This window comes from Chanodichthys erythropterus, chromosome 13 (genome assembly GCF_024489055.1).
Source record: "Chanodichthys erythropterus isolate Z2021 chromosome 13, ASM2448905v1, whole genome shotgun sequence".
NCBI classification, from domain to species: Eukaryota; Metazoa; Chordata; class Actinopteri; order Cypriniformes; family Xenocyprididae; genus Chanodichthys; species Chanodichthys erythropterus.
In genome coordinates this window covers 35,494,933-35,639,111 of record NC_090233.1, presented here as the reverse complement: position 1 = coordinate 35,639,111, position 144,179 = coordinate 35,494,933, and the positions used below count along the sequence as shown (strand labels likewise).

General features: G+C 39.6%; 2 protein-coding genes across 2 annotated transcripts; both read left to right on the top strand.

The window, feature by feature from the left end:
- Positions 1 to 25,834: 25,834 nt before the first annotated feature.
- On the top strand, positions 25,835 to 37,302 carry fdx1b (ferredoxin 1b). Its single transcript, XM_067408303.1, has 4 exons — positions 25,835 to 25,968; positions 33,152 to 33,279; positions 33,898 to 34,027; positions 36,984 to 37,302. Exons 1-4 carry the CDS (start codon positions 25,835 to 25,837, stop codon positions 37,096 to 37,098), a joined length of 507 nt encoding a protein of 168 aa, XP_067264404.1. The 3' UTR covers positions 37,099 to 37,302.
- An 11,019-nt stretch (positions 37,303 to 48,321) lies between these two features.
- On the top strand, positions 48,322 to 104,426 carry arhgap20b (Rho GTPase activating protein 20b). Its single transcript, XM_067407064.1, has 15 exons — positions 48,322 to 48,630; positions 49,762 to 49,829; positions 56,400 to 56,537; positions 56,638 to 56,784; positions 60,882 to 60,923; positions 61,121 to 61,211; positions 61,380 to 61,457; positions 61,799 to 61,865; positions 63,878 to 64,045; positions 72,518 to 72,687; positions 73,738 to 73,899; positions 74,064 to 74,173; positions 83,198 to 83,387; positions 98,189 to 98,303; positions 101,458 to 104,426. The coding sequence occupies exons 1-15, from the start codon at positions 48,541 to 48,543 to the stop codon at positions 103,308 to 103,310; spliced, it is 3,489 nt and encodes a 1,162-aa protein (XP_067263165.1). The 5' UTR covers positions 48,322 to 48,540; the 3' UTR covers positions 103,311 to 104,426.
- Positions 104,427 to 144,179: the final 39,753 nt, after the last annotated feature.

Below are 144,179 nucleotides of genomic sequence, written 5' to 3'. Positions count from 1 at the left end.
CGATATGGCAACTAGTAAATACGTTAAGTTTCTTCATGCTAGCATGTGTGGAAGTATTTAAATGATGTGTGTTACAAGTTACAACTAACCCCGTGTTAGTTTGTGATCCACGCTCCCCTACAAATAAATCGGTAACACTTTATAATAACTGCACACTATGAAGCATTAGTTAAGCATTAGTTAATAGTTATTTCATCACTTATAAAGCATTAATAGACATTTGTAAGTAGTTTATAAATACAGCTATAATTGCTTTATTCTTGATTTATAAGCATATCTATAATGTGTTTAATTGTATTTTCATACTTTATTAATAATCAATGTATCATTTCTAAATTAAGTATTACATTATTTACAAACCAGTTATTTGGGAGTTGTCAGTGGTTCATTTAGGAAGTGTAAGTAAATGATTAATAAACTATTTAAACATTCATTTATACATCTTATTATTTAGACACATAGTTACTTAGTGTGTTTTATTAACACACATTCCTACTGCAATTCATGATTAATTCAGGTAATTATAAAACATTTAGAAGTTGTCAGTTAACTATTTTTGTGAGCTCATCTAAAGTGAGGACTATTTATGCTCTGTAAAGCTTTTATAAATGAGATTTAAAGGTTCAGTGATCTTCTGCACTGCTGTTCTCTAATGTTTTAAAGTTAGTACCGTGGAAGTTTTGACACTAGGAATATGTTAATAAAGCATTTATTAACATACTAAGTAACTATTACTATATGTCTAAATAATAAGATGCATAAATGTACATTTAAATATTGTATTAATCATTTAGTCACACTTCCTAAATGATCTTATGAACCACTGACAACTCCTAAATAACTGGTTTGTGAATAATGAAATACATAATTTAGAAATGATAAATTAATCATTAATAAAGTATGAAAATACAATTATTAAACTCATTATAGATATGCTTATAAATCTAGAACAAAGCATTTATAGCTGTATTTATAAATGGCTTACTAATGTCTATTAATGTTTTATAAATGATGAATTGACTATTTACTAATGCTTAACTAATGCTTCATAGCGTGAGTTATTCTAAAGTGTTACCAATAAATCGAAAGGATAATCTACGAGCATTCAACGTCGTAGTTCTGTTAAGTCATTTCAATAACCAGAAAGGTTATTTCAATAACCAAAATTAAATATATATAGTGTGGTCCTCAGTTAGGAACCTGGGTGTGCTCTTTGATACCAATCTTTCATTTGAAAGTCATGTTTCTAGTATCTGTAAAACCGCCTTCTTCCATCTAAAAAATATATCTAAATTACGACATATGCTCTCAATGACAAATGCGGAACAGTTGGTTCATGCATTCATGACCTCAAGACTAGATTATTGTAACGCTCTACTGGGTGGTTGTTCTGCTCGGCTTTTAAACAAACTACAGTTGGTTCAAAATGCGGCAGCTAGAGTTCTTACTAGAACCAGAAAGTATGACCATATTAGCCCAGTTCTGTCAACATTACATTGGCTCCCTATTAAACATCGTATAGATTTTAAAATCTTGCTACTTACTTATAAAGCTCTAAATGGTTTAGCTCCCCAGTACCTAAGTGAGCTCTTAATGCATTATAGTCCTTCACGTTTATTGCGATCTCAGAATTTAGGCCAGTTGATAATACCCAGAATATCAAAATCAACTGAAGGCGGCAGATCATTTTCCTATTTAGCACCTAAACTCTGGAACAATCTTCCTAGCATTGTTCGGGAAGCAGACACACTCTGTCAGTTTAAATCTAGACTAAAAACACATCTCTTTGCTCTTGCATACACATAACACATTATCAATACATTAACATTTTTCAAATCCGTTAAAGGATTGTTACGCTGCAATAATTAGGTCGGCCGGAACCGAGAACATTTCCTATAACACTAGATATACCTGTACATCAGAACAAGAATGGCATCTACGCTAATATCTGTCTCTCTGCTTATCCTGAGGTTTGCCGGGTGCTGGATCCAGGCCGTATCCAGGTCAGATGGAGAACCTGCGTCTGGACCTGACTACAACGTAGCCCAGGATCCCCGTATCCGCTTACATATATTTATATATAATCGATTTTTAATCTCTATAATAAAAATGTACAATTCAGATTTTGATCTCCATATACATTTACATATATATATCTTCCAAGGGGTTTTTTCCCTCCTAGGACTTTTTTCCCAGTGCTAGCACGCTGGGTTTTTCTCCTAGGGGGTTTTTTCCACCCCTGGAAGTCAGCCGACATTGGCTTAATGTAGCACCATCTTGTATATGTTACATATTACCACGCTTGTTTGTACAGTTTTAACCACTTCCCTTTTTTTCTGTGCTTCTAATATGTAAAGCTGCTTTGAAACAATTACCAATTGTAAAAGCGCTATATAAATAAATTTGACTTGACTTGACTTGACTTGGTCAGTCCTATTCTGAACAATATTATGATTAATGATATGTTTAGCGATGATCAGGGATTTAATCAGCCCTTTATTCTGATGATGGTGTAATTTGGAAAAGAGGTAAAAATGTTAAGTATGTTAATAACAAAATTCAGGCAGAAATTAAAAATGTTGAAAAATGGTCTTATAAATGGGTTTTTAAAATTTCACAAAATCACATTATGATATTCACAAAAAAGAAATTAAATTATGAAACAAGACTGGCATTATATAATGAAAATATGGAAAAATATAAAGATTTTAAATATTTGGGATTATGGATGAAAAATATTCATGGAAGAAGCATATTGAAACAAAGTGTAAAGTTATAAATCGTATGAGATGTCTATCTGGCATGGAATGGGGAGCAGAAAGGGAAGCTCTTTTAAGTATATATAGGGCATTGTTGAGATCATCGTTAAATTATGGATTCATGATATGTGGAGCTGCGAACAAAACTTATTTAGAGAAATTAATGACCCGTATTCATTTCCTGTGTTATTTCAATCATGACTGAGTGGTTCTTCGCTGAATCTTTGAAAGAAATGCAATTGTCATTTATTTATTCCAGGTATTCCTTAAATATCTTGTTTTTGATTTTCACAAATCATAGCTTTTGTATTTCTACATCAATTTTACACACATGGGTCAAAAATGACCCATATTAGAAACCTTTCAAATTTTCGCAAGTAGGAACATATTTACTGCAGACAACTGTTCATCTGCCACACATTTCACGTCTCAACATGGCTGCTTTTGTATATTTGATGGATGAAAGTCATATTATATTTCATATAATAGGCTATATATTATTTCATAATCTTTATTTTTTTGTCATAAACCAATGCTACTGGTCACCTTTTACATCTATCAGTGTTCCTAAAAAGTAACAGTTTTGAACAAGGTTTCTGTCCAGCAGTTAAAATATATATATGTATATGAATGTAATATATATGTATTTGAATTTGAATATTTGAATATTCTTGTGCTTTTGATTTTCTTTATCTAGAGTCTTAGCGGCTGGTCCTCAACAGAACTGAGGTGGATGATGACATCACTGTAAAAAAAAAAGTTGAAAGTATACTTTGCGCACAGTCAAACACATTTTAAATGTGTATGTGCAGGTTGCACATACACAGTTACAGAAATCTGGTGGAAATTATAAAAAGTTACAAAAATCTGTATGCTGAAAGTATACTTTGGCCTTTAGAAAGATAATGACACACAAAAAAATTCATTCAAAAAGAAAGGAAAAATTTAAATAAGGATTTGTTTATTGAGTAATACCTGGAATAATGAATGATGAAATTAATTTATTGTAATATATGCAATATAGAAAATAACTCACTCAGGTCGCTTTAGACCCATGTTGTATATGTCCAAAACTGTTACTTTTCAGGAACAGTGACAGATTTAAAGGGTGACCAATTGCATTGATTTATGGAGAAAAAAAAAAGAAATATATAGCCTAATATATTAAGACTTGCATCCATCAAATATACAAAAGTAGCCTTATTAAGATGTGAAATGTGTGGCAGATGAACAGTTGTCTGCAGTAAATATGTTCCTACTGGCAAAAATTTGCAAATATGAAAGATTTCTATATGGGTCATTTTTGACCCATGTGTGTAAAATTGATGTAGAAACTGTGTTTGATTATTTTTTCTTTCTTACTTTATAAACAATTATTTGTAGAAAATCAAAAAAAAAAAGATATCTAATGAATACCTGGAATAAATGACAGAATACATTTATTTCAAAGATTCAGCGAAGAAACACTCAGCCATGATTGAAATAACACAGGAAATGAATACGGGTCATTTTTGACCCATGTGTGTAAAATTGATGTAGACATACAAAAACTGTGTTTGTTTATAAAGTAAGAAAGAAAAAATGAACATAATTTTTGACAATCAAAAACAAGATATTTAAGGAATACCTGGAATAAATGAATGATAAAATACATTTCTTTTATAGATTTAGCAAAGAAACACTCAACCATAATAATGATTGAAATTACATAGGAAATGAATATGGGTCATATTTGACCCATGTTGCGCATTAGAACGGTAGTGATACAAAAATAATTTTTATTCAAAAAGTAAAAAGAAAAAAAAAAAAAAAAAAAAAAAAAAATTTAAAATGAGGATTTGTGATGATCAAAAAGAAGTTAATTGAGGAATACCTGGAATACTGAATGATGAAATTAATTTCTTGCAAAGATAGAAAATAAAAACTCAGCCAGGTCGTTTTTGACCCATGTTGTGCATCAAAGGGTTAAGATGAAATAAACTAGCTCTTGCTTATTGGTTACGACTACAGGATGAGAGACATTTTTCATCTTCAGTGATTAAAAATGCTGGGAGTATGAGATGAATGTAGGTAAAGGATTTGGTTGGAACATAGGTAAGAAAGCTGAAGAGTATAATATTAATAAATTAGAGTTTATTACGGAAAATAAATAGAATTCCACATGGATATTTCCAGAACCTATGGTTAACTTAGACTTAATTAAAAAGAAAAAAGAATGGTTGGAGAATGGAAAGGAACATATTTGCAATTATATCTACAAAAAATTATACAACAAAAAATATTATATGTATATTTAGAAATTTATACAGATGGCTCTAAAGATCCAGGTAATGGGCATGTAGGAGTGGGCATTGATATTCCGGAACTCAAAGTAAAGGTCAGTAAAAGAATATTCAATCATGTTTCTACAGCTGAACTAGTGGCAGTTTCTCTGTGTTTGCAATGGGTGGAGGCCGTCAAATCGGACAGAGTGATAATTACAGACTCTTATTAGTAAAACAACTAGAGAAGATATTTTAATAGAAATTTACTCAACACTGTTAAATTTAGAAAGATTGCGAATAGATGTTCAGTTTTGTTGGATACCTGCAGGAATCTTAGGTAATATTTTAATTAGCAAAAAAAAAAAAAAAAAATTCTCTTGGAAAAAATGAAGGTAAAACTATAATAAAAAGTAATATTGACAAACAGTGGCAAAAAATATTGGATTTAAATAATAAAGGAAGAGAATAATTGATTTTTGAACTCTGTAATAAAGTTAGAACATTTAATAGAAGAAATAGAAGAGAGGAAATAACCCATACAAGACTACGGTTTGGACACACAAGACTTAATAATACGTTCTTTCTTATCAGTAAAATAAACACAGATAAATGTGAGGTATGTAATTGTAAAGAAAATGTAGAACATGTTTTAATGAAATTTAGAAAATTTCAGGAAGAGAGAGGAAAATAATTGTATTATTAAAATAGGGAGGGAATGGGATATAAAAAGTATTTTAGGTATAGGAAATTCTCAAAGTGAAGTTGTTGATGCATTAATATAGTTTCCCTTTCAGTCGGTCACGTTCGACGTACGTCAGTAGTGACCGACGAATTGGGATATCGCTTAGAGAGCCCTATCATCTTCGTGTAAACTAAAACAAGCCAATGGAATTGGCGTGCGATATTTGCATAATGCGCACCGCCCCCGTCAGGTGTATATAAATAGGAAGCAGATGCAATCGCACTCTGTCTTTCGCTTCGGAGCCATTCACTGGTGTCCTGTTTTAGAAGACTCCTTTCTTCGTTGTTTTATGCTAAAACATTGCCTCAGAAGAGGATTTACAGCGAGCTTTCAGTGCTGGTGAAAGGGCACGTTCAGCGAGGTCGCGAGTCTCCGAGGAGCTGAGCTATAAGCTCGAAAACTGCTGTTTTCACAGCAACACAAAGAGTGTGTGCGTGTGTAGCGATTTGGGCCGGTTCCTCGGTGTGTCAGGGAGTGGTGTACCTGACACATCGCGTTGCTCCCTGGGTGCTTCAGCACGAGTGAGTTGACTTCCCCTTCTAAAAGAGCTTTACAGACGAACCCTGACAGTATGTCATTTCGTCTGTGCGTTAATGGGTGCGGTCGTTCCCTGGTCCCTGCTGATGGGCACAATCGTTGCATCTCGTGTTTGGGCATTCTGCACGCTGAAGCAGCTTTTGTGGATGGTTCATGTTCCCATTGCGGGAACATGACTATCGCGATGCTGAGGTCGAGACTCTCCTTCCTGAAGTCTCAGGAAGCGGGGGTCCCCTCTCCTATGCCGCGTACGACCGTTTTTTCCGGCCCCGGGAACCGGAATGACGGTACGGCGCTGTATAGGAAGGGTGACCTGAGGATTACGGTCAGGGCTTCCCCGCCGAGCGGAAACGCTCCTCGGGCCCCTGCCGCCTCATCAGCACCGCAACCCATCGTGCCACCGTTGGTTTCCGCTGGGCCCTCTACGGACTGTCCAGCCGTTACCTTTGGTGTGCCGGCGGCGGATCGGATGTCGATCGCTGCATCGGAAGGTGAGCCTGAGTCCTCGGGGGAGGATTCGGACGTGCTGCCGCCCGGGACGGTAGCATTGCCCGAGTCGGATCCCGAGCTCACGGCTGTGCTCTCCCGGGCCGCCTTGTGCGTCGGGCTTGAGTGGAACCCTCCACCCTGTCCCGGCCCATCTCGGTTGGACGATTGGTACTTGGGGGGGATTCGCGCTGGTCAAATCCAGCGTCCCGCCCCAATGCCTTTCTTCCCGGAGGTACACGATGAGGTGACCAGGTCTTGGCAAGCTCCGCATGGGGCTCGTACAGGGCCTGGTCCCTCGTCCGCCTTCACCTCCCTGGACGGCGGGCTAGCCAGGGGGTACGCGAGGATCCCGCCAGTCGAGCGGTCTGTTGCGACGCACTTATGTCCAACGGCCGCTGGCTGGCGCGGTGAGCCGCGTCTCCCGTCCCAGGCCTGTGAATTCTCAGCCGGTCTGACTGAGAAAGCTTACAGTGCCTGTGGGCAGGCTGCCTCTGCCCTGCACGCGATGGCCCTTTTGCTGGTCTATCAGGCAAAAGCACTGTCGCAGATGCCCCAGGAAGGTCCTGACCAACAGCTGCTTGGGGAGCTGCGCGCTGCCACTGACCTTGCCCTCCGGGCAACGAAGGTGACAGCGCGTTCTGTTGGCCAGGCGATGTCTACTCAGGTAGCCCAGCAACGCCACCTCTGGCTGACCTTGGCAGACATGAGGGAGACCGACAAACATCGGTTCCTGGATTCCCCCGTGTCTCCGGTCGGCCTTTTCGGCGACGCGGTGGAGAGCTGTGCCCAACAGTTCTCCGCTGCACAGAAGCAGGCTGAGGATATCAGACATGTCATGCCACGGCGGTCCGCTGCTGCCTCCACCCAGCCGCCTGTGGCTCAGCCTCAGCCCGCTCGTCGCCGAGGGCGCCCGCCTGCGTCTTCCTCCGCCCCTGCTAAGTTGGCAAAGCAGCAGCCTACACCAGCCAAACAGCAGGGTGCCGGTCGCAGACGTGGTGCCCAGCCCGTCTCTGCCAGCCAGGTGGCAAACGGTCGGGGAAAACTCGGCCCTGAGACGGGCGACCTGGAGCGGAAGGTTCCTGCCCTTTGGGAAAGTATTCCATCTGCTCTCCCACCCCCGGAGGAGGGCCGGGGGGGATTTTGTGGCGGCTGTCCATCTACCGCCGCTGGCTCTCCGGAGTCCAGCGGTACCCACTTTGCCACAAAAAGAGCAGTTTCCTCAAACTCCAGGTCACAACAGGGGGTGTCTGCCAGTGTGCCAGACTCCGCCTCGCCGCTGACAGCTCCCTCCCCATTCGCCAGCAGGTGGCAGTGTGATGGTGCAGACCGCGTCCCGTGCGCCGTCTCCCATGCACACTGCTGCCTCGCAGAGTCCGACCCCACTCCGGGCCGCCCTCAAGCCGTCCGAGTCGGGTACCTCTCTGCCTTGCTGCCCCACCCCCGGTGCGTCTGTGGTGCCCTTGGTCCCGCTGGCTCAGTGTCTGGAAGCGTGGATAGTGCTCCCCAGCCTGTCCAGTGGGCTCATTCGTACTATCAGACTCGGCTATGCGATTCAGTTCGCCCAGCGTCCCCCGGTCTTCAGGGCTGTCCACTTCACTCAGGTGTCGGACAGTGCACCTGTTCTCCGGGTGGAGGTTGCTGTCCTCCTGGCGAAGGATACAATCAAGCCGGTCCCTCCAGCCAATATGAAGTCAGGGTTCTACAGCCCCTACTTCATTGTACCGAAAAAGGGCGGTGGGCTACGGCCAATCCTGGACCGTCCCCAGGATTGGTTTGCAGCAATAGACCTGAAGGACGCGTGCTGTCATGTCTCGATTCTGCCTCGACGCAGACCCTTCCTAGGTCGGTCTGCGTTCGAGGGTCGGGCATGTCAGTACAAAGCAGGGTTTATGCAGGTTTCAGTAAGTCAAATTTAAGACCTTTTTAAGACATTTTAAGACCATAAAGATTGAAATTTAAGACCTACACGACGCATTACCAAAAAATATTCAAATCAAAGAAATTCTGAAAAAAATCATTTTATTTCAATGAATTCAGTCATTGAAAAAGCATTAATTTAATTTACAGATAAAGCAATCACATTAGTAACCTTCCACATACATCAATGTGCCAAATGCCCAAAACCTTAGGCCCAAAATGAAAATAGGCTAAAACAAACTTGCCCTCAAATAGAATAGATTTCATCTCATATTTATTTACATTAAAAAAGCATATTACAACAGCATATTAATAGCCTAATAAAGATTAAACAGGCTACTCCAACCCATGTAACAACCAATGTAGTTGGTTCCATGTTAGATAGATACTCTAATTATCCCGAGGTAAGTATCTATCTATCTAAAATGGATTATCTGATATATGCGTGTGTGTGTTTGTGTGTGTGTGTGTGTGTGTCCCGCACTGTCCCATGAACTGTGAGCCCAGGTACCTCGACTTAACAATTCCATTGTTCCAGAACAATGGTCCTGGTGGTCTGATTTTGGCTTTCATTGAACGTTACGACATACGGCCCGGTAAGAGTACGAATCAGTTCCCTCTTTATAAACTCCCCCAATCCAAATCTCGCCATAAGCGATCTTGTTGGGCCCGCAAGAGAACGGCTTTGCGATTACTGAATCAGGGAACATCACTTGGAAGAGATCGCTAATCTCACTGTTGCTATTAAATGAGTGGTGTTTGTTTAGTCACCGTGTGTAGTATACAAATCACCTCGGCTTTCGATGTGTCAGTCGCTCCAAAAGTACCCCAAAGGTTGTTCGACGGAGCTGTGATGATATTGCGCTGGAGACCGGAGGGTAAAAAAATTTAAGACCTGACTAAATGAAATTTAGGACCTCGGATGAAAATCTGGCCGTTTTTAAGACTTTTTAAGGCCTTAAATTTAAAGTTCAGAATTTTAGACTTTTTAAGACTTTTTAAGACCCCGCGGAAACCCTGCAAAGTCCTACCCGACATGGTTGTAGCTCCCAGCCGGTTGGGTCTTCAGGTCAACTGGGACAAGAGCAAACTCGCCCCCGGGTAGAGGATCTCTTGTTTCGGTCTCGAGCTAGGCTCGGTCGCACGGACTGCGCGTCTCACCGAGGTGCGCGTCCAGTCGGTGTTGAACTGCCTGAGCTCGCTCAAGTGCAGGACAGCGGCTCCACTGAAAGATTTTCAGAGGCTCCTGGGGCATATGGCATCTGCAGCCGCGGTAACGCCGCTCGGATTGCTTCATATGAGACCGCTTCAACACTGGCTCCGCGGCCGGGTCCCGAGATGGGCGTGGCAGTGCAGCACGCTCCGTGTCCCCGTGACACCGAGCTGCCGTCGCACCCTTGTCCGGTGGTTGGACCCTTCGTTCCTGTGGGCCGGAGTACCCCTCGAACGAGTGTCCAGGCACGCTGTGGTCTCCACAGATGTCTCTGCCACGGGATGGGGGGCCACGTACAACGGGCATGCAGTGACAGGTCTTTGGACGGGGCCTCAGCTGCATTGGCATACCAATTGCCTCGAGTTGCTAGCGGTTCGTCTTGCGCTGGCCCGCTTCAAGGAGCTGTTGTCAGGCAAGCACGTTCTAGTCCGCTCACTAAGCACTGCGGCCGTGGCGTACACCTACCGTCAAGGTGGTCTACGCTTCCGTCGCATGTTGCAACTCGCCCGCCATCTCTTGTTGTGGAGTCAGAAGGATCTGAGGTCCCTTCGGGCCACTCGTGTCTCAGGTGTGCTCAACCGTGCAGCCGACGAGCTGTCACGGCAGCATCTACTTGCGGGCGAGTGGCGGCTCCACCCCCAGGCGGTCCAGCTGATTTGGCAGCGTTTCGGCGAGGCCCAGGTAGTCCTGTTTGCCTCCCCGGAAACTGCCCTCCGCCAGTGGTTTTATTCCCTGACCGGCGGCACGCTCGGCACGGATGCCCTGGCGCACAGCTGGCCCCCGGGTCTGCGCAAACATGCGTTTCCCCCAGTGAGCCTTCTCGCACAACTCATGTGCAAGGTCAGGGAGGACGGGGAGCAGGTTCTGTTAGTGGCTCCGTACTGGCCCACTCGGACCTGATTCTCAGACCTCATTCTCCTCGCGACAGCACCTCCCTGGCCGATTCCTCTGAGGAAGGACCCCCTGACTCAGAGACGGGGCACCCTGTGGCACCCGCGTCCCGATCTGTGGAACCTCCACGTGTGGTCCCTGGACGGGATGCGGAGGTTCTGAGTGATCTCCTGCAAGCGGTCGTAGACACCATCACTTCCGCTAGAGCTCCTTCCACTAGGAATCTCTACGCGTTGAAGTGGAACCTGTTCGTCGAATGGTGCGCCTCTCGCCGAGAGGACCCCCGATCATGTTCGGTCGGATCCGTGCTTTCCTTTCTGCAAGATGGGTTGGAGCGAAGGCTGTCTCCCTCCACCCTCAAGGTGTATGTTGCTGCTATTGCCGCACATCACCATGCAGTTGAGGGTAAGTCCCTGGGGAAGCACGATCTGATCGTCAGATTCCTGAGGGGGGCCAGGAGACTGATTCCTCCTCGCCCTTCCTCCGTACCCTCTTGGGATTTGACCCTGGTTCTCACAGCTCTCCGGGGTCATCCCTTCGAACCTTTGCAATCAGTCGACCTGAAACTAATGTCTCTTAAGACGGTTCTTCTGGTTGCATTGGCTTCCCTGAAGAGGGTAGGGGATCTGCATGCATTTTCGGTCGACGAATTCGGGCCCGGTGATTCTCACGTCATCCTGAGACCCCGGCCTGGATACGTGCCCAAGGTTCCTACCACTCCCTTCAGAGATCAGGTAGTGAACCTGCAAGCGCTGCCCTCGGAGGAGGCAGACCCAGCCCTAGCTTTGCTCTGTCCCGTCCGCGCTCTGCGCGTTTACGTGGACAGAACGCGAAGCTTCAGGACCTCAGATCAGCTCTTCATCTGTTACGGAGGCCAGCAGAAGGGAAAGGCTGTCTCCAAGCAGAGGATGGCCCACTGGATAGTGGATGCCATCGCCTTGGCGAATCCCAGGGCGTGCCTTGCCCGCTCGGGTTGAGAGCCCACTCCACCAGAGGGGTGGCCTCTTCCTGGGCGCTGGCTCATGGCGCCTCGCTGACAGATATCTGTAGAGCTGCGGGCTGGGCGACACCAAACACGTTCGCTAGGTTTTATAGCCTACGTGTAGAGCCGGTATCCTCACGTGTACTCGCATCCACTAGTCGGTAGACGTGTTGTACCCACTCTAAGTGTCGGCTTGCAATGCCATTCCCGCCACTGGCCGGATACGTGCATACTTCCACTCCAGTCGTGTTCCCCGCTTGGCGAACCCTGTCGAGTTCCTCCGCCTCCCCCTTCGGCTCGGACATTGCGGAGTGTCTGATGCCAGGCCTACATCCGTCGCTGACGCTATCTGTTGGCTGGGGCCCATATGTCGTGACCCCTCTACGTGAGCGGTCCCATATGTGTATTTTCCACGGTTTAAAACTCCCTACGGGCCGAGTCCGTGTCTTTCCCTTAGCAGAGCCAGCTTTGCTGTCACCTGTCAGATGAGTCTCCCCCTAACCAGGTGGAGCCATCCCAGGGACTCCATATGCGTACTGCCCCCCCGGGCCAGTCCATGTGTGTATTTCCCACGTAAACTCCTCCCCCATTGGGTAGGTAGTGGTCTCCGCAGCGTCCCTTACGGGTTCGCTTTCCCAGTGTGTCTAGTTTACTTAGTGGGTAGTGGTTAGACAGCAGTAGACTCTCTCTGTGTAAGCTCGCCCCCTTCACCGCCAGCCGGTGCTATGGGCGGCTGAGCTTGCGCTGGGCACTGGAAGGGGTTTCGTAACTGTGGCGCTTTAGTTGGGATCCCAATTCGTCGGTCACTACTGACGTACGTCGAACGTGACCGACTGAAAGGGAACGTCTCGGTTACGTATGTAACCCTCGTTCCCTGAAGGAGGGAACGGAGACGTACGTCCCGTCGCCACAGTTTCTGTACCCTCGCTGTAGCGCGGACACCAGTTGTCTCCTCAGCGAAAAACAGAGTGCGATTGCATCTGCTTCCTATTTATATACACCTGACGGGGGCGGTGCGCATTAGTCAAGTCAAGTCAAATTTATTTATATAGCGCTTTTACAATTGGTAATTGTTTCAAAGCAGCTTTACATATTAGAAGCACAGAAAAAAAGGGAAGTGGTTAAAACTGTACAAACAAGCGTGGTAATATGTAACATATACAAGATGGTGCTACATTAAGCCAATGTCGGCTGACTTCCAGGGGTGGAAAAAACCCCCTAGGAGAAAAACCCAGCGTGCTAGCACTGGGAAAAAAGTCCTAGGAGGGAAAAAACCCCTTGGAAGATATATATATGTAAATGTATATGGAGATCAAAATCTGAATTGTACATTTTTATTATAGAGATTAAAAATCGATTATATATAAATATATGTAAGCGGATACGGGGATCCTGGGCTACGTTGTAGTCAGGTCCAGACGCAGGTTCTCCATCTGACCTGGATACGGCCTGGATCCAGCACCCGGCAAACCTCAGGATAAGCAGAGAGACAGATATTAGCGTAGATGCCATTCTTGTTCTGATGTACAGGTATATCTAGTGTTATAGGAAATGTTCTCGGTTCCGGCCGACCTAATTATTGCAGCGTAACAATCCTTTAACGGATTTGAAAAATGTTAATGTATTGATAATGTGTTATGTGTATGCAAGAGCAAAGAGATGTGTTTTTAGTCTAGATTTAAACTGACAGAGTGTGTCTGCTTCCCGAACAATGCTAGGAAGATTGTTCCAGAGTTTAGGTGCTAAATAGGAAAATGATCTGCCGCCTTCAGTTGATTTTGATATTCTGGGTATTATCAACTGGCCTAAATTCTGAGATCGCAATAAACGTGAAGGACTATAATGCATTAAGAGCTCACTTAGGTACTGGGGAGCTAAACCATTTAGAGCTTTATAAGTAAGTAGCAAGATTTTAAAATCTATACGATGTTTAATAGGGAGCCAATGTAATGTTGACAGAACTGGGCTAATATGGTCATACTTTCTGGTTCTAGTAAGAACTCTAGCTGCCGCATTTTGAACCAACTGTAGTTTGTTTAAAAGCCGAGCAGAACAACCACCCAGTAGAGCGTTACAATAATCTAGTCTTGAGGTCATGAATGCATGAACCAACTGTTCCGCATTTGTCATTGAGAGCATATGTCGTAATTTAGATATATTTTTTAGATGGAAGAAGGCGGTTTTACAGATACTAGAAACATGACTTTCAAATGAAAGATTGGTATCAAAGAGCACACCCAGGTTCCTAACTGAGGACGAAGGTTTAATGGAGCACCCGTCAAGTGTTAGAGAGTATTCAAGGTTTTTTCGTGAGGAAGTTTTTGGTCCAAAGATTAGGAAATCAGTTTTTTCTGAATTTAATAATAAGAAATTTCTTGTCATCCAGTTTTTAATGTCAGCTATGCATTCTGTTAGTTTTGTGAATTTGTAGGTTTCGTCAGGGCGCGAGGAAATATAGAGCTGAGTATCGTCAGCGTAGCAGTGAAAACTAACACCATGCTTCCTAATTATCTCTCCTAAGGGCAGCATGTACAGAGTGAAAAGCAACGGTCCTAATACTGAGCCTTGTGGTACCCCATATTTAACCTGTGATCGATACGACATCTCTTCATTAACTACCACAGACTGATAACGGTCAGATAAGTATGATTTGAACCATGCCAAAGCAATTCCACTAATGCCAATATAGTTTTCAAGTCTTTTTAAAAGAATGTTATGATCGATAGTGTCAAAAGCAGCACTGAGATCTAATAACACTAATAGAGAAATACAGCCACGATCGGATGATAGGAGTAGATCGTTTGTAACTCTAACGAGAGCAGTCTCAGAACTATGGTATGGTCTAAATCCTGACTGGAAATCCTCACAGATTCCATTTCTTTCTAAAAAGGAACACAGTTGTGTTGAAACTGCCTTTTCTAGTATCTTTGACAGAAAAGGTAGATTCGAGATTGGCCTGTAATTTACTAAATCTCTCGGATCTAGTTGAGGTTTTTTAATAAGAGGTTTGATAATAGCCTGCTTAAAGGTTTTTGGCACGTGTCCTAGTGTTAAAAATGAATTAATTATATCAAGAAGTGGACCTACGACCTCTGGAAGCATTTCTTTCAGTAGTTTAGTCGGCATTGGGTCTAACATACATGTCGTTGATTTTGATGATTTGATAAGTTTAGATAATTCTTCCTCTCCTATAGCGGCGAATGATTCTAGTTTTACCTCAGGGACACTACAGTGCACTGTCTGAAGAGAAACTGTAGACGGTTGCATGTTTATAATTTTCTCTCTAATATTATCAATCTTGCAAGTAAAGAAGTTCATAAAGTCATTACTGCTGTGCTCTATGGAAACGTCAGCAGTTGAATCTCTGTTTCTAGTTAATTTAGCCACTGTGTCAAATAAATACCTAGGATTATGTTTGTTTTCTATTAAGAGATTTGAAAAATAAGTAGATCTAGCATTTCTTATGGCTGTTCTGTACTCAATCATTTTTTCTTTCCACGAAAGGCGAAAAACTTCTAGTTTTGTTTTCTTCCAACTACGTTCAGCTTTTCTAACAGCTCGTTTTAGAGCCCGAGTGTGCTCATCACACCACGGCGTTGGATTAGTTTCCTTAATCTTCTTTAGACGTAAAGGAGCGACCGCATCTAATGTGCTGGAAAAGAGAGAGCCAATAGTTTCTGTTGCAGCATCGAGTTCTTCTAAGTTGTCAGGTATACTAAGGCGATGAAACTGCTCGGGGAGATTATTTATAAAGCAATCTTTAGTGGCAGACGTGATTGTTCTACAATATTTATGGCTGGGTGGTGGTTTTGTAGCCTTGGCTAATTGTATTATACACGAGACTAAATAATGATCTGATATATCATCGCTCTGCTGTAGAATTTCAACAGCATCAATATCTATTCCATGCGACAGTATTAGATCTAGGGTATGATTACGACAATGAGTGGGTCCTGACACGTGTTGTTTAACTCCAATAGAGTTTAAAATATCTGCAAATGCCAATCCAAATGCGTCTTTATTATTATCTACATGGATATTAAAATCACCAACAACAAGGACTTTATCCGCAGCCAGTACTAACTCTGATAGAAACTCAGCAAATTCTTTGATAAAGTCAGTATGGTGCCCTGGTGGCCTGTATACAGTAGCCAGCACAAATGTCAACTTACATAATGTTACATAAAGCACCATCACTTCAAAGGAATTATATTTGAAATTCTTTTGAATGATTCTGAATATATTACTATAAATTACAGCAACACCTCCCCCTTTGCCTTTCTGTCGAGGATTGTGTCGATAATCATAACCTTGAGGACTAGATTCATTTAAAGTAATGTAATCGTCTGGTTTTAGCCAGGTTTCTGTCAAACACAGCAAGTCTAGTTTATTGTCTGTGATAATTTCATTTACAATAAGTGCTTTTGAAGAAATAGATCTAATATTCAGTAACCCAAGCTTTATCATTTGTTTATCTGATTTATCTGTGATTTTCATTTTTTGAACATCAATTAAATTTTTACCCTTAAAAGGTTTTGGAAGTTTTTTGTATTTACTAGTTTGAGGTACAGACACAGTCTCTATGTGATAATATCTAGGTGAAAGTGTTTCTATGTGCTGTGAATTATCTGAGTTCTGTGACGTGAGGCGGCTAGCAGACGGTCGGTTTAGCCAGTTTGTCTGTGTCCTGATCTGGGCCCTGGTTTGTCATGTTTCAGCTCTAAGACTATTTGCCAAATTTCTAGAGAGAAGAGCAGCACCATCCCGGGAGGGATGAATACCATCTCTTTTCAACAGATCAGGTCTGCCCCAAAAGCTTTTCCAATTGTCTATGAAACCTATATTATTCTGCGCACACCACTTAGACAGCCAGCCATTGAGTGATGATAACCTGCTAACTATCTCATCACTCCGACGAACAGGAAGAGGGCCAGAACAAATTACTTTTGCTGACATTGAATTTGCGAGTTCACACACCTCTTTAATGTTAATTTTAGTGATCTCCGACTGGCGAAGTCGAACATCATTTGTGCCGACGTGGATAATGATTTTAGAATATTTACGTTTAGCATTAGCCAGCACTTTTAAATTTGCTTTGATGTCAGGTGCTCTGGCCCCCAGCAAACATGTGACTATGGTGGCTGGTGTCTCTATTTTCACGTTCCGTGTAATAGAATCGCCAATTACTAGGGCACTTTCAACAGGATTCTCAGTGGGTGCGTCACTGAGTGGGGAGAACCTGTTTGATGTTCTAATCGGAACGGAAGAGTGGTGTTTGTTCTTGCCATTATGCCGCCTCACAGTCACCCAGTTAGCCTGCTGCGTGGCTTCTACAACCGGAACCGAATGTGTAGTGTTTACTAGGCTAGTCGCATCCAAAGCAGTATCTAAGGCCCTTTCATTCTCACTATCCTCAATTAAAGTTTGGATGCGTGTCTCTAATTCTGAGATTCTCTCTGTCAGCCTGACAATATCCCTGCATTTATCACATGTGTAAGTCTCACTGCTGACAGAAAGAGCTAAGCTGTACATGTTGCATTTACTACACATGATAATCGTCGGACATGACTGACCGTGTGTTTGATGAGCGCCGTCCGAAAAACTGCAACGCACACGGGACTCGCTGGCTGGATGTCTCGGTCGCTTGCCGGTGCCTGGGGCGAGGGTGATGTGCGGGACGCTGTACCTCGCGGTGGATCGATGAATGCCGGGCAGCAACGTCTCCACAGCTTCCCGATCTGGCGAGGACAGATCAGAATAACATACATCGGATAAATCCGCCACTCAATCGACAAGGAAGGTTGGTTTAGAGGAAAAAAAAGAAAGTAGACGGTAGCTAGCAGGCTATGGCTAACACTAGGTGATTACGCTGGTGGATTGCTAGTAATAAATCGTTCCGTTTAGTAATACTATGCAATAGGTTAAGTAATCTAGTGAAAAATAAGAAAGTTATATTATGCGAATAGGAATAAAGAGAAGGATTTAGGATAATCTCCACGAAGCTCCGAGCGTAGATCAGACAGCTGGCAGGCAGCAGCGTTGAGCAGCGTTGAACCGGAAACCGGAGATATTTGCATTATGCAAATATCGCACGCCAATTCCATTGGCTTGTTTTAGTTTACACGAAGATGATAGGGCTCTCTAAGCGATATCCCAATTCGTCGGTCACTACTGACGTACGTCTCCGTTCCCTCCTTCAGGGAACGAGGGTTACATACGTAACCGAGACGTTATGCAAGAAACTGGTATAGGTAGAAGAATTTAAAAGATCAATGAAGCCATGATTTTACACACTCCAATATAGTAGGTGGCGGTATGCACCTTTAACAATGGTCTGTAACCCGCCATAAAACTAGAAGAAGAAGAAGAAGAAGACGACATTTGTGGAACCCAAAGCAGCAAATAGTTTTTCCTGTTTTGTTTGGGCTTTGATGTGATGTAAGTAGGCCTAACAATGTTCTAACATGCTGAACATGAAAAATGAATAGGGTGAATTCAGGTAAGATGGGGAGTGGGGACACTTTTTCCCAGTCATCTCAATATCAGAAAGTGGCCCAGCTCCCAATCAACTTGCAATCACCCTAAATGTGTATGTATCTGTATCTGTATCTGTGTCTGTGTCGCTTCCTTGGGCTATGTGAAATGAATCTGACAGACGGCATTATACACACTATCAACCACTCAGCCTTTGAGAGCTTGTCACTGTGATGGCAACAGTAATAAAATGATAAGATTATGACTTTTCTGTACCCAAAGAAAAGCATATGAATGGTACTTCACTGTGTGATGGAACTGATTTACACTGAAGCAAATTCAATTATGTAAAGAACACAAATCATTATCCTGAAACAGAATGGCATTATTGGAAGTACGTGTATTTCTTAGACATTGTGGAACAGTCCTTACAAATGAATACAGCTTCAAAAATTTTAATTAAAAGTCATATTTTCGACCTTGCTTCATACAAATGCATTACATACATTAAATAAGGTGACCTCAGAAGCTCAAGGACAAAATTAATGAAAGGAAATGTCAATGACACAGTTAGTTCCTCATTACTATTTTTCTATATGCATTTTGTATCTCTGCAGTGTCCTTATCTTAAATGATTCATACAAATATAATTTTTCTGTGGCCTTTGGTCTGAAATTTTAGTAGACTCAAGCCTACTTAAACAATGCAATCTTTTGAAGAACTCTCTTACCTGATCATGACCAACACCAGGGAACCTGCTATTTCCAAGAGGGAGAGGTAAACACATTTGTCACAACACAGTATCTGAAAACTGACAAAATGACAAATGTTAGCGGCACATTTCAACAAAAATATGGAAATGATCTGGGAAAGTATTCAGTGGTGGTGTTCAGTGTCAGTGTTGTTTTAGCTAATTCAACCGTTATATGCAAAAAACACTTTTTCATTACATATTAGAATGACTTTTCTAATATAAAATGGTCTAAATTGAAGCTGAATATCCTTATATGAATTTAATCCTGTTCTATTGATTTAAACTGGCTCTGATTATTACATTTTGCAATGGTATTTATTGCTATTTATCATTTGTTTTCAACTTCAGCTTGCAGCTAGTAAATTAAAGTTAGAAAAATGGGTAGAGGCATCAGGAATAAAAAGATTGTTATAGCAATATATGATTCAGAAATTGTGAAATAAAACATGAAATATAACAACACCTTGTGGAAAAGATTAATGTTCTGGGGCAAGGGTCTATATATAATATAACAAGGTGAATACAGGTGAAGTTGCCCTGGAACTGGAAATCATAAGTCTTGTATTTAATATTTCTTTCTTTTTCTTCTGCATGAAGTACAGGTCTTTATCTCAAGTTATTTTACTGAACACAGCCTTAATATATTTCTATTAGGGATGGGCATTTTTCCAAAATATTGTATTCGAATATTTGGGCTCGTAAAAAATGAATATTTGTTTATTTAAATGAGGTTAAACGAGAAGGACGTTATTGTTTTATATTCATCAAGATTTTGTAACCATTTCTGAACGAGCTTACAATTAGGCAATATACACAAAAAGCTTACATTATATCTTAAGGTTTTCTTTTAGTTCAAAGCATTAACCAATATGTGTAAACAGAAAATATTAAAGGTGCCCTCGAATGAAAAATTGAATTTATCTTGCCATAGTTAAATAACAAGAGTTCAGTACATGGAAACGACATACATTGAGTCTCAAACTCCATTGTTTCCTCCTTCTTATATAAATCTCATTTGTTTAAAAGACTTCCGAAGAACAGGCGAATCTCAACATAACACCGACTGTTACATAACAGTCGGGGTGTACGCCCCCAATATTTGCATATGCCAGCCCACGGTCCCAACATTATCATTATGAAAGGCATTAGACAAGGGCAAAACGTCTGGATGTGCATAGCTGAATCAACAGACTAGGTAAGCAAGCAAGAACAACAGCGAAAAATGGCAGATGGAGCAATAATAACTGACATAATCCATGATAACATGATATTTTTAGTGATATTTGTAAATTGTCTTTCTAAATGTTTCGTTAGCATGTTGCTAATGTACTGTTAAATGTGGTTAAAGTTACCATCGTTTATTACTGTGTTCACGGAGACAAGAGCCGCCGCTATTTTCACTTTTAAACACTTGCAGTCTGTATAATGTATAAACACAACTTCATCTTTATAAATCTCTCCAACAGTGTGTAATGTTAGCTTAAGCCACGCAGCACAGCCTCAAACTCATTCAGAATCAGTGTAAACAATATAACAGTATACAATACTCACATAATTCGACGCATGCATGCCGCATGCATGACGAACACTTTGTAAAGATCCATTTTGAGGGTTATATTAGCTGTGTAAACTTTGTTAAGGCACTGTTTAAGGCAAGCGCGATCTCTGTGGGCGTGGACCACGGGATTTAAAGGGGCCACAGCATAAATCGGCGCGTTTATAATGATGCCCCAAAATAGGCAGTTAAAAAAATTAATTAAAAAAAAAAATCTATGGGGTATTTTGAGCTGAAACTTCACAGACACATTCAGGGGACATCTTAGACTTATATTACATCTTTTAAAAACATCTTTAAGAACAAAAGCATTTAGCATTTAGTTTTTTGTCATGATTTAAGCGTTTAGAAAAAAAATGTATGAGACAGTTATTGTCAGATTTCATTGGTGATTTCAAATATGAAATTTAATCGAAAGCTTGGCAAAAAGCTTTGGAGAATTTGATGTTTCCCCATTCAAAGAGATAGGAGCTGCATGATGCCCAGGATGCCCAAGAGGCGTTTCAAAGATGGCCGCCGAGTGAAATGACTTGTCTTAAAGGGACTTTGGTTTCTAACAGTAGCACTTTGTTTTGTGTTCGTAAATATATCTCCCTCGACGAAACTTAAAGGAAGCATATGTCTCAAAATCATTTTGCTATCAGATAATCATCTTTGCTCACTCGGGGATAATTTACAGCTGCGCTTAGCCTACCTGTCGTGAATGCAGTGATGGACAGCTGTCTTTTCTCATTCGATGGGTGTTTAGATTTCATGTGCTTTCCCATTATGGTGTTGATATTATGATAACTCGGTTTCATTAATTTATTTGATCAAAAGTAATTCCATTTTGTAAGATCATTTTCATCCAAGTAATTCAAAACTTTGTGAGGCAGACGACAACATTATGTTATGATCAAATAAAATAAACTTGTTAAACTTTATTTTTATAAACTTGTATTTTTATTTTTCGAATATTAATTACAGAACGAATATTCGACTATTTGTGCACATCCCTAATTTCTATTCAGATTTCATAACTTTCTCACATTATTGCATAAACCCACTCATTTTTTATAGATAAAGTGAACCTCAAGCTCATATTACAAGTGAACCAAATTGGACCAAAGACTAGAAAGCAAATGGCATCAGAGGCATCGTAAAAATTTGTAAACTCATGTGTCTTGTTTTTCGACTTAAGAATCAGTGATTGCTGTGTAAATGTGTTTACGCTACCTATTTTCTTTGTTTTTATTGTACATTTTTGTTGTCCAGTCGAAAAAAACCTTTTCAGAGTTTTACTTTCACAAGTGTTGATGCTGAGGCCTGTGGTTACGAGTGTTTAAATGACTTTTGTGTTACTTGCATCCATTGAGTTTCAGATGTTTGGGTAAACATCTGCAGCTCTCAGGGTTCTCAAGACCATCAAGGACACAGTAATGGACACTGTTGTCAGCTGAAGGTTAAAATCCTTCCTGTTGGCCTTCAGAAAGCCTCTGGAGCTGACAAATACAAAACTTGACATGTTTTTGTTAGTATTTCTCACAAAAAGTCCTCCACATTCTCATTAATAAGTGTTAAGTGCACTGCCTGTGCAATACAATCAAAGATAAGGTTTTTTTGGAAATTCTTTCTTGCCCCTCCTATCTCTTTCTCTCAGTGTCAAGGTTTTTCAAATTCTAGATATAACTGTGACTGGGGAAAATATTTTGACAGTTCAATTAAAAGGACACCCACGAGTTCCAGTTCAATTTTTAAAATTAATTAATTAATTAACACATTTTGCCAGGAATACAAAAAAGAATGTGCAGATAATTGTAAATATGCAGATATGAAAGAACAATTTGGGGATCTCACTTCTTGTGGGTGAGATGGAGGCTGATGAGTTGAGGCTCAAGTGACCTGAAACGGTCTTGGACAGCCAAAAAGGCCTTGTTTTTTAAGTATTAAATTTTGAGCTCTTAAGAGTGTTCCTTTGTTCAGCCCAACTGAATTGATTTTCGGTTGAACCTCCTCTTGTATTAGTAGAACAACTTTATTCATATTGATTAAATGATGCTAAACCATATTTTCCAGGAAACCTTGGTGCAAGCATGCACTATCCACATTAATGTAATTCACATCAGTAATGTGCCATTTGGTTCTTTGTAAATAAAAAGGCTACCTCCATTACTGTGTGCTTAACAGCAAGCATGGTAGTCCTGTAGGAGAACAATCACCACATATCGCCAGAAACTGCATATCTATGCTACTGAATCAGAGTTTTGTCGATTGGAAAGTGTATTAAAGTAGTACTGATTGACTGAATAAACTGAAGATGTACAAATATGTTTACACTGTTCACACACTTTAATAAGCCATGTGGCATTTAATTGTATGTTCCATCTGGAATTTCTAGAATAGATTTTTAGAAAGCCAGTTTTCAATTTATGTGTATTGAACATGGAAATAACCTGAAAGTCACTTTAACCTTTTCGAGTTTAAAATATTCTAACTGACCCCCCAGAGTGAGTTTTTTTAAGGTGATAGTTTTATTTTCGAACGTTTGCCTTTAATGTTTCCATAGCGACGCGTCATGCATGTCACGAGCGCTGAACGCAGCCACAATAACACTGTATGACAGATGGATCGCTATTATTTTGTTTTTCCTTGTTTATTTAAAATATTCACAAACTTGCTTACCATATGTCATCAACTATCTGATATTCCGATCCTCAAATATGTGTAAGTGAGTGTGTTTTGTCGTTTAAAAGCCTTCAGTCACTGTCCGGTCTCGTTAACGCATACCTACCTGTTATGCTCACCTCAAGGACTCTGCTAACTTCTACTTACCTGTATCCAGCGTTCCATGTGATTCCTAGTGTCTCCTCGTCTTCTGTGAGTGTCATTGTGTCTCGTCTGCTCCACGCCTGCCTGCTTCCATGATCCCTGGGAAAGATAAATACAAGTATCAGATCCAGTATCATCTTCAGTCACAAACTTATCCTGCTTCCACTCACCTGCACTCTGCCAACGTTCTCTGGTTGTTCAATAAACTGTATATAAACTGTGTCTCCGTCCCCTTCTGTATGTAACAGAAGACCGGACCAACACCGTCAGAACAACCATGAGTCATCCAAATCCATTGTTGATGCGCTTTGCCGCACTCTCACCAGCACTTCCACGGCAGCACCTCCAGTGCCGATCGCCAGTCCCATGGCCAAACCGGTGCCCTTCACTGGCCTGGTGGAGGACTGCAACGGATTCATCCTGCAGTGTTCGCTGGTCCTGGAGATGCAACCGCACTTGTATTCTGACGACAGCGCTAAGGTGGTTTTTATCATCTCTCAACTGGAAGGAAGAGCTCTCCGCTGGGCTGAACCACTGTGGACACAGAAAAATCCAGTCGTTAAGTCACTATCAAGTTTAATTTCCCACTTCAAGGAAGTCTTTGGAAAACCAGCCTGGGATTCATCTATCGGTGAGATTATGTAAACTGAAACAAGGTCTCATGTCTGTGTCTGATTATGACATTCAGTTCCGTACCCTGGCTGCAGCAAGTGGTTGAAATGAACAAGCCCTTATCACCACCTATCGTCAAGGCCTCGATCCACGTGTGCAGTTGCATCTCGCTGCATACGAAGACTCCATCGGGCTTGAGAAATTCATCCAGCTATCCATCAGATTTGCCACTCGTATGCAGCTGTGTCTCAAAGAGCAGCCGTTATTTCCATGCATCCTCCACCAGCCAGAATCCGTCAGCCATCCAGAACCAGCCACCGAACCCATGCAAATAGAACACTCACGTCTTTCATCTGCTGAGCGACAGAGGAGAATCTCTGTCTTTACTGTGGCCGTGCTGGGCATTACATCTCTGAATGCCCCACTTGTCCAGTACGACCCATGGTGAGTGTTATCATGCCTACATTGAATAAGATGAAACCACTCACTATTGTTGTAACCCTTACTGCTGCTGATTTCTGTCTTCCAGTCAATGCCCTCCTCGATTCTGGGTCAGCTGGAAACTTAATCTCCGGTGCCCTCTGTTGCCAGCTCCAGCACAAAACTACAGTTACGCCGAAAGTTTACCAGATCCACTCGATAACTGGAAAACCTCTCCGCCAAGTTCGTCACTGTGTAGGTCCTCTTCACCTCCAAATCAGTATCCTCCACACGGCAGAATTCCATCTGCTGGTTCTGGAGGAATCAACGACTGACGTGATCCTAGGGCGCCCCTGGCTTGTACTGTTCAGAGCATCATTAAAGGGTTAGTACACCCAAAAAAGACATTTCTGTCATTAAATACTCACCTCATGTTGTCCCAAACCCGTAAGACCTTTGTTCATCTTTGGAACACAAGTTAAGATATTTTTTATGAAATCGGAGGGTTTCTGAAGCACACATAGGCAGCAGTGTCATTGCACCTTTTGAGGTCCAGAAAGGTATTAAAGACATTATTAAAATAGTCCATGTGACTACAGTGTTTCAACCCTAATGTTATGAAACAACGAGAATACTTTTTGTGCACACAAACAAAACAAAAATAATGACTTTAACAATTTGAACTGTTGGCATACGCAGTTGACGTAGTGAACACAGTGCATGCATCGGTGTTTACATCTGAATGCTGGCTCAGTATTGTACTTGACAAAATCTGGCAAAAATAAGGTGTTTTGAAGTTTGTTCTGGTGGTGGACAAAGTTTTCAGAAAAAAAATCGGTTGTTAAACACATTCAAACTGGCACTGATCCATGACGATTACGTATTTTCTTTTCTGATTTTTTTCTCTTCACTTAATTCATCAAGGTCAGATATGAAATCCCTGCGTGGGTTGCGTTGAAATGTTTGGTATACATAAAGGATGAAGAAAAAATGTGCAAAGAGTATATCAGGGCCTGAGCTCTGAGTCTGAACTCTGATCCATATTTTGATCTGATCTGAATATTATGATGTCATCTGATCTGTAGATTAACTTCTGAGTATGCACCCTGATCCAGTCACACAGGAAGAGAAACACATTCAATGGCAAGTCAAAATGTTAAAGTAAACTACAAAGATCTACAAAGTTTGTGCGTGTATTGTACTTGTTCCTGCCAAGTGGGTTTATTTTCAATAGCTTTTTATGATCTTTAAGACCAAGGCTTCTCTCTCTTCTTTTGTCTGTGTGTTTAACCTTGCCCACTTCAGGGTTGGCCTTCTCCATTGCAGCTTTGTCCTTGAAACAAAGAACATCCCAAAACTAGATGTAGAGCCTCCTCATTCATAGACCCAATAGACCCCGCTTGCACAGCAGAACAGCATGGCCTCTCGTACATGTGTGCAGGTCTTGGCCCGCTCCAGTTTAGCTCTTGTGAGCCACCCAGGATCCACAAAACCCCATCCAAGATTTCTTCACTCTGTTCCCAAACTGTGCAGTCAATCCCAACAAAACGGGTAAGGATCAACTGTAATTTGCTTGTTATTTCACATGCTTTGTGTTCTGTACAAGGAATGTGTATTTGAATTATTCTGATTATAAGACCTAATAATTTCTTGCTCACAAACATGCGCCTTTTCTATAGGTTAAATCTGTGATCTATGGGGCGGGGATATATATTATGGTTATTTGTCAGATTGAAAATAAAAATTAATACTTTAGATTTCTGATAGAATCTTCTCTCGCCCTTTGTAATCTTCAGCCTACTAACTATTTAAATAAACCTGAAAATAACAATTGTGTAATGAATTTAAAGGGAATTATAATCAGCTCATTATTTAATTGGCTTTGGAAACATTTAACCCATAGCATTTCTTTGGATGATTATTCATCACACTCATTATTTGTTTGGTTTTTATACATGACCTTAGATCATTGTATTCTTAGCTTTTATACCTTCAGTATACAGTAGAACCATTTTATGCTTGGCTTCTTCAGCATTGTGTGTTGAATGTCATATCCATTTTAGTTTATTTTCTTTTCATTAAAATCTTAAGTAAGTGAAAATGCCTACTCTTATCAACCCACCAGGGTAACACAAGGATCAGAAGTGCTTTTCTTGTCCACCTACACCAGATTGCTTGGAATGGCCTCCAGTCAAATGGCGTTTCTTATCACTTCTGCGCTCATGACACAAACTCATTCCCCCATCTGCCTCTGCATCTGTAATCCAAGAATAGATCTCTGCATGCCTTGATATATCAGACTGGATGACTGCTAATCACTTTCAGCTCAAGTTCAATGTGTTGTGAACATTGTGCATAGCAGTCCCCTGTCACCTTGTGGTGTGCATGCAGCATCATACAAAAATACAAGTACCATAATTAATTTAATTCTTGAACGAACCTGTTCTCTAACAAAGTAATCAGTATGTGATCTCAACATGCCGACCCCCTTGGGCTTTCGTCAGAGTACATACAATATTAATTGTATACATATAAAAATGATATATGAGGGACAGAAGTACTCTCCGTTCAATAGGCTCAGTCACTATTCATAGTTTTCAGTCACTTGACTGGCACGGAGACCTGGAGGGCAAAACATCCATAGAACTGCATTACAGACCTGTCAATTTTCCATCTCAAAAAGAAAAACCATATAAATAAAAAAAAATAATAATAATAATCTGGACAAAAGATTTTTTTTTATCAACGGGACATTCTAAAATGCCTAATTTGAAAAACACTGCCTTAATGTTCTAAAACGGCAATAAGATAAGAAAAAAGAAAAAATAGATTAAATTCAGTACACACCTTATTCATGATGCATACTGTACAGACGAGCAGATTAGCCCAGAATATGAAATTCTTCATAGTGGTTTTCTATGGAAAAACTCTTAACAAGAAACTGTGTATTGTGTTTATATTCCGGATTCATCAGCTTGCTTGTACTTAGTATGCCTCATCATCCATAAAATGTATATTGGATTTGATCTTTTAATATCACTGTCTTAATACATTAGTAGTAAAAACCTGATAAAAATGACTGGCGGGCAGTAAAGGAAAGCCTTGTTTTGCATTTCAGGTGGGATTTCCTATTAGGGTGTGACATAACTATGTTGTATACCTGAAGAAAATCTTCCAAAAAGAAAACATCAATTATGAAAATTAAATGTGACATTATTCAGATCAGTTCACATTTATTTGTATAGTGCTTTACAGAAATTGCTTCAAATATTACAATCAAGAAACCAATAGTAACTGTCAAGGGAAAAAAATCTGTGAAATCAGTAGTGAATCTCATCAGGGCGAGTCTGCCCAGCTTCTCATTTATAAAACTTGGCATAGATTTCATCCTAAAAGTGTACGTACGTGCAAAAGCTAGATTCTGCGTACGCATGAAAACCATACGTACACCAGAACCTGCGCACAAATCCCTTTATAAATCCCAGTCAGCGGAAGATTGTGCGTACGTGCATCTCCACCCTGTTCTCCCCCTGAAATCACCATGGAGCTTACGACGCCTAGTTTTACCATGCATAAACTCATCTGCATATCATTTCCATGCATGTTCCCATCCATGTGACACCATGGTTAACACCGTCAAAGGTACAAAGACATTGGAAAATATTATTATGGACTATAAATGCTGTTTGTGTAATACACTACACTGATTAAAATCATCCAATATCCTCTTTATGTTTTAGAATAAATATATCAAAATATCCATAAAATTGTATAAAATACTTCAGATAAAGTTTTTAGAATAGAGTTGATTCATTCATTTCCACTAGCCAAATACAATATACCAAATACAAACAATTCAAATCAAATTTATGCAGTTTTACTGATAAGGTGAACATATCATTTAGGATAGGCTATTTTTAGTGGAAGCAGATAGGCCTACTTATTTATTGCAGTGTAAATACAATTGTCTGTCTTGGCGCAACACTGCACTCTAAAAAATACTGGGTTAAAAACAACCCAAGCTGGGTTAAATATGGACAAACCCAGCAGGTTGGGTTAAAGGGTACCTATTATGCCCTCTTTCACAAGATGTAATATAAGTTTCTGGTCTGGTTAAGTTTCAGCTTAAAATACCCCACAAATTTGCCCCTATTTGGGGGTGAGCAAAAACATGCCTTTTACTATATTACTATATTGCTGGCTAAAAACATAAATCCAAAATTAGTTGAAAAAAATGGCTGGGTGAAAACAGCCCAATCCTTGGGTTTGTCCATATTTAACCCAGCATTTTTTAGAGTGTGTAGAATTTTAAAAAGGAAACGTGCAAATCTTACAGTTTTCCTCAAATTATATCCTTCAAATACACTGGTAATTGTTTGAAGATGCCTTCACAATCAACACCTCCGTGCAGCAGTAGTTGTACAGTAAGCTATTATCATTGGACCTATTTAAACTGGAAAACGGACCGTTCGAGTGTGCATCATTGATCGTCATTCTCACTAAAATATTTTATCATAACATCTGGAGTTTAGTATAAAGAGGAATTATTGTGCTCCTATCGCTCCTCGCTGTCATTAAAACAGCATGTTACAGAAAAAGTGATTGAAAGTAGCACATCTAGGCCTACTATCTAAATTCATATAATTTTTGTTTAACTTCTCCGTAATGACTGCGTAATGTAATTTCAGTGCTTATCGCCATTAGTGAAAGTGTAATATAAATGTAAATGTGTATATCAAAATGAATTATGTGAGTTTAAATCATTCTTTTATTTATTTAAACTGTTATTGTGAACATGCACTGATTATGACTCATAATAAGGATTTAAAGTAGTTTTCCTTCATCTACCGTCAGTCCCTCAGCTCACCAATGGTGTCGCCAAACTGCTCTGTCTCCAAAATGTTTGTATGCAAATGTTAGAGTTTGCGTGGAGGTGTGCAAATTTTCCCGTCAATTTTGTGTTTATAAATCACATCTTATGTGTCAGAAGTGGCAAAGTTTTATAAATGAGGCCCCTGGTCCCTCTTAAAGCTAGCCTCCAGAACCCTGGAAATTCTTTCCTACTTATTTCTTCGGCTCAGTTCCTTGCAGGCCACCAGTAACTATTAGAGTTCAGTGTAAAAGACATGGTCTTCATGTCAGGCTGGTCATTATCAGCACTATTTCTGGTTGCCTATATATTCTGTATTTCCACTTAAAGTATCATGCTTATCCAAGTGTATAAATTCTGTCATACCTGCAATTTATTGACAAAGAAATGTTACAATTACTGGTATGTCAGTGGACTTTCCAGCTATATTTTCACAAAGCCTCTTTTAGACTCACCTTCACTAGATCTCACTGGCTTTTACTCATAGAATACAGTTGTAATTCCACTGAATACTGCTGTTCTTATGCACTGTTCAGGTATGGAAGAGAGCAACAACTACGTTAAGTAATTGCGATATACTTGATGTGTGCTCTTTATTTTGAGCCCCTTTAAAATAATGTAAAATGTCAAAACAATGTGAACTGGCATGATATATCATATTTTTGTAGTTATTATGTTGTGGGCAATCCTCTGTTTTACCCTCTTCTAAGGTTTGTTTGGATATATGTGTCCTTCAATTTGAGTCGGAAATATCGTAACTTGATGATGAAAGGGTTGTGTCGATTTTAAACATTATATTGTATGCAGTTTTTAAAGGTGTGATGTACATAGAAGCTGATAGATAATTAAGTTATATAAATTAATCATTTTCATCATTTTTAATTCATATGTAGTTAATTGGGTTTGTTGTTCACAATTAATTTTGCTTTGTTTAGGCCAGGGGTGTCCAAACTCGGTCCTGGAGGGCCACTGTCTTGCAGAGTTTAGCTCTAATTTGCCATGACACAACTGCCTAGAAATTTCTGGCGTACAGTAGGACCATGATAGCTGGTTCAGGTGTGTTTAATTAGGGTTGGAGCTAAACTCTGCAGGACAGTGGCCCTCCACGAGCAGGATTGGACACCCATGGTTTAGGCTGAATGTGTCATAATAACGAATGCCTTACTTCAAAGGTTTTCAACCCTGCTCCTGGGGACCCTCTGTCCTGCTAAATGTATTTCCATCCTGCTTCAGCACTCCTGCCTTTGTATTTCAAGTGATCCTAAAGAGCTTAATTAATGCTTCAGGTGGAGGAGGGTTGAAGAACTCTGCCTTTACTTGAGCTGCATCCTACGAAGGATTGTTCTTGTTGCCTAGCAACTGTGACAACTGCCATTGAGCGACAGCAACGTTTGTACTACACTTTTTTAAAAGTTATATTAAACAGTCTGAAAACAAAAATGGTGCACAAACTGTCTAAATATGTTCACCATGGTCTATTTCTGTATATAATAAAGACAATTGCGCAGTGTGTATGATCAAAGACGCGATTTGAGAGCATCGTTGATACATCGCTGATGCCCTTGAAATATTTAGAATGCTAATGGTGCAGTAAGCAATTTCTGAGAAACACTGTTGATATTTAAAATTACCAAAACAAATACGCCCCAAAGGATCACCCTATCTTGATAGCTCCACCCCAAAATTCACAAGCACGATATGCAACACAAGTACCTCCCCCCCTAATGAGTGGATATGGCGTGTGTCCACCAAAGCATTTTTTTCCAGTGGCTAGCGTACTTTTAAAATTGTTTTCAATGGGAGCACCGTTATTTTTTTAAACGGCAGGAGTGTAACGAGGTGCTGAGTGTCTTTTTCACGCTCAAGCACTGAGCGCTCTGGGTTTTTTACCGGTTGCCTCAAGTTGAATAATGTTCAACTTTGTGTAAAATGCTGTGCTTATCACTGTCACTTTTTATCCAGCCATCCAATCAGAGTGGATACCGACCAACTATCACAACATTCTTGCTGTACAACGACATCAACAAGCAGAGAGCAGAACAAAATGAATGAGAAATTAATAACACACATGGCAAGAACTCTACATTGTGTGGACATTTTTAGTCTGAAACAAATTATCTGCATAATCAGTTACAAGTAACAGTGCTGTGGATATTCTTTATCATAGCAACAAAGTGTCTCAACTAAAAAAAATTGCTGCGCTAAGGAAGCGCTCTCAAGCACTCATATGTTCATAACTCGTGGTTTCTGCAAGCGACCATTCTCTCCTTCATATTCTTCTTTTTTCTCCTTTTTTTTTTGCTGCAGTCGGCATGCAGAAAACTTGGATCACAAGCTTATCATCATTTTAACAAATAGAAATCCGTTCTCACACGAGAACTCCTCTCTTACAATCTTACATTATTTACTGTATCAATTCTCTGGTGTATTTGGTTGTGAAACGTAGTTTGTAGACCATACAGAGTTGTCAGCGATTCTTCTTATTCAAATGTTGTGAAATGTGAGACCCCCCCCGTCACCAATCCGAGTAATGTGCACACAACAGCAACTAAATGGTAACCCAGACAGTCGTGTAGCGTTAGAACGGTGAGCCGCGGACTTAATGCAGTGTGTACCCGGCATTACTCAGACTACTTTCCCATGTTATACACCCTTTTTCCTCATACATATTTTACAAATAGTAAAGTATTTTTAAAGGCCCCAGTAACTTGCAACAACCTCCACTAATTAGTCCAGGCCATGTCAATTAGCATATCGTGTATAAATCCAAAACAAAACTCGAGTGTGATCAAGAAAGTTTGACCTAAAACAAAAAAGCTGTCAAACTACAGGGATGTAACAATGTGCTGTTCATGGATGGATGACAATGAAATGTGTGTGTACAAGTGTATAGTGCACAAGTCATTGATGAAAAGCCTGGAATAGGAATAGTCACATGGATAAACTCTTTACAGAGACTGAAATTGTGCCAGTCAGATTTTTGCTCTTTTAGTTGGACTAAAAGACTTAGGTAATGTGATTTGTAGCTCTGCGTGGTCCAGCATATAAACACATTAATCGGCCTCGCCATTGTGCGCCTGAGGTGACGTGTATTTAATGATTTAAATATTCAGTTAGGCATATTTGCTTGTATACTTGTACAGACAAATGAAGAATGTAGCTTGATTACGCAAAAACCCACTGTAGCTCAATTATGACTGCTCATGTAAACACAATGACAAAGAAAAATGCTCTAGTCAGTGTCATTTTTCTTGTGTTGTTCAGTTTTCTACTTGTAACAAATCCAAAAACACAAAACTTTCAACCGTAGTCTGTTTTTCTGGGCATTGCTATCCAAATGCAATGTTTAAAGACTGTGAAAGACCAGAAGATCATGCTTATTGTCATGTTTACTTTGATGTTCTCTGACAAATGTCTCTTTAAAGTAGGGTTTTTTTTTTGTGTCTGAGCTGATAGCTTTGTGAGCAGTGCCTCTGGGTTCTTTGCTGATCCCATTCCTCTCACTCCACCCTGTGTTTTTCTCTCTAAGCTCTACACTATCCAATAACACCATTTAAAGGCCAAAAATATAATTATAATTCATTAATGACTAATAGGTTCCCTCCCTTGCACATGAATAACAAAGACATATACAGTGATAATTGAGTTAAATTAGTGCAAAACACTGCACTCATTTACTCTCTTTAAAATTCACACATTCACCCTCTTTAAAATTCACAATCAAAAAAATATGCCTACTACACAACCTGACTCATCAACCCAACCCATTGTTGCAAATTCTATTCTCACTTACTAAGAAGGCTCTTTACCAAGAGGATAAATTCAATTAAATAAATTTGTGTGTATCTGTGTGCTTGTTCTCAGTTCCTCTGGCTCTAAAATGCTGGTGCACTTTGTAAATCAGTCGGGGGTGAAGAGCAGCGTGTTTGTCACGGAGGGAGAGACTCTTCTAGATGTTGTCATAAAGAAGAATCTTGACATCAGTGGCTTTGGTAATGAAACCTTCTTCTTTTTTTGTTATTTTGGCTCCATGTGATCATTCTAATTCCCATCTGTCTCATCCCATTCTCGCCAGCAAAATCCTGCAGGTAGAGATCTATGTGGATTTTTCAGTCCAATTCCAGTAAGATTATCTCTCGCTCTAGTGTCATAGGCTATTTTTTTTCCAATTTTCACACTGATGCTTCAGACCTCACTTTGTTGCATTTTTTTGCAGCATGCAAGAGCAAGGTGCTTTTCCTTGCTGACGCATACAACCGAAAAACATGGAGAATATCAAACCCTGTACCTGTAAACCATTAATTAATGTTGCACAATTTTGTTGCAAAGGGGAGGAAATGTTCCCTTTTTATGTTGATATTAGTTTTTGATTTAAGATTACTAGGGCACATGAATAATAAAAATAAAAAAAGATATGGATAAACAATTTATAATAAATACTACAGTATTCCATAAACATGACCTGATGCAAATGTGAAAATATAAAAGGCACTCTTCAGAAATTGTTCACAGATCTATAATAAAGGCCCCATTTATTTTGATGCTTTGAATGACATTTCTTAGCATTCTTACAAAAAATTACTAAAACTGTGGGTGTGTGTGTGTCTTAGGAGCGTGCGAGGGCACTCTGGCCTGTTCCACCTGTCACCTGATATTTGAGGAAAGCGTGTATGACAAACTGGAACCAATGGTGGACGAAGAGATTGACATGCTGGATTTGGCTTACGGACTCACCAAGACGTAAGACACCTGGATCTAAAGTGTCAAGAGTGTCTGATTGAGTCAGTAACGCTTTAAGCGCTTTAAGTGAGTCTGAATAATGGAAGAGGATTCAGCCAGTGCTAATCACATCAATGAATCTTAGACAATAAAGAAAAGGTTTTAAGTACGACAGGAAAAGAGCACTGCAAGATGTTAACAATGCACCAACAAGGTTTTTGAAAAGAATATGGTTGATTCATATAATCCAATTATATTATAAGGATTGATCTGCTTGAGCTAACTGAGCACCAGTACCCCTTATGAAAAATAAGTATACTTCAAGTTTATTTTATGAAGTAATGTTTAGGTATATTTTTAAGTATACTTTATGTAGTAAGTATACTAGTATCAATTTATTAGTAGTAAACTTGTAAGTGTACTATTTCAGCACTGCTTGGGACTAAATTGGCCCAATGTAGTATATAGAAAGTATTAAACTTTAAGTGCACAACTAGTTCACAAACTACGTTTCTCATTTGTACTGCATCGGTACTACAAGTAAACTTATAACTATACTAGTAGTTTACTATTTTAATACTAGTAGTAAATGTTTTTTAATATATGAAAATAAACTTTAATTGAACTCTTTCCATTTTAAAAACATTTTATTCTAGCTTAATGCATTTTTTATCAACACTTGAATGTGAGTACGTTTAATTTAAAAAGGCATCATTTTAAACAAAAAGCTAAGAAAATTGCATTTTTGTCAAAGTCTACGTCCGGATGGGATTCAGAACGATGATCTGGTAGCCTGAAAATTCTGTCAGTGGCAGGAAAGAATAAATTTGAAGTAAATTCCTATGTACACTACAAGTGGAGTAGCCTACACAAAAATTCAGATCATATCAGAACATATCAGTTTTATTTATGAATCAATATTTTCAAACATCTATGTAAAAAAATTTTAAAGGCCACTCAATCAAAAGATTGAAACAAAACTACAAGCTAGTATACTTAAAAATACTTAACTATACTTTTAAGTAGATCTTGATTAAAAGATTGAGTATAGGCCAAATATACTCAGTAGTAGACAATAACAAAGTACTTTTATTTTGTTACTGTAGGCTACTTAAGTCAATTTTTTTAAAGTATCTGTAATTTACTCGAGTATTTTTATTTTGAGCAACTTTTACTTTTCCTTCACTACATTCCAAAGTGTAATGAAGGCGGGACTCAGGTAGGGATCCAAATGCAAAGCTTTATTTACAGTGAGCGTTGTCATACAGGCAGGGTCAAACGGGAGCAAACGGGAACAACAAGGAACAGGCAGAATCGTAGTCAGGGTGCAGGCAATGGTCAGGACAGGCAGCGACGGGTCAACAAACAGGAGACAGGCAGGAACGGTAACACAGGACAGGCAGACAGGATATAACGCTTGGAAATGCAACACTTGGGAAAACAAGACCTAGCAGTGAGGTGATGTGTGTAAGAGTCTTTTATAGTCCTGGTAATGAGCTGCAGCTGGGTGTGGTGATTAGTGATTAGTGATTAGTGTGAAGTGTGTGCAGGTGAGTGGCAGAGAGGATGATGGGAGATGTAGTCCGGGAACTGACAGGAACAGACGGTGATCATGACACAAAGCATAAGGTCTTACTTTTTACTTCACTAAATTTTATAAAACATGTCATTACTCATTATTTTAAAATGAAAAAATTATCACATGATCAGAGATGCAAAAGTGGTGTGCGATTCATGCACAAACTGATTCTTTTCAATCATCCTGTTAAATCGATTCGAAAATCACATCAAACAATTAATACGCGAACTGGACTGATCGAATTGCATTTCTCGAGTCAACAATTCACTGAGTCAATGATCTCCTCATTGAAATGAAAATTAGCCAAGGGCTGGGGATCCTTTGAGTGCGTGCGTGACTGATGGCGAAAAGTAAGTAACTAATGTTGAATAAATCATATTTAGGCCACAACTGTCAGTTGTTTGTGAACTAAATCTATGATCTCTTTAAGAAATGCTCTAAAGGGTTAGTTCACCCAAAAATGAAATTTCTGTTAAGAAATAAGTACTCACCTTCATGTCGTCCCAAACCTGTAAGACCTTTGTTTGTCTTCACAACACAAATGAAGATATTATTGATGAAATCCGAGGGTATCTGATCCACACATGGGCAGCATTGCACCTTTTGAGGACCTGAAAAAGGTACTAAAGACTTTGTTAAAACCGTCGACGTATCTACAGTGATTATTTTGAATTATACTTAAGTGCAATTTTAAGTATATTTTAAGCATATTATAAGTAAAAAGTAGACAAAGTATACTTTATTATTAGTTTAAAAGAAGAATACTAATAGCACTTGAATAAACTTCTTTTTTTGTAAGGGATATGTGTTCATTGTGTTGCTAGCAGGTTATCTAATTCAGATGCATCCTACATATGTGTTTGATCAACAATATTCACAACATTAACAGAAAATTACAACTTATTTTTGCACAGACAGTGAAGCAAATGCTTTGAACAAATAAGCCTTATTCTGAATGCACTTTTGATGTAACAATGTTATGCAGTATCCTAAACAGTCTCTAAAATAACATAGCTACCTTCCAAAACATAACTGTCTAAATTACTTCAAGGGGTCTCCAGTATTCACAATAAGGACAGTTTTCATATGTTGCTTTTTTTTTTTTTTTTTTTTTTTTTTTTTTTTAATCTTTTGATTAAGCTTTTTAAAATTAAAATGTGTGTGAAAAATAATAACATTTATCTTTTTTTGTTTTTTTTCACACAATCACGGAACATATGAATGTATTATATCTAAAATGTTACTTTTATCATTTAAAATCACTTTTATTCATAATTTAGTTTCAATCAGAGTGATACGGCAAACTTCTACTTACACAAAAACTATACTGTAAAAATGAACTTTCTTTGTCCGTTCACTATGCTAATGATTTTTGCCGCTGTTCTGTCTTTGGCTCAGATCTCGTTTGGGCTGTCAGGTGACTGTGGAGCGTTGGATGGATGGAATGACTGTTCATGTTCCACAAGAGATCAAAGATCAACGAGGAAAACAAGAGGCAGTGAGCACCAAATGATACACAAGCACTCATGTAAATTACCATGTTAACTTAACACTTAATATATAGTCAGATCTAGTTTTTCTTTCTAAAACTGATTTTGTGTTGTTCTGTTTTATTGGCATATGAACATGTTATTTTACAATTCCACAAAATAATAAAATGAAAGTGACCAACCAGTATACGTCTGTATATCACACAAATGAATCTTAACAATGAATAGGAAGAATATTTTTTGCCTAAAGTGATGTTTTGATTTTAAAGCTTGATAGAAAAACATTTTAAAATCTATTACAATATTTTCATATGTTCATCAGTAGACTTACTGTGTTTTTTTGTAATTTTTTTTCACTGAATGGAGAATGCTTGTATGAGATAACTGTCCTTGACAGCACCCTGTGCCTGAACATTATCATGATTTGTTGTCAAGAGAAGGAAGGACTTAATGTAATTCTATATGTATTTTTAAAATGACTAGTATGGGGAAGATTCAGAGTGAAATTATATTAGATATCTTACTGCAGCCAATGTTGTTGTTTTTTTTTTAAAGGGATTGTAAAGATTTTTATGAAAATCAGGGTTTGGGCAATGCCTATGGCACAGGCACACAAGGCATGTCGAGCAGAGCAGACATTTGGTGGTTTAAACTCAACTGCATGTATGGAAGTTTAAAACTATACCTGGATCAGTGTGAATGTGTGAGTCACTGGAAAAAACTGCAAAACTGAAAATTTTTTCTTTATTGCATAAAATCATCAGATCAATACTGCTCAAAGCTTTGGGCTAGTAAGCCAATGGTCCTACATCCAGGTTGTGAACTCAAGAATCACGTGACCCATACTTAACCTTAGACTGCTCTAGGAGCACTACATTTCTCTGATGGTAAGAAAACAACTGACTTTACAGCTGCTTTGCTTGGGGATGTTTTTCATGAATGCGAGGGGCATCAGTGCACTGCAAATTTCTCACACATTCTGTTTTTCCTTGCATACCTTTTCCCCACCACCACACATTTCTGCAGTTAATTCAGCTCAAATTGCTTGGCATACAGACTCCATTTTTACTGTGTTTTGTTAAAGTCCCCATAAAGTCCCCCTGTAGTCAATTATTTTATCCCTTAAAACTCATCTTTGATCATCAAAATTACATATTTAAACATTTTTAAATGTTTTTAAATCTTAAATCTTAATGCCTTAAAATAGCTTGAATGTAACTCTACACCCTTGTCTCATTTAATATACACGGATATATATGAATATGATAATTAGCCCCGCCTCCACTCACTCGAGCTCAGATGAGATCCACTCAGTCAACTTACTGAGGTAAAGGCTTCACAGTGGTATTGTTTTTTACAACGTCGGACACATAACAGTAATTAATATTAGCGTTTTGCTTGACTACGTTATCAAACAGCTGCTAATAATGTGTTGCTAATGTTACACAAACCATGTTCACATTCACGAGTCAGACAGTTGCCTTTTAACAATCAGCATCCTTAGAAACGCTTTGAACATCTCAGAACGTCAGTGGAGAAATTTTATAAAAACATTGTTATATACATCATACACCTGCTATATTGATAAATCTACACGATTTTACATATCAACAGAAAAATTAAAAATATAGAAACAGAAAAATAATCTTCTTTTGAGACTTCCTTGCGTGGTCAATTAATGATATGCTAAACCCCACCGGCACGTTGACATGATTGGTTACAATGTAGTTTGTGATGTCAAACCGTGGGTTTGAGACTATCTTTGTTTCACTGCAGTTTTAAAGAGAAAATACTCAGAAATGGCGTTGACTTATGAATTTGCACATGGTTTGTCTAAAAGCATGTTAAAAACACCAGATAGACATTAAAAACTTGATTTTCAATCTTAAGTTACTATATATTTTGGTTTTGCATAACTTTACTTTTTTTTAGAAATGAATAGCCAGAGTCTCATTGCCCGAGTTTGACATTTAAAAAAAAAAAAAAAAAATCGCCTAGGTTGAGCAAAATTCAGAACAGAAGAATTGGCTCCCTTTCAATTCATGACTTACAATTTGAATTGAATTAGCCTCACCCCACTGGAAGCTGAATTGGAATGACAGGAAGTGGAATTTACTGAATTACAAGTTAAAGAAATTCAACACTGTCAACACTGTATCACAAACATTTTTTATTTATTACATACAAACTTTCCTTTACACTTTGTAAATTGTACTTCAATCAAAAATAATTCAACAATTAAATTCTAATTTTTATTTGCTACCTTAATTCAAAATAAATTCAGTTTCAAGATTTAAATTGAAAGTTGGCCTTCTCAGTACCATTCGTAATGACAGAAAACAAGCAGTAAACAAACCATTCTTATGCAGCCTTGCAAGCACCAGTGTTTCTTTCTGGAAAAGCAAATGTATTTTTCTCACGAACCTGGTAAAATTACATCTCAAAGGAGTATTTATTGTTTCATGCTCCTAAACAACCGCTGTATTGAATTACTAAAGGTAAACAAAACATGGTTAAATTTAATTCACAGAAATACAGATAGCGCACTCATTTTCGCATTACAGCACATACTAATAATGACACACACAAATTTCAACTGTCACCAGCAGCTGTCAGTGTCCTCAGAATGCTGAACACTGGTTATCTGAATCGTGTTGAGAGTGTAAGAGTACTTTATTATAACATAATTATCCCTGATACACACAGCACTACATTAATGGTACTTTTCTGGCGTTTGTTTTTCCATCTATGTATCCAATCTACCCGTTCACCCACCTAGAAAGATTGCAGCAATATAGACCTAATGAACAAAAATGCACATTATAAAAGATTAAACTGTCATGTGGAAAACTCTTCTTGTGGTCCTGCTTGTTTGATTTTTTTTTTCCATAGACATTTTGCATGAGCAATAAGTAGCTAAATTTACACATATACTGCAAACACGGTTGAACATGTGAGGGTTACAGCATCAAACGCAGAACTCTGGAGACTCGTGCCTCCTCTCTTGGGGTATTTGACAAACTGACACCCCCTTAAATCGAGTGTCAACCACAGTCTGTCAAATACTCTAAGAGAAGAGTCTAGATCAGAGAGACAGGTAGATGTGTGGACAGACCTGGAGAGATGAGAAAAAAACTATATTAAAGCATGTTTAAAACAGGAAGATCTGTCTCTCTCACTCCTCCCTCTTCCTCCACCCGTACGTCGGATGTATTCGAACTAACTAAATAATCAATGATTCTTGATTTCTTAGAAAGAATTTTCAGAATCAACACAAAAGAGAGTCCATGAGTGGAGAACGCCATCCAGTTCAAAATATCAGGTATAATTATAAGCGAAATTATTAAAAAAGGATGTAAAAAAAAAAGAACCAAATCCTATGAAAGTTGCAAAAAAGTTAAAACTTTCTTCCCCCATCATGCGTCTTTGTTTCACTTTACTTCTCTACCATTTTTAATTCTACTTTGTTTTATCTTTCTAGTCTGGGTGAGAAGATGTTCAAACCTTTCTTGCTTCTGCAGTGGTTGGATCTGCATGGCTCCTCGCGTTGACCCAGTGCTGCATTCATGCTCTCCGATGTACTCTCCGGAGCATGTATGTATCATGCGCCGATGAGTGTTTGTGTGAAGCGGACAGAATGTGTGTGATCACTAATAAGCCACCAGCATGAGGAGGAAGTAAAAGGGGGAAGATAACACGCAGGCTATAGAGCAGGAAATATCTGGAGGTTAAGAGACAAAACTGTTTGTGTTAAAGTAGTTGTGAAATGTTAAAAAAAAAGTTCTGAGTTTGCAATACCAGCCACAAACTCTCCCGCCAAATTACTCCACAAACTGTAGCCCTGTGTGTGTTGCATTGTGTTGTATTACCAGTAAACTTTACATTTACTTCATTTCCTTCTACCCTTAAACACAACACAAAGCAATGCGTAAGGCAAAAATATGGGTAAAATATCTGTAAAAAAAAATCATTTACCTTCATATTACCTTCATATTTATATTATGTCCTCAGATTTGCTAACAGAATGGATATAGGACTCAATTTGGACTCCAAGCTGCCAAAAATGCCTATGCTTGAGATACATTCATGCATTGTATATGGCACCAGCACATACTCGTTTAGTGTGGAAAGCACAAGCACATACACGCTTTCTGGAGAGGAAAGTGCTTACAAATGCATGTTATTGATCACTCCCGGAATTCTGGTCAGGTGAATAAACATAGATACCATTAAAATCTAAAAGTGCCTGCAGAACACAATGATGCGATATGCTGATGTTTGGAGAGTGCGGTCTGACAGCTTCTAGTGGCATTAGTCCTGCACTCTTCAAAAATGGTTCAAGGTCTTTGGATTCAGTTATACTTTAAAGCCCTTAACAGCACAAAAACCACCTAGCAGTTCTCTCCTTGATGTAAACATGCCTCTCTCCTCACTAATGGAAAAATAACTTAAAAACTCCAATTCATTCCAACAGAATTTTTTTTTATCAATATGTGGACTGCAGTGGGTAAAAAAAGGAAAGAAAAGCTAAATTAGAGCTTAATGTAGTGGAGTCTTCAGGCCCTCGTGTTGGTTGGGAGTGAAGTTTGAAGTTCATTTCTGTAGTGCTGCCAGCAGTTGAGCTCTTTCTAGAGTACACTTGCAATGGCCAAACGCTCCACAGGCTGCTTTTGTGGTTGTCTGGTGTTTTTGTGCTCAGCTGTCATGTGGTAATGTGTGAATTTCTGGTGGGGGATGTTGGATCCTCTGAGGTCTAGTTTTCACACTCTATCTCTTTTTCATGCCTTCACACTGGTGATGATCACTAATGTGTGATGGAGCTCAGTTTCAATCCTAGAACTTCTCATTAGGGAGACGGTCTAGTAGATCCAGTGATACCAAAACATGTTGAAGTTTTATAAGCCATAAAACCCAGGAATGCAAGTTGTGAAAATATTTTAATTTAAGAAAAGTTACTAAATTAATCCACAAACAATTTAAAAGAGCATCATAAGCCAACTGGCACCAGAGGTTTCTGTGATCTTCATAGGCTAGGTTTATGATGCTTTTGGGAAATGCAGGCCTGATCAATTCACACAAATTAATCAGTAGCCTATAAAATATTTTTTAAATTTCACCAGAAATAATATAAATGAACTAAAAATTGTGCGAAGACATTTACATTGTTAAAGGGAAGAATTGCCCCCGTTGACTGAGTGACATTAATCCAAATATCTTTCTTTGTGTTCAGCAGAACAAAGAAATGCATACAGGTTTGGAACTACTTGAGGGTGAGTAAATAATGACATAATTTTTGGGTGAACTATCCCTTTAATACTTATGATTTGATTTCCAGTTTGATTTCCAACTGTTTATGTATGCGAGGAGAGAAAGCAGACAATGTTATGGCCTTATTAAGAATGATTGAATCATTAGAGAGATTCAGGATAATTCAAACAGGTTGATGAGCCTGCTGACTGTGTGCTAGTTCAGTCTAATCAAGCTTGAGTGTTTGGCTGACCCGGGCATTTTATACCAGCCCTGCCTTGTCACTTGTGCTCCAGCTTAATGAACATTACTGTAATGTGCGTTTATGAAAATGTAATTGATAAATTCATATGCATGTCAGAAAACAGACACACCGGTCAAAGTTGGCACATTGTGTTTTTGCTAGTTAGCAAGCTAAACAAACTGGTAATTGCTACAGACATAGCTAAATACCTTATCAGTTTTGTGTCACCGGATTGAAATTAACACCCGCCAACCTGCCAAATGTGGGTGAAAATCAACTATCATCTCACTAAGCCAATTTGGCGGGTTATGATTATGTTCTGTCACTTTGTATGTCATGGCTATTTTGGGGGTGAGAACGGGATGACTTTTTCTAAACTGATGTCAATGCAGGAGATTCTTCTGTAAGCTTATTTTAGTACTCTGACTTATGAAAGGAACCAACTGATCATTTTATGAATTGAGAGCCGGTACACTAATCCTCAGTATGCTTACCATTAAGCATTAATTTTGTAGCAAGTTACTTTTGGAATTTACAATGAAATAAATGCTGTTTTAAAAGAGAAGTCACAGAAATTTGCAACAATAGGAATCACTTTATGGCTAATACATTTCTGTGATATCCATAAACAATAATTGAAAGCAATTCAGTTCAGAAATCATAATCAGAATTTGTTCTTAAGTCTGGTTTATATCTTATGTTTTTGTTTTGGGTAGTAAGTTCTGAATGGCTGATAAATTAAAAATTTGAGTAGCCAAATTGGCTACTGAGTGGAAAAGTTGATTTCAAATCCTGGTTGTGTCCTTGAGAAAGGCACTTAACTGGAGGTTGTTCCAGTGTTATGTATACTGTAAGTTACTTTAACTGTATGCTAAATGTGTAGTTACATAAACACCTGCTGGTTAAAACCCTTCTGAAAAATCCAGCATTGCCAGCATAAGGTATGTTTTGCATGTTGGGACCAGCATGGTATGCTGGAGTGCTTGGCTAGCTACACCAAATCAGTTTTGCTTTGCAAACAGCATGTCTATACACTTGAATATAGTGTTGGACAGCACTATACCAGCTCTAACCAGCATAAACCAGTCTGGACTAACAGGTACACTTTGAGTGTACTACCTCAGTGATGAGCAAAGGGTATTGTTGGAGATTTTTTTTAACTAAGTGTTTAGCATTTCCAAACGTTTCCAATATGTAGATGACTCACCGCACAGCATGCAGCATCTGTGGTCCGACAACAGCTTGAGCGTCTGCCTCAAGTAGCTGAGACAAAAAGCTTGCATCTCCATTGCGAGATTGATGCCGCTTGCAATGACAAGAACAGTGCCAAAAACAGATATGCTTGTCAGTTTTTTTTTTTAGCATATTGCAAGGGTCTCAAATGTTCACTCATGTTGGTGAATATTTTATTATGAATAAAGTGCTTTAGGTTTACATTAACACAATTCCAATTACATTTGTTACATACGACTTACAATATGAAGATAATGACACGCAAAAACACTGAGACTTCCTCATTTTCCTCCTGCTGTTGCTACAGAGGACAAGACTGTGAAGACTGTCAGTTTAAGATGTGCTTGAGTGATAGCGTTAAACAACATGGATTATACAGCACAATAACATTTAAAATGGTTTACCACTGTCTTGTGTTGATAAGGTGGTCCCACTAAGGTTCATCACAGCCATCTCATTTGGCACAAAAGGGGGATCCACCAATTATTTTGTTCCAGGTTACATGAATTTAAGTGATAGCTCTGGCTACTGTGGAAGTGAACATTTTGCAATGTAGTTGCACAGGGTCGTCTGCAATTCATTTGATTTTTTTTTTTTTTTCAAGTGAAATTTTCACTTGATGGAAAAAAAAAGGGTACAGAAAATGAGCATGATGAGACTAGTAATTATGGTAATCCAGTTCTAGGAAGCAGTGTGTTATCGAGGGCATGCGTGTATTGTAATTGTGTGTCAGAAGGAGGACGACAATCATGTTAATGTGCAGTTGCATTCGTATTTTAGAGAACAAAAAAAAAAAGAGATGGAGAAACAACCATGCAAACATGTGCAGCATGACTCATTCATAATCTACATTTTTATGTCTATGGAAACGGATCACAATATGTAAGGATTGGAACAGTTTACATGAAAGTCTTTTTTTCTGTTCCTCATTAAGCCTGTGTTCAGTGATCTCTGACTCATGATCATAGCCGCTCAGCAGCCTCCACCCTCCACACTGCAGCTGACAGCAACATTTCAGGCCTGATTCTCAGAGTGTGTTTGAGAAAGAACAAGAGAGAGAGAAACTTCAGTTACACCTTCACAACTCTATAGAAAGAGATGCTTCCTTCGAAGAGACACCTCTTTTCTGGTTTTTCTGCTTGCCATGCAGTTTGCTGCAGTGGCCAAAATAGCAGAAAAAGGCATTAGAAAAAGAGAGAAAGAAGTTATTTAAAGGCTTATATTTATTCAGATGCTTGGTATCGTTGGATTTGGGTTTAGTCTGTGCTGGTTTTGGTTCTAGTTTGGATCAGATCTTCACTGCAGCTTTTCAGTGTGACTAGGAGATAGAGATCAGCAAAGTGTTCTAACCACACCAGTCATGATGACTCACTTACACTCATATCACACTCTCACACGCACACATAGACTTATAAACGTTCTTATCTGCTCCTATAAAAGCATCAAATATAAAAATAAACCCATATTCAGTTAGCTTACGTTATTTTGAATGTATTCATAATGTCTCTTTTGCTACCTGTTTTAAGTATTATTGTGTGTGTCCAGTCTGGTCGTGTCAGTGCATGAATGTGTACAACTTAGGCCCTTAAGTGTTACAAGTGTGCAGTTGAGCGTGTTTTTAGGGTATATTTAAACAATGTACACTTTGTATGATTGCTTGTCAATCCTTGGTCATAATTTGCTCTGGAGAAAAGCATAGGGTTCTCTTGCTCATTGTGTGTAAATATGTTTGTGTTTGAGTGTGTACATGTGGACGTGTACAGGGTGGGTGAGCTTCGATATCTCTGTAAATAATCAGATGTGTGTGCAATCATCATTTCAACACTTAACTGGCTAAAGTTGTGGCCCTTCTCTTAAAGGGGAAGTTCTGATATTCAGTTTGTCTTAAAGGAGAAGTTGGCTTTATTTCTTCAGCATGTGCCTTAAGCAAGTGTTTTCATCAGCCTCTTCTGCATTAATTTATTAGTACAAAGCTGAGCTTTATAATACTACAAGGAGGGTAGAAAGAAGAACTTGTTGCAAGTTGAGTGCTTTTGAATCTTCATGGGGTTAGGTAAAGGAGTATTAACTTTAGCTCTGGCAATTCTTCCAGCTGTGTACCAGTCCCTTGCACTTACAAAGATGCCGCCCCCCAACCACCCACACACACACACTGAGAACAAAAAGAATATTAAACTGTGTTCTTTTATTAGGTTAAGGTCTTAAATGGAAGGAAAAACTGAATAGCACATGTTACTGCACCACGTTTCCTTATTACTCCAGTTTTGCTCTGCATGTAAACTCCATTATGTGTTCTGATATGCACTTAAAAAATGAGACATTGGATGTACTTTTTTATGTCAAAAGGTTCCACGTAACTGGGTTATGTTGCATTTAATTAACATTATTTATTTCAGTAAACTTAAGTTTATTACATACGATTAATTCAATGCCATTTAGTTGAATCAGGTTAACATTCTTAATTTGTCCAAAACTATTAAGTTCAATTATCCTAAAATTAATATCAAATTAAAATAAGTAATCCAGTTTGATTAATTTAGTGAATGCATTCAAGAACAATTTTTAGACACTTTACAAAAGTTATCTAAGAATAATACTTTGACAAAATCTTTACTCTAAAGACTTTTATTGTCAGACGTTAGAAGACTGTTTTGTTACATCCTTGGCATGCCCAAAGCAGTTGATTTTTATAATTAAAACAACTTTAATTCTTGTTAGCAGGTCCTCAACACTCAAAAAACACTATCATACCAGAAACTCTTTCAAATACAGACATAAAAGAACATTAAACATTAACAAGTCTCCTAATTTTATCATTGTGAAAAAAAAAAAAAATTACATTTCATTTCAACATTTACTCTCCCTGTTGTTATTTTTGGATTACTTAATTGAAACATTCTTTCAAAATGAAAATATTCAGTAGAGCCAAAACACATTTTTTTAGAGTCTGTTTTATGTTTTGATGTCTAAAACCAGAGAAAAACTTTCCAATTCATTTCCAATTATATTTTTCAAATTATTCCTATTATTTTTTTATTTATTTTTGTTTATTTAATTTTTGATGTGTGATAGTTATTTGTGCATTTTTGCAAGTGTACTCTTTGCAAGAGTAATTCTTATATATATATAAAAAAAAAATAAAATAAAATGAAAAGGTCAGCCTTAGCCAATTTGTTTTGGCAGATACCACATGGTTTGATATGTTGTCTAATGCTCCCTTATCACCTAATATTGCATTCAATTTTTTGTCAGGTTGTTTTCTTTAAATTAGGACAGGTTTTGTATTTATTTTTGGAACTGACTGATCATATGCCTTATTTATCTGAGCTTAAAGTACCTCAGGTTTTGAATGGAAAAAAGCATTATTTGTGGATAATTTGATCGATTTTATGTAGAATATGAAAAAAAATTGCACTGTTTATCACACTAGTGTGCTTTAATGTTTAACCAGGAAATTTGTTTTGAAATGGTAGCACATTTGTGGGGTTCCCGGTCAAAAATGTTGGCATGACAGCTTTCACTTTACCAATTTTTCATGCGAACCATATGCCCCATTTCGAACTAAACGGCCAGTGTAAAAGCAGCCTCTTTTTCGCAGAATTGTTCACACCAAGTTGTTAGACTCCAGTACAACAACATTAACAAGCATTTTTGGGTATGTGAAAATTTTCTGTGTGAAAATGACCCGAACACAACATGAGGGTTAAGTGCTGTTTCAAGTACTATGGGCCACTCTAATGCAGTGACAAATTATGTCTTTATAAATTATGTCTTCAAGTAACTAAATAAATACATAAACAACTTGGCTAAATAAATATAAAAATTGAAAAGGGTATATTTTGGCTACGTTCATGTACACATGCAGATAAAGAGCTGTATCTTGCGAGGGAAGCAGTAAGAAGATGGAGGCAACCTGATAAAAGCCTCATGTGTGACTCAGACCTTTTTCAGACAGCTCTATCACATCAGTGGGCGGAGTTTCATCTGCAGAGCTGATGACACATGATTCAAAAAATTATAAATGCGGTTTGAAAAGGGTTTTTATTATTTCCTCTAACTTTTTTTAAAATATAATTGCTGCTTGCAGAATCCAGTTCAAAAGCTGGATAATTTAGCAGCTGTTTGCTCGGATTTGTTCACCAATTAGCCCATGAACCGTGGAACTGCATTTGAGATGTGGCCATTGGTTCTACAATGAATGTTCAGTGAGAAGCTGGGCTGTTAACATGGTCATCATAGGCTGTTTCAAAGAAGCATTTTAAATGCACTTAAATTTAATAGCTTCTGTAATGATGATAACATCCAGTGGGGGGCCTTGGAACTTTAGTGAATGTGAAACACTGAATCTCCATGTCCATATTTAGAGAGTGAGACCAAAAGAATGTGTGTGATGGAATGGGACAGAGAGAGAGAGAGAGAGAGAGAGAGAGAAAAAAAACCAGGGAAATAAATGAGAAAGCCTTGCCAAGGAGGGAGGGTGAAAGGAAGAGAGCAGTAATGAAAATTAAAGAGAAAAGAAAAAGTTGTGGGGGGACATGAGATGGGTTGGGTGGGTAAAGTTCCTCACACCAAGTTCCAGACAACTTCTCATCTGGATGACAATTTCAAATCCCTTTACGATAAAAAAATAAATTCATAATCTCAAAGATAATTCCTTTTGGAATTGATACTTGTTTTATGCCCTTTTTTTGTGAACAAGAAGATTTAGAGCAGCCTTGCCGAGGATGATTGAGGGAGATGGATGAAAATGAGTCCACATCAGTGGCTCTCAAACCGCATTAACCTTCAATCTACCAGAAGTGGACCGGTGACCAGGCCTGTGGAGGAAAAGGTGAATTTAGTGTGTGTGTGTGTATGTGTGTGTGTGTGTGTAAGTTCAGCAGCTGATTTACATGAGGTGTCCTTGAATGGACCTCAAACTGACTGTAAGTGAGCTGTATGTGAGACTTAAACCTGTTATGCGTTTAGTGGTTGTTCATGACTTTAACTCATATTTAATATTGATATTTACTGGTCCCTGGTCAGTCGTATCTAAATATGAAAGCCTCTATCTAAACAAAATCTGGTTCCTGGGTGTAACTGCTGCTATTTCAGTGCAAATATTCAGCATCCATAGCCATTGATTTTCTTCTGATATTAGCTTTAAACAACGGTGCAGAATGCATATTCAGGACTCGCACAGAAAGACTCACACAGTGATTTGTACCTTTCCTCCCTTTTCATCATGCTGCGAAACCAATTCTTTCTTCAAGTTAAAGCTTCTAAAGTTTGTACTATGAATGTGTTTTTTTTTATTCAGTCCTGATTTCAGATGTTCTTGTTGTGAAATATATATATATATATATATATATATATATATATATATATATATATATATATATATATATATATATATATATAATATAAATTATTATGGAATATTATGTGAGCTAATATTATATATTATATTATGTCTGAATATATGTTATGAATATTATGTCGGGTCCTCTGTTATATAATCTTATTTTATTCTTAGTGAAAATCTTTGTGATTCCATTAGGATCCTTCAAATTATAAATTTCCATTAGCAGTTTTGGATAGGGATGTTTTAATATGTCAACCACAATAATTGACTGATATTGTTCATTCTTTTTTAGCAATTTTGCCTGTGATTTATTTAATAAAGAAGCTTGTGACAAACAAACAAACAAATAAATAAACTAATAAGACAAAACATCCAATGACAAGCTCTGCTACCTCTCCTTTATGAAATTATGGAAAGGTCAGAGAAGTATTCACACCAGATGTCATATAAAGAAGGGAGATTATCTACAAGATGTGAATGTCTTATTTCCCTGAATAGATGATTGCTATAGATAAATAACTCCTTTATATTTCCTTTAGTTTTCTGGGGTTTGATGGCCCCTTTTTGTTGTGATGTATATGTAATTGGTGTGCAATTGTGTGTTATTTTATTTTGTAGACGATGAAGTCCACAATTCCAAGAAGAAAAACCGCTGTTGTTAAAGCTTTCAGCAAAACCAGACAAAGGTATAAGTAAACACATACACATACACATACATATTCAAGCATACATATTCAAGCATACATATTCAAGTATTTTAAATTGGGCATTTTAAATTCATATGGAATGTAAATGTAATATTCTTTTTATTTCTCATGTCTCATTTTCACTTTCCCCTCACACACATGCAAACATACTCTCGTTATATTATGGTTGAAAGAGGAAACCAAAATCTCCTTTTGGAGACATCCACATTTATAAAATAGTATATAAAAATAAAGTAAATAATTTTTTTGTTAAATTGTAAAAATGCAGAAAGTTTTCTTTTAGAGTTAGGATTAGGTTATAATATTTATAACTGTTTATAAAAGCAATAGAAGTCTATGGAATTTCCACATTTAGATAGCCAAGTAAACTTCACAGTAAAAATGTGCACAGTTTTCTGTGATGGGTAGATTTAGGGGTAGTGTAGGGGGATAGAAAATATGGTTTGTACAGTATAAAGATCATTACGCCTATGGAATGTCCCCACAATTCACAAAAACAAATGTGTGTGTGTGTGTGTGTGTGTGTGTGTATTTGATCTAGCTGAGTTAAATCTAAATGGCATCTTTTATGAAGAGAAATGTGTGTTGCTCTTTGTTTGTGTATGCGCATGTCAGGTCTGTTGAATCAAATATAATCACTTGGCACTTCAAAGTTGGTTTCAGGGCTCTTTCAAAAAGAGCAGAGTCAGAAAATCAAAGATATTTCAGACATTGGTCTAAAATGGCTACACCCTGATGGTACCTAGCCTGTCTGGTCAATACATTTCAAGGACAAATGCTGTCTAAAGCATCTTTGCTGTTTAAGTCTGTCTCATTTTTCCCCTCTCCCTCTCCACCGCATTTTTTAAAAAAAAATTTTGTCCATACAATGGAATTCAATTATCACCAAAACCAATATTATGCAGAATATTTTCTTTTGTGTTCCACGTAAAAAGGAAAGGCATACACAACACAATATTTGCATATCCTTCATGATACATGAAACAAAAGTGCATAAGATAAGAAAAGAGCTGTTGATATATATTACATTTATTTTGGCAAATATATATATATATTTTTTTACCTGTTTTAAGAATAAATCAAGTGAGGTTAATGCCCAAACAAGTCTTATTATCTTAACACAATTTTGTTTCTGAACCACACTGACTGCTTATATCTGACCAATCCCTTGGTACTGGCTAGAAGACACACTCTGCCTTATATAGGCAGGAATGCAACAGACACACACACATAACTAGAAAGCTGGCAAAGTGCGTCATTCAGATTACGAGCCAGAAGAGAGAGAGAAAAACAAAGGCGAGATGCCAAGGGAAAATTAATAAATACAACAAAGAAAAAATCTTGTAATTATTTGTGTCTAGTGTCAGAAAGCTATTAGTTGTTAATCTGAAAATTCTTGAAAAGCATAGATAAATTAGAAATATGCAAGACAAGTCTACAGGTTTTTTTTTTCTGTAGCTAAAGCATTATGTTGTGGATGAAATGAGTTTTCATATACTGATTTTAAATCACTAATTTTTTAAAAATTGCAAAGGAAGATACACTTGAAACTTGACATTTAGACAGGAATATAAAGGCAGGAACAGGTGTTTTCTTCACTAATGTAATATTCAGCTTGTTGTTGTGGCAATGAAGTACACAGGTTTTTAAAGGTGACTTCCACCTCCAGCAAAATTACTTCTTTATGTGTAACATTGAAAAAAATATCACTGAATAATGTGCTCTGAATGTTTATGCACTTAGTAAACCTTGGCTCATGTAAACCTTTCACTACATACTGTATGTGAGCTCTTTAGAGTAGAGGCATTCCAGCAATGAAGTATTCCATCAATGTTTGTGATTATCATTATTTTTGCATATTTTTGCATATTATATACATGCCTAATATTATAGATTCTGAAGTCTGTTTAAAGCCCAGTTTATATGAAATGCAGTATTTGTATGTAAATGGGGAAATCAAGGAAACAGTGCAGCCCTTGCCAACATACCAGAATGTCATTTATAAGGACATACCAAATGATACATTATTACATCAACAAATGGTACGTATTATTTAATATTATAAACGGAAATACAAAAACGGAATCCGACGGCCTGGGCGAAGGTCAACGCGTGTATGCCTTTTCAGTGTCTCTGAATGTTCACTTAATTTCACTCGTTTAATCTGACTCCAATTTCAAATGATTCTTATTCTTAGGTTGTGTTTCCAATTAGAAATTAATCATTTGTTATGTATTAATTTAGATATTTGATTATTCTGGGTATCTCATATTTTCAATTATTCTTTCATTACGGACCCATATCACTTAGAAAAGTCACTTCGGCCGTTAAGTTCTTTTCACGATCGCAAACTCGCCAGTTCTGATCTTTAGTCAGAGGGTGCAGAGTTTACTAATGCATTTGAGTTGAAGTGGCGCAAAAAGTGGGTATGCGCTATATGCGGCGCATAGGGGCGCCGCACCATGGGGGCGCCAAAGCGATGGTTAATTTTTTTTAAATAATAAAAGTTATATAAATTCATATAAAAGTTATATATATAAAAAAAGTTATATAAATTTTAGAGTACTAACAGGCTAGAGTAGGCGCCGGTGCCCTCATAAGATTCCATCATAGAATTTAGACATAGAAGGGTAATATCGCGAGTGGGCGGGGCGCAGCGCTGAGTGAGCAGCAGTAACGTAAGTGAGTTGTAATTGAAACTCGAAAAAGATGGATAAAGCAAAAAAGCTATCGGGGGCTAAAAATAGAAAAAGAAAGAGGGAAAAGGAGATGACATGTCAAGGGATGCGACAGCAGCTAAATAAGTGGATGGTGAAAGGCAACAGGTAGGATTTAAAATGTGACGTCTATGCTTGGAGGCTTGCAAATACGTTATTCATGTTAACAGACTAGCTAGCATTTGCTAACACTGGGAATGTAGCAGACAGATATGTATAGCTAGCTTAGAATATGCAAAACCGAGGTTGCTGAACTGAAAACTGAAAAATAAAAGGTAGCATGTACAATAAATCACAAGAATCTGGAAAACAACTTTAATATCTCTGGTTTACCGTGGAATCATGCATATATTTGCTACCAAACTTGGAGGCTTGCAAATATTAATGTTGACTGACAAGTGTTTACTAACTTACTGCAAAATAATGTTGCTGATATCTAAATTTAGATTTTGGTTAAACCCTTTGGTACCAATCCCATTCATGACACATCTCAATTTTATTAAAGTAAAATGACAACTGGTAAATATAAGGTAGCATGCACAATAATAATGACTAGAAGCTGGAAAACTTACTTATGCAATAAGGCTGGTTTATCATGGAAACAAATAGTTTATTATTATTTTTTTTTTTTACACACACACATGTATATATATATATATATATATATTTATATATATATATATATATATATATATATATATATATATATATATATATGTGTTTGTGTGTGTGTACATATATACCATATAATTATGGTAGGCTTACAGTGGCTGTCTGATATACTTTAAAATAAACATTTATTATTTCAAACCCATACATGATGATGTCCGGCACACTTATTTATTTAGAAATGTGGGTGGGGGGGCGCCAACATTTTTTGCTGCATACCCCTCTAACACTGGATAGTTGCGCCCCTGAGTTGAACCACCACATGCTTGTTCATACAAAAACACAGTTTTCTTAGTCACGATACTGCAACTTGCTAAGTCAGTTGATAGACAAAATTCAAAAGGTCTCATGATGTGCCCACATGCTCCTTTCATTGAGCCTTTAGTTTTAATCTATCCTGAAGCAGATTTGCGGAAATATGGACTCCAATATTCTGCTGGTCATAATGATTTCAGAAGAATCCAGAGTAAATCAAATATAACATTTTATTTGTCAAGTAAAAATGTCAATTTCATAGTTGGACAATTAGAAGCCAATTCAGAAATAATGATTGCATAACATCAGTTGAAATGCACATGCACACAGTGGTGGACTAGTGTTCGAAGACACTTGTCCATCACTGTGTGGGGGCCTCTGGCTACAGAAAATCCCCCCTGACTGCTTTGAAATTTACCTTATATACAGACCAGAACAGAAAGGGTTATAAATATTTACTGCACCAACACCTGTTTTGGGGGAAGAGCAGTGGCTTTTCACAAAAGGCACCACCCAAAGAGAGGACAGAATTTTCCTTAGTTTTCAATCTTCTTCATAATACCAGTGACTGCTGTGAAATTGAGACCATTTTACCAATCGCACTGAGACATTTAAAATGATACCAAACATAAAAAGGGAAAAACAATAGATACACAAGTTACAAGGCTGATAGATAATGTCAGCAGATTGTTTTGCAAAAGAAACCTCTGCAGGGTGATACAAGACTACTAATTATCCCGTTTATTACATGGCTGCTTGCCAGATAAGTAAATAATTGAACACAAAATATTCATTTGACATATTTTTATTATCTCAAAATGACTTGCAGTACCCACTTGACAGTTTGTTATGGTCTGTTATCAGTCGTAGCGGTTGTTGTCTTGCAATAATAGACCACTAGATGGCACGATTGAAGAATCAGAATTAAATATTGCAGGGAGCCGTGTAGAAATATAAATGTGACTAGAGTGGTTCAACCTTAATGTTATGAATTGACACAAATACTTTTTGTATGCAAAAACAAACAAAAATAATGACTTTATCAACAGTTTCTTCTCTTCCATTTTAGTCTCCTATGCTGTTGACGTAGTAAACAGTGCAGTGCTTCCGGTTTCTACATCACAACACCGGCTCATGGTTGAACCACTGTAGTCACATGGACTATTTTAACGATGTCTTTACTACCTTTCTGGGCATTAAAAGTGGTAATCAGTCTATCAGAAATTAGAAAGCTCTGGATTTCATCAAAAAGATCTATATTTTTTCCAAAGATGAACGAAGGTTTTGAACAACATGAGGGTGAGTAATTAATGCCAGAATTTTTGAGTGTGCTAACCCTTTAAGTAGCTAGTACTATATGAATCAGAATATTTTAAATCATAATTTTTAAATCAAGGCCTTTGATTTGAAATCAAGGCCACAGAGAGTGCCTTTTTGGGTGCATTAATATTCATCAAAGAATCCTGAAAAAATTGTTTCCTCAAAAATACAAAGTAGAAAATTGATAATAATCAAAAATGTTAACTGAGCAACAAATTAGCAGATTTGAATGATTATCGAAGAGTCATATGTGACTGAAAAATGGAGTAATGCTGCTGAAAACAACTTTGCCATCACAGCAATTCATTAGATCCAGCGTTAACGTCAGCTCTGGCAGGTCACGTCAGTCAGACTCCCATCAGAATACGACGCCTATCACAGCATCCATATATAAGCTCCTCAATATTATCAGCAGCTATCGCATTTCTCAGGAGCTAATTACCCTCCTCCATCCCCAGCTCCTCCTCTCTTCAGTCAGGATTGGCCTTATGATTCCCCTGAATCAGACTATTCTTGAAATATGTGTACATGTTAAATTATTGACATTAATGATATCTGCACATGTTGGTTCTGTTCTGTTTACCCTAAGGGGGTTTATTGCTGCTCTCCCTGATCTTATCCATGCTAGGCTGCATGGATGCGCAGGGTGATCCTGCCCAGAACAGATCCATACCGCCAATATAAACTCTATGCAATTATCATCATATTTGATAGTGGTCCTGACACAGTTATATTGGACAAGGTAATTGGGACGATTTTGTAGAATGTCTAAAGTGGACCATCAAAATAAAGCATAACCTTCATCTTAATTTTGAGGCCACACTCTTCCCCCTGTCATTCTCATGTGGGTCATTGAAATTTTTCCTTGTTGAGTGATAAGAAGGTGTGTGTGTGAGAGGAAATAACATATATTGTGTTAAAAAAATAAAATGGCACAGTGCATGAGTTCCTATTCTCTCTATTTATTTGAGCTCCATTAGACAAGGCATGTCCTCTTGCTGTTTACTGTCACTGTCAGGGACTATTAATTTTCTAGCAGAAGGATGGCATTTAATGACTTTAACTTCAAAATTTAACTTCATATATTTTTGGTTTTAAATTTTGTATTGTGTGTTAACCATTTTATAAAAGCAATACGGTACTTGATGCTAGTGCTGTATTGTGAATACAATCATGGCTAAAATGGTTAATGGGAGCCACCTCTCTTTCCTTATTGCTTACTCATCAAACTTGTATAATGTTTGGGTTAATTGGGTTAATATAGGACAAGTAATGTGGGACACCTAATCTCAGATTGAAGTACATTGCAGAAATCAAAAATTGTAATGGTCATTTTTAATCAGTTTTATAGAGAATAGTGCTTGAATCAGTGAAAAGTGAGTTAATATGCTGTCTTATATCGCTGAACCCTTAAAATGTTGATACAGCAAAGGAGATTGGTTTAATCAATGGAAACTCAAAATATGATGTTATCTGAACAACATGGAAATTTTTTTTTTTTTTTTCAGTGTGGTTATTAATGAAATTGAAAATGAAAATGAATGTTCCTCATGTCTATTTTGATTTTAACCTCCTCACTCTTTTACAGCAATGAGTATGGGGCATGTAATGTATCCCAAAATGCAGTGTTGTTGATGGAAGCCCATGCTCACCTTACCATCGGCTTGCAGTCAAGAGAGAGGCTTCTGCTGCTTTTCACAGATTCTCTCATCATTGCCAAGACTAAGTATGTTAATATTTCAGTGGGTTTGAGTATGTGTATTAATATGTACAAAAGAAATCTCTCTAAGAGTACACATGTGTGCATTGTGTGTGTTATGTTACAGGTCTCTGTATCTAAAGCTGAAGGCTCGTGTTAGCCTCTCAGATATATGGCTGGCATCCTGTGTTCATTTCATCACAGACAAGAAGCTTACCTCCAAGAACTCATTTGTGATTGGATGGCCGACCACCAATTATGCCGTCAGTTTCAGGTAATCTTTAAAAACTATTTCAAAATGTGAAACATGGGCAAACTGAACCAGAATATGAACCAGATATAGTCACTATGTAATTCAAACAAATAGCACTTACGAACTGTTATGTTTATGGGATTTTACATCTTGAGATGAAGCAGCAGTCCTTAAAAGAGAAATATTGTGCAGTGGAAGAAAATTGAATAGTGGATAAATTTGTGAAGTTCACAACGTAATTTCGGGAGGAGTGAACCCATCTAATCTTTCAATTAGTGAAACTCAAACATAATCTAAAGAGGAGGGAACCCTAATCTTTCAATTACATCCAGAGCATATAAGCAGCTTCTCACCCTGCTCTGGCATCAGTTGTTTCGATATCCCTCCACCTCCCCAACTCCACCACATAAATTAGGCATCTCATATATCATACTCCTCTTCCAGGCACTAGTAGTCCCTGGGGGATATATCCAAGCTCGAGTTGAAGCTGCTTCCTCAAGCCCCTCCACAGCGGACAGCAAGCCAAATACACTTAACCTTATTAGCTTAAAGATTTTATGAGGAAACGAACTTGTGAAAAGCTTTAGGCGTTTCAGGTGTTCTGAATTAAAAAAAATTAAATTGAGATACACCCACACTGATGCTACTGACTTGATCATAAAACATTGTGTGATAAGGTGACAGAAAATATTATTTTCCTGCAGCTCTTAAAATCTCATTCGAAGTTTACATTATTTTGTTATAAATGCACTCACACACTCTTTTCCAAGCTCAACTTGGCACTCTGCTGATTGAACTCCTTTTTAACCTGATTGTAAAGTCCTTCATTTGACATATTTTTGTGGAGATAAAAGTAGGTCAGAACCCATGTACTGGAGAACACATAATATGCTGCAAACCACAGGATAAAAAATAACACTCAGAATGCAGTGAGGTAATGACCTCTTCATTGTTCCTCTAATGTATTGTGTGTTTAATACTATATATGGCAAAGTGAACAAATGGTGCAGTAGTAAAAGGAAGTTGGTGACAGATTTAGCTTCTTTTTTTTCAATAACACTATAACGCCTGTCAGCATGTGTTCATAATTAGAAAAATATCGGGCCGAAAATATGTAAGAGAAAAGTTTTTAGGAAAGTCTCAGCTCAAATTGTGAAAGAATGGTTGGCTGTAATAGTGTATACAGGCAGGCGGACTAAGACACAGAAGAGTAAGGTTCCAACACAAAGTCTACTTATCATATAATTCAAGCAGGTAACAATCCAAACAGGAAGCAAGTTAACACACACTGAGTGTAACGATGACCTGAATAAGGAGTGCAGGAAAGGGAACTTATAATGACGGTAACCAAGGAGATAGATGAGTGATGGAAATCTGAACATGTGACAATTGAAAACAAACTGAAAGTCCATGAAACCAAAACTAATTGAAGATAACTGTTACTTCACACCCCCCTCCGGCAAGGCATGACTTTGCGCAGTAATGAAATGATGGCATAGAGAGGGATGAAGGGGGCTTGGGAGGAGGACATGGATGAGGAGAAGGGATGGTTGCAGGACATGGTGAAGGGATGGTGATGGCAGGATGAGGCAAAGAGATGGTGATGGCAGGACGACTAGACAAAGGGATAGTGAAGGCAGGATGATGAGACACAGATGGTACAAGTGAAGGAAGTCTGATGGCGCATACCCAGAGCTCCAGGGAGTTGACGAAGGTGGGATGGGCTGCTGATGTCTGTGAGACTACCAACGGAAATGAGTGCCCAGGATCCGAAGGTGCAGATGGAGGGCCAAGGACTGGGGCGACGGTGAGACTGAGGACAGAAGCAATGCTAAAGGGAGGAAGAAACCCGCTGCAGCCCTAGGAGGGTCAGAGCGCATCGGATGTCTGTGGTGCAGGTGGAGCGACGACTGACCAAGGGGGAGCCAGTGGGACCAGGGAACCTGGTAGAGCCACTAGTTCGAGGGTCCCTGGTGGAGGCGAAGGTTGTAGGAATCAGGATGGAGCCGACAGGTCGACAGGCCAAGATGGAGCGAAGGTATCCGAGGCTGGAGGCTTGACATCCTGGAAGGGCATTTCAAGAGATGGCGCAGAGCTGCAAGGTTCTAGCAGAGGTGGGACTTGAGGACTGGATGAGCTCCGTAATGATGGAGGTGGCATGAGACTGTACATGATGAAGGTGAGTAGGGCAAAGTCCACACAAATCAAAGAAACAAGTAAATCACAGTCCATATCGCTCATAATGCTGTCTTTAAACAGCGATGAAGGTCCAACAGGGAGCAACTTAAGAAGCAAACACAAACAAGGATAATAGAACACAGCTGAAACATATGAACTAATAATGAGGTAATCAATGAAACCAAAAGTAACTGAAGATAACTGAGAGACGAAGAACTAAGAGCGATGGAAGAAGCTCCTACACAGCAGCAACCGCTGTCACAAGCAGTGTCACTGCAGAGTAGTGAATGCGGATTGACAACAGACCCGGAAGAGAAGACAATGCTGAATAAAGTCGTAGTTTTTGTTATTTTTGGACCAAAATGTATTTTCGATGTTTCAAAAACTTCTAACTAACCCACTGATGTCACAGTGACTACTTTGATGATGTTTTTAGTACCTTTCTGGACATGGACAGTGCATCGTACATACATTTTCAATGGAGGGACAGAAAGCTCTCAGACTAAATCTAAAATATCTTAAACTGTGTTCCAAAGATGAACGGAGGTCTTAAGGGGTTTGGAACGACATGAGGGTGAGTCATTAATGACATTATTTTCATTTTTGGGTGAGCTAAACTTTTAAATTCATTGAAAGTCTTAGGGATGTGCTGGAGTACACTTCAAAGAGTGCTTGACTCTAGCATTATCAATACAGCCATTCTTTCACAATTTGTACAGTGTATATTAATATTTACCTTCTTAGCTTGTGGAAAAGCTGCTTGGTCCCAAAGTATTCCTTTTGAATTTTGTATGTTATAGATGTACTTATTTGAACTCCCCAACTAGGGACCCCCAGTGAATCACACTATTTACAGCATTGTATGTATTGTAATTAGCCAGTACACACTAGAACACATGTCTAAAAGATCAAATGTGATGAAAGGTGATATTATGAAGTATTTTACAGAGAAAAAGTACAAGACTACAGGGAACTGGAGAGGCTAGCTGAGGTGATAGAGAACAGAGACTGCACTTTATGACAGATACACATGCTTTCAAAGGCAAATTGACAAACAACAAGCATAGGATCCTGCTTTTAGAGCTGTATAAGAGGAGTGTTGCTTTCTGCCTAATGGTACAGTACAGTATTAATAGTGTCTTCTGGTTTGGTTTGGTCTGTGGCGTTTTGTTGTGTACAGTATGATTATATCACACACTTTAAAAATTGCTGGGTTAAAAACAACCCAAGTTGGGTTTAAAATGGACAAACACAGCAATTGGTAAGGTTAAATGTTTGCCCAACATGCTGGGTAGTTTTATTTATCTCGACTATTGTTTAAAAATTACTGTTTTTCTTTGCTTTCTTAAAATGAACCCATGTTGGAAATTAACATTTATTAAATTTAAATTGCTTAATAATAAATGTTCACCTTGTGATTATTATTGTTGCCTCTATTAATTATATCTGATTTTTAATTTCCAACCTATTTGGGTTCATTTTAAGCTAGCCATATAGTAATTTTTAAACCAATGTTGGGTTAAATAAAACTGCCCACCACATTGGGCAAACATTTAACCCAATTTGGGTTGTTTTTAAGCATTTTTTTAGAGTGTGGTTGTAATTAGCTGTTCACTATATCTATAGGCTGGGGTGATGTTGATGTTTGTCATGATTATTGTCTGCATTCATTTTCTTAAACAAAAACAATCTATTATGAGGCACACTCCTACATTACATTGTCTAAGATTAGATAAAATATAGTAAAAATCTCAAGACTAGAAACCTACATCACATAGAAACCACACTCACTAATATCAGACATTAAATGCCATTTATTATTCATATTATTATTTAGATCTACATCTATCTGAAAATCTAGTTAGCATTTAAATGTTGGAGAACTGAAACTAAATCTAACATTTTCTCTCTTTCTCTTTGCCCATCCTCCTAAACCAAAGCTCATCAGAAACAAAGGAGAGATGGTTACATGCTCTTCAGTGGTAAGGAAATTAAAAAATCAAAGACTTAAAGCTATAACATCAAATAATTTATCAAAGTACAAGTTTTTATTCCAAATCTGAGGTATTCCTGCTGTGATTTTTTGTCTATTTTATTGAATGTTCCACGCCTTTGTATTTGTGTTTTTCTTGCTTTCCCATTTGTATTTGTTTGCTTGTAATATTGTTTTATTCTTTAGGCACACCTGCAGAGCCAGGCAGAGAGTCTTGCCAAATGCTATTCTTCTCTACGTCCTGCTGATCTGCCATGCTGATGACAACAGCTCAGCGGTACACAAATGCTTTTTGGTTTAATTTTGACCTAATCACACCCAGCCCCCAGGGAACTAAATTCATGTCTCTGTTTACAAGTGGACTCAATTTGTCCTGTATCCTGAAGCTTGTTTTGTGAGCTGATGGTCAGTATTTTTGTCTGTTTTCATGCTATTGGCTGTTAAGACTGTTGCTGTGGCAGTGGACGTGAGCACTACTGCGGAAAATGTGGTTCAGTATATCATGCAGCAATGCAAATTACTGGTAAGTGATCATAAAGGCCTCTTGTTGGTAGTATGGTGTAACACACCAGTGTTTTTGCACATTAGATATTTACCCTCTTTAAAGCACAGTTGAGTGTTCCATATGAGAGAGCCACGTGCTTTTTCTTTGCACCCATTATGAGCTTGCATTTTGGTGGATATGACTACCTGCCCCTCTGAAGCAGTGTGATTCTATAATGTTGTGTACATCATTCTTTTGCTTTCTGATGACCAGTAACTCTACATTGTGCCAAGTTTGTCCACTGGCATTTCCTGTGTTTGATAAGTAACTTCCTCTTTCCTGTCTCTTTTCAAAACATAATGACCACTTCCTGTGTGCAGGGTGAAGTCTCGGACTACCAGCTGTGTGTGAACTATGAAAAAGAAGAGGAAACATACCCCCTTATTGGTAATGAGAGACACACACACACTCACACACACACACACACACACACACACACACATGTTTGTTTTTGTGAATTGTGGGGACTTTCCATAGACTTCAATGCATTTTACACTGAACAAACTGTACATTCTATCCCCCTACCCTGCCCCTACCCCTAAACCTAACCCTCACAGGAAACTGTGCAAACTTTTACTTTTTCACAAAAACTCATTCTATATGATTTATAAACCCATTTACATTGTGGGGACCGCTGGCTGGTCCCCACGATGTAGGTGAACTCAGGTTTATATTACATCATGGGGACATTTGGTCCCCACAATGTAATATAAACAAAAGCACACACACACACACACACACACACACACACACACACACACACACACACACACACACACACACACACACACACACATGTTTGTTTTTGTGAATTGTGGGGACTTTCCATAGACTTCAATGCATTTTACACTGAACAAACTGTACATTCTATCCCCCTACCCTGCCCCTACCCCTAAACCTAACCCTCACAGGAAACTGTGCAAACTTTTACTTTTTCACAAAAACTCATTCTATATGATTTATAAACCCATTTACATTGTGGGGACCGCTGGCTGGTCCCCACGATGTAGGTGAACTCAGGTTTATATGGTTTATATTACATCATGGGGACATTTGGTCCCCACAATGTAATATAAACAAAAGCACACACACACACACACACACACACACACACACACACACACACACACACACACACACACACACACACACACACACACACACACACACACACACACACACACACACACACATTTGCTTAACTATCTAAATGGGGATATTGCATAGCCTTTTATTGTAGTTATGTGGTTATAAATACCTAACCCTAACATAAAACTTTCTTTTTTACAATAAAACAACAACAATTTTTTATACTTTATTTATTTATTTATTTTTTACAAATGAGGATGTCCCCAAAATGAGATTTTGTCAGGTTTTTCTCACTTCTGGGTATAGATTTGTCCAGGAAGTAAAGTATTTTCATTTTTTCCAGATTAGAAAACATGTTCCATTGTTCCCAATTGATGCAGGCAGCATGCATAACACACTAATGATTATGCCTCTTTAATGTCAGAGAAAACACATGAGAGCATGTTGAATTCACAGATTTCACCAGAAGGCTTTTTGATGACATTAAAAAAAGATAATTAGGGAATATTATTCCAACAACAATATTGAGAAGAAAAAGAGAAAACTGATCTTGGGTGGATAATATAATATGTTGTATAAGCCATATAAACCAAACATTACCACCAATTTAATCATTTAAAAAATTATTGGTTGAGCAAATGATTAGTTCATTTTAATTAAGACTCGCTTCTTGTGCATACTCATCATCAAATACAAATACATCATCAGGGTTGAGCGAAATACAATTGAATTTAATCCCATTCAGTCCATGTGAATTGGTCTTATTTATCTGTTTATTTACAGCAGATATAAAGTCTACACACCCCTGTTAAAAGTCCACAGGCTGTCTATAAATCTCTGAGCTATATGAAGAAACGTTTTCCCCCACTTAGTCAAGTCATCTTCATTTATCTGTTTCTTTCTCTAGTCTACATTGTAATAGGGCAAGAATTAAAGAATAATTCTCTTCAAATGCCAGCCACCAACATTAACAAATACACACAAGCGGATCCTTATTGTCTGTATTAATCCAAGGTGTTAGCTGGATTTTCAGTTGGATAAAGTTGCACACTAATCCATAGATGCATCAGTGTCAGATTTATATACAGATTTTGTCCTAGTGACAGAGAAAACATAAAACTAGCTAATAACTATTTTTAAGGTCAAAAGAGGACAGTATTTTACTCTCATTCTTTTGTACACAGACATATAAAGAATGAAATATGTTAGCAATAAAGTAAATGCTTTTTGGTCCCTGCATTGTTCTTTGAGAATGAAATTTCCTGCAACATAAAACACCCATTACCTGTCTTATTTTTTGTCTCTTCTAGGCCATGAGCTACCATTCTTCATCTTGCATCATTCCCTGAGAAGTCAGCAAGACCATCTGCACATGCCCAGTGAGCCCCTGCAGGAAGCATTTAGTTCTTCCAAACAGGCAGAGGCCTCTTCCAAGACCCCTCACTTCACACTAAAAACCAAAACACGCACTCCTAGCGGTAAGTGCACTTGACTGACTGACTTGACTACATTTTTGAACAAGTATGTACTTTTTACTCCAATACATTTTTGATGAGTAATGCAATTTCTCGCTACATTTTGCATGGCACCTAACTTTTTCTGCAGCAGTTTATTTCTACTAAAAAGATGTGATATTGCTATCGACAGGGCATTGAATATGTTATATCTTGTTTGTTTTGCATTTACTTACCTAATCTTGTCAACATGGCTACTTTACGTGAATGTGAGTGCATTAACAGGTAGTTGATGAATCACAGGTGTTTTATATTTGAGATGAGGCCATAGCTGCAGCCAGTGATGAGGCCAAAACAGTATGTCCAGTACAAGTGGGCTTTGACTATTTCATTTGACTTCATGCTTCCTGAAACAGTCATGAACATGCATTTAAAATCATTCTTGTCGGTTATTGGCTGGAGCATGTTTATTATGTTTCGTGGTCCAGGCTGGATCAGTTTGTTTTTATTACTGCCGTTTTCGGAGTTTGTGGCAACTACAGAGACCGTGTTTTTTTACAGTGTGTTCAGGGGACAGGCAGCTAGCGGATAGTGAGGAGATGTTTGCTGTATGTGACAAAAAAATATTTTGGCCTAAAAACCCTTGACATCACTTAGAGCACCTTTAACTCTGTTTTATTTATCCATTATATTGAAGAGAACCTTTTGAAGAATATTGGTTTATTTATGCTCTTTTTGAGCACTTGAGGTTAACTGAGACTTGAGTGTTTGTAGACGTTTAAGAGACTGTTGTGTTGACCTTTATATAAGGTGTTCAGTTTTATTTTGATTTTAGAAAATAAGCGTGATTGCTCTCCGCACAAATCAACTGTTTCATGTCATTTTTCACTGATATGTGCATGTTTTAGCATAGTTTTATCATAGTAAGAGTAGTGGCTTCTCTTAGGTTCTGTTCTCTATAAGGTTCTCTACAGTGTGTGGCTGTCCAGAGGTCATTAGTTAAACAATTTTTCAAATTTAAATTGTAAAACCGATTTTTACTGTGTTTTCTCCATTGAAAGAGAATTTGTGTAATGCTGTGGAATGGAATTAAACATGGATTTAAAATGTGTTAAATAGAGTTACATTCTCATTGGCAGTGTTAAGGAAAGATACTAATGTGGTACAATATTGCGTTACTCCCTAAAAAGTAACTTATTGCATTACTTGGTTACTTTTTATGGGAAGTATAAAAATAATTTCAAATAATAATTTCACTTTTCACACCAAAAGTGAAATGATCCTTCGATGATGCAGCACACACAATGGAGGGTTGTGTTATGGCAAGGGACCTGGATAATGGATAAGGGGCGCTTGTCCGGTTGAGAACAACTGGTCTAGTTCCTTTTGTGCCTGTCTGTGTTTATACTCCTTGTTTAGTTCAGTTCTTTGTCAGTGTTTATGGTTGTGTTTGCTACTTCTTCATGTGATTCTTTGTGGATTTAATAAAGACTTTAATTGTTACTCATCTTCTTCGTTGTGCATGTGTATAAGCCAGTAACAGATTTGAAATGCATTACTTTAATAGTTACTTGAAAAAAGAAATCTGATTCGTAACTGGCATTACTTGTAATGCATTACCCCCCAACGCTGCTTATTGCTGAATAGATGTTTAATAAATTAGAAGGGTCAGGGGATGTGTAGGCCTTTGTGATTGATAAATGGTTCAAGTCTGCTGAAGTCTGCAGGTACAGATTCAGTGTGCAGTCACATAGGCTATATCTTACAAACTGTTAGTTTATGAGTCAAAATTGGAGTCGCATTATGTGTTGGTCATGTACTGTACACTCTGTTCAAAACTTTGGGGTCAGTTAAACATCAAGGATGCATAAAAGGCAGTAAAGACATTTATAATGTTTACAGTATTACTATTTCAAATCAGTGCTGTTCTTTTGAACCTATTTCTCAAAGAATACTTAAAGGTGCCCTAGAACGTCATTTTAAAAGATGTAATATAAGTCTAAGGTGTCCCCTGAATGTGTCTGTGAAGTTTCAGCTCAAAATACCCCATAGATTTTTTTTTAATTCATTTTTTTAACTGCCTATTTTGGGGCATCATTAACCATACACCGATATATAGGTTGCGGCCCCTTTAAAGCTCGTGCTCCCCTGCTCCCGGAGCTCGCGTTTGCCTTGAACAGCATAAACACAGTTTACACAGTTAATATAACCCTCAAAATGGATCTTTACAAGATGTTCATCATGTATGCTGCATGCATACATTGGATCATGTGAGTATTGTATTTATTTGGATGTTTACATTTGATTCTGAATGAGTTTGATAGTTCTCCGTGCTAAAGCTAACAGTACACACTGTTGGAGAGATTTAATAAAGAATGAAGTTGTGTTTATGAATTATACAGACTGCAAGTGTTTAAAAATGAAAATAGCGACGGCTCTTGTCTCCGTGAATACAGTAATAAAAGATGGTAACTTTACCCACGTTTAACAGTACATTAGCAACATGCTAACAAAACATTTAGAAAGACAATTCACAAATATCACTAAAAATATCATGATATCATGGATCATGTCAGTTATTATTGCTCCATCTGCCATTTTTTGCTATTGTTCTTGCTTGCTTACCTAGTCTGATGATTCTGCTGTGCACATCCAGACGTTCTTCCCTTGTGTAATGGCTTGAACATGAGCTGGCATATGCAAATATTGGGGTCATACATATGAATGATCCCGACTGTTACGTAACAGTCGGTGTTATGTTGAGATTCGCCTGTTCTTCAGAGGTCTTTTAAACAAATGAGATTTATATAAGAAGGAGGAAATGGAGTTTGAATCTCAGTGTATGTCTTTTCCATGTACTGAACTCTTGTTATTCAACTATGCCAAGGAAAAAAAAATATTTAATTCTAGGGCGCCTTTAAAATATCAGTTTCTACAGAAACATGAAGCAACACAACTGTTTTCAACATATAAAGAAATGCTTCTTGAACACCAAGTCAGCATATTAAAATGATTTCTGAAAGATCATGTGACACCGAAGACTGGAGTAATGATGCTGAAAATTCAACTTTGCCATGACAGCAGTAAATAACATTTTAAAATATAAGAGTAGAAAATAGTTAAAATAGAAAGAGTAGAAAACAGTTATTTTAAATTAATTTTAAGTAACAATATTTGCCTAATATTATTATATTTTTGATCAAATAAATGTGAGCATAAGAAATTTCTTTCAAAAACATCAAACATTCTACAGACCTCAATCTTTTGAACAGTATTCAACTGTAGGTGGATCCTATCGTACAGAAAAGTTAAAATTCCAGGCATTCATATAGATTTTTATCTTTTAAAAAGCCTTAATTTGCAGGGCTGGGCTACATATTAAAAAACACCAAAGTGTATTGGCGAAAAAATATTTAGATAGACCTAGTGTTTTTATATTTAAAAAAATGTCTTCTCAGTAGTTCCCACACTAGTGTGTCAACATACCTACTCACAAAAGATTATCTTGTGTATTAAATGAAATATTCACTAGGAAAAAGATTGACTTTTCCCAGTACCCTGTAAGTAATGATGGCAGCTAGAGCTGCTATTTAAGCTCATACTGTACTCCAGTGCTCATGGCCATAGTCTGATATGCTTGAATATTTACTCTGACAGTCTGTGTCCTGTTTCTCATAAAATGCAGATCCCAGTGGCACAAAGCAGAAAGGATGTTCACGTCAGTTTGTTTATAGTACAGCCTGAGCTGAATTCATAGAAGAGTTCACAAGCACAGTGTTGTACAGCACAAGGTCTACTGGAACTTTAACAGACCTGTTTTCACAGTAGGCGAACATGTCCACCTTCACAGTCCTTCAGAGAGATGGTAGAATCCTTTTTTTCCAGAACACACTCAAAAGTTTCCATGACCACAGATGTAAGAGGTTGTTGAGCCAGATGGTTGTTGATGTCTTACTACCTGTGCTTTATAAAAAAGAACTCAGATTAGCTCTGAGAAGAACCTCTTCAAGATTTTTCACATCTTAGAAATCCAATTACTTTGAAAAAATATTACATGAGGAGCAGAGGTCAGGGAAGTGTAATTGTTAATATTTCTAAACATGCTTACGCACATAAAAGCAGTGGAATTTTCCCTTATGTAAATGTCACAAACTCATTTTTTCATTGATTTTTTATTAGACTTATGAAAAGGTATAGTTTATATAGATTTTCTATTATTATTATAGCACATCATAGCTATAACCACTGTGCGAGTGTTACTCTTTTGTCTTATGCAGTTCTAGGGTGATTACATGTGTGTCCAGTTATTGTAATGAACCATTCTGGATACGATCATAACTCTTCACATTGGTCTTCGACTTTTAGCAATGCTGCTACCTGTTAATTTAAAAACATTTCAGTGTTCTCTGACACAAAACAGCTTCATTTTCTGCATTAATCATATTTCTACTGCTTCAACATTTTCAGTACATAAATACTGTGAAGAGAATGGGAAAAGATTAAAAAGAGAACAGTTAACATTTAATTTAGTTAAAGATTTTCCAGCACTAAAATAATTCAGTAAATACCGCTTACACCGTAAAAACAAATTTGCTCAATTAAATTGTGCAAACTCGTTCAATTAGCTTAAAGGTGCCATAGAATGCTTTTTCACAAGATGTAATATAAGTCTAAGGTGTCCCCTGAATGTGTCTGTGAAGTTTCAGCTCAAAATACCCCATGGATTTTTTTTAATTAATTTTTTTAACTGCCTATTTTGGGGCATCATTATAAATGTGCGCTTCCCCTTTAAATCCTCGCGCTCCCCGCACCAAGCTTGCGACTCTGTAACGCATTGAATAAACAAAGTTCACACAGATTATGGATCTTTACAAGATGTTCGTCATGCATACTGCATGCATGCATCAGATCACGTGAGTATAGTGTTTATTTGGATGTTTACATTTGATTCTGAATGAGTTTGATGGTGCTCCGTGGCTAAAGCTAACATTACACACTGTTGGAGAGATTTATAAAGAATGAAGTTGTGTTTATGAATTACACAGACTGCAAGTGTTTAAAAATGAAAATAATGACGGCTCTTGTCTCCATGAATACAGTATGAAACAATGGTAACTTCAACCACATTTAACAGTACATTAGCAACATGCTAACGAAATATTTAGAAAGACAATTTACAAATATCACTAAAAATATCATGCTATCATGGATCATGTCAGTTATTATTGCTCCATCTGCCATTTTTCTCTATTTTCCTTGCTTGCTTACCTAGTCTGTTGATTCAGCTGTGCACAGATCCAGACGTTAATACTGGCTGCCCTTGTCTAATGGCTTGAACATGGGCTGGCATATGCAAATATTGGGGGTGTACATATTAATGATCCCGACTGTTGGTGTTGTGTTGAGATTCGCCTGTTCTTCAGAGGTCTTTTAAAAAAATGAGATTTATATAAGAAGGAGGAAACAATGGAATTTGAGACTCACTGTATGTCATTTCCATGTACTGAACTCTTGTTATTCAACTATGCCAAGGTAAATTCAATTTTCAATTCTATGGCACCTTTAACTTAATTATATTAAGTCTTATTTACAAATATATTAAAAGTCTTCCTTACTTATTTTAAGCCACAGTTAATTTAAGTTTTGTTAACTTAAGGGTATCTCTGATCTGAGGAATGGTGTACTCCCAGACTCCATTGTGGTATGAACAAATTAAGCAATTGCTTTTTTTTATTCCTTTTTTTTTTTTTGGGATTTATTTGACAATTTTATTTGCTGCCTTGTGTCAGTAAATAAAATTTGTATAACTAAAATTGTAATGGTCAGCGTCTTATTAATCTAAAATAATTTAATGGTTACCATTGTTGTATGCATTGGCATAACTAGAGGGAGATCAACCCCCTTAAATATTTGATGTTTAATAGTAAGGTGTTAGTAGAATAGTATGATATAAAAAATATAAAATTTAATTATGTGCTGTGTGTATTCTGCTGCCAGTAATATAATAGTATAGTGTTTATGATATAAGTAATAGCAATACAACTTTCATAGATCATAATTCAACATGAAATGTAAATTAGTGTAGTGAGGAGTTAGGTCATCTTTTTTTTCTTCTCTTCTTTTGAAGCCACAAATAATGATGTCTTGTTGCATCCCTTTATCAACAAGAAGAGAGTTATAGTAAAATAAATGAAGTTCCAAGTGCCCAACCAAAGGGAACATTGATCACCATAATGGTAGCTAAACCATTTTAGAAATTCAGCATCAGTTTATGAAGTCAACTTATGTGATATTCTTTCAAAATTTCAGTTGTATTGACAATTCTATATTCAAGATGATTTTGGAAAATGAGTGAATGCAACTAAGGAGAAAGATAACTACAGAAGTGGAGGAAATGCGTGAAAATTCTATTAAGAATTGCCCCACCTCAAAAAAATTATTTTGCTTGACAAAATGGTACCCAAACTGCTCAAGTAACTTCAAGTAAGTTCTTAAGATTACTCCAAGTAATCTTAACTTGGGTTTTCTGAGTAACAAGGCATAGTATGTGACTAGTACAGAATACTAGATTTTTACAATTAAAGGGTTAGTTCTCCCAAAAATGAAATTTCTTTCATTAATTACTTGTCGTTTCACACCCATAAGACCTTTGTTCATCTTCGGAGTGGTTTTTGCAAGAGGTTTTTTTTTTATTTTATTTTTATCCCCCATAGAATGCAACGTAATTGCCACATTCAAGGCCCAGAAAAGTAGCAAACACATCATTAAAATAGTCAAGGTGACTAGTGGTTCAACCTTAATGTTATGAATTGACAATAATGTGCGTAAAAACAAAACAAAAATAATGACTTTATTCAACAATTTTTTCTCTCCCCTGTCATTCTCCTATGCTGTTTACGTTCAGCGCTTCCAGTTCCCTTTCAATATTTCACTCGTACTGCGTATGAGTTTCGTCAGATTCTACCAGATGGACGTTCCGACCTTAAAGGCTCGGGTCCTTTCAGTGTAAATTCGCGGCCCCTTAATTTTCCGCTTTTTTGCACATCACAAACTCGGGAGTTCTCTCCTCCGTAGTGTAACAGGGTACGACGGCTCGGCCTTCACTTGTCCTCGGCCCCTTCTGGTGCCTGTTCAAGTTCTGTCGTTCCCCACCCGTGGCACGGCGCGGTTGAATTCGTTCCCCCATACGCTGTACGAGTGAAATATCGAAAGGGAACGTACTCGGTTACTAACGTGGAACTGAGATATGGAACGAGTACTGGGTTACTTGCCGTGCCACGAGGCTGCGGCTTAGGTCGCCACTTCAGTCGATATGGCCTGATGGCCTATGGCGATTCGCTCGCTTATATAGCACATTACCCCGCCCCTTTTGGCGGGAATGTGCGCGCGCTCTCTTCCCATAGGCCGAGCAGCTGAGCCACGCTGCCATTGGTTCAACAACTTGTCTATGAGTGAACCAATGACGGTGCAGTTACACTGCGTTATTGAAAAGGCTTCAGTAGCGGGGAAAAAGGGAGACTTTTCCTCATACGCAGTACTCGTTCCATATCTCAGGGAACCAAGGTTACGTTAGTAACCGAGTACGGTTCTATGTCAGAATGCCGACTCATTATTGGTCGGCTCCTGCATCAGCAGCACACGCAGGGGATAGAATAAATACATGTTTAAAAAGTTGTTGCAGCCTAATATGATCTTCCTTTGAGAGTGGCTCATTCATGCCCTCCTCATCTCTCATGTCATGAAACCACATCCAAGCATGTGATCAGACATGTTCACTTATTCAGAGATAAGACACTAGCTATGTTTCTATCCTCCTATTTTTATGCACATTTTGGGATATTGCATAAACAAATGTTGGATAGAAATGGCAAGACGTGCATAAATTCTAAAAATGTGCATAAATAATGCATGCACTCAATTGAGGTGAATACATTTTTTAGCCAATAAGAAGACATGAGCACATAAACAATGATGGAAGCATATTTATTAAATAAATCCCTCGATGCGCAGCAAAAACAAATCCCACAACAGTGACAACAGTGGATATGACTGGATAACTGGAATAACTAGTGGACCAATTTCAATGCACAGTATCTCAAAATTTGGTTTGAACATTCTGAGTTGCCTAAGCCAAAGAATTGTCTCATAGGATTGCATTTCCAAACACCAGGCATCCGAATGCAAGATAACATGACAGCGTTTATTGTGTTTTATCTGCCCGCTCTGAGACTCAACTCATTTATGATGTAGAAAATTAGGGCCACAGTGGCTTCCCTCATTGCAGCAACTTCATTTTTTTATTACAGAAATTTTGCACCAATTTCCGAGGAAGTGCTGACTTTGTTCCCTTGAACACATGGGATGGAAATGCAAATGTTATATTCCCATTTTGGATGGAAACATCGCAACATTAATGTTGTGAGGGAACCTTTAGTAGAAAGAGGGTGTAATTTTCCTTTTTTATTGATTGGTCTGTTGTGTGTCATTGACTGACAGGTGCTTTGCTGAAACACAAAAGAAAGAGGTCTCTGATAGATTGGGCTCTGAGAAGGGGACACTTTAACCAATCTGATGGCCAGTCTGACCCACAAACTGCCTCTCACAAGCTATTTGGTCAGTCTCTTTCTTCCATTTGTCCTGATGGAAACCTGCCCAAGCCAATAATGGTAAGGAGATCACTGGGTCTGGACCTGTTTTACTATATTTGTTCATTCTGGATTGATTCATGCTGGTTGTTATTATTATTGTGTTTTGCGTTACAATTTTGTAAGCCAACTAGATCCTTGATTTTCTAATGAAAGTTGTAGCAGTGGCCTTCTTTTCTGACTGGACTTGGTATATATTGTGATCCCAATAAGGAAACCAGACAATAGTTTAATCTCAATCTCAATTTATTTATAAATCACAATAAAACAACAGTAGGCTAGGCGACCATTGTGCTGAACAATATCAATTAAATAGCTAAAATACGTAAGACAGTATGAGAGTAAAACATAACATAAACACATAATTGAAGCTTAGACTAGCCCCATTTGACTCAAAGAGATACATAAATTGTGAATTATGAAATTGAAAAATTATTTTTAATTTACCTTGAAAAAAGCTTGCAGAAAATACAAGTTTGTGAGAATCACCCTCAAACTCAATCCTGACTTGGTAAAACAATTATCTTCATTTAAAATGTTTCAAGCCTTCAAAATATGTTTTAAGTCTTATGTTTTCTTTCTGTTTACTTTTTTCTTAAACTTTTTCTTTAACTGTTTAACATTAAATCATACTGGGATGTTTGCTGAAATAATTGGATGTGGCACAGCCCATTTCCACCAGCCTCCACTGCTCATTACTATGTACTACTGTACACCCAAAGCACTTTACATTCATATCAGGGGGTCTCTCCTCACCCACCACCAGTGTGCAGCATCCACTTGGATGATGTGACGGCAGCCACAGTGCGCTCATCATACACCAACTATAGGTGGAGGGGAGAGAGAGTGATAAAGCCAATTCAGTGGGTGTGAATTATTGGGAGGCCATGATTGTTAAGGGCCAAGAGAGATAATATGGTCAGGACACCAGGGTTACACCCTTTACGAGAAGTGCCGTGGGATTTTTAATGACCAAAGAGAGTCAGGACCTTGGGTTAACGTCTCATTCGAAGGATGGTCGATTAACAGTTTTGTCAATGTGTTTGTGTGTGTGTGTGTGTGTGCACATAGGACCTGCTATATCTGCTGTTCTGTGAGGGTCCAGAGACCCGTGGAATCTTTCGTCGTTCAGCAAATGCCAAAAACTGTAGGATCCTGAAGGAGCGAATGAATTCTGGGCAAAGTATTTCACTGCATGAACAATCAGTGTTCGTCTCTGCGTCTCTAATTACAGTGAGAACACAGTCATTTTAATTCAACAGTGATATACACAAATCATACCTCATCTACATTCACAATACATACCTTATTCTACATTCTAAATCTAAATAAAATAAAAATTTCTTTGTTCACCCTTTTCATTCTTTATTAAAGTGTGTGTGTTTGTTTGTGTGTAGGAGTTCTTACGGAAGCTGCCTGATGGTGTTTTGTGCTGTGACTTATATGATGACTGGATTGAAGTGCTACAAAGTGAGGATCAACAGGATAGACTTAACAAAGTCAGAAAGTGAGAACATCACACAAACATACACATGTACATATTGCACATATACACACTTGTATGTACAAAAGTGTATGGACTAAGACTGAGTTCCCACCTGGTATTAAGATTTTTTTTATTGATCTATTACAAAAATGGTGTATTATTTATATAACAGCTTTTTTAGAACCCAAGGCTGCTTTACAAAAGCAAAGACATTACAACATGGAGCATAGATACCCAGTGGGGTTTTGTATTTTATCCAAAATGTATTTTCATATAACATTTACAGGTACAAAAACATACTTTATTGTAGATTATTACATTTAGATGCTGAAACTTACAATATGGACATACTAGCTGCATTTAAAATGTATGCATTATTAAGTATTTACAACTATAGAAACATCAAATATTTTTAAATCCTTTCTAACAGAAAGTACTGCGTAATTACAAATAATTTACAGCGTAACTTTCGATAATTAAAGTGTACTTATACAGTAAGTATGTGTAAAGTATACACTCTAAAAATGCTGTGTTAAAAACAACCCAAGTTGAAAATTGACAAACCCAGCAATTGGGTTGTTTTAACCCATTGGTAGGGTTAAATGTTTGCCCAACCTGCTGGGTAGGTTTATTTAACTCAACTATTGTTTAAAAATTACTGTATTGCTTAATTAAAATTAACCCAAAGTATGTTGGAAATTAACATTTATTAATGTTCAATGAATAATTATTAAACAATAAACATTTATTAAATTACTTATTAATACATTTATATTAATAAACTATTAAACTATTAAATTTATATTAATAAAATATTAAAGCTTATTAATAAATATTCACCTTTTGTCTATTATTGTTGTCTCTAATTGCATCTGGTTTTTAATTTCCCAACTATTTTGGGTTCATTTTAAGCTAGCTATATAGCAATTTTTAAATAATAGTTGGTTTAAATAAAACAACCCAGCAGGTTGGGCAAACATTTAACCCAACCGCTGGGTTTCTCCATTTTTAACCCAACTTGGGTTGTTTTTAACCCAGCATTTTTTAGAGTGTAGGGGAACAATATGTAAAGTATTGGGAATAAAGGGGTAACAACCAGGAAAATAACAAATTATTTATACTGTAAGTATTTTAGAACTAAGGGGTACTTACACTTTTATGACAGACAATAATCTTACATTTGGGAGCAATTTAGCTAGAAAGTGCACTGATTAAGTTGTTTCAAGGCAAGTAGAAAGAACTATTGCAATCTTTTTTTAATACATGGGGAAATATGCTTTTGTTTCATGTAGTTACAGGGTAAGTATGACATTGCAGGCCGTAAATTAAAGTGGAGCTTGTTGTTGTTCATGTAGTTACAGGGTAAGTAATTAAAAAAAAAAAAAAAAAACGCAAACAGTCATATCACTTGGAAAACTTTATTTGAAAAACAACTTATTTCAAAACAGATTTAAAGTTACAACACTCCTTCTCTTACTTCTTATTACTTATTACTGTAAGATTGTTGTCTGTCATAACAGTGTAAGTACCCATTAGTTCTAAAATACTTACAGTATAAATAATTTGTTATTTTTCTGGTTGTTACCCCTTTATATACTTTACATATTGTTCCCCTATACTTACATGTACTTACTGTATAGGTACACTATAATTATCGAAAGTTACGCTGTAAATTCTTTGTAATTATGCAGTACTTTCCAGGCTGTAATCTAAAGCGTTACCTAAATATATTTATATAGTTAACATAATATAATCGATCATGAGTACAATAGAATCACCGATTCATTCTTAATCCCAGTAATAAACAAGGCTTTGTGAATTTTTTACATTTGTAAAGTTGTCCAAAATAAATACAAAATAAATACTACACAAGTAATGGTTAAACAATAAAATACATTTTATTTATTTTAGATTTTAAAGTGTGTAGTCTTAATTAAAATGATCTAAGCCTTTGAAATGAGTTGGCACCAGAATACACTCAGCACAGAATTAATTTTTTTTTTTATATATATATATAAATTAAAGGGTTGGTTCACCCAAAAATGAAAATTCTGTAATTTATTACTTACCATCATGCCGTTCCACACCCGTAAGACCTTCGTTAATCTTCGGAACAGGAAATGTCATTGCTCCCTATGAAGGCCTCACGGAGCCATCGGATTTCAAATAAAATATCTTAATTTGTGTTCCGAAGATGAACGAAGGTCTTATGGGTGTGGAACAGCATGAGGGTAAGTAATAAATGACAGAATTTTCATGTTTGGGTGAACTAACCCTATAAGTGAATGAGCCAACTGTGTTTAATAAATGCGATTGAAAACATAATCTCATTGATCATAAATACAATGCAATCAACTGATTAATTCCATTAACTAAATATTAATAGGTTAAAAAATACTTTTTAGTGTCTATGCAGATACAAGTAAATTTGGTAGAATGACTCGGGTTACGACCCCTGTTCCCTGAGAAGGAAATTATACGCTGCTTCACTGATGATGCTTTGGGCAATGCCTTTGGCGTGAGTGTGTCTGAAGCACATGTGTAACTAGCCCATTTCTGATTGGTGTTGCGCTGTCCCGTGACGCACGCCGGTGGAACGCGGAAGCTACAAAGGGAAGCCGGCATCACAATAGAGTTAGCTTCTGATCTGAAGAAAGACGCTCCCAGGCATGCAGGTAGTATGGGTAAGACTGGCAGAAAATTGGGCCTGAAGAAACTCCAGCACTGAAGCCACTGGGCAGTTAACTGGGTCTAGCTTACATTTTTTGTGCCATAAAGTGAACACTCTCCACTTTAAAAGCATAGAGTTTCCTCCAGAGGAGAGAGCTCTAGAACTGAGAATGGTCTCAGCCAAGAGACCTTCTTTCATGAGCTGATCACCCTCAGGGGCCAGAACCAAAGTTTCCATCTCTCTGACCGAGGGTGATATAATGTGCCCCCACCCTGTCTTAGAAGGTCCCTCTTAATTGGAATCTCTAGGCAATTTATGTGCCATTCATGTTCCCTCCAAAGACCTTGAACTGAGTGGCCTTTCATGACCGCGCCTCACCCAGTATTGAACACTTCTGTTGACACGATATTGCGATGACAGGATGCTCCTAACACTGGGCCTTGGGACAGGAACCAAGGCTTCTTCCACATGATCACAGAATGAGGGAATCTGCACATAACCTTGATCATGTAATTGGGATTGCCCCTCAGGGAAAACCCTTTGGTCTTGAGCCACCACTGCAGGGGTTTCAGACAGTTGTGCCTGCATCATAAGTGAATCTCATACTACTCCCAAAAAGGTAATTTCTGGACCGGAGTGAGCATACCCTTTTTCACATTGAGTCTCAGCCCCAAGCACTTTATTTATTTCTATGCCGTGCTGCCAACTTCTGAGACTGAGCTAGTATCAACCAGTCATCTATGTAATTGAGAATTCTGATGCCCTGAAGTCTTAGAGGGGCCAGAGCTGCATCCATGCATTTCATGAATGTGTAAGGGGGGGGGGAGCTAGGCCAAATAAAAGAACCTGATAATGGTATGCTTTGCTCCCAAAAGTGAACCTCAGGAACTTACTTTGCTGTGAAAGGATGGATAAATGGAAATATGTGTCCTTCAGATCTATAATGACAAACCAGTCCTCAAACTTGATTTGGCTCACGATGAGAGGAATTGTCAACATTTTGAACCTGAGAGAACAGTTCAGTTGTTGAAGATCTATAATGGGACGCAGGCTGCCATCCTTCTTCGGCTGTAGAACCCCATGTTTCTCTCTGGGAAAGGAATTTGTTCTATGGCCTCCTTCGCCAGAAGAGCATGAACCTCTTGTTCCATAACCTGAGCCTGTTCAAGGCCCTACAGGCCTCCTTAGTTGGGGCAAACCCCCTATGACCACAACATTTTCGGGCAGACAATGAGGTTGAGGCTCGATGGGAGTAGCCCCTCATGACCTATGGCGACAAGGTATAAACCTCTGAAATGCAGCTAATTGTTTCTTCATCTCTTGAAATCTCTCGACAAATGAGCTGACAGTGTCGCCGAAGAGACCAGAAGGTGAGAGCGGGGCATCAAGGAGGAAAGCTTAATCCTTCTCCTTGATGCCTGATACGTTCAGCCAAAGCTGCCTCTCCATTGCCACCATGGCTGCCACTGAGTGGCGGATAGCACAGGCCGTCTCTTTAGTGGCATGGAGAGAAAGATAGGTAGCCCGACGAAGCTCTTTAATAGCGTTGGCCCTCGTCGAGGTACCGAAGCAGGTCAGCCTGATATGCTTGAAGCACTGCCATAGTACAGTGGGTACGGAAAGTATTCAGCCCCCTTAAATTTTTCACTCTTTGTTATATTGCAGCCATTTGCTTAAATCATTTGATTTCATTTTTTTTTCTCATTAATGTACACACAGCACCCCATATTGACAGAAAAACACAGAATTGTTGACATTTTTGCAGATTTATTAAAAAAGAAAAACTGAAATATCACATGGTCCTAAGTATTCAGCCCCTTTGCTCAGTATTTAGTAGAAGCACCCTTTTGATCTAATACAGCCATAAGTCTTTTTGGGAAAGATGCAACAAGTTTTTCACACCTGGATTTGGGGATCCTCTGCCATTCCTCCTTGCAGATCCTCTCCAGTTCTGTCAGGTTGGATGGTAAACGTTGGTGGACAGCCATTTTTAGGTCTCTCCAGAGATGCTCAATTGGGTTTAAGTCAGGGCTCTGGTTGGGCCATTCAAGAACAGTCACGGAGTTGTTGTGAAGCCACTCCTTCATTATTTTAGCTGTGTGCTTAGGGTCATTGTCTTGTTAGAAGGTAAACTTTCGGCCCAGTCTGAGGTCCTGAGCACTCTGGAGAAGGTTTTCATCCAGGATATCCCTGTACTTGGCCGCATTCATCTTTCCCTCGATTGCAAACAGTCGTCCTGTCCCTGCAGCTGAAAATCACCCCCACAGCATGATGCTGCCACCACCATGCTTCACTGTTGGGACTGTATTGGACAGGTGATGAGCAGTGCCTGGTTTTCTCCACACATACCGCTTAGAATTAAGGCCAAAAAGTTCTATCTTGGTCTCATCAGACCAGAGAATCTTATTTCTCACCATCTTGGCAAACTCCATGCAGGCTTTCATGTGTCTTGCACTGAGGAGAGGCTTCCGTCGGGCCACTCTGCCATAAAGCCCCGACTGGTGGAGGGCTGCAGTGATGGTTGACTTTCTACAACTTTCTCCCATCTCCCGACTGCATCTCTGGAGCTCAGCCACAGTGATCTTTGGGTTCTTCTTTACCTCTCTCACCAAGGCTCTTCTCCCCCAGTAGATCAGTTTGGCCGGACGGCCAGCTCTAGGAAGGGTTCTGGTCGTCCCAAACATCTTCCATTTAAGGATTATGGAGGCCACTGCGCTCTTAGGAACCTTAAGTGCAGCAGAATTTTTTTTGTAACCTTGGCGAGATCTGTGCCTTGCCACAATTCTGTCTCTGAGCTCTTCAGGCAGTTCCTTTGACCTCATTTGCTCTGACATGCACTGTGAGCTGTAAGGTCTTATATAGACAGGTGTGTGGCTTTCCTAATCAAGTCCAATCAGTATAATTAAACACAGCTGGACTCAAATGAAGGTGTAGAACCATCTCAAGGATGATCGGAAGAAATGGACAGCACCTGAGTTAAATATATGAGTGTCACAGCAAAGGGTCTGAATACTTAGGACCATGTGATATTTCAGTTTTTCTTTTTTAATAAATCTGCAAAAATGTCAACAATTCGGTGTTTTTCTGTTAATATGGGGTGCTGTGTGTACATTAATGAGGAAAAAAATGAACTTAAAAAATTTTAGCAAATGGCTGCCATATAACAAAGACTGAAAAATTTAAGGGGGTCTGAATATTTTCCGTACCCTCTGTATGTAGGCAAGCGGCAACCTAACCTGCTGCCATATATGCCTTACCCAGCAGGAAGATGTAGTATGAACTGGCTTGGTGAGTAACGTCAGGTTTTTAGGGATGATGCATCGTCAGGGGAGAGGTAGGCAGCAAGCATTTCTTTAACCCTGGGCATCATCCATAGCCGTTCTCTTTATGTCTCACGATTAAAGAATAATAATGACCAATGGGACATGATATGTGGTAAGAGAACGGCTTTCTCCAGGATCTCGACACCTCGGGCAAACCCCAACATGGAGGTTGTAATCTCGTTTGTATCTACCGTTCACTTCTCGCTCCATCTGCGACCTTCACGAATGAAGTCACCAGGTTGCCTTGGCAACCGCGAGACCCAATCCACGGGGAGCGCGAGCCTGGCCGCACTCATCAAACACAGCCAGGCGGGAGCTACGCTTCCAAGCAGCTTATACATAAATTATGTGTATATGTGCCCATAATATAGTGAGGACACTGAGGAACACATTGTTTGAAGTAGTGTTGTCAACCGGTACTTTGGTACCAAGTCTGTACTGAAATTTTGAAAACAATACCAGCATTTCTTTAGTACCGGGAGTACGAGTATACAGGTAGACCTGTATTCGGTACCCACTGTGCCAATATTTATGTGAATATGACACCAGTGAATCACAAAGCTTTGTTTACAAAATAAATAATAGGTTAGCCATTAAATGTGACATCGCAGGCATGGAAACATTTTGGTTCATGCCAAATGAGAGAGTTATGTGAGTCCATAAATTTAAGTTTGTCGGCTAACTCAGCTTTGTATTTTGTTTTGCGAATCGTGATCTGGTCACCCGAATATCAGAGAATTTAACAATATTCCATTAGTTATTCCACTGAACACGGAATCTCTGTTTCTTTTTCCACATCTTCACTCAAATAGGGGATTGTAAACGTTTCTTCCTTTCGTTCGGTTTTAGGCATATTATATTCGCATTACTGAAATAAAGTAGAAAAACACTGTAGGACAGAAACCTTTTTGCTTGCACAACATTTTCTATTTAACACAGTTTGCACTTGTTAGACTTTATAAGGCACGTCAAGTTTATTTGTATAGCCCATTTCACACAAGCCAGTGATTTTTAGTTTCGCTTTCTCTGGCAGTGCAAAATCAAACATAGCCTAAATGTCTTGCCCCTGTGGAGGATAAAACTCACTCTTCAGACCTTTTACATGTGAACTGACAAGTGTCAGTTGCTTGTAACATCAGGAGATAACATGAAGATATTATAAAAGAGATGGTCTCTTTCCTGCCCGTGTCCCACATCCCTCTCAAAGCGTAGAGCGGCTAGCTATATGATGCATCTTTTTGTGTGGAAATAAAAAGTCGAATTTTTTTTTTTAAATAATAAATTATTATTTAGGTTACCATTATTTCCTTCATATATATCATATAATATATATTATCATATATATTTACTTATATATTTATATATATATATTATTATTATATTATATATATATAAGCATTTGTTTATTTATCCTTTTATATTTCAAAATTTATATATACTTACACACAAACATACACACAGACACTCCAAATGTTTATATGTATGATTACCATCATATTTAATATGTTTTTAAAATAGTTAAATTAATAAAATACTTCCCACAGATTTTCCTGTGGTACCGAAATTGGTACATTTTTATGGTATTGGTACCATCTACTGGAATTTTGGTACCGTGACAACACTAGTTTGAAGCTATACTGCTTACTCTCCATTTTATACACTTTGAATGCTTATGTGTGGGACAGACAACAGTAAATAAGACTTACACACAGAGTGCTTGCTGAAGATCAGAAAGCCAACTCTGTTGAGATGCTGGCTTCCCTTTGTAGCTTCTGCATTCCGCCGGCGTGCGTCACAGGATGACGCAAGAAAAAATGGGAGTGAGCCTAACTTACATAGTCACAAAATCAAAGATTAAAGCCGGGGACACACTTAAAACATTCAAAGACTGAGCTCAACACACAAAGACCATTTCCTTTGACTGAAGCAGATTTAAATACTTACATGGAATTTAAACACCAACTGTAAACACAGACTGAACGCAACTGTCGTAAGTATCAAATTACATTAATAATCAGCCTTTGTGTCCCCAGCTTAAATCCTATAACAAGTGGCCACAAGAAAACACATAGTAAATATCCTTCAAATGGTAAGATTCTCCATAAGGACATTTTGATATCAGTTTGTCATGGCAACACTCACGTTATTGCATATGTGACTAAAAACTTACTTCTACTTTTATAGTAGTTAAGCAGAAATGCCATCTGCTCACTTGGAGAATAGAAAGTGTCAGGCTCATTTAAATGTATAATCAATTAATGTTTGCAAAATGCATATTCTAAGCAGCTATTTGAATAAATTTAAGTGCCCCCATCCCCCGTCCCCCAACATAGTCTCTCCAGCAGCAACTGTTCTCAGAAACATTTGAATCCTGTCTGAATCTGTTTGATGTGAACTCAATTAAAAAAAAAATATTTTATGCTTTCACAGTTTTCCTCCTTGTTCTAGCCAATAACCTACTCTTCTAGACAACGTTTGAAATAGTATTTTTCAGCACAAGAAAATAATGCAACTTGGTATGGACAATTCAGTTTGAATTAATTATTTTGTAAAAATATAGATCACATTGTAAAGCTGTACATGGTGACAGTAGCATAAATTAGTAAAAATATTATAGGAAGCTTACTTAACAGGCATTTATGTTTTAGTATTAACAATAAAAAGTGACAGATATAAAAAGTATGCAAATCAAAGAATTAAAATTGATTTTATAAATTCAGTATTAAGATTTCTTGGGATTGCTGATGATACAACTGCTGTAAACTGACCTTGATCGCTAGGTTTGCCTGACTTGTGATTCAGGTAAACCCACAAAGATGACAAGATAACAATATTGAGGATTTAACATACAGTTTATATAATATAAAAATCATTATATCTATGGAAAGTCCCCATGAAACATGGAAACCCAACATGAGTGTGTTTTAATGTACACATATTTGTGCAGGAATGCATTTCCATATGTATGAAAGGACAGTATTTGTTTTATGTTTCTGCTTATCTGGTTGTGTTTGTCTGTCATAGTTCATGCTGTATTGTCTTTGTGTTTAGTTTGCTTGCACAGCTGCCGGAGGAAAATGTTACCTTGCTGTGTCACTTATTTGGAGTGCTACACAGGATACACAGTCACTCAGAGGTGAATCAGATGACAGCAACAAACTTGGCCCTTTGCATTGCACCCAACATGCTCTGGAGGACTTCCCAAATCAGCCCTGAGAAAGAGGGACAGAGTGTGTTGCAGGTGAGCCAGTAAAAATCTGGTTACATGTGTAGTATTCTGACGAATACAATTCAGTTACATGTATTTTATCCATCCATCCATCCATCTCTACCTACCTACAGTTGAGTTCAAAAGCCTGAGATCTCTAGTGAAAATTCTTTGTCATTACAAATGATATTATTTAAAATTATTTGCAGAAATGTTTATGATCTCTGGCATTATTTGAAAATGATCCAAAGAGCATCTTAGTTAAACAAATGTACTTATTTGATAAGGTGACCTAGCAATAGTGCAAAATCAGAAATATTCCTTATTCATTTTAGGTTAAAATAAGATCTCATCACAGTGAACAAAGATATGACAAGAATAAAAGAATAGAAACAAGAACTAAGTAGCTATACTAGAGAGACAAACCTGAAACAATACTAAAGACCTACATCACTGTGACATTTAGCGGGTAATGAACATATAATTGTTTAAATGCTTTCTTAATATATCTGAACTCTAAAAAAATCCATAAAAATAGGGCACAATGTACTGTATTAATTCAACAGAATTTTCCGTATTTATTTTTTACATGTGTTTTACCTGTATTTCGAATTTCGCACTTGTGTTTTAGGGTTAATGGAAATGTCCGTAAAATTACTGGATAATGTCCAGGTAATAAGCTGCCAGTACTTTTTCCATTATTTTACAGATTTCTTTTTTACAGTGTAGTGCCATTTTAGCTAATTAGATAATAATTAGAAATCTATTTTTTTAAACAGCTTTGGAATTATAGCATGTAGCACCGGACAACACTACTTTCCCAACTCCCCATAGACTAAATAATCACTGAGTCACTAATTTACAAGCAAAATGGCTTTATTGTGCATGTATTTATTCATTAAGTGCACCCCTCTTGTTCAGGAATAGAAGCAGTTCCAGTACAGTAATGGGAAAGTTATTGGTTTAAATCTAGGACAGAATTGACCAAAGAAGTGTATTTTGTGCCCCAGGCAGTAGATCCTAATTTTACATGCCAGCTTGTTAACCCTCTGGAGTCTGAGGCTGATTTTGGGCCCTGGAGAAGTTTTGACATGCCCTGACATTTGTGCTTTTATCAGTTGGTTATAAACATATTAATGACAAAAGTGTCATTACACTGTATTCAGCACAAACTAGGCTACCATAATATGTGAGGAACATGTATGTACATGTTTGTGTTTTTAAAGGAATAATGTTTATGCGTGGTTATTGAAAAAACAAAAAAAAAAAGTAACTGAAACAATACCTAAAAATGCATACTAAATGTTTTTTCACAAGACTTTTGAGAATTGTATATTTTAGTGTAGAGTTTTTGCTTCAAAATGATGTGGAAATGATCCTCCCTACTCTGACACATAAAACATTGTATTGATTTTAAATTTCTAAGACACTTTTTGTTTAGGTAGGCCATATGCGAAGAGGTGTGACTCTTCATGAATAATGAAGTGATTTACACCTGGGGAGATTAAGACCCTGCCCCTAATGAGCCGCATAATGAGCCATTCAGTCAGGAATGTGACTGAGTCAACTAAGAAAATGCAAAGACAAGACATATCATTGTTTTTTTTTCTTTTTTATTTAAAATAAAGTTAACAATATAATCCACATATAAACTAGGGTCAAAGGCACATTTTTTGTGTATACAGGCAAATAAAGGTAAGGTTTATAAAAAAAAGCCCACTTTTACACCCTATACATAACCTGCTTGATCACATATAGATAATCTTTGCAGCCCAATGGTCAGTGAGAGGTGGTGAACAGAGAATCTGAACAGTCACACATCTGTGTGCCATTTTTGAAAACAGTTCAACTGAAGACACAAGTAAATGTCACATGCCTGGCATTTCCAAGGTGTGTCTTGCCTTTTACCAAGCTGTACTTTGCAAAGCATGCAGTTCCGATGACCAGCGGTGGCATTATTCCTTGCATCTGATGTCAGCTCTGCTCCTGGAACCGGTACATGGTCACTTTTGGTCCGTTTTGGAGCTGCTTTCTGTGACGACACACCACAGAGCTCTGCAAATATATTATCATCAAATATGAATCTTATTAATATTATCATCAAATATTATCATCAAATATGATGATTTGCTACTTATGAAACATTTCTGAACAATTGTAAACAATAAATGTTTCTTGAGCTGCAAATCATCATATTAGAATGATTTCTGAAGGATCATGCGACACTGAAGACTGGAGTAATGATGCTGGACATCACAAGAATAAACGACTTTGTGAAATATATTCAAATAGAAAACAGTTATTTTAAATTGTAATAATATTTCACAATATTACTGTTTTTACTGTATTTTTAATTGAATAAATGCAGCCTTGGTGAGCAGACGAAACTTATTTTAAAAACATGAAAAATCTTACAGATTTCAATATAGGCCTACCATATAGTGGGTAAAAGTGTACTTACTCAACTGTGTTGCTGCGTGCCCTCCTAGTGGGAATTGCAGGTGAATGTGTACGCTTGTATATAAAAAAAAAACACGTCAAATAATTTGAGTATATCAACAGAAAAGCATTCTATTTATAAGCATTTTTATGAGATAAAGTTATATATAGATAGATAGATAGATAGATAGATAGATAGATAGATAGATAGATAGATAGATAGATAGATAGATAGATAGATAGATAGATAGATAGATAGATAGATAGATAGATAGATAGATAGATAGATAGATAGATAGATAGATAGATAGATAGATAGATAGAAGTAAATATAAGGCAAATATAGATGTACGCTTATATAAATAATTTAAGTAGGCCCTATATCAACAGAAAAGCATTCTATTTATAAGCGTTTTTATGAGATAAAGTTATATATATAGTTATATAGATAGATGTAAATATAAGGCAAATATATGTACGCTTATATAGAAAAAAAAAACACGTCAAATAATTTAAGTAAAACTAAATCACTTACTCATCAGAAACTGTATCTTCAGCTGGATCAAGTCGCTCTTCAAAATGCAGACGTTCATCGTCAGAGTCGTGTTCTTCTTCCGAGGAAAGAGTGAACTTCCTCACTGTCCAGGACCATCTGAAGAGCCTGCTCACCTGTGTAGTGTGCCATCTTCCAAACGCGAAGGACAGCGAATGAATCTGATGAAACTTGATGCTTTTTAAGACGCTGTTAGGGGCGTTTACAGTTTGCATAAATCGCCTCAGCACATTATCTTATGAATAGAGCGCTCTGCGCGTGGGCGGGCACACATTAAAGATAATTAGGTCAGACAGGAGAAACAGTACCTCTCTTTACTTTTATACTGATTACATAAAGGGAGAATATTTGTTTTAGAATTTATTTGTTTTGTTTAAAAGTAGACACTTAAAGCTTTCCAAAGACATATCTCTCATGTCCATGTAGCATGTATAAGCCATCTATTTTAGTTACTTTTAGTGACGTTTTAGAACGATGTTTGCAGAGACGGAGACGGCAGGACAGCACACCCTGTATATTTTATTTATTTTTAAAAAGCACAAAGTTTTATTTTGATTGTGAGTGTACACAAAAAAAAGAAGACATTCTATAGTTTCAATTGATATATTACTTATGTCTCTATGACAAAAAATGACGGAGTATTTTAAGTCTGTTTTGCTGCAATGTGAAAAAAAAACTGCAAAACGCGCCGGCGCGTTTTTAGACCTCAGAGTGTTAAGCATGCTGTCATGCCGTTTAAACAGTTCACCCTCATTGCTCTTGGGGAGACACAGTTTAAAACCCCTATCACCAAATAAGCACAAGCTGCTTCTGGTAAGGGTGCTAAAGGGAGCAACAACCTGGGCCAACGTCAATTTGTAAATCGCACAAATGCGCAAAACTTGTTCCTCAAGAAATCTCTAATAAGGATGTTGCTATTATTAGCCTAAAGCTGCAAATGATTAATGCAAATGATGCATCTGATGGCTGCTGACTTAGTTGTGAGTTGTCCTGCTTATTAACCTCTGCTGTTTACAGAAGCAAAATCAGATTTCCTGATGTCACCAAAGGGATTTCTCTTATCAACAGGATGTTGACACAAATGCAAGCAGGAAAATCATTAGCAGTTTGAATACCAGGGACCAACTTCACTATACTCTTACAATACTGGTGGCATGATATTTGATACAACACACCAAGAGATTTATAAATCTTAGGTTTGTTTAGAGTACTATAAGGCAAAATAAGATGTACACATGGCATTGCTTGGAAAAGTAATTTTGAACCTTCTTTGTAACACTGTATAAACCAGAATGAATCCAAAGTTTGTCTTAACATGAACTGGGTTTCAAATAGGTGCTTAAAAGATTTTGCATGTCAAAGGAAATTCCTTGTCAAATTCAGCAGCATTGAAAAGCATGTCCAGATTCTCCCCTAATTTTCTATTGCTGCATATGACAGCCGTTGATGAGTCATTCACATCAGGCCAATGTGAGAGGGATTCATTCAGGCCTCACTCACTGCCATGCATCATTTTTAGTGCTTAATGAAATTGCAATAATCTGAGAGTCAAATATCAATTAATGAAAACATCACTCAGAATGTGTAAAATGGCTGTATGCCTTAATTTTCCAGGAAAAGTGTGCATATGAATGTATAGCCACCACAGAGCTACATTAAAACAACATATTAGTAGATTATTTAATTTTGATTAATTAGTTTTTATGAAAGCTTTTAAAACATTTTTTGACATTTAAAAAAGAAGAATATGCTGCTTAAAAATAATGATCTTTTTTTTTTTTGTGAAAAATTAATTACTTAAAAAAAAAAAAAAAAAAAAAAAAAAGAAATACAGAGTTTATTAAAGATAGCTGTTTTTTACTATAAAAAATACATCCAGTTATACATCCAAATACATACATCAGTTATAGCACCACCATAGTTTGAGCTGTAGATTAAAGGAGGAGGTTGGTTAGATTAGGTTTTTTTTTCACTGAGAGAGATGATAAACATTTCAACAGCTGATTGCAGCTGCTGGTAGAGTTTGATTTTGGCAAATAACAGGATGGTACTGCTGGCACAGCAGTCCACAATCAGAGTATAATGTATAGTAGGTCGTTGAATAGACCTGAGGTGGTTGGTGATTTACTCAGAGATTGAAAATAGAGTGGGAGATTTTGGGAGGAAACCAAGCTCAATTTTCTCATGACTGAGCCTGAGATGATTGACATTATAGCCATACATAAGGAGAGGAAGAAAAAGATGAACAGAAGAAATAATATGAGTCATGAAAATTCTTTTCTTCCATTAATTTGAGGACTATGCTGGGCATTTGAAGGGCATGTGAACGAAAAGCAGTGTTGCCTGGCTGCCTAGAGATTATTAAAAACTGGTCTCCATAGCAACTTATTTACTGGCAAATGATGGGCAATTAACAGACCAATAATCAGACTTGAAAAAATTCCATGTATGAGGCAGGGTGTACACATGCTCTGAATCCACACCCTCTGCATAATTCACATCACATTGACTATCCATCGGGGGTAGGAAAAGTGTATGCTGTCTTTGAATTCTAGGTATTCATGCTGGAGCATTATTTAAGCCTGTTTTTAAGATTTACAAATTTCAATTGTATAGTAAAATTCCATCAAATTGAATTGAATAATCCTTATTATTAATATTATTCATATTATGGTTACACTTTAGGGTCCAATTCTCACTACTAACTAACTATTAACTACTACTTTTGCCTTAATAAACTCCTAACTATGGCTTATTAATAGTTAGTGAGGTAGTTGTTAAGTTTATATATCGGGTAGGAATTAGGTAAGATTAAGGGATGTAGAATTTATGAATATCAATCACATAAACTGAAATGGTCCATTCCCTTGTTCCAATAAGATTTATACAAAATGTTTTATTAAGCTCTAGTTTGTTTGTTTTTTTTTAACCCATTTAAAATTCTTAAATCATAATTTGAATAATATATAAGGATTATTCAATTTAATTTGAAATTCGAATTCGAAGATCTCAGACCTGTTTGATCCAGTGGAGATGAGATCACATCTGTGATCTAATCTACTGTGTAGAAAAACATGTCCAATATGTGCGACTGACTCTCTGTAAGCCTCCGCGTTTCACTCTGAGAAATAGGTAAACTGCATCTGTAGATTTAACCTCCATTTTATATTGCATGATCATTCTATTAAAAGAAAGAAACATGGGCTGAATCCACATACTGTACATTCATATGTAATGGAATCGATAATGTATCTTCTTGACATACAGTTCTTCTGGACGTATTTTAACCTATGTGTTGTTTGGCAAAGAACATAAATTTCCATTATGAAAGTGTAAGAGTTATAGGTAGCAAATTTCACTTAAGAGCCATTGCAGCTTCTGTGTCCTAATGGTTGCTCACTTCAGAAACTCAGCAGATGCAGTATGTCATCCGGGTATTGTTCACTGTCACACAAAACAATCATGAGGTAAATTCCCATACTTTAATGGTATGTAATGAAATCGATAAGGAAGAAACTTCTTGACTTTTATGAAGTGCATTCTTTAGGTATGCGCTTGCATAGTGTAATTGTCACAGACACGTCAGGTTCCAACGTCACCCAATCACAACGCACGCTGTCTCCTGAGTACTGGTCACCGCCACCTGCACCTCATCACCTCACTCATCAGCAGCACTATATAACACACACGCACACAGCACTCTATGTCCGGTCTCGTTCGCATATACTCCATGTGATGCTTACCTTAAGGACTCCTCTTCGTATACTCACCTGTCTGCAGCGTCTCTCCTTCCCTTCGTGTGCCTCGTCTGCTGTGTGGGTGTGTATCAGCCAGCTCCAAGTCACTCCAGCGATCTCCAAGCTCCAACGTATCTCTACCTGCAACAGAAAGGACAGTAACTATTCCTCATATCACCAGTTCAATACCATCTATCACCAGTTCACTCAACTGTTTGTTGTCTCCAGCTCTACTTTGGTCAATAAAGCTACCATTACCTGTTACATCTGTGTCCGTCTCCTTTATACCATAACAGAAGACCGGACCAACACCGCAGACCCAGTATGACCCAGCCGGATCCGTTTCAAGAACTGGTGGATGCGCTTCGGCGTACACTTACCATCAATCCACCACCGCCATCTCCAGTTACTGTCCCTTCACCTGCACCAGCGAACACTACCACCGATGTCAACAGTTCTCCTTCACTACCATGGTACGCCAGTCCCATGGCCAAACCGGCGCCCTTCTCAGGATCGGCGGAGGATTGCAGCGGGTTCCTGCTGCAATGCACACTGGTCCTGGAGATGCAGCCGCACCTGTACCCGAGTGATGCATCCAAGATTGCGTTCATCATTTCTCAGCTCAGCGGCAAAGCATTGCAGTGGGCCGATTCCATCTGGTCCCAGCGGGGCGCTGTAACCCAATCCTACTCGTTGTTTATTTCTCACTTCCGGGAAGTGTTGGGTAAACCGATCACAGATTCTTCAGCTGGTGAGAAACTCCATAATTTGAAACAAGGATCAATGTCTATTTACGATTATGCTTTGCACTTCAGAACGCTTACAGCACTCAGCGGATGGAATGAACAAGCCCTGATAACAACTTATCGTCAAGGACTAGAACCTCGGGTACGACTGCATCTCGCTGCATGCAAAGACTCCATCGGCCTCGAAAAATTCATCCAGCTCTCCATTCACTGTGCCACTCGCATGCAGGCGTGCATCCAAGAGCACCAGGACCAGGCACTTTCCAACATGCTCCTCTGTCGATCCGAACCCGTCAGCACTCCAGAACCAGCCCAAGAACCCATGGAAGTGGAAAAATCTTCGTCTTTCCTCCGAAGAACGCCACCATCAGCTGACCCTGCATCTCTGTCTGTATTGTGGAGGCCCCGGGCATGTGATAGCTGCATGCGCCACACGACCACGCGACCCCTGGTGAGTGCCATTATTCCTGCTACTCATAAAATGAAGCCACTCACCACTGTTGTCAATCTTACTGCCGCTACTGTCTCCCTTTCAGTGGTCGCGCTCCTCGACTCAGGGTCAGCCGGCAACTTAGTCTCCGGCGCCATCTGTCGGCAACTACGTCTCAAGAGCTCTCCGTCTCAGACCATCTACAAGATCAACTCAATAACCGGCAAACCCCTGAGTCGTAAGCGTGTCCGCACCGTGGCTGGCCCAATAACACTCCGAGTTGGTCTACTGCAACAAGAGGACATACATCTGCTGGTTCTGGAGGATTCCACCGCTGATGTGGTTCTAGGGCGCCCCTGGTTGGAGCAGCACAATCCAACCATCTCCTGGAAAACGGGCGAAATCCAGAAGTGGGGCGACACATGCTTCTCTCGCTGTCTGGCTGAACTTCCGGTTCCACCGTCTCCTTCGCCTGACCTCTCTCTCTACGCCACGTCCATCGAAAGTCCAGTTGAACAACGTTCCATCGACATCCCCAAGTGTTACGCCCCCTTCAGCGATGTCTTCTGCCCGCAACGGGCTTCCAAGCTGCCTCCACACCGGCCATGGGACTGTGCCATCAACCTGCTTCCGGGTGAACCAGTGCCAAAGGGTAAGATATACCCACTTTCCATCCCGGAGGAGAAGGCCATTTACGATTACATCAAGGAAGCCCTCGCCCAAGGTTACATCAGGCCGTCTACTTCCCCTGCTGCTTCCAGTTTCTTCTTTGTGGCTAAAAAGGACGGAGGCTTGCGGCCATGCATCGACTATCGCTCACTTAACAAGATAACCGTCAAGTTCAGGTATCCCCTTCTTCTTGTCCCAGCGGCCCTGGAACATCTCCGTGGTGCCACTGTGTTTACGAAGCTGGACCTCCGCAGTGCGTACAACCTCATCCGGATACGTGAGGGGGACGAGTGGAAGACCGCCTTCATCACCCCTACTGGCCACTACGAATATCTTGTAATGCCGTATGGTCTGGTCAACGCCCCCTCCGTATTCCAGGATTTCATCCATGAGGTGCTCTGGGAGTTTCTCCATCGCTTCGTCCTGGTGTACATCGACGACATACTCATCTACTCCCGGAGCCAGGCTGAACATCGCCGACACGTTGCGGAGGTCCTCACCCGTCTTCGTCAGTACAACCTGTTCCTCAAGGCAGAGAAGTGCTCCTTCCATCAACCTTCCGTCTCATTCCTGGGTTACAACATCGACCACAGTGGCATCCGGATGGACGAGAGGAAGGTGGAGTCCATCACCAACTGGCCAGAACCCACCACCATCAAGGAATTACAGCGCTTTCTCGGATTCTCCAACTTCTACAGACGGTTCATTAAAGGTTACAGTTCCATTGCCCATCCACTCACCAGCCTGCTCCGTAATAAGCCCAAGTCTCTGTCCTGGAATCCAGCAGCCACCAACGCCTTCAACCATCTGAAAGAAGTCTTCACCACCGCTCCCTTACTCGTCCATACAGATCCCGAGAAACAGTTCATCGTTGAAGTGGATGCCTCGACCACTGGAGTGGGAGCGGTGTTGTCGCAGCAGCAGGGGACGCCAAGTAGACTCCATCCATGCACCTTCTTCTCCCACAAGCTCAGCCCGGCGGAAGTCAACTACTCCATCGGTGACAGGGAACTTCTTGCTGTTAAGCTTGCCTTGGAAGAGTGGAGGCATTGGCTGGAGGGAGCCAAACATGTGTTCCTGGTGCTGACAGACCATAAGAACCTTGAATATCTTCGGTCGGCAAAGAGACTAAACCCAAGACAAGCTCGCTGGGCCATGTTCTTCTCCCGATTCAATTACACCATCTCCTACCGTCCAGGTACCAAAAACGTCAAAGCAGACGCTCTCTCTCGTCTCCATGCTCCTGAAGAAAAGACTGAAGAACCTGAACCTATCATTCCGAGCTCTCTCATCGTGAGTCCTATTACCTGGTCAGAAGAGACCATCCCCTCCTCCAATGCTTCCACGAACCCTCCGCCAGGTTGTCAACCCGGCTTGCTGTACATCCCTCGGACACGATGCACTCCCACCATTCACTCAGCTCACACGTCACTTGGCACTGGTCACCCGGGGGTCAATGAAACCCTCTCGTTGCTAAAAGAACGCTTCTGGTGGCCAGGGATGGCTTCGGATGTCAGAAAGTACGTGCAGGGCTGTCGGGAGTGTGCCATCTCCAAAAGTCCTCGTCATCTGCCAGCTGGGAAACTCCTTCCGCTGCTCGTTCCTGATCGCCCATGGTCACACCTAGGAGTGGATTTCATCGCTGATTTCCCTTGCTCAGAAGGAAATACCACCATCCTAGTCGTTGTGGATCGTTTCTCAAAGTCTTGCCGTCTAATTCCACTCCCAGGATTACCCACTGCCATGGAGACCGCTGAAATACTCTTCAACCAAGTCTTCAGATATTTCGGAATACCAGAAGACATAGTCTCTGACCGAGGATCCCAGTTCATATCCAGAGTATGGAGATCGTTCTACTCCCTCCTAGGTGTGGCCGTCAGCCTGACTTCCGAATACCACCCGCAGTCGAACGGGCAGACGGAAAGGAAGGTGCAGGAGATTGGCCACTTCCTCCGTACCTTCTGTCATGACCACCAGGACTCTTGGAACCAGTTCCTGGGTTGGGCCGAGTACACCCAAAACTCTCTCTGGCAGCCGACCTTCGACGCTCCAACACTCCAGTCTTCCAGCCTGGTCAGATGGTTTGGCTGTCCACCCGGGATATCAGACTGCGTCTGCCCTGCAGAAAGCTGAGTCCCATTGGCCCATTCCCCATCGTCAAGCAGGTCAACCCAGTCACCTATCAACTCCGACTTCCACAAGGGTATCGTATACACCCCACTTTCCACGTGTCACTACCGAAAGCTCACCACCCTTCTGTTCTTCCCAGAGGACCTGACGTGGCTCCCGCCGAACCCCCCCTTCACTCATCCTGGAGGACGGAGCTGCGTATGAGGTTCATGAGATCTTGGACTCCCGGCGTCGTGGTGGTCAGCTGGAATACTTAGTGGACTGGGAAGGATATGGCCCCGAAGAACGCTCCTGGGTCCCAAGAAACGACATCCTGGATCCCAGCTTACTCCGCGGGAAGAGGACGACCACCATGGCGTCGGGGTCCTCGGCCCTCTTGAGCGGGCCGTGGAGGGGGGGGTACTGTCACAGACACGTCAGGTTCCAACGTCACCCAATCACAGCGCATGATGTCTCCTGAGTACTGATCACCGCCACCTGCACCTCATCACCTCACTCATCAGCAGCACTATATAAAACACACACACACACACACAGCACTCTATGTCCGGTCTCGTTCGCATATACTCCATGTGATGCTTACCTTAAGGACTTCTCTTCGTATACTCACCTGTCTCCAGCATCTCTCCTTCCCTTCGTGTGCCTCGTCTGCTGTGTGGGTGTGTGTCAGCCAGCTCCAAGTCACTCCAGTGATCTCCAAGCTCCAACGTATCTCTACATGCAACAGAAAGGACAGTAACTATTCCTCATATCACCGGTTCAATACCATCTATCACCAGTTCACTCACCTGTTTGTTGTCTCCAGCTCTACTGTGGTCAATAAAGCTACCATTACCTGTTACATCTGTGTCCGTCTCCTGTATACTGTAACGGTAATGCATTTCCAGACATTACCCGTTATTAATCATACTTTCATACTTTCAACCATACTGGAAATGGCTGAGATTCACTGGGGGGACTCTAGTTTGGAAGATTTTTTTATTAGATTATCTATTGTAGTCATTGGTGTTCTTATTATTATTCTTTTTCAGATTCTTCTTCTTCCGCTCTGGAAATCTATGGCAGCCCATAGAACCGCTTGCAGGAAAGTTATGAAATTTGGCATACAGATAGAGGACAGTCTAAACCAGGGGTCTCCAAACTCGGTCCTGGAGGGCCACTGTCCAGCAGAGTTTAGCTCCAACCCCAATAAAACACACCTGAACCAGCTAATCAAGGTCTAATTAGACATACTAGGAACTTCCAGGCAGGTGTGTTGAAGCAAGTTGGAGCTAAACTCTGCAGGGCAGTGGCCCTCCAGGCCCGTGTTTGGAGACCCCTGGTCTAAACTGTCACCATAACAAATTTGGAGTCTCTAACTCAATCCCTCTAGTGCCACCAACTGTCCAAATTTGCATGCTAATAACTTTTGAACTGTAAGGGCTAGAAACATTTTTTTCCCTCTGATTCTTTGGCTTAAGAAATTCTGTCATGAAAAATGTTCCGCCATTTTGAATTTTCCTTTTTCAAACTCCTCCTTGGCCGTTACTCTGATTTTCACGAAAATTGAACCAGACCATCTTCAGACCATCCATGTGCAAACAAATTTGATGAAGTGCCTTCCAAAAAGAACGTGAGGCTATATCTCCACAAGGCTTTAGCATATTCTGATCAAACTTGGTGTATGTTATGACAACCATGACCTGAGGCTACCTGCACAGTTTTGGCTCAGTGCCACCTAGTGGTCAGGAGATATGGAAAAATTGACATTTTTGCTTATAACTTGGTACAGCATGCTCAGTCGAATGATTCCCAATTTTCCTATATTGGTCAGTTTGGGCATTGGTCATCTAGAATTTTGTTGTGAAATGCTATATTTCACGAACGCATTGGTGTAGCATTACGAAACTTAAAAAATTTGGCGGCAGTTATAATGAAATTTCAAAAAAATGCTAATAACTTTTGATTAAATTAGTCTATTGTAACTGGTCTTAAAAGATTCCTTGGATCATGCCGAGATACCAGTTTTGCCATAGCCATTTTGATATCCTTCAAAAACCTACTTTTTTCGAGCTCCTCCAAGACCGTTTGTCCGATTTTCACCAAAATGAAATCGTATAATCTTCGGACTGTAATGAAAAAAAGTTATGGAATTTGTGTCAATAGATGAAACTGTTTTTGTATACCGATCATGATGCCAAAATGACTCTGAGGCTGTATTTCTGCAATGCTTTGGCATATTGACACCAAACTTTGCATGTGTCATTGTCGTCTTACTCCGACCACACCATATCATTAAGGTCATAAACCATTAAATCATACTAAATGCTTGTTGTTGCAGTTGGTCTGATGCTCGCAGCCATGCTGGCATGACTTAAAGTATTCTTTGTGCATGGCCCCAATAATTACTGCTTGCAGTATTATTTATAATATTTAGTATTGTATTTTTTCTTTAGTAGAATCTTTTTTTTTTTTTTTTTTACTTTCAGTGACCTTTTAGATGTCCTTATAAAATTTAATATAATCTATAATAACCTTAAACATATTTCATGTTTCCTCCAAACATTTTTTTCTTAAATATCAAGATACGCTTGTAAAAACAATCTGCATAGTAATGTATTTAGAATAGATATGTTGCCAGTCAATAGCCTTCTGTAAGAAAATAAAGGGCCAAAACACAGGCAAAGCACTTTAACGTGGGGTCTTTTATTCTCGACTGTGACCAAAGGGACAAAGCATTAAAAATAGCTTTGGTGTGTTAGGTTACAGAACAGATGTTTAGAAATAAAAATAAAATAACAATTGGTTTCCACTCTCCAAGTTATAACAATCAATGTGGCATTTAAAGACAACAAAAAGACAGAAAGACAATAGTAGTGGCCTTTACACCCCCTGGATTATTGAACACAATCCAGATCTCACAGAGGGCCTATTCAGTGTTATTTCTCCCCTGCTCTTGATTCATGATTCATGAACTGAGGCACGAGCAAACTCTCTGCGTGAGCTCGCAATCAATCCTTATCAATCATTGCAGATAACAAAACAATCACCTCAGTACAAGACTCCCCAATGGGATGTTAAATACAAGTGAATATCACTTATATCTCCCACACAAAAGCAATAGGCTTGTTCGAGATGCATCGGCGCTGTGCAGAGCGACAAAAATAACGTTACTGTATGGTTGAAAAGACTGTTTGTGAAGCTTTTTCAGACCTATACATGACAACTGCTCTCTCTGGTTCAGTGGCAGCGCCAACGCAGATTCAAATGTTTGCCGTGATCATACTTAAAGGTTTAATAGACATTGTAATCATTTAGGAATAAGATCTCTTGATTGTTGGAATAGAGATTGTTATCCTATGAAGATTCATTTTTGGGTGAACTATCCCTTTAATGTTTTTAAATAAAAATTACGAGGGGACATCAGGCACACACTCATTTTAGAATAAACACTGCAATATTCCATAAAAATTGGTCAGTTTTGATTTCATGGTGACGAATCACAAATGGAGCTTAAATATGTATGTGTACATAGTACCTACTTGTTAATGTGGTTAGAATAGTTCAACATGTCCAGGACTACAAACAATGATGCTTATGCATTTCTTAACTCAAGCAATGCTTAAGGAAGAGAACCGCATGAGCAGTGGATAATTATCAATTTTCTGTCAGCCACAAAACCCTGTGGTGTCTATTAATTACTGTTTTTCCAGTGGAAATGCTACAGAGCATTCCATTCCCTCTGCATGCATTTTAAATTTCCATTTCTTTGGCCTGGTTTGTATTTGAAATGGAGTAAAAGATTCATTGGCTTTTTTTCTATGAGAGAAGTGAGGATCTCTATGGATATGCCAGACACGCACACACACTGGCGTCACATACGGTCTGTGCTATGAAAACTCAAAACTAATGTCTAAACACTCTAGAACTTGGACAGAAACAAGGTGGTAGTCATCTAGCATACCAAATGTGTCTACCACAGATATACTTACATGCTCCGACAAATGTCCAACACACAAAGTTCATGAGCTGGTTTGTACAGTGCTTCAGTCTCTGATATATATGCTGCCATAGTCAACGTTTATGTTTGCAGGCCAGCTGTGTCTGCTTTCCATATTGATGATGTTTTGTGTTTTTCATCTGTCCTTCAGGTCGCCATGCTCATCCAGTACCTGATAGAAAACACGCCTGCCATATTTGGAGATGATCTGGACAGTCTGTTCACCAGGCAGTTGAATTCAGAGCAGGAAACACATGACTACACAGGTAATTGTGTTGTTCTGCCCTTTGGACCTCATTAATATTAGATGCCTGTTGTACTTAACATACAATAATTAGCCTTTTTGACAGTGCGATTTTACAGTTCTCACACACACATTTAAGTTGTCTGCAGGTATTGAAAAAAATCTAAATCTCTTTCATATAACTCTTAAGACACTGTAGACTTGCCAGTGATTACAATTTTGAGTATTCTTAGAGAGTTTTAGCACAACTCTACAGGCTTTGCTCCTCTGAATTTCAACCCTTACTCTCTCAAGATCCTCTTAAGCTGTCTTAGACTGGATTGAGATGTCAATAAACTATTTAGAACACAATCACAGAGCCTGCTACGCAGTATATATTGCACTATGGGGCAAATTTATTTAACAGGTGTGCCTTTTTTTGCATGTATTTAAGTGCAAAAACCTGTTCTGGATCATGATTACTGTTATTGTCAGCAGGGTTTAAAAATGAAAAAAAAATTGGTTCACTCTGAGAAGAATCAGTACTTTAACATTTCTGTTCCTTCTGTATTATTACCATACTTATTCTTGCCCGTACTTTAATAATAATAATAATAAGTACAGCGAAGAGAAGAGAGTCTTAGTCTGGTATTTGCTGTCTTGTCATAGCCAATACAACATCATCTCAACAACATCAAACCAACTCATGACCAGCTAAGGACCTGCATAAACCTTTATATCAACAGAAAAATATACTTGGATAAACTGGCTTCTTGAGACTCTCCTGCTTCAGAGCACTCAAAGTGAATCATATTGTAAACCCCGCTAGCACATTGACATGATTGGTAACAACAAGGTAGTTTGTGACGTTACTGCAGCTTTTAATAGAAAATACTCAGCAATTGTGTTGACTTATGAATTTGCAGATGGTTTGTCTTAAAGCATAATAAAACATCACATAGATATATAAACAACATTAAAAACTTGATTTTAACCACAGGGTGACTTTAAAATTAAAAATCTGTCATCATTTACCCTCATGTTTTTCATACAATGAAAATCAAATGCGTCGAAAACAACATTTTTGACTTTGAAAATAAATAGCTAAATAAAAATACCTTCTTTTGTGTTGGGTGAATTATTTGAATATTTGTTGTGCTCTGTTCACTGATTTACGTAACTCCTTTAGTAAATGTTCTGCTAATACAAGGCAGACAGCACATGAAAATACCCCTCTATATTCTAAAAATAGTATATGAAATACATGCTCATATACATATGTCACTATTTTGTGTAAAAGTGTTCTAGTATTCGCATGCGTATATTGTCAGCATGGATATTACTAGGATATTGGCTGTTTATTAGTACTTTTAAAGCACATATTAATGCCTTATTCTGCAAGTTCATATTCCACAACCCTTAATCCTACCCAATTCCTACTACTTAGTAAATAGTTAGTAACTACCTTACTAACTATTAATAAGCAGTAATTACGAGTTTATTGAGGCAAATGTAGTAGTTTGATAGTTAGGTGATCGTGAGAATTGAACCCTAATCTAAAGTGTGACCATTGCTTCTTGTTAATTCTTTGATTAAATGGAAGATAAAGACTCTTCTTGTTATGGGATATCATAGCCCTATAATGAGTTCTGCTGCACAGATGCAGATTTCAGTTAATGTAGTAGTTCATTAGGGTATGCTTACAGAAAATATCCATGCTTTTCACTGTATACATACAGCATATCTAAAAAAACTCTGTGATTTTCTGATCTCAGCAGATATTTTCAGTGGGTTTGATATTTGGCTCTCAAAAACAAATATATACACATATAAACTTTCCACAGTGGTTACAATTAAAGGGGACATCGGATGCAAAATTCACTTTTACAAGGTGTTTGGACATAAATGTGTGTTGGCACACAACCACCCTATAATCATAAAAATCCACCCATTGCTTTTTTTTTTTAATCCCCACAAATCATAAGCACTTTGTCAGATCAAGCCGTTCTCAGATTAATGGCAAAGTGACGTCATTTTGCACAGGCCCCTCCCACAACTCTTGAAGGACACTGCTGTTTTAGCTTAGACCCACCTGTAAACAGACAGTCCGCCATTGTTTCGATGCCGCGCAGGTGTACAGTGAGTGAGGCAAAACGCGAGTGAGGCGTTTTGTTGTTGGATAAAAGAATGAACATAACAGTCATCATTTACTCTCGACATCAGAGCCACTGAAGACACAGTGGATTAATTTTGTTTTTGAAGGGAAAATGCCCCCGGATCTAGCTATATGCGTTTATGTCTGCACTTAAAAGTTTGTTTTGTTAAAAAGTTCCTGAAGGATGGATCAGTACCTCCAGAAGACGTGAGTAACCTTATAGATTTTTTATAAATCCTTGCAAATTGCCTTTCCTAATAATGTGCTAGTTAGTTAGCAAGTTCCATGACAAATGTGGCTAAAGTTAAAGGCAGTTCACACCACACAGAAAAACGCCAACACCTCTGTTGCAGTTTGTTGGATCAGGATGCAGCCTCCGAAATGAGATGCAGCTAGTGTGATACGCATGTGATACCCCTGTAGTTTGTCTTCACTCGACTGAACGTTTAATCGCCGTTTGTTGGGTCGGGAATGTCTGATCAGTGTGGTATGATTTACCAACAAACTCTGATGTAATCTGACGAGGCCATGAACCGTTGCCATGACGATGAGGCAAGTTCCTTGCAAAGACTGCTGTTTGACTAACAAGTAATTTTCAAATGTATTTTAATCGTTTTTGAGCATAACTGCATAAATAAGAATGGTGAATTCAATGCAGTATCTACCAAATAGTGTTTACATGGAAGATAGGGGTGGGGTAAACAGTAGCTCATTATCATTTAAAGGGACATGCATCGAAACAGCTTGCTGTGAACAGAGTTGTTTTTGACAAGGTAAAAAGGGTGTTTCTTTACACAACCATTAAGAAATTTTAATCAAGGTATGTTATAGACTTTTCACGAAGACCCTAAAGAATCATACTAACTTGTGGAAAATCGGCATCCGATGTCCCCATTTGTGCATATTTTTAAAGCATTTTGTATTTAAACTAATAAAATATGATTTCATATCTCTGTGGTCTTATCCATTAGTTTTTATTATGTATGTTAAAATGACAGCTGCAATAAACTTTAAATATCTTAAAATTCGTTCTCTTCTCTAGATGCCTCGTATCTTCTTCATCACTCCTCTTCAGAGGACACAGATCAAGACTTCACCGTTTCTTCCCAACTATTCCCTGAAGTACATCCCCTTTTCCTCCCTTTGGCTGCACTTTCCCTGAAAGAGAAGAGGAGACCCCGGCCCTTTCCTACTGATATGCCATCAACAGAAGGTGCCTACAGCTGTGGAACATTGGATTCCATTTCATCACGTTCCAGTGCTTCTGTGAGCATGCTGGGAGTTGGGGAGCTCAGCCAATCACGCGATCGATGCCTCTCGGAACCTTCCATGTATTTTTCCACACCCCAAACACCGGCACAGACTCATACTCCTGTTATCCGCCAATCCAGCTATGATGCCACTGTAATAGACAGCAGAATTGAGCAGTCACAAGGCTCCATGGGGCTGAGCCCAGAACAACAATCACACAATTCTGGAATGGGTACCAGGCGACGACGTTACACTTTCTGGAAGTCGCCACAAATTCCCACACGCTTCCGTCATCCTGCTCGGAGATTAGCTAGCATGTCAAGTCTGTCATCTAATACCACTTCTTCCCTCAGCTCACTGGATAGTACATTGTCCCTTAGCTCCGCCGATCCAATCCCCAGCCCTCAAGATACACAGTCCCGGCCATTTCTGTTCGGAACTGCTGCGAGACTGCGGCCTCTCACACCTGAAATGTCCAGAAAGCGGTGGACAAGTACTTTCACTTATGAAGAGGAAGAGGATGTTTGGAAAGAGAGAGATCAAGAGACTGAAAATGAGAAGGAGAGTGGATTTGAAGCGTCTTTTCATGACTTTGATGCAGAGAAAGTGAAAGATGGAGTGAAAGATGGAGAAAGAGCCGAGAGTGAGGATGCCATGAGCTGTGAGTCCTTCTGTGATATTCATGAGGTTAAAGGTGAAACAAGACAATCCGTGTCTGTGTGCAGCGTGGAGTTTAGTGTGAATCCATTACAATCCTCCACCGCATGCCAGATAGAGCATAATCCTGACATGAACTCGCAAGCAATTTCACTGAATCCCTGCAGTGTATGGACAGTCCCACAGGCGAATCAGGTTGACAATGCGATACAGGAATCCCAGGTGACACAAACACTCACATACACTCCCACAATGATACAAAAGCAATCCATTATCAAAGGAGAAAACTCTGTAAGTCAGCTCCAGCTAGAGCGGGAAAAAAATTCTTGCTCAAACCTGCATGCCTCAGGTGGGCAGAAAGTGAGCAGAGTGAAAATCACAGTCTTTCCTTTTAATGGAAGAGTGATGCTAAAACATTCTGAGGTCACAGATCAAACCACAAACTTGCAGATGGAAACAGAGCAGAAAGTTGAGCCAGGATTCAGTATAGAAAAGGACGGAAAAGTGCGAGAATCTGTTCAGGTACATATCCCACAGACACTGTTTTACGGTCATAATGTGCCGCTAGTGTTACTTTCCACACCACCACAGCAAACGTCAGTCCAGGTGAGGACACGTTGTACTCCCTCTGATGATGTGGGTGTGACAGAAGCAGGTTTGTCTGATAAAGCTAATGTTAGCTTCGTCGCAACTGATATTAGCAACGGTGTAGGCAGTTATCCAGCAGAAAATACCATTCAGAGCGTCAAATGTATCAGTCATAGCGTGAGCTCTCTTGATGACCTGCACAGCCCTGGCTGTCTTACTGAACCTGCTAGTCCCACTGTTAGCATTAGGGGTGGTTATAATGTTAACCCCAGTATAAAGCTCATTCACAGCAATGCTAATCCGAAACCTGCTAGGAAATCCTCAGGAACCTTTCGCCACACAATCTGTATCAAGCTCCCTGGCAGCAGAGGGATGGCACAGAAGAAGTCGTTACCATAATTGAATCCTTCTAGTTATATAATACCATGAGGAGATGAAGTGTATGCAACATTTGATGTCAATGTGTTTTTTTTTGTTGTTGTTGTTTTTTGTTTTTTGTTAGGCATACAGTCTGTAGATTTTATGAGAATCTATAAAGCGAGCCTGTTTGTTTGTGTATATGTATGGAATAGAGGTTGAAGGCATAAAATGAAAAACATTTCCACAAGGATTGCACTGTGGGGTGTGCAATTTCAAAGGCTTCTGCAGAGAGAGCACACAGAGATGGGAGTGATGCAGTTGTGTGAATGGAAAGCTCATATTGCTCTGGCTATACAAAATAAAATGAACTATAAATTCATTAACATTCATATCACAAAACTGAAACCAAAATAAACCAAAGCCTAAAACAAAGTAAAGTAATAAGATGTTGAATGTAATATTTTATTCAAAATAAGACACTAATGTACTGCATATGATTCATGAAAAAGACTTCCCCCCGATTTCACAGACAAGGCTTAAGCTAGTCCTAGACTAAAATGCATGTTTGAGCTGTTTTAACTGAAAGTAACTTGTACTGACAGATCTTAAAATATGTCAGTGCCATTGTTTTGTCTCAAGATGCACACCAGTAATGTTTTTTTCTAGTGTACGTTTATAAAAGATACTTAAATGCCTTAATTGAACTAAGGCTTAATCCTGGCTTAGGCTAAGCCCGGTCTGTGAAACCAGGCCTTAATGTTTAGTTGTTTTCAAAACCTATTAAAAAAAAAAAGATATTTTGAAGAACGTTGGGGTCCAAACAACACTGGACCCCAGTGACTTTCAGAATGTTGACAAAATCAGTCATTTTCCAAAATATCTTCTTTTGTCATTAAAGTCATTAAAGTTTGGCAAAACATAAGAATGAGGAAATGATGACAGAATTTTTGGGTGAACTATCCCTTTAAGATATTAATTAAATATGTTTAACACAATGATTTCAAATATATTAATTGAATTTTACAATATTATTTTTCAGTTTTACAATATACTTTCTAAATTCTGGTCATAAATCATGAGATTAATTGCAAAAATCGTATGTTACCTTTGTCATCTCTAAAATATATGTTTTGTAAAATCTTTTTTTTTCACAGCCCTCAGACCCCTCAGAACCCTAGTTTATAGTGTGTGTGTGTGTGTGTGTGTGTGTGTGTGTGTGTATGTGTGTATATATATATACACACACACACACACACACACACACACACACACACACACACACACAGTGAAGAAAAGCACTGGGAAATTCCAGTCAGGATTCATTTTCAATGAGAGGGAGGTGTGCAGGTGAAATCGAATGAGAATGCTGCCATCCGTGGCTGGCAATTCTCAAAGCAAATTTTATGAATTCGCAATTTCTTTATTTTATAATGGCTCTATAAGAGATTAACACCAATGGAAAAGTTTAGTCAAAACAACATTTTGGCTGGAGTGGTATAGGGGGCACGTGCATACAAAGAACACATAATAAGACGTAAGAAAAGATAATAAAACAGAAAGAATCTGGTGTTGAATGCATGAACAGAAACACGCATGTAGAACTGGAAAATCAATGTGATGCAAACAGTAGACGTCACAAAGTGCATCGCTATAGGAGCAAATATAGTAGAAGGGACCTGTATGTGAAGAGAGCAAAAAAAAAAAAAAAAAAAAAAGATATAACCCAGGGAAGCTGATCTGTGTAAGATGCGGGATGTGTTTAGATGTAAGTGTGCATCAGTAGATCCAGTGAAAACCTTTTTTTTTTTTTATTTATTAAATAATCATTTGGTTCAGAATCATGTTTGTTTTTGTGCACAGTGGTTCAGTGGGAAGCACTGCACCTCCACAATACAAAAACATGCAGCATATGTGAATTGAGGGCACTAAAATCATCCGTAGCTGTGAAAGTGAGTGTGATTGAGTCTATGGGCCCTATAATACACCCGGCGCAATGCTACGCAAGGCGCAGCGCAAGTGTGTTTGCTAGTTTGCGTCCGGCGCCGTTCGCGTTTTCCCGTTCAGCGCCACGTCCTTAAATTAGTAAATGCATTTGCGCCAGTTAGTGCGCCCATGGGCGTGCTGGTCTAAAAAAGAGGTGTGTTCAGGCGCATTGCCGGCGCATTGCTATTTTAAGGAGCTGAAAATAGACTGCGCCTCAGTTGAATCGGTGTGTTTAATAAGTCAGTGTATTTTATAATGTTATATAATATATAATTATATAATATATATAATGTTATATCCTGCTTGTCCCGTAGATGATCTACTCGCGCGCTTTAACTTCGCGCACGAGCAGATCGGTTTCTTCGCTTGAAAAGCGTTCAGCTTTTCCACCAACAAATTCCACCATGTAAATAGCAATCCGCCATGGCGCGAGTGCATCTCGCTCTTAAAGGGAAGGGGAGATGACACTCTGATTGGTTTATTGAACGTTACGCCCATTACTCATTAAGAGAATAGGGACAACCCATTTCAAAAATGCGCCCCGGCGCACGGACCGTTTTTCCGTCGTTAAAATAGCAAAAGTGGATTTGGACACGCCCTGAGTGCACCTGCGTCGTGCGCTTTACACTTTGCGTTTAGATCGTTAAAATAGGGCCCTGTGTGAGTGCTGGGATAGGCTCCAGCATACCGGCCAGCATATCCGCCACCCATACAGAGAATGGATTGATTATTTACCCAATTTGATTATTTACATAATGGCAAGAAAAATTTTCTTCAAGCCTAATATGATGGAAATAAACAACTTATATAAGAGTATCAACTTTTTGATCCTTTCAACTTACTTTTGAAAATTTATAGATTTTTATCAATCTGGATGGAATGTTTGTAATATCACAAACATCACAGAATCAATTCCATTTCTAATGGATATTTGTGCTGTTGTTTCCCACCAAAATACTAAACTATAATACTAAAAGTTAAAATATTCAAATATGTTTGTTTTAAACATTCGATTACTGTAAGAAAAAAAACACGTTTCTTAATAAACTGCCAGCTTTTCGTGCTTGAATATTTAAAGGGATAGTTCACCAAAAAATGAAAATTCTGTGATCACCTCATGTAATTCCAAACCTGTATGACTTATTTTCCTCTGCACAATACAAAGAAATATATCCTGAAAAATGTTTCAGCTGACCCCCCCATATAATTAAAGTCTGTGGACTCCTATGACTTTGAGCTCTATGGATAAAAGCAGCTGAAGCATTCTTTGAGTGTGTGGAGATTCTCTTGACATTCTCTTTCTGTTATTACTTGAAGTCCCGAGTGCATATTTGAAGGGAGAGTGCCTTCCAGATACAACTGCTGTTTATTTTAATGGCAGGTAACACATTGCTTCATGGAACAAACATACAAGGTCTTTTGTTAGAGCAAAAATTCTTTAAAATTGAATAACCTGTAAGAAACATTTCTGCCCCTGAGCACAAGGAACTGCAGGACTGACGGCTCGTAATTTGTGTCTGCATGGATTTCAACAAGTCCATTTAGATTAAGAACTAGACTTGTTCATATTGTGGGGAAAGAATTTGACACATTACGTCTGATTTGCCCAGTTCTGTATTCAGGATAAAATGTACGTTTTATCTTGAAATGTAAGTTGCAATAGTCTTTTCTTCCCTATTGTAACGTTTATCCAAGTGAAACGGCTTCTTGAACAAGAAAAAATGTAGGACAGAATTTTTTTATCCATCAAGAATTGATTGAATCATTAGATTGTTGTGGTTATTGTTGTGATCTCATGTGAGTGACAGGTTGTCTCACCCTTGTGCTGAAAACGTGTCATCAGAGAAGACAAGAGATGTTGCTGCAAGAGGGAGGGGGAGTTATTTTAGTTAGAGATTACAAAGGCAGATTAATTAAAAAAAAAAAAAAAAGATGTGCACAGATAAATTATTCATAATAATTACTGCAATATCCCATAAAAATATGAATTGTCAGTTTTGATTTCATGCCGAATTTAAGTAATATTAGCTGTCAGGTATGGTATTCCTGTGTTTTATCCTCATCCGTGAAAACTGAATGGCAGTACTACACAAAAACCTTGACAGATTTCTTCTGCTATCAAAATTACCTTCAGCAAATCATTGTAATCAGATTAGTGCCTTATAGACTTTAATGACTAAAAACGTGAAACAATGGAAAGGATAAAGCTTGTTATGTAGGATGAGGAAGAAACATTGGGGGGAGACAATACATAATGCATAATAATGAATAGTTGCAAATAATGAATGAAATAAATCTGTCAAAGCAACGATAAATGATTGTGATCAGTCCATCCAAAGTAACATGATAGATGCAGGCAGTGATGAAATACGTTTTCTCTTTCTGGCTGACGGTGGTTATGACTGGATGAGATCCTGCAGTACAGATGAGGAAGAGGTATAGAGGGATGTTTATTTTTAAGGTGCCATCAAACTAGACTTTGTGCTCCAATCACTTCCATTCATGTGAACATAAGAGAACAGGTATAATAGAGTGCTCCTTGCCCACCTTTGGTGAGCTCTGTCCTGTGAATTTTACCAAAAAGGACCTAAAGGTCACAGATTTACCTGAAAGCTCACTATTTACTATTCATTAAAGACAGCTGTTTCTCTTGTCACACGACCACACAGTGGATGCTTCTCAATCAGAAGGCTCATTCTGTGTAATAACACTGCATATCTCGGCCGCCAGGTCATCAAGTTCCTTCAAAGACGTCTCAGTTTAAAAGATGCTTTGAAGGCAGACTGCATTTCATCCTTCATTCGGCCTGTTTTGAAGGATGCATCAAGTGTTTTCTTTGTGTGCTCCAGTCTCCCACATACAATCCTTTGCACATATTCCAATTCACAAAAAAGAATGAGCAGAATGAATTGGCAGTGAGCTTGTCCTATTTCACTAAGTAATGCAAGACAAAAAAAAAAAAAAAAAATGGAGATACAGGCATTATGCTTTCTTTTGCTTTGTTGTAAATTATTCACATAATTCTAAACTGTGTGTAATTTAAAATACTGGGAGACCACAGATGGTTGTCATTGCTTGTACTACATTATTTTTCAAATTATACTTTTAATAGTATATTTGTGTAGTGACCACGGGGGCCGCCTCATTTTAGCATTTAAAGCAATAGTTCACCCAAAAATAAATCATTAATGTCATTAATTACTCACCCTCATGTTGTTCCAAACCTGTAAGACTTCCATTCATCTTCAGAATGCAAATGAAGATCTTTTCGATAAAATCTGAGAGCTTTCTGACCCTCCACAGACACCTATGCAACTGATATTTTGACTTTTCATACAGTTCAAAAAGAGATTGTAAAACTAATCCTTATGAATTGAGTGATTTATTACAAATTTATATGATGAACAGATTGGATTTTAGGCTTTTATTCACATATAAACATTCATCAGCTCACACATCAGTTGTGGTAAACAGAAGCTCAGGCATGTTTGCTTGAAGTGCGAGAACCAATGAGGTTTATTCTTGTATGTTACACAGCGTGCTTGAGCTTTTTTATTTCAAGAATTTTCGCAAGAGCTTTGTTCTCGCGCATCAAGCAGGCTCGTTTGAGCTGTTTATGTTCACCGATCAATGTTTATATGTGAATAGAAGCCTAAATTAAAGGGTTAGTTCACCCAAAAATGAAAATTATGTCATTAATGACTCACCCTCATGTCGTTCCAAACCCGTAAGACCTCCGTTCATCTTCAGAACACAGTTTAAGATATTTTAGATTTAGTCAGAGAGTTTTCTGTCCCTCCATTGAAAATGTATGTACGGTATACTGTCCATGTCCAGAAAGGTAATAAACATCATCAAAGTAGTCCATGTGACATCAGTGGGGGCAGAAGGGGGCGGTAATGCACCAATAAGCTGGATGCCAACCGCCGTAGAAGAAGAAGAAGCAGCGTCACTGTGGATATAGACAGACCCGGAAGAGAAGACAATGCTGAATAAAGTCGTATTTTTTGTTATTTTTGGACCAAAATGTATTTTAGATGCTTCAAAAAATTCTAACTAACCCGCTGATGTCACATGGACTACTTTGATGATGTTAATATTACCTTTCGGACATGGACAGTGCAGCGTACATACATTTTAGTTGGAGGGACAGAAAGCTCCTGGACTAAATCTAAAATATCTTAAACTGTGTTCCGAAGATGAACGGAGGTCTTACGGGTTTGGAAAGACATGAGGGTGAATCATTAATGACATCATTTTCATTTTTGGGTGAACTAACCCTTTAAATCTGTTAATCATATCGTCGCTGCCCGATGAAACTCACGTATGTCCAAAACGGTTACTTTTCAGGACGTGAAAAAACACCGTATTTCAAAAGCAGTTGAATGTAGCGTTGTCATACTTGTTATGGCATCTTTACATGTAACCATATTTTTGCCAGTGTAATGATATAATCCACATTTGACCAAAATTGAGTTTAAATGGACATACGTGCATATTTTACAGTAACGGTGGTCGATACGCGTTCTTCCGATCATTAATTAGAATGTCCAAGTCGCGTTTCATATTGACAGATGAATACGCTCAGTTTATTAAATAGCCTACGTCTTAGTTTATTAAATACGCTTAGTTTATTTAATATAAATTATAAATTTATTAAATGTCTCTTGCAAACTATGAAGGGACAATGAATCAATACACTGACATGGTAATGCTAGACAGATACTTTGTTTGCACAGTCCTACCGTAATTTTGTCACTCCTAGACGTACGTCTGGCATCAGGGGAGAAACGTTTACTTGAGAGCAATTGTCAAAAACAAACGTTTGCTGATACTTTACCTCACAGTGTTATTCGGCTATCCAGTGCTGAGCTTCGATGAAACTTCACGAGACCGGTGAGATGCTTCCACAGGGCGGGAGATACGCAGCGTGATTGACAGCTTTGACACCAAGTGGATATACATGAAAATCAGATGACATGATTTCACAACTTTTCATTGGCCATTTAGATATGTGAAGCATACTGTATACGGAAATGAACCTGGACATTCAATCCGTCGAAAAATCTCAAAATCGGCAAAATGGACATACGTGGTTTTCATCGGACAGTGACGATATAAAGCAATCACGTCTCTTCAGAAAATTTGGACTAAACCACTCAATTTTACGATCGAGTTTTTTGAAGCGTAAAAGTGGTAATTGTGTAGCTGTCTATGGAAGGATAGAAAGCTCTCAGATTTCAGCAAAAAGATCTTCATTTGTGTTCCGAAGATGAACAAAAGTCTTGTTGGTTTGGAAAGGCATGAGGGGGAGTAATTAATGACAGAATTTCCATTTTTGGGTGAACTATCTCTTTAATACTGAGAAAGACTCTAACATACAAGCCTATGAAGGACTGGACTAGGAAGGACGCAGCCTCTTGTTTGAGAGGCACCCAACATTCTACATTTCAGACGGCTGTTGTTAATCTGCAGAGAAAGTCTGCATGATGTGCTTGCAGATGGGTGTGCATGAGCAGATGTGGATATGTGTCAAAGTGCTGTTAATGAATCATGATAAATGATAGCTGAGATACTTCTTACATTTAACGCTGCCCCCAACTATTGCTCAAAAGCTGTATGTTTATGTTTTCATTAAGTGCAAGTTATTCATATGTGGTTTTCTCCTAATATTCCTCATTAGTCTATACTGTATAACCCAAAGCAACAGAAAGCAGTGGGGAGTTGCAAAGGTAACAGCAGGTGAGGAGAAAATCAATCTACACACTTTCACTCATTTAACAGAATTTATCTGTGTCTTTATGGGTTTAATTTCACCCAATTCAATACTGTTAAAATGTATATCATGTGTTCTTTATCCGGGTGGTTTTCATGTATTTAAACAAGTAAATGTGATTTCAATTGTTATGTAAATGTAAACACTATTATCACAGATTGTATATTTAAAACACAATGTGTAAAGTGTGCTCTGCTGTGGTTGTAACTACTTTCACTGGTAGTATAATATATATATACAATGACTGCTTAATCAAACATTTACAAGTGTTTAAATAAATTTATAGCTGGTTTAAACTTGAGCTCATTTCGGTTTGTTTCATTACTCAAACAAGGACCACATTATTTGTAAATGTAAAAGCATCACCTCAAAGACAAAATGTGTTGTTTTTAGAGACCTCTGTAAAGAGATCAAGATTGCAGCATATGCTTGAAAACCTGCTTGGTTAGCATTTAAGTAAATGCCCATAATGTCAAAATGAATGGAGGTTCACTCAATCAATTGAACTGATTTGATTTTAAAACATTCAGTGTAAACAGTAGCGCATGGCACTAGCAACACCAAGTTCATGGGTTTGATTCCCAGGAATGCATGAACTGATAAAAGAAAAACTTTAGCCTATACCTTGAATGTGATTGAAGTCATTTAGATAAAAGCATCCACCAAGTGCATGTAAAGTTAAAATAAATGTAACATTAAATGAGAGCACAGACTGGCTTTATCAGTTCAGACAGGGCATCTCAAAATATACATCGGTTACAACAATCAATATCCTTAGAATTAATTTGTTTAAAAGATATTAATGGGAGTTATATACCACTAATTCTGCCTTCACATGCTATCAGATTTATCATAAACATGAGTTAACGAATGTGTGCTCTCTCTCAGGCTGTAATTTTGGCTAGGAAGCATTTTTAACCCAAGTTGACAGAATCCTTGTCTTTCAAACATGGTGGAGGAAAGAATTCTTTCCGTACTAAAGCAAAGTTTTTTTTTTTTTTCATTTTTTCATGCACAGATCTTGTTGTTAGCACTTACTGTTTTGGTCATATACATTTTTATATCTCAACAACCATTTGATGCAAATTGCATTTCTCTTTTCTATTATGTTTCTTTTTATCTAAAAACAACAACAACAAAAACACTTGAGGGTGACCTAATTTGGACTGCAGAAGTGGGAAGCAGGGTTCTAAAAGCACATGATGGTTATTTATATTATATAAAATATTTGTTTCCCACTCCACTTAAAATCTAATTTGAGGACACTTTATTTTGATGGTCTACTTTAGTCATTACTTTGCAAGTACATGCCATCTTGTTTTAACACCCAGGGCCCTATAATACACCCGTCGCAATGCGATGCAAGACGCAGCGCAAGTGTGTTTGCTAATTTGCGTCCGGCGCCGTTCGCGTTTTCCCGTTCAGCGCCACGTCCTTAAATTAGTAAATGCATTTGCGCCAGTTAGTGCGGCCATGGGCGTGCTGATCTAAAAAAAGAGGTATTCAGGCGCGTTGCCGGCGCATTGCTATTTTAAGGAGCTGAAAATAGACTGCGCCATAGACCAACTCAAACCTGGTCTAAAGTCTAAAGTCAATGGCGCAATATTTTTTTGTTAGAGCGCGTTGGTAGAAACTGCGCCTCTGGGCGCGTCCACAGTGCGCGTTGACTTTGCTTATTACACACAGGGGTGCGCATCACACAAACATGCCAAATATTAAAAACAAAAGGATTACAGTGTAAAAGAATATTATTGTGTAGGCTACATAAATATAAAAATGTAATGATGAATAGTCATTGCGTGTATTAGAATTAGGCTACCTATTTTCAATTCAGCCTATTACTACTTATAATGATGAACGAAATTGGCTAATTAATTGAACAATCGTGCCAATAAACACACATATATATTAACTGACTCATCGCGCGGAGCTATTTGAAAGCCTGCATTTGCAAGCCCGCTTTAACCCTCTGGAGTCTGAGGCTGATTTGGGGCCTGGAGAACTTTTGACATGCCCTGACATTTGTGCTTTTTTCAGTTGTTCATAAACATATTAATGGAAAAAGTGTCATTACACTGTATTCAGCACAAACTAGGCTACAATAATATGTGAGGAACATGTATGTACATGTTTGTGTTTTTGAAGGAATGACATTTATGCGTGGTTATTGAAAAAACAAAAAACTTAAGTCACTGAAATAAGGCCAAAAAAGTATAATAAATCTGTGTTCATAAGACTTTAGGGTATTGGAGGTTGTAGACTAGAGTTTTTGCTTCAAAATTATGTAAAAATGATGCTGCCTACTCCTTCATATAAAACAATATATTGATTTAGTTTTTGTAAGACACTTTTTGCCAAGAAACACAGTATGCGAGGAGGCGTGAATCACCACTGAAAATGGGCCATTCTCACCTGAGAAGACAAAAGAATTGGATAGTAATGAGCTGAAATGACTTGCATATTAATGAGGCATTTCAGTCAGGTAGGCTGTGAAAAAAAAACTTCTGTGATGTCTCAAGCTCATTATGATATATGAAACATACAGAAAAATATTATTACAATATAAAGTAATGGTTTTATATTATACTTTAAAATATAATGTATTTCTGTGATGCAAAGAGTCTGAATATAGGCTTTTAGTTTAAAAGCATGCACATTTGGAGAAATATTGGATTCTCATATGCTTATGTCAATTTTCTATACAGAGGAGTTATTTTTATTTAATATTCACTGTCATTACTATGAGCGCTGGTGTTTTCAATTCATCCTTGAAGTCGGAGGGCGCTCTGTGCATTTTAGTCCACAAATTCATCTAAAAGAAGAAGAGGCTATTCCATGAATGGAGTTTCCAATTCATACAGCAGCAGGAGGGCGCTAAAGAAACAAAAACTCATCTAAACTTCATCTGTAGAAGACAAGTAAACAGGAAGTAACTGCATGTCTTCTAGAGATCGCTAACCATGACTTTTACATCCAGATAAACACTTTTCAAGACAATAAATACACGATTGAGATACTGAATGCATGTATTGACTGAATTTGCGTCTGAATAGCGCTGGCTCCGTGGGCGTGGCCGCATTAGCAGATAATGAGCTGAATCACGGATTTCTGACATGGCTCTCTTTTCATACAGATTACATAAACACAGAAGGTTTGTTTTCGATTTGACTTACATGATTTAAAACCTGACATCTTAACGTTTTTTTAGACATCAGTGTAATTTTTTTGTCATTAGTATTCACTAAGTTACAGTTCATTTTCTGAGAACTATCAGATTGGAGTTCGTTCAGAGGGAGATGAGAGATCACGCATCATGTTAGTTTTCTTTATTTTACAAAAAGCACAACATTCTGTTTTTACTCTGAGTGTACACAAATGAAAGAAGATATTCCACAGATTAAAATGGTGTATAACTCTTAATTGTATGTGCAACATTGACAGAGTATTTTGAGTCTCTTTCACACTGATAAGAAAAAAACCACGGTGGTATCGCCGGCGATACCGTCAGACCTCAAGAGTGTTAACTTCGCGTACGAGCAGATCGGTTTCTTCGCTTGAAAAGCGTTCAGCTTTTCCGCCAACAAATTCCGCCATGTAAATGAGCGTGAGCGCATCTCGCTCTTAAAGGGAATGGGAGATGACACTCTGATTGGTTTATTGAACGTTACGCCCATTACTCATTAAGAGAATAGAGACAATCCATTTCAAAAATGCGCACGGACCGTTTTTCCGTCATTAAAATAGCAAAAGTGGATTTGGACATGTCCTGAGTGCACCTGCGCCGTCCGCTTTACACTTTGCGTTTAGATCGTTAAAATAGGGCCCCCAGTCCTAACAGATTTATTTTTTAAAGTAATTTTTGACATAGTTTTTGCCTGCTGTTAAACGGCTTATTTCAGCAACTTTTAAAACACACAAAAAATAAAACAATAAATAAATACAAGTTTTTTTTTGTTTGTTTGTTTTGTTTGTTTGTTTTTTTGTTAAAAAGATTGCCTGCATGGTTTAATCGCTCACTTCTAACCCTGATCTCCATATTCAAATCATAGTCTTGGTTGTATTTCCACTATTCACCTTATGTAGCAACATGGAAAGAAGCTATTTTTTGTGATTTGTTATAGGAAATAACTGGCAGAATAATAAAATGCATTAAATGGTAAAATAATTTGTGCTACAAACCAGTGTGTGGCTCTCCTTGCACAACCCATTAAGCCCAAATTCATCTAGAGAGAGGGACCTGGACTTCCCATGGCTCCACGCTCCACCCATGGCTCTCCAGTGACTGGCCTCTCATTTATTTTAGCACCCATTTGACAACACTGCTTGAACACCTGAATGCTTGTACGTCTCTGCTGTTTGTATGTAACAATATAACCTCAGCTGGGCCGTTTCTATCTTTTTTGACACCTAGGTGAAATCCCACCCCATCCTCAAACAAGATAATTTAAGATTACATACAAAATAATATAAAACTGATTAGGTAAAGACTCATATCTTAAATAGTGTGTGTGCATGCAGTTTTTAAATCAACGCATAGTTGTAAATGGACTGTAGCAATTAATAGTGTTGTCACGGTACCAAAATTCCAGTAGTCGGTACCGATACCATGAAAATTTTACGGTTCTCGGTACCAATTTCGTTACCACAGCAAAATCTATTGAAACTATTTTGCTATTTTATATATCCTATTTTAAAAACATTAAATATGATTTGGAGTGTGTGTGTTTGTGTGTGTGTATATAGGCTACCTCAATGAAATAAATTTTGAAATCTAAAAATCTAAATAAATAAATGCTCAAACGTCCATTGTGTACTGTTGAAAAAAACAGCATATGCTGGTAAGGTAGGCTTTGAAGCTGTATGCTGGTCCTAAACTGGTCTTGCTGGTCCATGCTAGCCCTAAGCTGGTCCTGGACCAGCATAAACCAGCTCAAACCACCATACCAGCTTCAAAACCTACCAGTTTATTTTAGCTATTCCGTCAGTGAAACAACACACTACAGCCTGTAAAACTATTAAATAAATATCGGTAAATAATGGTAACCTAAATAATAAGAAAGTTAAATATTATTACAAAATGCATTCGTTTTTTTATTTCCACACAAAGACGCGTCATATAGCCAAAGTCCCGTTATTACTTATAGACTGCTTTGAGCTTTGAGAGGGATGTGGGACACGAGCAGGAAAGAGACAGTTCCCTTTCGTGGGAACTATCGACGCTACGTCGAATGACGTGATGGGAACCCTCTGTGTTTTGTGTTCGTGAAGCACCTCTGTATCCAACCAATGAGAAAGGGGTAAGCGGGTGACGTCACGGATCAGGAAGCTATAAAGCATACCCGGAACAAAGCACGCTAGCTTCTGTTGTCTTCAGCAAGCGCTATCTGTATCTGTCTGTCTTATTTATTGTTGTATTGTCTATCATACACACTGTGGTCTCTTTGTCCGAGGACAAGAGTTCCCAAGCACAAATAAGACACATATATATATATATAAGAATGGCGGAAAAGCAGCAGTTTAGGAAGTGTGCTCCTCCTTGCCCGCGTTTCATTGTGGAAGGAGACACACACGAGATGTGCGTTAGATGCCTGGGGGTTGAGCATGCACAGGCGGCTCTCGAGGGAGCTGTCTGTGTACACTGCGAACGGCTCACCCTCAGAGTGCTGCGATCGCGCTGGGCGCTCTTTGAGGAGGGCGCTGGGGCGAGTGTTCCTCGCGGGTCTGGTCCCGCTGCTGCTGAGGCACAACGAAGGCTGCACTCGTGGGGTTCACAGATGGATCTAGCAGAGGGGGAAGAGACGGGCGATGCCCTATCGCTTCCCTTACCTGCTAGACCCAGTGTCTCTACTTCGGTGGCGGAAGCACGCGTAGCGGTTTCTTCCCCCCGAAGGGAGACACCGATGCTCAACATATCTTCCTCTGAGGAGGTTGATGTGGAGAGCGTCGATGAGGAACCGCCAGCCTCATCCCCTGCATATGAGGAGCTTTTGGAGGTGGTGACCAGGGCAGTAGAAAAATTAAATGTTGACTGGCCCGCGGAGAGACCTGATAGTAAACCAAAAAGCAAGCTAGACGAAAGGTTTCTCCCTGCACGGTCACTACCCCAGCGTCGGGGTCTGCCGTTTTTTCCTGACCTCCACACCGAGGTGTCGAGGTCGTGGAAGAGACCGGTTCAGTATCGACTATACAGTCCACAGACATCTCTGTATAGTAATATTGTTGGCCTAAAACATCATGGCTATGGGGCGATGCCTCGGATCGAAGAGACGCTTGCGAGCCATCTCTCGCCCGAGTCGGCATCGTCCCTTAAGACCCCGACGTTGCCCACCAAGCCCCTAAAGACAACTTCCAGCTTGGTGGGCAAGGCTTATTCGGCAGCAGGTCAGACGGCTGCATGCCTTCATACTATGTCAATCTTACAGGCATATCAAGCCGATCTGCTGGGGGAAATTGATGAGAGTGGGGAGGCGTCCTTTGAGGCAATTCATGAGCTAAGAAAGGCAACAGATCTAGCTCTCCGGGCCACCAAGGAGACGGCCAAGTCCATCGGCCGCTCTATGGCAGCCCTGGTGGCCACGGAGAGGCATCTTTGGCTCAACCTCTCTGATATTAAAGAAAGAGATAAGAACACGCTCATGGACGCGCCGCTGTCTCCTGCTGGCCTGTTCGGCGACGCGATGTCAACCGTCGTCGACAGGTTTCAGGAGACACGGAATCAAACACCGGCTTTCTCAAAAATGTGCGTCAGGGCACAGCGGTCTCCGCCGATCGCCGATTCGTTTGTCTGCCGGTGCGCCGCGTCAGATAGTCTCGAGAGACTGGTTCCCTTAGTAGAATATTTGGAAGAATGGAAAAGTCTCCCGAACATTTCGAAGTGGGTGCTGCTCATGATAGAACAGGGATACAGAATTCAATTTGGTTCTCGACCACCCAAGTTCAAAGGGGTGCTTCCCACAGTGGTAACCCCAGAGCAGTCTCTGGTGATGGAACAGGAGGTTACGACGCTTTTGCAAAAAGGGGCTATAGAAAGGGTTCCCCCTCCCAGCAAAATGTCGGGCTTTTACAGCCGCTACTTCATTGTTCCGAAGAAGGATGGAGGGTTGCGTCCGATCATAGATTTACGTGTGCTAAATCGATCCGTAAAGAAGCTGAAGTTCAAAATGCTTACACTCAGACAGATCATCCCTCAGATCAGGTCCGAGGACTGGTTTGTAGCGATAGATCTGAAAGACGCATACTTCCATGTATCCATCCATCCTTCTCACAGGAAGTTCCTCAGGTTTGCTTTCGGGGGCGAAGCTTACCAATACAGGGTTCTTCCCTTCGGCCTATCCCTCTCACCCCGCACGTTCACAAAGTGCGTGGATGCAGCACTGGCTCCGCTGAGACTCCAGGGCATCCGCGTACTGAACTATATCGACGATTGGTTGATACTAGCTCAAACAGAACAATTAGCAGTTCAACATCGAGATGTTGTCCTGTCACACATGAAAAGGCTTGGGCTGAGGCTCAACGCCAAGAAGAGTGTGCTGGTCCCGAGTCAGGTTGCAAACTATCTAGGAGTAATCTGGGATTCCACCACGATGCAGGCGCAGTTGTCCCCTGCTCGTGTGAGTTCCATTCTCGGGGCTGTGAATGGGGTGAAATTAGGCCAGTCACTCACTGCACATGAGACCCTTACAGTGGTGGCTCAGGACCAAGGGGTTTTCTCCGAGGGGAAATCCTTTTCGCATGATCAAAGTCACGCGGCGATGCCTTCGTGCTCTGGTCATGTGGAAGAAGCCTTGGTTCCTATCCCAGGGACCCGTGCTGGGGACTTCTGGTCGTCATGTAATGCTTATGACAGATGCTTCCCTCACGGGCTGGGGGGCGATCATGTGTGGTCGCTCGGCTCAGGGTCTCTGGGAGGACCATCAGTGCTCCTGGCACATAAATCGGCTGGAGATGATGGCGGTGTTTCTTGCATTGAAACACTTCCTCCCAGACCTGAGAGATCACCATGTGTTGGTCCGCACGGACAACACTGCGGTGGTCTCGTACATCAACTATCAGGGGGGTTTGCGGTCTCGCCTGTTATCAAAGTTGGCCAGTCCCATCCTCCTCTGGTCCCAGGGAAAGCTCCTCTTGCTGAGAGCAGCTTACATCCCCGGGCGGTTGAATGTGGGAGCGGACGCCCTGTCGAGGCAGGGCGCGAGACCGGGGAATGGAAACTCCACACCGAGGTGGTGGAGTTGATATGGAAAACTTTTGGTCGAGCTCAAGTCGATCTATTTGCCACAGAGGGCACTGAGCTGATTCCTCTGTGGCAAATAGATCGACTTGAGCTCGACCAAAAGTTTTCCATATCAACTCCACCACCTCGGTGTGGAGTTTCTCAGGTTTGCTTTCGGGGGCGAAGCTTACCAATACAGGGTTCTTCCCTTCGGCCTATCCCTCTCACCCCGCACGTTCACAAAGTGCGTGGATGCAGCACTGGCTCCGCTGAGACTCCAGGGCATCCGCGTACTGAACTATATCGACGATTGGTTGATACTAGCTCAAACAGAACAATTAGCAGTTCAACATCGAGATGTTGTCCTGTCACACATGAAAAGGCTTGGGCTGAGGCTCAACGCCAAGAAGAGTGTGCTGGTCCCGAGTCAGGTTGCAAACTATCTAGGAGTAATCTGGGATTCCACCACGATGCAGGCGCAGTTGTCCCCTGCTCGTGTGAGTTCCATTCTCGGGGCTGTGAATGGGGTGAAATTAGGCCAGTCACTCACTGCACATGAGACCCTTACAGTGGTGGCTCAGGACCAAGGGGCGACCCTACAGCACCCAGCACCTCTAGGGCTGGACGCTCTGCTACAGACATGGCCGAGGCTGCGTCTGTATGCATTTCCCCCAGTCTCACTGCTCCCGGGAGTTCTGGAGAAGGTCCGCCAGGAGAGGGTCGACCTAATATTGGTGGCCCCTTGCTGGCCGACCAGGATATGGTTTTCAGACATAATGTCACTACTATGCGGCTCTCCCCTAGAGCTTCCTCTCAGACAGGACCTCTTGTCTCAAGCGGGCGGTACGATCCTCCATCCCCGTCCGGAAATGTGGAAACTGTGCGCCTGGCCTCTGAGGGGGCAAGGCTCATAGAATCTGGTCTCCCAACCGAGGTTGTGGAGACCATACTTCACTCCAGAGCTCCCTCCACGAGGAAGTTGTATTCATATAAATGGAAATTGTTCGCTACATGGTGCGAACAACGTAATTTGGACCCTGTCCAGTCTCCTATCAGCTATGTGCTACAGTTCCTTCAAGAAAAGTTTTCAGAAGGCTTAACCCCTTCAACACTGAAGGTTTATATTGCAGCCATTTCGGCTTATCATAATCCTGTAGGGGGTTCTTCGGTGGGCCGAGACCTCCTAGTTATACGCTTCCTCCGTGGCGCACTCAGGTTGAGACCTGTGGTGCGCACAAAAACCCCGACCTGGGATCTGACTATTGTGCTTCAAGGGTTAGCCGAGGCTCCCTTTGAGCCAATAGAAGAAGTGTCAGATAATTTCCTGACATTAAAAACCATCTTCCTACTGGCTGTTTCTTCACTAAAAAGGATCGGCGATCTACAAGCGCTGTTAGTCGCTCCATCATGTCTAGAATTTGCACCGGGCATGGTTAAGGCCTTTCTACACACTAGACCAGGCTATGTTCCGAAGGTGCCATCGAGAGTCCCAGGTCCCATCACACTTGAGGCGTTCTGCCCGCCTCCATTCACAAATCCAGATCAGGAGAAGAAAAATCTGCTTTGCCCTGTGAGGGCACTGGATGCTTACGTCCACAGAGCTGCCCTGTGGAGAAAAACAGATAATTTATTTGTGTGTTATGCATCCAAGCAGAGGATGAGTAAGTGGGTGGTTGAGGCCATCTCACTGGCGTATGAAACAGTGGGACTCCCATGTCCCTTAGTCGTGCATGCTCATTCCACGAGAGGTATGGCTGCATCTAAAGCTCTCTTGTCCGGAGTCTCTCTGGACGACATATGTGGTGCGGCTGGATGGTCATCCCAGCACACCTTCATTAGATTTTATAATCTCAACCTAAATGTTAGTCCGGGTGCCAGAGTTCTACAAGACAACAGCCAGGCGTAGTTGGGATAACGTTCCCATCACGTCACGTTGCCGTACCTCCTACATACCTGGATTGCTTGCTTCAGACATATTACAGAAGCTAGCGTGCTTTGTTCCGGGTATGCTTTATAGCTTCCTGATCCGTGACGTCACCCGCCTCTGACGTCACGTCTTTCTCATTGGTTGGATACAGAGGTGCTTCACGAACACAAAACACAGAGGGTTCCCATCACGTCATTCGACGTAGCGTCTCGTTCCCTTACTCAGGGAACAGGGGTTACACTCGTAACCCGAGACGTTTCTCTTTAATAATATCTTCATGTTATCTCCTGATGTTACAAACAACTGACACTTGTTGTAAAAGGTATGAAGAACGAGTTTTATCCTCCGCAGGAGCAAGACATTCAGGCTATGTTTGATTTAGCGCTGCCAGAGAAAACGAAAGTAAAAATCACCTGCGTGTGTGAAACGCGCTATACAAATAAACTTGACGCGCCTTATAAAGTCTAATAACAAGCACAAACTGTGTTAAATAGAAATTGACGTGCAAGCAAAAATTTTTCTGTCCTACAGTGTTTTTTCTACTCACAGTAAAGAATAGCCTATAAATAGGCGTCAATGCGAACGAAAGAAAGAAACAATCCCCTGCGTGAGTGAAGATTTGGGAAAAGAAACAGAGATTCCATGTTCAGTGGAATAACTAATGGAATATTGTTAAATTCTCTGCTAATCGGGTGACCAGATTGCGATTCGCAAAACAGAATACAAAGCTTAAATGTATGGACTCACGTACCTCTCTCATTCGGCAGAAACATTTTTGCTTGCACGTCAATTTCTATTTAACACAGTTTGTGCTTGTTATTAGACTTTATAAGGCGCGTCAAGTTTATTTGTATAGCGCGTTTCACACACGCAGGTGATTTTTACTTTCGTTTTCTCTGGCAGCGCTAAATCAAACATAGCCTGTACCTGGGCCTGTTTGGATGAACACAGAGCTGATATCCTGGCAGGAATTGAAGAAAGACACACACAAAGCTCTTCCTCAACAGCTCTTAGTCTCTCTCTGTTTTTAGTTTTTATAGCAATCAGGCTTGAGAAGCTCAGCTCACACAGATATGTCATGGAAAAGGGAAGCAATATCAAAATAGCTTTGTTTGCCAGAATTGGGAACTCCTTGGCAGCAGCGAACCAAACACTGTCTAAAGGTAGATCAGCAAACCTTAGCTTTAAACCACAATTTTGTCTCAGTTCAGTTAGTTCCTCCTGCAGAGTCGTGTCCTTTCCAACGACTGATGTTGAGCTATATGGGTCCCTAACCCAGTCAAGGCATTCAATGAAGGCTGAAGAGAAATAAAATGACATGTTCTCCTCAAGAGTTTTCAAATGATCACCTACTACCTATTTCTTGGTGAGTGGGAACATTTCAAGGTTGCCACTTTCCACATGTTGTTGCCAGAGTTGCACCTCTGAACAGAATCCATTTATTTTATCTGTACTTGTGAGCAGGTGTTCATTTCGCAGCCCATACACACGGTCCAGCACCTTGCCGCGCGACAACCATTGGACCTCCGTATGAAAGAGCAAGGCTTTATGCTCCGCTCCCATTTCCTCACACAAAGATGCAAATATGCGACTTTTCACAGGTCATGTCTTCACAAAGTTTACCATGTGCACAACATCATCCATCACAGGAACTAGGTCTGCTGGTAAAGTCTTGGCTAAGAGGGCCTCACGGTGTAAAAAACAGTGCGTAACAATCACATCTTTCCTTCACTCCACTTACAAAGACCTTGGTGCACCCGACCATGGCTGCAGCTCCATCAGTGCAGACAATTGTGCAGTTTTCCCACTTAAGTCCTCCTTTTTCAAGATATTCTGATGTGACCTGAAAAATTCTTGTTTTGCAGCGAAGGGTGTTTAATTTTGAGATGGCGTTTAAGCTTAAAAAAAAAATGCTGTGATCTTGTGATTTTTAAGGGTGAAGATGCCACACCCTCTTACAATAAGCAGTTGTCCCTTCGGAGGGAACTTTTATGAGTCTTTGTTCTGTAGCAAGATATTAGCATAAGACATTGGTGTAACACAGTTAGTAAATATGGGAAGAAGGAGGCGGGAACCGGAAAACATTCAACAAAACTTTAATACCAAAATAAACAAAGAACAAAACGAAAGTAATGCTGGCAGACCTTCGCGGACGTCTGCCGGCCACACAAACATAGTAAAACATAACATAAAGTCTAGGTCTGGTCCTCTCTCATCCTTCACGGTCGTCGCTCCTCCTTTTATGCTCCCGGAGCTCCTCCGTGAGAGACTCAAGGCCGGTGCGCCTCCCAGGTGATGCTCGTTATCACTTGCGTCACCGGCCTCGCGCCGTTCCCTCACGGCTCTCGCTGCCCTGGTCGCCACATACCCCCATCGCCCCTCGCAGGCCGGGGGGGTACTCCTGCGACTGCGCTTACTCCCCCCGAGGCCTGTCTTGGTGGCCGCAGCACCTGGGGGTAAGGACAGACGAGATGCGAGAAAGGAGACGGAAGCAAATGGAGCGACAGGACGAGAGAGGGGAGAGAGGAAAAAGAGAAAAAAATAAATAAATTCTGGGTCCGTCTCCCAGACACACTGCCGCTCGGTCCTCAGCCTGCCAAGAGGCTCTTCCTCGCGGTGCCATGCAGTGGCACTGGACGCTCAGTGGACGGCCCGATCCTCGACCGCCTCCTGGCGGCCGGCGATGGCTCCTCCGGTTGAGGGCAGCCGGCAGTGAGCCCCCCGTCCCCTGCTCCTCCCCTTCATGGCACACGGCAGCATGCCCGAACTCCGCAGCACCGCAATCTCCCTCAGCAGCGAGGGCTCTCCGACAGCATTTCCCTCCTTTCTCCCGGGTTTCGGCACCAATGTAACACAGTTTGTAAATATGGGAAGAAAGGGATCCGGCGAACATTCAACAAAACTTTAATTCAAAATAAACAAATACAAAATGAAAGTAATGCCGGCAGACCCTCGTGGACATCTGCCAGCCACACAAACATAATAAAACATAAAATAAAGTCCCGGCCTGGTCCTCTCTCATCCTTCGCGGTTGTCGCTCCTCCTTTTATGCTTCCGGAGCTCCTCCGTGAGAGACTCAAGGCCGGTGCGCCTGCCAGGTGATGCTCGTTATCACTTGCGTCACCAGCCTCGCGCCGTTCCCTCACGGCTCTCGCCCGCCCTGGTCGCCACAATTGGATTGGATGCATGAGAGAAGAACCTTCTAGATTCTTATAATACTAGTGTTTCATAGAGTTAGCAACATGTAACATAAATTACCAAGTAGCTGGAGTCCATAAAAGGAAAAACATGAGATATGAAAATTGGATACATGTTTATACATTTTTCAAGTAGTTATATTTATAGAATATATAGGGGAAAATTATTTATTTATTAAGTCAGAGTCACAAGTCTGTGACACAAGAAAATTCCTGACGGTAATAAAAAGTTCTTATCAGTTTTCTTGTGTCCTGTAACAGGACACCTAGTTCTGTCCATGTGTTAGCTTCATTTGTGATGCTAGTTGCAGTTTAGTGGGATGGGTTCACATAAATTTGAGATAAATTAAATATAATGAATAATTGTGTGTCTGATTGGTCCAGACGCTACAGACTGTTAATGTAGCTATAAATTATGCACCATTTATCATCTGTAATACAAATGTGTGGCCACTGGGTGCCTGTATAATTGTCACAAATAGTTGCAGTAAGCAGACAATAATGAAGAAGATTAGGTTAAAGTCTTTATTAACAAACTCAGAAGGTAATTCAACAGACAAAGAAATTTGACCAATGCATTAATGATAACAAACAACTGAACACCAAAAAGACTACAACTTACAGTGCTCTGTGTAAATGAGTACTCCCCCTTTGAAAAGTAACATTTTAAACAATATCTCAATGAACAGAAAAACAATTTCCAAAATGTTGACAAGACTAAGTTTTATATAACATCTGTTTAACTTAACTGTCACAGAGTCACAGCCAGCACCATCGTCACCAGATCTTCATGCTCCACCCACTCGTTCACAATCCCCTGAATTCTGATCACCTGCACCTGCACCTCATCACCAGACACCCTTTAAAAGATGCTCACTCCCTGTACTCAGTGTCTGGTCTCATCAGACTTACCAGAACTACTTACCGGTTACTCACCTGTCTTCTTGTGTCCTTTTCCCATCTTCAACCACTCTCCAGATATCCATACCTGCAAAAGAGACTCTGTTTATATTCAGCTAAGGGACTGTTTCAAAGTGCTTGTTCATCCACTTACCTGCATTCAACTGTTCCTGTGTTCATGCCTCTGTGTAAATAAACATCTGTGTTCACTTACCCATCGGCCTCCATCTGTGTCCTGATAGAAGACCAGACCTCATGCAGAGCACCTCGGACACAGGCGGGGATCGCACTGCGGACCTGTTCACCACCTATGTCAAGGTAGTACGATCCTCACTCCCTCCACTGGCCACAAGCACTTCACCCACAGTCCCAGCTGATGCACTCAACACCATCCACCATGCACTCCAACAACCAGCACCCGCTGCTTCTTCTACAGCTGCCTCTGTCAATCACATGGCCCGATCAGCGACATTCACCAGCGTGGTGGAGGATTCTACCTCTTCCTCAAAGCACATTCCCAACTATTCCATTCTGAACGAGCCCAGGTGGCTTTTGTTATCTCAATACTCGCCGGGCGAGTGCTGCAATGGACACAACCTCTCTGGGAATCACACGCTCCTGTTACAGCATCTATTAACTCCTTCTTCACCCATTTCAGAGAAGTATTCAGACAGAGCACCGCAGAACTTACCGTACACGATCAACTATTCAACCTACACCATGAGGATGAGTCTGTGAGTTTGTATGCCCTCCGTTTCCGTACCCTGGCAGCAGCTAGCAGTTGGAATGAAACGGCTCTGATAACTGCTTTTCGCCAGGGCTTGAATAACAATGTCAAACAACTCATGGTCGTGTATGATGATACTATGGGCTTAGAGAACATGATTCAGAAAACCATCCGTGTTGCCCAACGCTTCTCTGCATGTTTGCTCAACTCACCTGCTGCCAATCCTATACCCGCCACACCATCTGTCGCCCTTCCTTCAAATTGCCTGACCCATGTGGAGCGACAGAGAAGATTACAACAAGATCTCTGCTTATACTGTGGGGGAGAGGACCATGTGATCGCAACCTGCCCTGTGCGACCACCACACCCAGTGGTGAGTACTATCCAATTGCCTGCTCGCATGGCACCTCTTACAAGAACACCTGTACATATCCACCATTCATGGTGCTGGAAGTTTATCGGATGCCCATGGTTAAACCAACAAAGTGGAACTCAAAGTGGAAATTCCTCCTTAATACCGGTCATTCCAGGATGTGTTCAGCAAGTGGTTGGCTACGCAATTACCACCTCATTGGCCATGGGACTGCGCCATAAACCTGCTGCCTGTGGCTACCCTACCCAAAGGTAGGGTTTACCCTTTGTCCATCCCAGAGCAGAAGGCCATGGAGGAGTATGTTCAGGAGGCACTAAAACAACAATTCACGTCCCCTGCCACTTCAAGCTTCTTCTTCGTGGCCAAGAAGGACGGAGGTTTGAGGCCGTGCATTGATTACTGCCACCTGAACTCTCAAATGATAGAAAAATGATAGAAAAATTTCTATCATTGCTGATAGACAATAAAGTTTCTCTGAACTCTGAAAACAGTCAAGTTCAGTTATCCCCTTCCTCTGGTCCCCGTGGCCCTGGAGCAGCTACGTGGAGCTCGCATCTTCTCCAAGCTGGACCTGCGGAGTGCGTATAATCTTACTCGGATACGCCAAGGGGACGAGTGGAATACTTCATAACACCATCTGGCCACTACGAATACCAGGTCATGCCGTATGGCCTGTCCAACTCTCCCTCTGTGTTCCAGAATTATATGAACGAGGTGTTCCGGGAGTTCTTCAACTAATTCGTGGTGGTCTACATCAAGGACATCCTCATCAACTCCCGGAACCAGGCCGAACATCGCCAACATCTCTCCCAGGCCCTAGAAATGCTCCGCCAACACCATCTCTACCTAAAGCTGGAGAAGTGCGAGTTCCACACCACCTCTGTCCACTTCCTGGGTTACATCATCGATCAACATGGTATCCAGACGGACCAGAGGATGGTGGAATCCATCTGCAACTGGCCTTCACCTACCACTGTCAAGTAGCTACAATGATTTCTGGGGTTTGCAAATTTCTACCGTTGCTTCATCCACAGCTACAGTCTCCTTGGTGCACCCCTCACCTCGCTCCTCAAAGGCCGGTCCAAGTCTCTGTCCTGGACTCCATCTGCCCGAAAAAACATTCCACCAGCTCCAAGAAGTCTTCCTCACCGCTCCGATCCTGGTCCATCCGAACCCTGATCTTCCTTTCACCGTTGAGGTCAACGCATCCTCCACCAGGGTCGGGCGGTACTATCACAGCGGCAGGACAACCCACCGCGACTCCATCCATGTGCCGCCTTCTCCAAGAAGCTATCCCCGGCAGAGCAAAACTATGACATCGGTAACAGGGAGCTTCTCGCCATCAAGTTAGCTTTGGAGGAGTGGAGACAATGGCTGCAGGGAACGAGACATCCTTTTGAGGTCATTACTGATATCTCCTGCTACATCAGAGGTTGCTCAGTCTGCGCCATTACCAACAATCCTAGGAGACTTCCTGAGGGTAAACTGGTTCCACTGCCTATACCTCGAAGACCATGGACACATCTGGACATAGACTTCATGACTGACCTACCTTCTTCAAATGGCTTCACCTGTGTGCTAGTAGTTGTGGACAGATTCTCCAAGGCCTGTAAACTCATACCCCTCAAGGGTCTTCCCACAGCATTTGAAGCCGCCAAAGCATTGTTCCATAATGTCTTCCGTCATTTCTGCATCTCCGAAGACATTGTCTCTGACTGGGGTCATAGTTTATTTCCAGAGTGTGTCAAGCCTTCTTCAAACTTCTAGGAGTGTCCATCAGCCTGTCTTCTGGTTAGCATCCACAGATCAACAGCCAGACTGAGCAGAAGATCCAGGAAGTCGGGAGATACCTGAGAGTTTATTGCCGCCGGAACCAGGACAGCTGGAGCCAATTCCTCCTCTGGGGGGAGTATGCCCAGAACTCCCTTTAACAGACCACTACAGGGCTCACCCCATTCCAATGTGTCCTAGGCTACCAACCTCCTCTCTTCCCCTGGTCGAGTGAGACCTCAGAGGTCCCAGCTGTCAACCACTGGTTCCAGCAGAGCGAGAGAGTGTGGGACTCAGCTCATGTCCATCTCCAGCAGGCAGTCCGGAGACACAAATGACATGCTGATGCCAGAAGAGGCCCCACTCCTCAATACCAACCTGGCCAGAAGGTGTGGCTCTCAACAGGGGACATCCATCTCCGGCTGCCCTGCCGTAAGCTGAGTCCCCGGTACATAGGTCCATTCACCATACAGAGGCAGCTCAACGAAGTCACTTCGGCTCAACCTCCCAGCACAGTATTGTATCTCACCATCATTTCACATATCCCTATTAAAACCCCACACTTATCCTAGGCCTTCTCCATCCACAGATTCTGGTGATGATGCGGTACCTCTTCCCGACATCGCTGAAGAGGAAGCCATCTACCGGGTGCGGACAATCCTCGACTCCCAACGACGGCGTTCCCAGCTGGAGTACTTTGTGGACAGGGAGGACTATGGCCCAGAGGAACGCTCCTGGGTAAACCGTCACGACATCCTCGACCCCTCTCTCAATTCCACACCAAACACCCGGACCGCCCTGCTCCACAGGGTCGAGGTAGGAGGGGGTACTGTAACGGAGTCACAGCCAGCACCATTGTTACCAGATCTTCACGGTCCACCCACTCATTCACAATCCCCTGAATTCTGATCACCTGCACCTGCACCTCATCACCAGACACCCTTTAAAAGATGCTCACTCCCTGTACTCCGTGTCTGGTCTTGTCAGACTTACCAGAACTACTTACCGGTTACTCCCCTGTGTCTTCTTGTGTCTCCCTCCCATCATTTCCTGTCTTCAGTCTTCAACCCCTCTCCGGATATCCATACCTGCAAAAGAGACTCTGTTTATATTCAGCTAAGTGACTCTTTCAAAGTGCTTGTTCATCTACTTACCTGCAATCAACTGTTGACTATAAGAGGGTGTTAAAACCCCTTCCCATTTTATGCTGTCAGCAATGGCACCACATGGAAGAGAAATGTCACAAGACCTGAGAAAGAAAATAATTTCTTTACACCAGAAAGGTGAAGGCTACAAGAAATTCAGCAAAGCTTTACTTAGCAGTCAAAATACTGTAGCAAAAGTGGTACAAAACTTTTAAAAAGATGGAACTGCAACCATCTCACAGAGATGTCCAGGTCGTCCATGGAAGTTAACACCTCAACAGGAGCGTCTTCTGATGAGAAGGGTTGAAGAAAATCGGCATGCAAGTTCACTGCCGTTATCTAAAGAAGTAAAAAAGCCAAACTGAGGTGACTATTTCCTGTGACACAATACAACGTTCACTGCAGAGGAATGGCATGCATGGTGCACCTACCACAATAGAAACCTCTCCTAAAGCCCAGGCACAAAAAAAGCCCACCTAGAGTTTGCCAGGGCCTATGCTGACAAAAAAGAAGACTACGGTGACTCTCTACTCTGGAGTGATGAGACCAAGATAAATGTTTTTGGAACTGATGGCTTCAAAACTGTATGGCTTTGTAAAGGTGAGGAAAACAAAGAAAAATGCATGGTGCCTACAGTGAAACATGGTGGCAGTGCCCTTATGTGGGTCTGCATGAGTGCTGCTGGTGTCAGAGAGCTTTATTTCATTGATGGCATCATGAATTCACAGATGTACTGCTCTATACTGAAAGAGAAGATGCTACCAATCACTCCGTGTCCTTGGTCGTTGTGCACTTTTCCAACATGACAATGATCCTAAACACATCTAAGGCCACTGTTGGATTTCTGAAGAAGAACAGGGTGAAATTAATTCAGTGGCCAAGTATGTCTCCTGAACTGAACCCAATCTAACACCTATGGGGAATTCTGTAGAAACAAGTTGAGCATCACTCTCCATCCTCTCTAAAGAGGTCATTCTTGAAGAATGGAAAAAGATAGATGTTGCAAAATGTCACCAACTTTCCATGCCTAGAAGACTTGGTGCTGTCATTAAAAATCATGAAGCCATATAAAGTACTAGATGTAGTAGTTTTTGTTTTGGGGTGTACTCATTTGTGCATCACCCTAATTTGAGTAAAACTGAAAAATGTTTAATCTAAGTTATATTATTAACCTTACTGTCATGTTATAAGTTAAACAGATTTTATATTAAACTTAGTCTTGTCAACATTTTGGAAATGATCGACCCTTCGCAAAGACCCGCCCCCCTTAGTTACTGTTGCTTTGTCCGACAAGCCATGATGCTGTCACGCCACATGCAGTAAAAAATACATCGCAGAGCAAAAAGGATACTGACAACACGTCGACAGACAAGACAGAGCAGGTTACTTATGATATGAAAAAAAGTCCCAGCTTTAAAATAGTGTAGTTTTTTAAGAAATTCAAACAATAAAAAAAGGTTTTGTGGCTCTTTAATGTGTTGTGACAGATCGCTGTAGCGCCTCAGCTCAAGCGGCTCATAAACTGATCATTTCTTTCTACTAGTTCATTTATAGCAGGGAAGGACAACTACGGTCCTGGAGGGCCAGTGTCCTGCAGAGTTTATCTCCATCCCTGATAAAAACTCACTTGCCTATAACTTTCTACTAATCCTAAAGACCTTGATTAGCTGGTTCAGGTGTGTTTGATTAGGGTTGGAGCTAAACTCTGCTGGACACTGGCCCTCCAGGACCGGAGTTGTCCATCCCTGATGTATAGCATCAAATAAACATGTATGAACATGAGAAGGAATGTTGTTTCAAACGCGGAAAGACGTTAATACACACAATTTTTTGAGTTTAACTCCACTGAGGTTAATCTTCTAACTCCTAAATGCTTTGTTGGACAAAATGGCAGATTCAGCATTCTGATTGGTTAGATCGATTGTCAATCAAACTCTCGGCAAAGGGTAAATTGTGTTTGTGTTCATTGAGATATTGTTTAAAATGTTACTTTTCAAATGGGGTGTACTCATTTACGCTGAGCACTGTATATACAAAGCAAATTAGGAAAATAATGATAACAATAATAATGATAGTAAATGAATCACCATGACAACTAAGTGGTGGGAAATTAGACTGACGAATATAAGGAAACGAATACAAACTAAGTGTCAATGAAACTGAAACTAAAATCAAGATAACTAAAATCTGTGACAACAGCCCTATATAAAATATCTAAACAGGTTTGTGAAATTTGACATTTTCAAATTATGACATTTCTCTTATGGTGCGTTCACACCAGAGGCGAATGAAGCGTTAAGAGCAAGTGATTTATATGTTAAGTCAATGCAAAGACACGAATAGGCATCCTGTGCCACGATTCACGATTCGCAAATTACACTGAGCGTTTTGGGCGTTTGACGCGTGATTCGCGCAATTCGTGCGAATCGCGCAAGTTGAAAAATTGGAACTTTGGCGAAAATTCGCGCCGCGTTAACCAATCAGGAGCTTGCTCTAGTAGTGACGTGAAGTAGCGAGCTGAGGCAGAAATCTGAACAACAATGGAGGACAAAATCATCGTCACTGTACATCTTCATACTTTTATAGAAACAGGAATAAAAATGATCTTGCTTGAAAGTAAGTGAGTGAGGAGGTCGGACAATCTGGTAAGTTGTAAAAAACGGTCTTTACTCAATTTGACAAATTGATCTTATTCGCTGTAATTTACAACTACTTTCCTGCTGACGAGTTGTGTTTATTCAGAGGAAGTGTGCAGAAAAAGTGGGAGAGTCTGGCACACATAAAGGAGCGGGAGAGCCCCTCTCATGACGCGAATTCACGTCTGTTGTGAAGTGAATTTCACGTGCGAATGAAGCGAGTAAACTCAAAATGTTCAAGCGTCCAACTACACACGAATAGCGTGATTTATTTGCGCAAGTCGCGTCTGGTGTGAACGCCCCATTAAACATTATTACTTTTATTATGTTTTGCATTTGGATACCTATTTAGATATTATCAGTCACTACTTTTGTCAATGTTTAGATTGTTTTTGTTTGAAATGTTGATTTTAAGTGTAAGTTTTTGCATTATTATTACAGTCAAACTAGTAAAACCTTATGTTGGATTTATAGGTTTACAGTCAAACCTATAAAACATTTTGTTACCCTAAAAAGCTTGATCAGTGACACAAAAGTAATGAAATACTAATTCAGTGTGGTCGGGGACAAGGCTGATTCCAGCTACTTATTCCTTTGTTACTCAGTGACACGTGAAGCTCTGCTTTAAATATACCATCTCTGTGTATGCCGTTGCACACATTAAAGGGTTAGTACACCCAAAAATGACATTTCTGTCATTAAGTACTCACCCACGTCATCCCAAACGTGTAAGACCTTCGTTTGTCATCGGAACACAAATGAAGATATTTTTGATGGAATCTGAGGGTTTCTGATCCACACATAGGCAACAACAACATTGCACCTTTTGAGGTCCAGAAAGGTACTAAAGACATCAGATACCCACAGATTTCATCAAAAATATCTTAATTCATTATTACAGCTCCCGTCTTCCAGGTCTGCGATGTTGCCACGGTCCATCAACCACTTTGTTCCGCCGGTTCCTCCACCACAGACCATAGTTCCGCCTCCGTTGATCGGCTCCCACTTACCGCCCAGCCATGGTGCCTCTGGCCAGCGTCTCCAGGGTTCAGTCCGTCTCCAGCTCCACGCCTTCCACCAAAGCTTCTTTTCTTGTGAACCTTTTTCTATTATGGCGCAAGGTTGCACCTTCTGGAGGGGGAGCTAATGTCACGTGTGTTCTGTTGTCTGTCATGTTCTTATCAGTTGCCATGGTGTTTGATTATGTTAATCCTTGCCCAGCTGTTCCTGTTTAGTTCCCTCATTTACTCCTTGTTGGATTAAACCCTGTTTATATTTGTGAATCTGCATTCGTCTGCATTCTTCCCGTGACAGCTGAGCCATATTACACTATTTGCCCATTTCACAGCGATTTTCTTGGCTGCCACAATACTACTGCCCTAACAAAATACAGATTTTGCACACATTTCACTTCACCATATATATATATATATATATATATATATATATATATATATTTAGAAATTCACATTTGAACCTAGCTTTAATGCATGGTAAAAAACAAACAAACAATAAAACCCTGATTTGTCTGTGCTTAGAAATGGCCCTGAGCCTCAGCGAGGATTGTTATCACTAATGACTGTTATTAGATTGGACAGCATGCTACTGGTGCATCGTTTACAATTTTTTCCAAGCCTTTGATGGCTTATGGTGTGGCTTATTTTTCTGGTTTATGCTCTAGCTCTTTTTTTTTATGATGTCTAGTCTATACAGCCATCTGCAAATCATTTCTATTTACTTTGAGTGGACTCTTACAAATAAAGGTAGTAATGCCATAAAAGAAGTAATGCCATTTTAGGTTCCCCCCAAAAAATAATCTGAAGAATCCTTTTCCACTATAAAGAATTTTCTGTCCACTGGAAAGGTTCCATGGATGTTAAAAGTTCTTCACAAAACCATAGATGCCAATAAAGAACCTTTATTTTCAAGAGTGAATAGTGCGCCATTGCTACTAGTTAAGTGTACTGTTTTCTTTCTGTGTCTGAGGAATCTGAATCTGAATTTTGATGTAAATGAATATGATTGTGCTCAGGCTGCTTCTTCTCTTCTGTTCTCTGTTTGCAGGATCAGAACTGATGTGTAACAAACATTTGTTTATTGCATCTGTTCTTTTTCCTGATAGGCGGAAAGGCTTGTGCAAAGAGCTTGTTGTTATTGAGCTTGTTGGTTTTGGAGTTGTTATCCTTGACAGCCTTGTGAGTGACAAGTCATATTACATATTACTGTGTTGTGATGTGTTTTGTTATAACAAATTAAAGGTTGTCTGTTTGTAGTTTTAGGTCTGTGGTGTATGGGTCCACAAGTATGGGCAGTTTATTGATGTATTAATTAAATTAATTAATTAATTAATTAAATGCTTAAAAAAATCACTCTCACCTTATTAGTAAGTCCTTCTGGGAAGAAAAAACAAATTGTCTTCAAAATACATTGTCCTGAAAACATAAATTTGCCTTTTAATAAAGATATATAACAAATAAGTAATAAAGCCAAAATAATAAAGAATGATGTGTTAAGATAGTAAATATATTCCCTTCACTGTAAATAAACTCAATATTCAAATAATATAAATAATACATTATTTTAACATTTTTACTTTTGATTAATTTTATGCATTTTAGTTCCTGGTTAAAAATACTTGTTCAGGCTGTGCCAAAAATGTTATTGTTTTCCAGTAATAATAATTTATCTTTATCTTTTATCTTTAGCTGTTTTTCTTAGATTTTAAGGTGGAGGGTTACACTCAAGCCTCTTCCTGTCTAGTTGGTTAGCCATGCTTGTTATGTTAAAAAAAAATCACTCCACTCCAATGGTCACAAGATTTGAAGAGGTTAAGTGCCAATGGCCTATTTTCTATAGTTTTTATTGCTACTATAAATTGGCGGTGTTGTAAGACAGTACATGTTTATGTTCACAGGGTGGCAACAATGGGGGGAACCCTACCTCCCAGCCCTCCCAAGGGGCCCAGAAAACCTAGAATTGTATGTCAGCAGAAAAACGATTCATTGTGACATGGTGTTGAATCACAATAAAAGCCATACAGAAAATCCACTGCTGTGAATTAAAAACATACTTGCACACACATTTTGAGTGATTGGAAAGGAAACTGCGATATACTTGTGGTGCTGTGAGCTGTGCAGCTGTCTCACGATGGCCAATCAGCGTGAGCTACTCCAGCGTGTCCTTCATCTTTGGCCAATCACGCATCGGATCTTGTAGTCACCGTGGGCCTATCACCTCAGCCAGACACGTGGCATCAGCTCGTGGCAGTGTTATCAAGCTCAAAGTGGGCCAAATAACCGAGCTGCAAAAGGAGGTTAATAAGTCACCTGGAGCCCTGGCCAACCAGCGGCATATATTTCCCTTTAATCTCCTTAGTAAAGAAGTGTAAATGGCACATGCCAACATGTTCCCAAAGGAGGCCCAGAGGGCCTACCCGTCACATGCAGGTAATGCACTAAAGTTCTAGGAGCAAAATAAAACCAAGTTATAAACAAGGTAACCAATTAGCTTAACTAGAGCTAAAGGAGACCATGCTCAAGGAAGTAAATGCATAAAAACCAAACAGCAGAGCGGTTTAATACAAGAACTTACCCAGAGAGGCAAGCCACTCAGCAACGTACTCCGTAAAAGCACCTTTTACTCTCAAATTGAGAAGAGTACTTAGCCAAACTGCAACATGATACACAGGAGGTCTATAAAGCCTACAACTTGTATACACGTGGCGTCAGCTAGTGGCCATCATGACCCCTCCATGGTGATGAGTCATATAGAAACCAACCTAAACTGTGCCAACATGAAAACTGAAAAGGAGGCCTGGCAAGGCCTACTGCTTTTAGCAACATGTGGCGCCAGCTAGTGGTCATAAACAGGGAACAAGCTCAAAGGGGACCAGCTCTAGACCCAACAAATAATTGTGGGTAGCTAGCTAAAACAACCTGAGCTATGTCTACACATTCCAACAGGCAACGTACCAAAAATTACATGGTACAATGAAATGCTAACATGGTCTAAGGGAGGCCTACAAGGCCTACCACCTCAAACAAACATGAGCATAAGTCTGAGGCATTGCTAAGATACATGAGCAAACTCGCAATTATATACCAACAGCACCCCAAATACAAGCTGTATTTTAGGAGGCTAACAATAAAGAGCCAACAATCTTTACAGTATATGTAAAACAGCTGCTGTGGTCCTGATCGACTGGGAGCTAAAAGAGATCAAACCAGAAATAAGATTCTCTACACCAGTGGTTCTCAACTCCAGTCCTCGGGACCCACTGCTCCGCACATTTTGTATGTTTCTCTTATCTGACACACTCAGTTCAGTTCGTGCAGTCTCTCCTAATGAGCTGATGATCTAAATCAGGTGTGTTAAATAAGGGATACATACAAAATGTGCAGAGCAGTGGGTCCCGAGGACTGGAGTTGAGAAACACTGCTCTACACTCAACCTGAGTGTGCAATCCAACAGGTGATGCACTCAGTGAAACACACAAACCCTAACTGGGGAGTACAATAAAACACCACATTCTTAGATAGAGGCTAATCACAGCCTACTATCATAGAAACAGGTGCTAACCTGTGGCAGCACTAGATTAAGCTCACATATATATGTATGTATGTAGGGCCAAGGCTTAGAACCCAAAGCAAAATAAATGCTTTGTAATACATGCCATCCAAACAGGATAAATGCTTTCACCAGACAGATCTGTAGATCTGTGCTGAACCCTTGAGAACGGAGGCTAAAAAGCTAGCACCTTTTCAAGGGCCTCATGGGAAGACATTATAAGGCATGACAAAGTTTTATAAAGTGGGGCCTAGCAACACTGCACAACTTATCTACGCAAAGATAAGGGCCTACCACCTGGGAAACAGCACCAGGAAGGCTAATAATAGCCTGTAACCTTAGCTGTTAACCTCAGCCATAGCACGTACATAATAACGAAGGGGAAATGGGCATATGGCCTAACAACTCCCACAGGAGGAGGCCAGAACTAGGAACTATATAACCTTACAAGGGATAGTAATAATAAGGGTGATGTATGACATACACCTAACTTAGCTCTAGCCTAGCCGCTAGCTAACTGGACCAAGCAAAGCCTTGGCTTCACTTCAGATATGAGTAGACAGGTAAAGCACTACAAGCCAGTAGTGCCAGGCAGACGATTAAGGCCGACCTGCACAAAAATAACTGAATTGACGAGTGCTAACTCAAACCAATCTAACAATGTAAGCTGAGAAGCTACTAGGAGGCTAAAAACAGCGGCCATATTGTGGCCTGCATGTGAAAACATCTCGGGTTACTTGTGTAACCCTGGTTCCCTGAATAAGGGAACGAGATGCTACGTCATATGACGTTATGGGAACCCTCTGCATAATTGCGTCATGAATCACTCTTGTATCTAACCAATAATGTGACGAGACGTCCGTGGCGGGTGACGTCACGGACCAGGAAACTATAAAGCATACCCGGAACAAAGAACGCTAGCTTCTGGAATATGGCTGAAGCAAGACGCTCACAGGTATGCTGGGGTTAAGGCAACGTGACGTAGCATCTCGTTCCCTTATTCAGGGAACCAGGGTTACACAAGAAACCCGAGACGTTCCCTTTCATGGGAACTGTTTGACGCTATGTCATATGACGTTATGGGAACACTGTCCCAACTACGCCGTAGAACCAAGTACCTGTCTGTTATCTTGTAGACAGAACTAAGGACCCCGGAGTGGAGCTTACGTCCAGATTGTAAAATGTAATAAATGTGTGCTGGGATGACCATCCAGCTGAACCACATATGTCATTAATGGATACTCCTGACATTAACCCTCTGGAGTCTGAGGCTGATTTGGGGCCTGGAGAAGTTTTGAAATGCCCTGACATTTGTGCTTTTTTCAGTTGTTCATAAACATATTAATGGAAAAAGTGTCATTACTCTGTATTCAGCACAAACTAGGCTACAATAATATGTGAGGAACATGTATGGACATGTTTGTGTTTTTGAAGGAATAACATTTATGCGTGGTTATTGAAAAAACAAAAAACTTAAGTCACTGAAATAAGGCCAAAAAAAGTATAGTAAATCTGTGTTTACAATACTTTAGGGTATTGGAGGTTGTAGACTAGAGTTTTTGCTTCAGAATTATATAAAAATTATGCTGCCTACTCCTTCATATAAAACAATATATTGATTTAGTTTTTGTAAGACACTTTTTGCCAAGAAACACAGTATGCGCGGAGGCGTGAATCACCACTGAATAATGGGCCATTCTCACCTGGGAAGACAAAAGAATTGCATAGTAATGAGCTGAAATGACTTGCATATTAATGAGGCATTTCAGTCAGGTAGGCTGTGAAAAAAACCTTCTGTGATGTCTCAAGCTCATCATGATATATGAAACATACAGAAAAATGTTATTACAATATAAAGTAATGGTCTTATATTATACTTTAAAATATAATGTATTTCTGTGATGCAAAGAGTCTGAATATAGGCTTTTAGTTTAAAAGCATGCACATTTGGATAAAATATTGGATTCTCATATGCTTATGTCAATTTTCTATACAGAGGAGTTATATTTATTTAATATTCATTGTCATTACTATGAGCGCTGGTGTTTCAATTCATACTTGAAGTCGGAGGGCGCTCTCTGTGCATTTTTAGTCCACAAATTCATCTAAAAGAAGAAGAGGCTATTCCATGAATGGAGTTTCCAATTCATACTGCAGCTGGAGGGCGCTAAAGAAACAAAAACTCATCTAAAATTCATCTATAGAAGAAAAGAAAACAGGAACTAACTGCTTGTCTTCTAGAGCTCGCTAACCATGACTTTTACATCCCGATAAACACTTTTCAAGACAATAAATACACGATTGAGACGATGAATGCATGTATTGCCTCTGAATTTGCGTCTGAATAGCACTCCCTCCGTGGGCGTGGCTGCATTAGCGGATAATGAGCTGAATCACGGACTTCTGACATGGCTCTCTTTTCATACAGATTACATAAACACAGAAGGTTTGTTTACGATTTGGCTTACATGATTTAAAACCTGACATCTTAACTTTTTTTAGACATAAGTGTAATTTTTCTGTGATTAGTATTCACTAAGTTACAGTTAATTTTCTGAGAACTATCAGATTGGACTTCGTTCAGAGGGAGAGGAGAAAACACGCATCATGTTAGTTTTCTTTATTTTACAAAAAGCATAACATTTTGTTTTTACTCTGAATGCATAGAAATAAAAGAAGATATTCTATAGTTTCAACTGATATTACTTATGTCTCTGACAAAAAATTGAGTATTTTAAGTCTGTTTTGCTGCAATGTGAAAAAAACCCTGCAAAACGCGCCGGCACGTTTACAGACCTCAGAGTGTTAAGGCCTTTGAGGCCGCCATACCCCTAGAAGAGTGGACACTAATAGAGATGGCTGTCCGGCCGTCTCATAAACAAGTGAGATAGCCTCGTCCACCCACTTGCTCATTCTCTGCTTAGATGCTGGGCCTCCTTTCTTAGGACACCCATAACACACAAACAGATTGAGTTTCTCCTGATCCGAAGTTGTAAATGGAGGAAGATAGAAGGCCTGAAGTATGATGGGACCTGGGACATTGGTGGGGACCATAGGCATATAGCCTGGTCTAGTGTGCAGGAACGATTTGACCATTCCAGGTGCGAATTCCAAACACGAAGGAGCAACAAAGGAGTGCTTGAAGATCTCCTATTCTTTTAAGAGATGAAATAGCCAGTAAAAATATGGTCTTTAAGGGTGAGGAATTTATCTGAAACTTCCTCTAGTAGTTCAAAGGGAGCCTCAGCTAACCCTTCTAATACCACGGCCAAGTCCCAGGCCGGACTCCTTGTACGTACTGAAGGCCTCAGCCTCAGAATACCACGGAGGAAGCGTATAAAAAGGGGGTCTCGACCTACCGAGGAATCCCCCAGAGTAGCATGGCCAAAATGGCCGCATACAACTTCCTCATGGAGGGAGCTCTGGAGTGGAGTATGGTCTCCACAACCTCAGTTGGGAGACCAGCATCTATGAGGAGGAGGTCCTGCCTGAGAGGAAGCTCCATCAGGGAGCCATCTAGAAGTGACACTAGGTCTGAGAACCATATTTTGGTTGGCCAGTACAGGACTATCAATATTAGACTGACCCCTTCCTAGCGTACTTTCTCCAGAACTCCCGGGAGCAGAGCGAACGGGGAAATGCATACAGACAGCCTCGGCCACGTCTGTACCTGTGTTACCCCACAAAGACTTCAGCTGTGTCGCCTGTCCCTGTCCCCAAGCTTTCTGCGGGGAGCACGGGTGGCGATACTTTCTTTGGGTGAATGGTCAGACCAATGAGGTGGCAGGGTTGGCAGAACGGTCTCCTTTATTTTCTTTTAAATTCCTCAGAATTTTATGTATTCAATATTTCATTTCCTCATAATCCTCAAATTAAATGCAGCCAGATCTTATATTTTATATATATATATATATATATATATATATATATATATATATATATATATATATATTTTGAACAGGCTGAATATATTTAGAATACAAAAAAGAATCATAGCTCGTAATAATTCGCAAGGTATTTTAGGGAAAGAGAGAAAGGGAAACTAGTCTACTCAAATCCCTCAATATAAAATACACACACACACACACATATATATATATATATATTATATATATAATTACGGACACATGATCTATGTATATTCATTCTTGCAGACTTAATCTACACGCTGCCATCGCAACGCAAGATCTGAGCTATATATTCTTTACCTAAAACTCAATCGACGTGCTGCCTTGGCAAGCGCAAGATCCAAGCTATATATTCTTAAATGAGAACTCAATCCACGCGCTGCCTCGGCAAGCACGAGATCTGAGCTATATTCTTAAATGAAAACTCAATCCACGCGCTGCCTCGGAAAGTGCGAGTTCCGAGCCTTGAGTTAGACTTTTATTCCCTCGAGAATAAAGCCAACAGGAGTGGAGCTACAAAACTCCCGCTAGTGCATACTTCTCTTTTTATGAATAAACACTGTCACTGTCAGTTGTGAGTTGACGTGCATGCTCCACTCCCAGCAAACAACACATAAATCGTGTGCATCCCCACTCGCTTTGTAGTGTAGCATGGGGGAAACACGGTTCAAACTGCTGTTCACTATTGATTTGTTATAAACATGTGATTTTGAAACACAATATGGTGTGACTGTGAGGTGGCGAGTCCTCAGATCGATATCACAATATCCACCTCCTCAGAGCTGGACATGTGAGTACCGGTGCCTCAACCCGGGGGAAGAAACCGCAGAGCGTGCTTCCACCTGGGAGACGGCACTGAACCTGGCAGGTAAGGGCAGAGAAAGGGCGGCGCCCGTCTCTAACCCCTCTGTCAGATCCATTTGTGAACTCCACGAATGGAGCCTCTGCCTTGCCTCAGCAGAAGCGAGACCCGATCCGTGGGGAACACTGGAACACAGTGTCCTGAGAGTGAGTTTTTTACAGTGCACACAGACAGCTCCCTCAAGAGCTGCCTGGGCATGCTCAACTCCCATTCAACTGCTGTTTCTCGCCATAATACATGTCTTTTTTATATATAAATATATGGATTGGTGTGGGATACTCTTGTCCTCAGACGAAGAGATCGTGACTTGTTTATATGTAATAAGACAAACAACACCAAATAAGACATATGATAACACAGAGTGCTTGCTGAAGACAACAGAAGCTAGCGTTCTTTGTTCCGGGTATGCTTTATAGTTTCCTGGTCCGTGACGTCACCGCCTTGGACGTCTCGTCACATTATTGGTTAGATACAAGAGTGCTTCACGACGCAATTACGCAGAGGGTTCCCATAACGTCATATGACGTAGCGTTGACAGTTCCCATGAAAGGGAACTAGCCAACCTAATGATTCAGTTATGCCCAAAAAAACCCTCTAACTTTTACTGACTACATGCTCAGGAAAACTATACAGGAAAAACAAGGTCTACACACAGCATTTTAAAACATAAAAATATACAGACCCAGCCTACCTTCCTGCGAGCCACAGGAAAAAGGTTAGAATCTAGGGTTCTTTTAAGCCTAAAAGATCCTCTCATTATCAAACCGAAAAAGTGGGCTGGCAGAAATAATCACTATGGGCCCAGCCATCAGTCTGACTGTAAGAAGTATCTGAGCATGATATATGTCTAAAAAATATACATACATGCATATAAATAAACATACAAGGATTAGTCCACTTTCAAATAAAATTTTCCTGATAATTTACTCACCCCCATGTCATCCAAGATGTTCATATCTTTCTTTCTTCAGTCAGAAAGAAATTAAGGTTTTTGATGAAAACATTCCAGGATTATTCTCCTTATAGTGGACTTCATTGGCCTCCGGACGGTTGAAGGTCAAAATTAGAGTTTCAGTGCAGCTTCAAAGAGCTTTAAACGATACCAGATGAGGAATAAGGGTCTTATCTAGTGAAACGATTGGTCAAATATAAATATATATGCTTTATAAAAACAAATGATCGCCTTTGTAAGTGGTTCCACCAAACCGCATTTCCGTATTCTTCAAAAAGTTTACACTGTATGTCCTACACCTTCCCTATTCAACTTACAGAACGAACACAGCGGCAGTTACATTTTTTCCATAAGAAGAATAGGAAAGGCGTAGGACATACAGCGTAAGCTTTTTGAAGAATACGGAAAGCAGAAGCACTTACAAATGTGATCATTTGTTTATATGAAGCATATACATTTACATTTTTTCTGAAAATGAGACCCTTATTCCTCATCTGATATCGTTTAAAGCCCTTTGAAGCTGCACTGAATTGACCTTCAACCGTTTAGAGGCCATTTAAGTCCACTATAAGGAGAATAATTCTGAACTTCATTTCCCATAACTTCCCGGATTCATTATCCTGATTGCACCCAGCTGTTTTGTGTTTGATGATTTGTGTCTGTCTATTTACACCCTGTTTGTTTCTGCTTTTGTTATTGAGGTTTCATTTGCTGTCACTAGGTTTTTGTGTTTGTTTTCTTTGTTTATTGTGGACTCTGACCCTTGCCTGCCTGGATTATGTTCTTGGATTGCCCAATTAAAGCTGCACATGGATCTTACCTTCTTGTCTCTGTGCATTTGTGACAGCAACTTTCAAGTCACGCCTCCATCGACTCAAACATCACAAAAGCTCTTACGGTTGCTTGTGATAGCATGTCTTAACAGGTAAATAAGATACTCTCAATAAAAGGTCCAACATATTAGTAATACTTTTCGCTGTGTTGCTATGTGTCCTAGCGTAAGCAACTGAGAAAAGTAACACTGTCCAGAGAGAACGCGAGCGTCTCACTTATTAGCTATAAACCCATTCAACATAACTGCATCGGCGGCCACATTTTTTACATGATGCACCACCCAGCATACCAGATTAATAAAGTCACTGCTCGCCACTGATATACAGGTGCTGGTCATATAATTAGAATATCGTGAAAAAGTTCATTTTTTTTATTGCAAATTATTTTTAAAATTAAACTTTCATATATTCTAGATTTCCTACATGTGAAGTAAAACATTTCAAAAGTTTTTTTTTACATTTTGATGATTAGAGCATACAGCTCATGAAAGTCCAAAATCCAGTATCTCAAAATGTTAGAATATTTCCTAAGATCAATCAAAAAATGGATTTTCAAAACAGAAAAGTTCACGTTCTTTAAAGTATGTTCATTTGTACACTCAATACTTGGTCGGCAGCACATATTACAGCAAATGACTTGCTCCTAGCACAAATTACAGCATCAGTGAAGTGTGGCATGGAAGTGATCTGCCTGTGGCACTGCTGAGGCACTATTGAGCCTTCAGATCATCTGTATATTGTTGGATCGACTGTCTCTCATCTTTCTCTTGAAAATATCCCATAGATTCAGGGGTCAGGCATGTTGGCTGGCCAATAAAGCACAGTAATATCATGGTCAGCAAACCACTTGGAAGTGGTTTTTGCACTGTGGGCAGGTGCTAAAGTCCTGCTGGAAAAGGAAATCAGCATCTCCATAAAGCTTGTCAGCAGATGGAAGCATAAAGTGCTTCAAAATCTCCTGGAAGATGGCTGCATTGACTTTGAACTTGATAAAACACAATGGACCAACATCAGCAGATGTCACGCCCCCCCAAATCATTACTAACTTCAGAAACTTCCCACTAGACTCCAAGCAACTTGGATTCTGTGCCTCTCCAGTCTTCCTTCAGACTCTGGGACTATAATTTCAACATTAAATGCA

Bases quoted from the DNA above. Each gene is read 5' to 3' on its own strand.
- fdx1b (XM_067408303.1), top strand. From the start codon at position 25,835: ATGGCCTCTCGTACATGTGTGCAGGTCTTGGCCCGCTCCAGTTTAGCT. The intron at 25,969-33,151 runs GTAAGGATCAAC...GCTTGTTCTCAG, and splicing joins AGTCAATCCCAACAAAACGG to TTCCTCTGGCTCTAAAATGC. The intron at 34,028-36,983 runs GTAAGACACCTG...TCTTTGGCTCAG, and splicing joins GCTTACGGACTCACCAAGAC to ATCTCGTTTGGGCTGTCAGG.
- arhgap20b (XM_067407064.1), top strand. From the start codon at position 48,541: ATGAAAATGAGTCCACATCAGTGGCTCTCAAACCGCATTAACCTTCAA. The intron at 56,538-56,637 runs GTATGTTAATAT...GTTATGTTACAG, and splicing joins CTCATCATTGCCAAGACTAA to GTCTCTGTATCTAAAGCTGA. The intron at 73,900-74,063 runs GTGAGAACACAG...GTTTGTGTGTAG, and splicing joins TCTCTGCGTCTCTAATTACA to GAGTTCTTACGGAAGCTGCC.